Genomic DNA, 144,179 nt, shown 5'->3' with positions numbered 1-144,179 from the left:
TACGTGATTCCCTTTCGTTTTTTTATTGGAGTAATAATTTTTCTGAAGTAAAAATGTAATTAAATATATATATATATATATACAAAATAAATAATTTTTTAATAAATAACACAATATATATATATATATATATATATATATATATTTAAATTTATATATTTCAATAACAAAATATATTATATACAAATAATAAAAATTAAATATATTCTCAAATAAATTAGAATACATGCAAACACAAATTTAAATAAATAACAGAATATATTTATTTCAATAACAAAATATATTATACAAATAATAAAATTTAAATATATTCTACAAATAATTTAAAATACATACAAAGACAATTTTAAATAAATAACATAATATATTCTACCATTAACAAAAATTAAATTAAATAAAATATATTATAACGAATAAATTAAAATACAACAAAAAATTAATACGCAAAGAAAAATTTAAACAATATATATACAAAACTAATAACGTACCATATATTTAATTAATAACTTAAAATACCTAACATAAATAATATTAACCTAGAAACTAAAACGAACACTAACGTACGTACCATATATATATAATACAAATAATAACATACAAACTAAAAATAACTAAACCAAATAATATAAACGTGCCGACTAACGTACCATATATATATATATATATATATATATTTCACAAACTTATAAAACCTAAACCAAATAATATTATCATACTAACTGACGTACACAAATAATAGCTTAGAATACCTATTAACATAAATAATCTTTTTATAATATTAAATTCAAATATTAACAATAGAATACATAAAACTATTTATAAAATATCAATTAAAAAAGCACGTACCAGTTGAGCTGAGGAAAAATGATAATATATGAGTATATCACCACCAGTAGAAGTGAAACGCACCAGCCACACGAGGGAAGAAGATGATATATTATAGAGGCAACTGGGGGAGGATACGCGTTCTAATGGAATAGTTTTTTTTTATAGAGGGAAGCTTCAAACGGTTAAAAGCTATCTCACTCTATCTTGCCATTAGGAATGGTGATATGCTCAGAAAAGCTAAACCCTAGCCTGTTGTTTCTGCTGCGTAGCCTGTGCTTGTCTCACCAATGACAATGGCGGTAACCACCTGTCATGCTTGTCTCGCCAGTGACAATGGCAGGACCATCCACGGCAGCCTGTCTCGCCAATGGCAATGGCAGGACCATCCACGTTAGCGCCTCTCTCGCCAATGGCAATGGTGGGTCAACCTGTATCGCCAATGGCAGCTGCGGCTTGCACAAAACGGACCCCCTTCATAAATAGTTTAGAAATAGACCCTCTTTTGTAAAAAGTTTCTAAAAGGGTCCCTCTGCCTAAAAGCTTATATAAGAAACATTTCCTCAATTATATCTCACATGTGAGATGCATCTTATATGGTACAAAGAGTCATGACCCCAAAAAATAAGGATGTTCAAAAAGTTAATGACATAATTATTCATTTTCCTAGGAGAAGAGCATAATTTGTTATCATTTAATGAGGTTGAAGAGAATACACACAACTTCTATCAACAATAGTATTTGCACTCCATTACTTTAGGTGATTTGCCCCCTCATATTTTAAAGATTAAAAAAGGCACAACCTTAATGTTGTTACGAAACATAGACCCTAAATTTCACCTGTGTAATGGGACAAGACTACTATGCCATTGATTTTTTTATGAATATGTTAGACGTTAAAATCCTAACATGCTACCGTGCTAGAAGGAGAACTTTCTCACCTAGAATTAAACTCAGGACAACAAAGAATGTAGAGACTTTCCTTTGTTCTTCTTAGGAAGCAATTTCATATTAAACTTAGTTTTGCAATTACCATCAATAAGTCTCAAGGACAGGCCATACCCAATGTTGGAATTTATCTTCCACATGCTTTTAGTCGTGATCAATTATATGTTGCTTTGTCAATAGGTGTTTCTCAAGCTTCCACAAATATCCTTATTAAAGAAGGACAACTTGAAGGGAAAGATGGAAACTTAACAAAAAATGTTATTTTTAAAGAAATTTTATTAACTCAAACTTAGGTATTATTCCTTTTTCATAATGGTATCGATAAATTTATTTATTTATTTTATTATGAAAATAAATTAGGAAGCACTTTAATAGACAAAAACAAAATTGCATTGATTATATATATATATATATATATATATATATATATATATATATATATATATATATATATATTTGTTGGGTTTAAAGGCAAATTGAGATTCAAAGAGATATTTTAATTATATGAAGAGTTGAAAACAAAGTATTTGAATCTGTACTTTGACAAATAGGTAAGTGGTGAAATTTCTACTTATTTTTTTTTATAGTTTTTGTACAAATTTTCAATAAAATTACTTATTATTTTAGGAAGGTGCATTTGAAAAGCTATGGAATATTTGGAAGGGTGAGTATTCACTCGAAACAATTTTCCAAATTGAAAACAAGGTTATATCAAAATTTGTTACCATCAATATTCATATTATGTCATTTGGATTGGGTTACTATCAATTATAAGATTTGTTACTATCAATTTATAATTTTCTTTAACACATATTCATTGTCTAAAATTTTATTTTATTGGGTGAGGTTCTATAGTAATAATGGATAAAACTCAACTTTGTAAAATGGTAAAAAGAGAACTATTGTCTCAAAAGATAAAAAGGTAATATAACCATACTACTTTAGAATAATTATTTGTGCTAATTTAATAATGCATACATGTAGTTGTAAAATTTTTGATAATTTAAATCATCTCTAACTGATAGTTTTTTTTCTCAATATTAGGAGATTTTAAAATACAACACCAAATAATACATCTCATATTAGCAACTTTCATTTGCAAAACAAAGTATCTTGATTCTTGAGGTTGTATTTAGTTCTTTAATTAACTACTTTTAATTTAGATGGAAACTACCACCCAACATATACATGACATTGTGTGACTTATTTTGTAGTTTTTCAAAAGTCAAGAAACTATGGATAATGTATTCTATAAAGAATTAAGAAAAATTCTTGAAATGCCAAAAACTATTCAAATTTATTATTTATTACTTCATTGGTATACTTTTTTTACATGTTAACTAAAAATAATAACAAAATTGACATTTGATTCTTGTGATTGTAGGTAAGCTAAAGATCATCTTGAAATGCATGTATTATTTGGTTTGTCAATTAAGAAAGATTTATGATTACTAATTATCAAAGTATTGTACATAAATAATATTTTTCCTTTGACTTTTATCCTGTTCTAACATTTTTTTTTCTATGTATATAATTAAAGTTTCTTATATTACTGCCATACAGTTCAATTTTACAAAAAAAAATATGATAGCAAAATAGAATGCAGACTGAGACGCAAAAACTTCTGTGTTTCCGCTAGTAATATATAAGTTTTTTGGCAGAAAAAAATAAATTCAAGAATGGAAATAATTAAAAATAAAAATAGAAAAAAGATTCAGATCACCGGGCTGCTTAGGCATCTAGTTTTCATTTTTAACTAACTGGGTGATTTCAATATTAGCTTGTAAATATTTTTCATATATATATATAGGAGGGGAAATTAAATTATATCAGTATAATTATGATAATTATTATATTATGTGATTTTCATTTTCTCAAAATTGAACTACAATAAAATAATCAAATTATTTATATTTTAGTATATTTTAAAACGTTTATATTATTTCAATTTTAATTTATATGAACGAGATAATAAATGATTTAGGACTAAAAGTTATAAAATGATATAATAATTATCAAAATTATATTACTATTTCGTCCTTCTTTATTTATTTATATATATATATATATATATATATATATATATATATATATATATATATATATTTCTGGTCGTTTTATTTAAATAATTAAATCAAAGTGCAATGGTATTAGGTAAGGAAAAGGAATTGCTCCAGCATAACTATTTTGTTTGCCAGCGTGTGCATGCGTGTTATGCACGAATATTATATAGGTGAATGATCACATTTGATTTTCATTCGTGAGATAAGACTCGGGCAATTTTATATAATTATTAACATATGGGTCAATTTATGAATAACCAACACCATATAAATAAAGAAATTTTAAATTCATGTTGCATATTTTCTCTTCTAAAGATTCATCAAAGGGAACTGTGTGGATCGATCATATCACATGCATGTTTTGACCTTGACATGCAAATGACTATTTTTTTGTTTTTGTTTTGTTTTAGTTATCGTTTATCAGACTTATATATGCTACATAACTGTTATAGCCAATGAAAATCATATAAACTCCATGATAAAATATCGATCGCACCTCTAACTAACTCAGTATTATATGATATAAAAGTCAAATGCTCCCACACATGCAAGGAAAGTTGCTGCATTATATATATATATATAGATATATGTGTGTGTATGTGACGTATGATATTCGTTGAAACCAATATAAGATTTTTTAGGCTATGTCAGATAAGGTATGCCAGTTTTGTTTCTAGTTTTTTTTTTTATTATTTGAAAAGTTTATTTGATAAATAAATTTTTTTAATAACTTTTAGTGTGTTTTGAAATATTATTTAAAAGTTATGTTCAACAAGATATTTTGACTCATTTTTAATTTTTATTATTAATTAGAAAGCTTGTTTAATTATTTGGTAAATAAGTTTTTTTTTTATAACTTTTTAATAGTTTCCAACGTTTTTTTGAAATACTACTAGAATTAGAATTTTTTAAAACGTTAACTTCTAATTTTTTATATATTTTTTTACTTTTATCTTGAATAAATTTATTCAATTTTCTTATTATTATTTTTAAATAAATTATGATTTTAATATTTTTTATCATTTTACATTTTTCAAATACTTCAATAGTTAGTTTCACCGAACACTTATAATTTAATAAGTTAGTTTTTCAACTCCAACTATCAATTTCTAGTTTTCAGCTTTCAGCTAGCTTTTTGGTCAATTTTATCAAATATAGACGAAGTAGCATCTTTAAAAACGCTAGCTTCTAACTTCTAGTTTTTTATATTTTCTTTCATTTTTATTATTAATATATTTATCCAATTTCCTAGTTATCATTTTAAATAAATAATGATTTTATTATTTTTCTGTCATTTTATACTTTTCAACTACTTCAACCGCTAATTTTATCGAATACTTATAATTTAATAAACTAATTTTTCAGCTTCAAGGTACCAGTTAGCTCTTGAGCTAATTTTGTTGAACATAAAATGTTACTAAAAAATTTGTTTACCAAACAATCAAATTAACTTTTCAACTAATAAAAAATATTAGAAATTATCTGAAATATCTTACCCAATATAACCCATATTTCTTTCCTACTTTTCTGAAATTAAACATCCTTATTTCCATTATATTTCTCACTCATTTATTTTTAAAAAAATGATAAACAATAATAAATCATTATTTTTTTCTTATATAAAATTAATTAAGGAATTAGAAATGTATTTTTAAAATTTTTATGTTTTACTTATTAATTTTTTTACATCAACGCCTCTTAATTTTTTTTTCATTTATATATAGAGAGGGAGAGAGAGAGACGCCGAATTTGATAAAATACTAACACCGTAAGTGTAAATGGTACCTGGTCAGTTCTTATATTTTGAACACCTATTTGTGTCTGCCTCTTTATTATTATTATTATTATTATTATTATTATTATATTTTTTTGGATTTTATTGGATTTTGGCTAATTTAAGCCTGGACTTATTTCTCTTTTTCAAAGTCTAATTGGTACAAATAATATGGTACAACAATATGTGCAGCCAAGGGTGTTGCTTGAGCCTTAACGTGAAAATTCAGTCATAATCCACCCTTAAGGGTCACTGTGTCTATAAATTAGAATCACACATAACAAAGAGGGGGTGACAATCTGAAAATCCATACATATAGAAAGTTGCAAAAGGAACAACATCACAGAGTGAGGGGTTACCAATTTTTAGTCAAGCTTCTGAAAATAAAATAAGCCACTCACATTCAATCAGAGATTTCAAGCACTATAAGTATTCAACCCAGGCACTACCTCTAATCTTTCAAAGCCTAGATGTCCAATTGCCTCCTTGTTTGTATTTTTGTATTCATAATTCATCACTTTGATATCACCAACAAGTTCATAATGTAATTATTCCGGTCACAAATGGATCAAGCACTTACCCTTACGCCGAAGGGTCTTCTATTGTGCCGAAGGGTCTTCTCTAGTGATTTCTTGCTGAATCCTCTGGTGTGTGAGTCCGAAAGAGCGGCGACGGGGGGAAGGGTTACTTGCAAAAGGCATTCCATCACTCAAGTCGGGGTTTGACTCAAATCTATTAGTGATATTAGTGAATATTTGAGAATAAATCAGCAGTCCTTTTACCTGGGGGGTTCATCCTTTTTTATACTGAGCTTACTGGGTCTGAGGTTTGTGAGCCTGCACATCTTGATTGCCAGTTGAGAAATACACCTCTTAATCATGCTTACGCACTTCTAATCAAGTAATTACCCTTAAGCGGGTTTATTAGTGATAATCACGGACGAATGGTGCTCGCCATTTGTATATGTTGATGACCAAGACAACCTGTACGAAATATGTGGATATGTGGCTGAGGGGGTACTTAGTTTGGATGGGCCAGGTGTCCCTTCCTTCTGACCGAGTACTTTATCCGGTATACTAGTCTCTCAAGCCCTTTTTCAGCCTCGGCCAAAAAAAAAGGGTTTTATGTTATGTTAGAATGGTTACCATTAACTCCTCTGATGGTTGCACGTCATAATTGGCACATTGCAATGGTTACATCGTGGGTGTAACATTTAATTCCCATGATTGTTCATCTTCCCACGTTGGGTATCAAAATGTCATGTGATCTTAATCGTTGATCTATTCCAATTGAAAGGTGGGGATAGGCTGTTGACTGGGCCTCGTCGCAGGCCTAACTCCTATAAATAGGGGGATGACCCCTTTTCATATTTTGCCTCTTATATCTTATTCTTTTCTCTCAACCGAATAGCATACTTTGCTTTCAGCCGAGTAGTGTAGCAAGTCAATTCTTTTTTAGGTACGTAATAATGGTGTCAGTTGAAGGTTTTTCATCAAGGGAGTCGGTTGGAGACGATTTTGAGGTTCGTGGGTACAACAACGAAGTTTTTGAAGTGTTGTCGACTCTCGCTCCCGGGGGTCAGATTTTTCTAGTTCCATTGACCTATCGACAACCAAGGGGTCTAGTGACCTTTGTTAACTCGTTGGCAAGTGTACCAAATTTGTCACAAGTCGTAAAGTACTCGGAAGTCCGAGTGTCGAATCCACAGGGACTTTGTTTGTACTTAGATTAATGCAAACCCAATTTAAAAGTAATAGATAAATAATTTAAAATAAAGATAAGAAAATATAGTAGATAAGATAAAGATTTAAAGATGAAAATAAAAGATTTAAATTAAAAGATGATAAAGATAGAATATAAAGATAAAAGAAAATAAAAGTAAAAGATAAGAAAAATAAAAGATTAAGATAAAGATAAGAAAAGATAAGATAAGAAAAATAAAAGATAAAAATAGAAGATAAAAGAAATAAAATCAGAATATGATAAGGTTAGGACCTGACCTGCCTAGTTTGCCTAGGATGTATTAGTTTATGATTTTTCTTTATCAATTTAGGTGATTATGTTCTACCCACATCTATTCAATTACTTGCCCCTGATTTCTCATGATGACAAGCCTATTTTATTTATCTATCTTCCAAATTCCTTTGCAAAGACTCAACAAATAAAATGCATGAAGTATGAATTCTGGATGTTTGCAAGAATGCATGGGCATAAAATTATCATTATATTCCTAGCAATGATTTTCTTATGAAATCCTTTCTTTTTGTTCTGTTAGAAGTTACCCTCTTCCGAGTGTCTAACCTCTAAAATCAATGCATGCATACCTTCTTTAAATCTTATTTAGAAGTTACCCTCTCCCGAGCGTCTAACCCCTAACAGAATATAAAGATGAATAATGCAAGATAAAAGCAGAAAAGATAATAGAATACAAAACACCTTTGCATTGATAAATAGTGAGTACATCATACATCGCTTGGCTTTTAGGCCTCCCAGGCCCTAACTACAGTTTTAGCCACTCATGGCCATTGAGGGCTTTACAATGGATGGGGTATAAGAACTTATGGGATAAGAGGGGTGAAAGAAAGTAAGGGAGTAAATGAAACCCGTAAGAGAGGGGGTTCTGTTGTTGTCTTCTGCTTGGCTTGACTCCTTTTTATAGTTGTTGTAATGGACTTGGGCCTGATGCTAAAAATCTTCCTTTTTGATATTTTTTTATATCTTTTGGATTTATTTTGCTTGTAATCATATCTTCTTGATATTTTGGATATTTTCTCGATCTTTTTCTCTTTTAATCTCTCCTTTTCATATCTGCAAGCCATAAATAAGAAAAATATCAAATCTTAATATTTAAGCCAAAAATAACTGCTAAATAAATATTTTTAAAGATATTTTCAATATATTTTTACTATCAAAATAACTCATATTTAGCAGTTATCAACCTTTTGGCATTTTGAGCCAGTTACCATAAAAAAATAGGTGAGAACATGGCGGTCGTTGCTGAGACTGGGACTTCCCTGGGAGCTACATCTCGGCCTAAGAGGCTCCCAATGCTAAAGGAGAAGCACTCGCCTCCTCTGATCATACTTTTAGGGTACACGTGGGTGGACACAGAGGTAGGTACCTACTTCTCCCAATACAACCATGAGTCAGATCTAATCAACCTCTTAAGTTGGCTGCCTATTAGGACAAAAATGGATTTGGATCACCCTCCGCACTGTTGGGTCAGATGCCACTCTGCCCGCGGAGTTTGTGTTCATAAATCGAGAGGGGATGAACACGGATTTCTTTTACATGTATGATTGCTTGCTTCGTGATCTGCATGTAAGAGTCCCGTTTGATGACTTCATGATGGGCGTGCTCTGCATACTCAACATGGCCCCGACACAGCTTCATTCGAACGAGTGGTCGACCATGCAAGCGTTCCATGCACTCTGCTTGTATAGCTTGGTGTCGGCAACGCCGAGACTCTTCTTGCACTATTTTTGCAGCCACTTGTAAGATAAGGCTCAGTAGATATCCTTGATTCAACTGTCAAAGTAACCTCTTTTTTGTCCTTTTACTTATTCTTACAAAAATTTTAAGATTGGTTACTTCAAAGTAACAATAAGGCCTATCGTCGAGAAGAACTTTTTCTATGACTCAGCAAGGAACCCTCTATTCCTTTTCTACCCGCAACAATGCCCTCGGCGGTACAATAAGTGCCCGAAGGAGCTTCTGAGTGTTGATGAACACTAAGACCTCAAATTCCTCAAAACACTCCCTCGACAACTACTTTTCGATTGTGTACAATTTCTTGCTCTAACTTGTGGATTTATCACTTGTGTTATTTTGCAGTAATCATGACTCTAACTGGCACTGACATCAATGCCTTTTGCCAAGCCCGAAGGAAATAGATCACTGCCGATGGTGATTGTTCTGCGAACCCCACTACCAACCAAAAACTAGGGCCATGTAAGGTTTTTGATGACGTGGTGCCTCTCGCTGGCAAAGAGTGACGCTGCCGCCAACTGGGCCAACTTTTGGGCCTTCTTTGATAGTGCGTCGGGCATCACCTAACATCTTAAGGGGTCTTCAAAAGCCAATCCCTTGAAGGATCGGTTGCGTGTGCTGACGAACGATGCCAAAGGGTTGGAGATGTGTGCCATAAATGTTGAGGCCTTGGTTAGGTCTCTTAATGCTGAGGTTTCCAGGCTTTGATTGGTCGTGACTGATGTTAATAAGGAAATAGAGGAGGCTATTGCTGATACAGAAAGGATTCAGCATAAGGCCTTTGATGATGTACACAATGCACATGAGGCCACCTTCAACCACTGCATTTGGAAGGTGTTGCATCTATGTAAAGTTTCTGACCCGAGTGTCTTCGATATCAACAAGGATGTATATGAAGGGGAGTTGGTATTGATTGATGACATCCTGGAAGAGGATGTTGCCCCTTCACCCGAGAGGCCATCGACTCTAGTGGAGGACCCATAGGCCGAGGACGAAGAACAATTAAAGCCTAGGGACTAACTTCTTTAGGTTTAGATGCATAACTTTTTTGTGTAGCTTTTTTTTGCCTTTTGTAATGGCCAATCTTCGACATTTTTTGTAATCACCGATCTTCAACCTATCATCAATGAAATTTCTTTTCTAAGTACTGGTTGTTTCGTTATAACTTTAATGTTATTGATAATAACTTATTTATCTTTGTGTTCGACCAAATAATGTATTTAGTGATAAAACACTAAAAGGAAATTGCACAAGTTTATTTTTAAACCGAAGTGTAAGGAATGTTAATGTAAGTCATATAATTTTAATAAACATCTAAATTCAACCTTATCTGAGGAGAGTACTCGAGAGGTAACAATTGATGATTTGCTTAAGTTCAATCTTAGCCGATGAAGGTACTCGAGAGGGAACTGTGAGTCTTCGAGTTGAACCTTAATTGAGGAGGGTACCTAGGAGGGAACTATGAGTCTTCGAGTTCAACCTTAGCTAAAGAGGATACTCGGGAGGGAACTATTTATGAGTTCAGATATGCTAACTTACAATCAAAGATAGAGGTTAGGAAATATTTTTATTAATATTTGATTGCTAGAGTGTGCCTCGTTAAAACCTTATTGGTGAAAACCCTTTCACATTTTTATAGGGATAAAAAATAGAGGTAGGAAAAAGAGTACGACACTCATTACAGAGATGCACCTAATTATAATAAAATTTTAAATTCCTGGAGTTCCCAAGTACTCGGGATGACCTTCTCGAATAGTTATTCTAACTTTTATGCTCCATTCTTCAAATTGTGCTGGATTCTAAAGGTTCCTTCCCAGTTGGTTGCCAATTTTCCATCTAACAGGGCCTTCCGGGCTTTGTTGCATGCTCTCCATACTAGGTCCTCTTCTTCAAACTGCCGAGGGGATAGCTTAGAGTTGAAGCGTTAGGTCATGCATTGCTTGCAGGCTTCGGTCATGATGACCACATCTTCTCGTACTTATTTGATTAGGTCCAGGTCTATCTACAATGCTTACTTGTTTTCAGCCTCAACGAAGTAATGTCTTCAGAGAGAGATCTCTCTTACCTCAATCGAAAACTTGGCATCTATCCCATATGTCAGCCGGAAAGGGATCTCCTGGGTTGTAGATTGAGGGGTGCACCTATATGCCCATAGAATCTCCACAAGCTCTTCGACCCATCTTCTCTTGGCTCCATCCAGCCGTTTCTTAAACTTGCCTATAATCATCTTGTTAGTTGCCTCGCCTTGTCTATTGGTCTGGGGGTGCTCCACTGAAGTCACCTTATGCTAGATACCGTGACCCCTCAAGAACTCATTGAGTTTTCGGTCTGTGAACTGTATGCCATTGTCTATGATTAGCGTGTTTGGAATTCCGAAGCGTGTGATGATATTTCTCCAGAAGAACTTTTGGACAACTTGGACTGTGATATTTGTTAGTGGTTCAGCCTCAACCCATTTCATGAAGTAATTAATTGCCACTAGCAATAATCTCCTCAGCCTTGGGGTTGTAGGAAAGGTCCTGAGAATGTACATCCCCTAAATAGCGAACGACCAAGGGGAGACCATTGGATGCAGCTATTCAGCAAGCCGATGTATCAGATTTCCATGTCTTTGGCACTGGAGGCATTTCTTCACAAAATTCAAACAGTTCGTCTTCAGAGTTGGCCAATAGTATTTGACCCTTAGAACTCTAGTGGCCATGGTCCTCTCACCGGAATGCAAATCGCAAACACCCTTATGTAGTTCGTAGAAGACATAGTTAGCCTTCTTGGTCAAGACATTTGAGAAGAGGTGAGGAGAACCATCTCCTATATAGTTTGCTGGCCAGTGAGGTGTACCTGGAAGCTTGCATTCTTATCTTTCTGGCTTTTCCCTTGTCTGCTGGGAGTGTCTCATGTTTCAAGTACTTAAGTATCTCCCTTTTCCATCCTAAAGGGGTTTCTTCCATTTACAAGCATTCTTTTCCTGAGATACTGAGTTTGGGAACTGAATGGAGAATGAACATTTTAAGCTACCCAGGTTTAAGGGAGGTTGCCAACCGACCAACTTGTCGAGTTTATCGTTGACTTCTCGACTTATATGAGCCACCTATACTTCCTCTAACTCTTCTATGAGCTTCTTAAATGCATGGTAGTGATGATTTTGGAACTGCTTTGGCACCAGACTCTTTGAGTGCCGACCTCTTTGGTGAGTCTCAGTCCTGTGAGGAAAGCCTAATTACACGTGGCTTTGAAGCCGAAGTGTAACAATTGTGCCATGGCCATGTCGTTGGGTCCTTCCAAGATAAGCCCAGCTCTACTCCAATACTGGCTGGAGGAACCATCCAAATGCATCATCCACCATTCTAGTTTGAATTGTAGTGCTGAGGGAAATAGCTCGTTGATGAAGTCAACCAACACATGTGCCCGAATAGTACCTCTTGATTTATAGGAAATTTCATACTCAAAAATCTCGATTCACCATGTTATCATTCGTCCTGACAACTCGGGCTTTCATAGTATTTTGGCTTTGGGATAATTAGTCCAAACAGTGGTTTTATGGTTCTGAAAGTATTGGTGGAGACAAAAGGAAACATTAACAAGTGTGAGGGCTACCTTTTTCATTACCTGGTACCTCGTCTCTAGATCCTATAGTGCCCAACTCACAAAATACGCGGGCCTTAACTCACCCCCCTCCTCCTGCACCAGTATCGTGCTTGTGGCCTTTGTCGAGATCGAAAGATAGACAATCAACTTCTTGTTGGTATTCGATTTTGACAAGATGGGCGATGTTGCCAATGTCACTTTTTACATTCTTCATCCCAAACAATTTTTTTGGTCTTCTTGAGGATGTTCAAAATGGGTATGTCCTTCTCGACAATTCTTGGCATAAATCTTGACAAGGCTATTTTGTCGATTAGGCTTTAAGCCTTTTTTCACATTCCAGGGACTCCTTATCTCCATGACGTTGAGATTTATCTGGGTTAGCATGTATCCCCCGATGGGTGAGCATGAAACCTAAAAACTTCCCCCCTTCTACCCTAAAGACACACTTTTTTGGGGTTCAACCTCATGTTGTACTTTTTGAGCTGGCCAAAAAACTTCTTTTAGGTCCACCAAATGGGTTGTGATGTCGTCAAATTTGACTACCATATCATCTACGTAAACTTCTGGGTTTCGTCTAAGCTGACCTTGGAACACTCACCAAACTTTGATATGTTGCTTTGGCATTTTCAGTCTAAATGACAAGACTTTGTAACAAAAGTTTATAGATTCAATGATGAATTTCTTCTTCTCCTCATCCCTGGGATCCATCCTTATGTGATTGTAGCCGAAATATGCATCCAGAAAACTCAACATTCTATGTCTGGCTACTCCATTGACCAGACGGTCGATGTTCGGGAGTGGGTATGCATCCTTTGGGCATGCTCGATTCTGATCTGTGTAGTCCATACACATTCTCCACTTCCCGTTTGATTTCTTGACCATGACCACATTGGAAAGCCAAGTGGAATAGTCAATTTCCCTAATGAATTGGGTAGTCGTCCACTTGGCCACTTATTGTTGTACAGCCCAACATGTCTTTTCCCTAATCTTTCTTTTCCTCTGGGCGACTAGTTTGGCATCGACTAACTTATGACAATGAAAGCTCAAATCGATCCCAGGCATGTTTGTCGCAGACCATGCAAACAAGTCAGCCTGCTCCTGGATAACCCGTTGTATTCAGCTGTTGTCATTATTGGGTAACTGGTTTTCCAATTGAATGATCCATCCTTCCTTAGGTCCAAGCTGGAAGGCGGATGTCTTTTCTACTAGTTTCACTTGGTTGTCATCATTAGTTTTGGGGTCGAGCTCTAGTTCCTCTACCTCCTCAACTTTCATCCTAGCCTCCATGCAATGGCCGACTTTTGAAGCTCCTTCCATTGTATGAAGGCATAACCTAAGGCTCGCCATATAGCATTCTCTAGCCGTCCTCTGGTCAGCATGCACAGTTATGATGATCCCAGTGTCCGACTGGAACTTCATCGTGAGGTGAAGGGTTGAAACAACTGTGCCTAGGGCTTTGAGTGAAGGACAACCAAGAAGTATGTTGTACGACATGTGAGCATGCACTAGCACGTATCATATCTTTAGTCTTTTCTGTAGTGGTCCCTCATGTCCGAACTTGGTGTAAAACCAAATATAGCCCTTCGTCCCTGCCTATTCCTCAGCAAAACTGAACAATGGGTCATCATTTGGGAGGATTTCGGATTCGGGTATATCCATATGCTTGAAGGTGTTCCAAAATAACATGTTGGTCGAGCTTCCTTGGTCTACAAGGATCTTCTTGACTATGCTAGTTATCTCAACACTGATAACCATGGGGTCATCCTGCATAGGTCGATTGCCTTAAAGTCATCTTTTGTGAAGGTTATGGGTGACATGTTGGGTACTCGATGCCGGGAGACCATGTTGATGGATCGAACTTGTTGAATGTGTCTTTTTCATGCGGAGGCAGTGGCCCCAACCCCAATGAAACCTCTAGCGATGGTGTTTATGACCTGTCTCGGTTGGTCAATGGGTCTTTCTTTTTTCTCCCTCGAGCTGCTTCGATTCCTCTACCTTTTTGATTGACCTACATGTTCTCAGTCCCTCCCTTGGATAGACTCTAGTCTTGTCCTTCTCTCGGGCCTATACGACTGTGGCGTGTGGACAAACTCCTTTAGGTGGCCAAGCTTGATGAGTTCTTCTATCTTGTCTTTCAAGGCGCTACATTCCTATGAAGTTGTCGTGATTGCGGTGATATTGACAACATTTTGAGTAGTTGGCCTTCGGTGGGGTGTTATCTCTCTTTGGCATGGTTAAAATGTTAACGGCCAAGGCCTGATCCATGATGTGGGATATAGTGGCAGTAAGGGGAGTGTAATGAGCATAACACGGATCTTGTAACTCGATCTTATCAGCACTAGAGGTGTACTAATCAATGAACCCACCCCCAAAACCTATCCCTCCTTCTGTCGTCACGAACTTTGTTAGCTGGGCTTGTCATTATCTTTCTTGGCCATCACGACATCGTCCCACACTTGGTCCGAAATGATTCCTTCTTCTCCTGCTGGATGTTGGCGATGGCCACAAACGTTAGGTGGTGAGGCTGACTAGTAGAAAACTATTTCCAAAACATGTGTCCAGGGTGTTGAATGAATCCACGAAGTTGGGGGGGGGGTACCCATGTGAACCAATGAAGGGATTACCCCTTCAGCAATGTCGAGAACACCTGGTAAAGGATTGCATCATCCGTGGTGTATAGGCTCACCTGGGTGATGTACACATCCATGTGTTCGTTTGGGTCTGTGGTATCATCATTCTTCTCGATAGTCAAGTTCTTATAGTTGGAAGGAAGAGTTGCTTCCATGATGCTAGGGACAAAAGGGTTCTTAAAATGCAATAGTTGTCTCCCTAAAATGTTAATGGATGGGGGAATAGCGTCCTGACACACACTCAAATTGGTGGCTCTAGGTAAGCCGACTGCGGTTGACTCGACTTCTCCTCCTTCTGGCAGGTTAGCCTAAGGTTGTGGCGACATTTTCGCAAGTGAACATTCTTCCGCCAAAGGACGGCGACTTCTTCAGCATGGTGCCTTCACATTTTAGAGACCTGAGCCTATAGTCTGTGAACTATTGAGGACATGTCTATCTGGTCCTCTACATGAATGTCTTCATTGTGGTCATTGGTCGGTTGCTCCATTGTTGTGATATTCGTTCCAATCCTTCTTATTGCCATGAACTCTTGTGGTCATGATATATCTTACACAGCCCCACGGTGATGTCAAAATGTTCCTGTCACAAATGGACCAGATACTTACCCTTACGCTGAAAGGTCTTCTCTGGTGGTTCCTTGTCAAATCCTCTGGTGTGTGTGAGTCAGAAAGAGCGGGGAGGGGGTACTTGCAAAAAGTACCCCAACGCTCAAGTCAGGGTTCGACTCATAGTTGTTTGTGATATATAGTGAATATTTGAGAATGAATCAGTCCTCTTACCTGGGGGATTATCCCTTTTTATATTGAGCTTACTGGGCCTAGGGTCTATGACCTGATTACCAGTTGAGTAATACACCTCTTAATCATGCTTAGGCATTTCTAATTAAGTAATTACCCTGAGTGGGTTTATTAGTGATAATCACGGTCGAATGGTACTCACCATTTGTGCATGTTGATGGCCGAGATGGCTTGTACAAAATATATGGATATATGGCCAAGGGGGTACTCGGTTTGGATGTGCCAAGTGTCCCTTCGACTTGACCGAGTACTTTATCTAGTATAGTAAAATTTTTTGCTTGAAATAATGTAATACTTAAATGTAAGTACTGTTCAAATAAGAATGAATAAAGGGTTATCCTTGGAGTTATTTATTTGTTTATTTTAAATCATAGTTTAGGTGAGGCCTTACGGGTAAACTTCCAAATCAAGGCCATTTCAATCTATTTAATATTTGTTATTTCCATCTACCTCAGTGTGTGCTTTTATTGTGCCTTATTAAAGAAAGAAAGAAAGATTTATTTGAATGGTAATAAATTTCCAACATAACAAAGGAGACTTTATTGCACAATTGTGCATTGCAACTTTCTCAACTACTTCTTATTACCACCGTAACATGATTTCCCTTCAAGCTTGAAAATCACTCCCAATCTTTCCCACACCACTTGGAAAAACAATAAACCATAACCATAAGGTATCTCATATATCAAGAAACCATTGGCATAACATAAATAACGAAACCAAAACAAAATTTAGTGTTGAAAAGTAAACATATAAATTGCACTTAGGTGAGTCAATACCAATATATTCTTAGCTATTTATTTGTGTACAATGTTTCCGTATCTCTCCTTTTGTTTCGATCTTGACATTAATTCGTCCCATTTTCTCCATGGACTTGGCAAATTCTGCAAAGAATCCTTGAGTTGATTGAAGTTGTCTGATGATAATAGCCCTTGTGTTAGAGCTTTCAAGCAATGAAACATCTGATTGGAACAAGCCCATTCTCTTAACCACTTGTTTATAATAGCCAAGATCAAATGTGTCACAACTTCCGGGGTCCATCTCAATAAGTGTGGTGTTGTCATTGATATTCTTGCACTTAAAGGTCTTAAGATTTTTTGCATATTCATTGTCTAGAGTCGGGTCAGTGTCACCCTTGCCAGTGAAATTATATAAACGGGTTACAATTGATGGGCAATGGGAAACACCAATCGTCTGAGCACCTAAGGGTGTGTTTGGATGAAGGAATTTAAAATTATGAGAAATTTAAAATTCTAAGAATTTTAAATATTTTAATTGAAATTCTTTTATTTTCAAAATTTTATGTTTTGATAAAAAAAAAATTAAAATTGTCAGGGTGAAAAAAAATGAATGCAAAGAGAAAAGAATATATGGTTGGTGTGCTTCCAAAGAGAAGAATATTGATGCGGCATGGGGAGTCGCAGGGAAACCAGGACATGGCGGCGTACACCACCACACCCGACCACAACATTCAATCAACGACGCAAGGCATGGCCAAGGCCCTCCACGCCGGCGAGCACCTCCGCCATATGATGGGCAGCGACAGCTGCTCCCCTAACTAGCGGGTGCAGTTCTACGTATCCACTACGCTCGCACCCAATTGATGCTCTACGAGTTCAGACGGTGTTTCTTGAAGAAGAGGCTCCTCGGCGTGAGAGAAGAGTCACGAGTTCGAGAACGAAATTTTGGAAACTTTCAGGTGGAAGAGAGGATGAAGGTTATAAAGGAAATACGCGAACGTTTTGAAAGGTTCTTCTATTAAGAAGAGAATTTTAATTTCTCACCTTTTAGAAGGAAATTAAAATTCCACATTTTTAGTTGTTTAAAATTCTGTTTTAAAATTCCAAAAATTTAAATTCTTCATAAAAAAAACATTCAAACAATGAATTTTATATTAAAGAAATTTAAATTCTCTGATAAATTACTTTCCTCAGTTAAAATTTTATATCCAAACGCACTTTAAGGGAATTGAATCTTTGGTGATTAGAATCGAAGAATTTAAAATGTGTAACAAAGGAAATGATAAAACTTACATATAGTTTTTTTTTGCATGATTTTGATATTGTTATCCGATCAAAATTAGAGTTTCACCTTGGTAACTTATGTTCCTTTAATGTAAATTTTTAAGCTTAAATATATTTTTAGTTTTTTAAATATGATAATTTATTTTTTGTCTTCCAAATTTAAAATTGATCATTTTATTCTTATAATTTGAAAAGGATCCATTTTAATCCATTCATCCAAATGTCGTTAAAGATTTCACTTGTAGCTATTGAATTATAAGTCACTTACTTGACAATCCACTTTGATTTTGCATTCTAATTGTCAAACAACTGGCTACATGTGTGTTTTCCTTAAAATGTATTCATTTGCGTTTGGGCATAGGATGTTTTGAGGGAGGTACTAAAACAATTTTTCTCAAACATTAAAAAGATTAATTTTAAATTTTAAAAACATGTTTAAACCTAATTTTTATTACAAAACTTAGTATTTGACATACCAGAAAGCAAGACAAGGTCGTTTACATCAAGTCCAACATTCCTTTTACTTTTACTACTGACTCACTGATTGCCAGAAATTACTCCAGTCAGTACGTTTTCCTAGTTTTGCTGGAAATTATTTTACATTTTGAGTTCACAAGCACTGATCCATCACAACCCTGAAATTAATATATGTACTAGATATTAATGTTACATTCTTACCTCCTCAGTTTAACAAATTAAATAGCCATTGACTAGAAAATGAAACATAAATTATCTACATACATTGACAAAACAATCACGGAAGTGCATTCTTATGAGAGCAACTGCTAGTGATGGAGCATTGCGGCTATGCTCAACAACATACTTCAAAATTATTTTCTCAGCCTTTGGACAACTTTTGGCATAGAAACCAAGCTGCAACTGAGCTTGAGTTGATCCAATTAGTGCTATAAGAAATAATCAAAGCCTTGAAGTAACTCTGGCTCCCCATTTGTGCGTATTTGGCTGAGAGCTTAATTGCCTGCAGAAAACTATATAATATATATATATAGAGAGGATATAAAACTTAGATACTTTTTGTTAGAAGCAACTTCAATTCATTTCTTTGGTTGGATTCAGCACAACGCCTAGTTATTTATAGTCCTCAGCTTTGTGTAACAATTAACGAGGCAAATCATAATGGTTCATGCTGTAAAAATTCTTAAGGGGTTTCCTAGACTATCAATGATAGGAAACAACAGGATCTTGAAACCTATGGTTCTCACAAACAATCAATAAACAACAATAGATAATGATGTGTACCTTTCTCCATAGGAAGACTTGTACCTTTCTCCATAGGAACTTCTCTGCGGTGCACTTTGATTTCCTTGAAAGAAGAGAGAAATAAGATTTCACTTCCTTTATCCTTTCTTTTCTGCCTCTCTCCGTTCATGATGGCTATGAGTGAGAGAGAACACTTTTCTGGTCAGGAAGGGGACCTTATCTCACATTAGTGGGTATTAACCCCCTTTTATAACCACTACTCCCATCAAGTAGCAGTTAGCTCTAGAAACTTCTCCTATTAAGCCCAATTACAATTTAGCCCTTAATCATTAATTATTTACTTATTAGTCCCTACATAAGTCACATGCCTCTCACATGAGACATTAATTCTTACATTCTCCCACTTGGCTCATGTGACATTAATAAACATTATGGACTAAATAAATAAATAGATTAACTAACATAATGCGCATTAAAATTGACTAAATTGTTCTATACATTGGGTACATCATAATTTCATGATTAAGAATAGGAACCAATTCGAGTCATGGCGGTTGTACATCATCTGATCGACATAGTCCCTTCCATGTACTACAAATTAGTCTTCTCCTTAATATGACCATTAGTTAGGAGTACATAATTGGTCCAACATAATGTCTTCATTCAAGACAAAACCTGTTAACATTACTCTAACACAAACATGCATGCAAACAGAGAGAACAGGTAATCAGAAACATATCATAATTGAGCTCAGAGTGTCAGCAAAATTACATAAGGTAAATTACACTTAATGATCATCAATAACAATAATGTCCATACTTTCAACATGTTCTATAATGTCTTGGGCAATAATCTCTTATTCAAAGGGTCAACTATCATAAGGTTTGTGCTAATATGTTCTATTGACACTATTTGTTTCTGAACTTCTTCCTTCACGACAAAGTACCTCAATTTCATATGCTTAGCACCCTTAGAGTACTTGTCGTTCTTACAAAAATATTGTTGTGGAGTTATCACAATACATTTTCAGTGGCCTAGCAATACTGTCGACAATTCCAAGCCCTGAAATAAAGTTCCGCAGCCAATTAGCCTGAATTGTAGCCTCAAAACATACTACAAATTCAGCTCTTAGATGCAACAACAACTGATGCATACAAAATTACTTTCATTTGTGCGAGACTAACTCTGTCTCATTTTTAAATTAGAATAGGCGATGTTAAACACCTTTCCATCTTGAATCTCTCTAGCACTTTATCGATATATATACTTTCTGAGATAAGCCTAACAATCCTTGTGATCTATTATGGAATATTTCTATCCCTATCACATAGCTTACCTCACCCATATCTTTCACTTCAAAGTTTCTAGAGAGAAATTTCTTAGTCTCATGAAGAAGACCAAGATCGTTAGCTGCAAGCAAGATATCATCAATATACAGAATTAGAAAATAACCTTACTCCCACTGACCTTCAGATACATACACCGATAAACAATATTTTCCTTAAATCTAAAGGAAATAATGGTATCATTAAACCTCAAATACCATTGGCGGGAAGCTTGCTTTAAGACTGTATATTGATTTCTTTAGTATGCACACCAAGTGTTCATTTCCTTCAACTGAGAACCCCATTGGTTGGTCCATACAAACATTCTTCTCTAAATCTCCATTAAGAAAGACAGTTTTCACATCCATCTGATGTAGCTCCAAGTCATAATGGGCTACTAATACCATAATAATCCTGAAAGAATCCTTTCGTGAGACGGGTGAAAACGTCTCTTTATAATCAATGCCATATTTCTAAGTAAATCCCTTAGCAACAAGTCTAGCCTTGTAAAGTTCAAGGTTGCCATGAGAGTCACGTTTAGTCTTGAAGACCCACTTACAACCAACTCTCTTACAACCCTTTGGTAATTCTACAAGGTCCCAAACACCATTATGTTCCATGGAATCTATCTCTTGTTTCATGGCATTTAACCACTTCTCAGAACTATCACAACTTACAACTTGTGAAAACAAAACTGGATCATTATCATTAATGCTTAAGTTTGTTTCTGTTTCATGTAGGTATACCACATAATCATTCGAAATAGCTGGTCTCCTTTTCTCTTTGAGACCTTCTTAATGCTACTTCTTGTGGTTCCTCCATAATAGGTTCATTATGCATCATGGGTTCATTATTGTGTTGCTCCTCTTCATTAATTTTGTAGCAATAACTGAAGGAGCAATCACCTTATTGTTAGAGGCATAAGCTAAAAGGACTTACACTCTAACTTCTTTAATTTCCATTTCTCGTGGAACTGTACTCCCACTGATTTCATCATTTCCAATGAACCTTGCATTTCCAGTTTTGACAATTCTCATACTATGATTAGAACAATAAAACATATACCCTTTTAACTTTTCTGGATAACCAATGAAATATCCGCTGATTGTTCTTGCATCCAATTTTATTTCTTGCGGATTATAAATCCTTATTTCTGCCTGGCAACCCCAAACATGCAGGTGCCTTATACTAGGTATCCTATTTGTCCACAGTTCAAAAAGTGTCTTTGGAACTGTCTTACTAGGAACCCTGTTCAATACATGACAGTTTTCAAGGCATACATCCACAAAGATACGGGTAAAGTCTAATTGATTAACATACTCCTAACCATATCCATTAAAGTTCAATTACGCCTTTCTGATACACCATTTTGTTGTGGTGTACCGGGAATTGTGTATTGCACACAAATGCACGTTTCTGAACAAGCTTAGTAAATGGACCTGGGTGTTGCCCAGTTTCATCATATCTTCCGTAATACTTATCACCTCTATCATATCTAATAATTTTCACATTTATGTCTAATTGTCATTTTACTTCATTGTAGTAAATTTCTAAGGCATCCATTGCCTAAGAAATCTCGGGCAGTAAGTAGACATAACCGTAACGTGAATAATCATCAATAATGGTGATAAAGCATTATTCCTTTCCGAAAGAACTAACATCAAAAGGTCCACAAATATCAGTATGCACAATTTCAAGAAGCTGAGTGCTTCTTGTAGCTCTTTTCTTTGTATGTTTTGCTTGTTTTCCATTAATACAACCCACACAAATATTTAGATCCATAAAATCTAGATAAGAAAGAATTTCATTCTTTATTAATTTTTCCATCCTTTCTCTAGAAATGCGACCTAAACGTTTATGCCACAAGAAAGCAGATCGTTCATTCACTAAACTATGTTTAGTGCCAACATTATGATGCAGAGTCAAAACAGTTTCAGCATACAAACTGTCTAATTTCAATTTATATAAACCATCATAAAGGATACCAGTACCAATGAGATGATTATGCTTAAATAAATTGAAACATTCATTACCAAAATTAAAAAAGTATGCAGTAACATCAAGTTTAGATAATGAAACTAAATTCCTAGATAAACTAGGTACATAAGGAGTTTCCAGTAAATCTAAACGATGTCCAGTGTTGCGTTTTAAACAATAAGTCTCAACTATTTGCATTGGAGCTTTCATTTCATTCCCCATGAAAATAAACTTCTCATTTGGGCTTATGGTTTGGATTGTAAGGAATCTCTACATAATGTTAGAAACATGAGTCATACATCCAGAATTAATCCATCATGTATCATGGGAAACTACAGTTAAGTTTGATTCAAAACATACACGAGCATTAAGCTCACCATTCTTTTCGAACCAAGACTTACACTTTAGGCAATCCTTTTTTTTTTTGGAAATATCTTAATTTCACAAAATTGACAATTATTGCCCTTTAATACCTTTCTTCTGGATTTGCAAAGAGTCGTCATTGTTCTTTAATGACCATTTACCTTTATCATTCTTCTTCATAAATTTCTTTTCAAGCTCCTTGATTCCCTTGGTGGCTAACATAATGGACTAAGTGACTTCCTTGATTCTTAAGCCTCGTTTCTTCCTGAACTAACATACTGTGCAATTCATGCACATTCCATTTATCTTTCATGGTATTATAGTTCATTTAGAACAGACCAAACTCAGACGATAATGAATTTAGAATAAACTGAACAAGAAAGTTCTCATTCACAACCATTATATTCCCAAGGTCTTAAGTCTTGTTGCAATGTTTGTCATCTCAAGGACATGTTCATACATAGTACGTGAACCATCAAACTTCATGGTGGTCAATGTACTCATTAATGTCCCAGCAACAGACTTATCAGCTGTTTGAGAGCGCTCTCCCACTAATCACATAAACTTTTTAGCACTTTCGATTTTAGGGAGAGTTGTCTTAATACTGTCTGCAATAGTCATTCTCATCAACATTAGCCTGAGTCTGTTGGATCTTTCCCAAGTTTTATAATGAATTTTCTCTTCATTTCTACTAACATCAATAATAGTAACAAACTTCTCTTCCAACATAGCAAGATCATGATCCAAAACACCGAGGTGAAATTGGACTTGCTCATTTCAGTCAGAGAAGTTAAGCCCATTAAAATTGGCTCAGATGATACATAAGAATCCAATGAATTCAAAACATGTATTACATAATAAAATTCACATAAGTGTTTTGAGACATAAAATACATGTCATACATATGATTCATTCAGATAACAGTCAATGTATATTGATGTTCTCCTTTGGGTGATACATCAACACACAACATACAAACATAATGATGCTAATAAAATTTTAACATTATTTGGCAATTAAATATGCACCAATTAGTAGTATCTATTTCCTTTGGGCATATAAATAAAACTAATGATACACACAAATCGTCTACAATTATATTCATTAATTATAAGAACAACTAATCAACCTTTGGGCGATCCATAAATGCCTTATAACAATGAATTTCAATTACTCATAAACCAATAACCATATAATTTAGCATCCATTATTCTATGAGTAATCAAAATAATAATTAATTTTGGAATTAAATAACCTTACAAATTTGGCCACTTTGGTGACTAACAAATTCAACATACATTTAATTCCAACCAAGTATAATTGAAATAATCATTAATTTGGAATTAAATAACCTTACAAATTTGGCCACTTTGGTGACTAACAAATTCAACATACATTTAATTCCAACCAAATATGTATGGTCTGCACATACTTATTGCTATTAACAATTCATAGCCATTCTATTAATTTCATTCCAGGCCATAAAATAATATTTGCATTTATTTGTGTTTTTGCATTCAAACACGTTCAAGCAAATATGTAGCATATAGATATATTTACTGCTACCAATAATTGCAAAACATTCACATTAATTTAATTATAGAACATAAACTTTCAATCCTTTAATCACGCTCAACAATAATTTTTCGGTAAAAAAAAGATCAAGTGGGATTGGAAATAGCAAACATAAGGTTGCAAATAGCAATTTCCAAAATTTCACAGCTTTTCAAACTTGAAATTGAATCTTTACATTTAGGCACGCTTCCTTTCTTTCACCATTAGAAGTAAAAACTTTTTCCAAATTCAATATATACATGTCGTGCAGCTTTCTCTCCCATAATCATAAGTTTTTAAATAATCTTTCTCCAAAAATTGGTATTCAACAATAATAAAATATATTGCCAATAAAACAATACATGCAGCGGAAAATAAAATTCCTAAATTTCATAATTAGGATTTATGCATAATTGAGAGAAATTGAATTATCCCTAAATTTCATAATTAGGGTTCATACATAATTGAAAGAAATTAAATTATCCCTAAATTTCATAATTAGGGTTCATGTATAATTAAGAGAAATTAAATCATTCTTGGGGAATCATAAATTTCATAACACATGCTCTGATACCACATGTAAAAATTCTTAAGGGGTTTCCTAGACTATCAATGATAGGAAACAACAGGATCTTGAAACCTATGGTTCTCACAAACAATCAATAAACAACAATAGATAATGATGTGTACCTTTCTCCATAGGAAGACTTGTACCTTTCTCCATAGGAACTTCTCTGCGGTGCACTTTGATTTCCTTGAAAGAAGAGAGAAATAAGATTTCACTTCCTTTGTCTTTTCTGTTCTGCCTCTCTCCATTCGTGATGACTATGAGTGAGAGAAAACACTTTTCTGGTCAGGAAGGGGACCTTATCTCACGTTAGTGGGTATTAACCCCCTTTTATAACCACTACTCCCATCAAGTAGCAGTTAGCTCTAGAAACTTCTCCTATTAAGCCCAATTACAATTTAGCCATTAATCATTAATTATTTACTTATTATTCCCTACATAAGTCACATGCCCCTCACATGAGACATTAATTCTTACACATGCAGCATGTGACGTACATGTTACTTTACCATATCTTTCAATTTAATAATGGAATAACATAGTACCTTTTTGTCCCTTGATTTTAATAGTGTGTTATGATGATTATGGATAAAATTATTTTTAAAAAAATGATTTTATAAAATTGATCATAGTAATATAATTTATGTTTGAAATTTTTTTAATATAAAATTGAGTTAAAGGTGAAATTCATTATAAATTTTTTATATAAAGTAAAAGTTATTTAAAATTATTTTAAATTCATAATCAATTTTGAACCATAGTTAATTTTAATTTTTTTCAACATGAAATCAAACATGTTAAAAATGATCTAAAACCAATTTTAAATTCAAAATAAATTTTTTAACGTAAAACAAGCACATACATTACTACAAAAAAGGTTTTTTTTAATCTTTTAAATTTATAACACAGTCAATTTGGTTTTTATGTTATTTTTAAACTAACATTGTCAATATTTTACATTTTAAAATAATTAGTTTTAATATAGAAGTGTTAAAAATCGTCAGATTTTTTCTTGAAGTTTAAAAAATTATAAATCTCATGTTGTAAATTTTCATCTTTTTCAGCACCTTTGATTATACTAGACAACTCTTTAAGGAGAAAGAATTGCAAAGCATAAAAGAAAAAAAGGTACTGTGGCAGGTGAAAAAGGCATTGCGCAAATTGTATTTACAATTCTTATGTTTTCCGATTCTAGATGCCTAGGAGTGATTTGGTGGCGGCGTCTTCAAACTTTTACGAGGCTTGAAGTGTGTACAAGGAATCTTTCTGGAATTAAATTAACGACAGCTTCTTGCGCAGCCACCTATGGACAAAATTGTTTGGATAGAAGACGCAGAGGTCCAGCTAGTACTTTTGTTAAGGATAATGACATATGAAACTAACTATTTGATATTCTTTTTTCTATCATGCAATCACATTAAATCACCTATCACATTTACATTTATTTCAGGTCAATCATGATATTTTATAGGTTCACGGTGAAATAATTTATAAGGGTCATTTATAAACAAATATTATAAAATTTAAAAATATTTTTAGTCTCTTAAATTAGTCTATTATTGTTTTGGTTTCCTGAATTTAAATTTATTTTTTAAATCTCTTAATCTTTTTTAAAAAAAAATACTTTTTTAAACCTCCTAATGTAAAAGATAGATTTAAATATAATTTTAGAGACAAAATACAATAATGAATTAAATTTAAATGATAAAAATATATTTAAGTCTATTATAAAATATAAGCTTAAATATAATCCGATCCTCCTATTTTATTAAATTTGTAATTTTGATCCCCTATTTTGAAATAGAGATATTTAGTCTCCTACTTTAAAAAATTCATAATTTTGGCCATGTTCTCAATTTTACTTATATATATATATATATATATATATATATATATATATATATATATATATATATATATATATATATATATATATATATATATATATATATATATATATATAAATAAAAATATTTCTTGAGTGTAGCTTAAATGTATACGTTATGTCTATATATATATATATATATATATATATATATATATATATATATATATATATATATATATATATATATATATATATATATATATATATATATATATATATATATATATATATATATATATATATATATATATATATATATATATATATGAGAAAAATATATATATGTCTATTATAAAATATAAGCGTAAATATAATCCGCGCCCCCTCTTTTTTTAAATTTGTATTTTTGATCCCCTATTTTGAAATAGAGATATATAGTCTCATACATTAAAAAAAATATATATATATACATATATACATATATATATATATATATATATATATATATATATATATATATATATATATATATATATATATATATATATATATATATATATATTTCTTTTATTTCTTAAATTTTAATTAATTAAATCATTTCTTGATTGTAGCTTAAATGAATACGTTATGTCTAGGACTTAATTGGACCAAAATAAAAAATAAATAAAACATAGGCCTAAAATAGGAAAACAAAATGCCTCTTTTTTAAAATGGAATAACCAAAATTACATATTAAGCAAAATAGGTAGGTCAAAACTATAGGTAAACCTAAAATATAAACATATATTTCATTAAAAAAATTGACATATAATTTCCAAAACAATTAAAAAAATATCTTCTCATATTAATTTTTTTGGCCCCCCTTTATTCATGGGTCTGGTGCGATTGCCCCTCCGAACAACCCTCAGGGTCGAACCTGATTTATATATGTTTTCTCTTTCTGTGTTGATGTTTTAAATAAGAAGGGATCAATATTTATCCATCATTATCTTTTTTGTAAACAAAACACTTAAACGGGCATGACGTCAAAGATAGACATACAAGCATTTGAGAAATATTTTTGTGATAACAGTTACAATGACATTAATGACAACATCAATTATGATGATTAGGGGCGGTCACAAATTTGAATCAATATGGTAATCATGTGAATCCGAATCAATCTTTTTCGTGTAGGTTTCCTTTAGGGTTTGAGGTTGGCTACCCAGAGCATGTGTGTTGTAACGACCCGCCTCGTTGCTACGATATCAACACTCTAATATGCGATAATTTCAATTTTTATAAAAAAGAATTTCCTTCATTTGCTTATGAAAATAAAAATAATTTTGTCACAACATACATTTACCCAACAACACGCCATTACTTAAGTGAATATACATAATTATATAGAAACAGTAGCTCAGTACACGTCATACACATAACGAAAATTAAATCTGTTCATAAATATAATTAAAATCCAAGTTTTACATCTTTAACTCAACAAAATAAAACTTAAAACTAACTACGGAGGAGTTGATTACAAAACACAACTCTCTTCCAAAATAATGCCAACGTCATCACGTCGCCTCGGAGACTCCTCACCAGAATCTTACTCCCCGTACCCTGCTGCTGTCATTCTGCTCCCACGAACAATGTTCGTGATCATCACAGGTATCAACCACACGATACAAAATTGCAAAGATGAGTTCATTATAAAAAGAACCAATACCAATTCCAAATAACCCTAATTAGCAAGAAACATAGGCAAACATTATGAGCTTACACAATGTTCATTATTCAACACTCACATCCAACAATTATTCATCATCCACATTCAACATTTACTCATCATCCATATTCAACAATTTCTCATCATCCATTCATGGATCCAATCATGACTGCACAAAATGATGCATGCACCTGACTCAACTCTCAGATGCAATGTGGTACGTACCAACAACCAAATCTCAGGAAATAGCCTAAGCGTGTCCACAGGACACTCTCACTTAAGAAACCATACAGAGTTCGTCGAGACCACCCGGTTGTACACGTAACTGCCCCCCATAGGTGATCAACCTGGGGGCCCAGAGGAGTTCCCTACTAGGTGACACGCCCCCTCAGTACAAAGTACACTCTGCCACAGTTACTCTATTTCATGTGTCATATGAGCTATGAACATGGCCAAAAGCAGTGCCAAAGACCATGGATCAATTAAAGCGCCTAAGCATCCCCTCAGAAATACTTAGATTCTTTAACCACGCTTGTCACCCACATTTGGCCCATCCGACAAGGTCAGTGCACTTACCCCCATGAACATACACAACATACGACGTATGAACGTGGCCCAAAGCAAGTGTCAAAGACCATGGAAGGTCAGTGCACTTCGGCCCCCACGAACATACACAACATACAACGTATGAACGTGGCCCAAAGCAAGTGCCAAAGACCATGGAAGGTCAGTGCACTTCGCCCCCCACGAACATACACAACATGCACATGCCAATGCATTTCCAACATCAATCAACATTTCATTTCTATATCATTCTTAACATAGACATCATCTCGTCTCAATGACGTTATCAACAACAACAACAAACTCATTTCATATTCACATAATCATCAACAATAACATTAATTCATGTTGACATGATCTTTATTAACAACGTCATCTCAAATCAATATCACCACATATCAATTAAAATCCTCAATAGCGACATCAACAATCAATTGCATTTCTCACACATATATTTCTTTCATGCCTGAGATTCACACTTCCCAGGTCTTCAAACAACACAAATCAAATAAAGACAATAATATCGCTTATCACAATAAATATATATATCGCATCCCATTCGTCAAAACATAGTCTTTCCTGAAAAACCAGCATGCATATCAATAACAATTATATCGCATCCCATTTGTTAAAAACATCGTTTTCTATAAAAGAAAAACATTGTTTTCTATAAAAGAAAAATCAGCATGCAATAGGGATAGACATTTATCCTCATAGCTAGGTTCCCTAACCCTAACTATGGTGTTAAAACGATAAATTTTATAATAAACTCCCCTCACCTATTATGAGCTCCCCGCGGGTTCCTCGTCACGTCACTTGGAGATTTCTTTTTCGTCCCCACTCTTCGATTTCACCTAAGCCTCTATCATGTCAAAATGAAGGAGACTTAATATGGATTTCTGAAAACAAAGCTAATAACAATGCTCTGGGTCAAACACCCACATCACTACATGAAAAGGGCTGAGAGCATTTCGGGTTTTACAAAGGGACATCATTTTGAAATTCCGATCATGCCAGATCGGGGTTCAGTGTAGGTCACAAAATAACACCCATTTCATGAAAAGATAATGTTTACAAAGTCTCTTTGCTCTAGGGTTTTTTAGAGGAAGCGTAAAACATGCAATGACGGTTTCCAAACTCAGAAATGATGCAAAGGTAAGATGAAACTAACAGGAAACAAGCATAGAACCATGGTTACCTTGAAGGAAAACAAAAAAGGTCAGATTAGGGTTTCATTCTCTGCTGAAACCGCGAGACAAGTTGGAAGATTCCGCTTCGGTTGAAGGGTTCCTCTCGGTGTGGGATTTCAACGAAGAACAACGGTGGTTTATGGTGGCTAATGGTGGCTGTGGGTGATGGAGAAAGTGCTTGGGACGTTGGAAATGGTTTTGGAAGAAAGAAGAAGAAAAAAAATGGTGTTTTTCCAAAGCTACTTGGACTACAAGGCACAAAACGCACAAATGAGCAATGCTCTCGGAAACGGAAACTTCGTGCACACTCAAAACATCTTCTCAAAGATCCCAACGGTCAGATCTTGGACAAGTGTTCTGTGAAGATCCAGACCAAATTTCGAGAAGATCCAACGGTTAATGAAGGCTGAGAAGCGTTTTTACCGAGGCAGCTTCATGTAACTTCCTTGAGGAGCTTCCTTGTGGCTTCTTTGAGAAGCTTTCTCAAGAGGCTTCTTTGAGAAGCTAACGCTTTAACTACTAACACCCTTTTAATAATAACTAAACTGACCTCCTCAAAAATAATTACGGATAAAATAACATAACAAATATAATCAAACATCAAGCATAATTACTAATAATATATAGATATATATCAGGGTGTTACATGTGTAATATATTTTTCTCTCTAGAGTTAATGTTTATTATATAGTGGTGATTCAATACTACCTTTGTTCCTATATATAAGATCCAAGTTTAAAACAATGTTTATTTATTTTTATAAGACCCAATTTATAACATTTCTTGTATTAATTATTTTAAGACTAGAAATATTCTTAATTTTTTTTATTGGCAAATATTAATTTGTTAGTTTTTATTAGAAATGTCACTTGGGGGATTTGAACACATGATCTCTCTCCCCCTTTCCTTCTCCCTTCACTCTTCTCTAACCATTGGGCCAATCTTATATAAATGCCCTTAATTAAAAGAAGAGAGAGAACAATATTAATGATAAGGATAATTTTGAAAAAAATTTATAAATTTAAGATAAATTTATTGCTATAAACTAAATTAACCATTTTTCTTATTTGTGATGAATTAGATAATTGAATCTTATAAATAAGAACAGAAGAAGTATGATATATGATAAGATCTAATCATATATTTATCCGCATGATTCTTATATGTAAGATATGATTAGATAAGATATAATAACACATAAATGGAAAAATATTAATCGAAGTGGAGCATTCATCAGTCACACACGCTAGGTTCATTATTGGGATCTGACCCACTTAGTTGGGCATTGGGACGATCTTGATGACGACTGGAATGTACACCAATCAATTTCTTAATTAAGTAGGAACTTAGAAATAAAATTGAAACAAAATAAAAATACAATAAATTAATAGGTTCATAATGGTTCTACAAACCATTAACTAATGGTGGAGTAATATAAGTTCAAATTTCAGTACGATTATTGCTATAAAAAAATAACTAATGGATTGATTAGGGAAGAAAGTTTTTTTTTTTTTGGAAAGAAGGGGGATTACTCAATAGTCATTTGAAGGTATATAAATTGACATGCACAAAATCAATACAACTAAATTTAACTTTAACTAGTATAAACACTTTGACTAATTACCAATGACAAATCATAGTGAATTTTCCAACCTTACATTACCACAAACTATAAACAACAATTACTATCACACATAATTCCTTATGAGAATACAAAACAGGGTCTACTATACTTTCACCTGATGCCAAGATATTTTATAGATTTGTTTTCTTTGTACATGTTAGTATTTTTGTTTACAAAATTTGTCTACTTATTCAATTTATATTGTTGTTGAATCTTATTGACGACTCCATTCTAAAAATTTAACTAAAAGGCACAAAGAAATTAAACCAAATCATTGAAGTAGTGTTCCATAACTAATAGAAATGTATAAAAAGTATCTTGAAATATTGAAAAAACTTGCATAATTATGAGCTTAATTTGTAAAATAATAATGTTCGCAAACAAAAAATACATTTATTCACTTAATCAAATAGCCATTTTCATCTGCTGTGCTTTTAAATTTGCGAGTGCATAATACAATATCTTATTGAAGTAAAAGTTGAAGACTGGCGTCATGATTAACACAAACAACCTTGAACTAATAGTGGTGTTAAACTTCAAAGTTCTAAAAGAATATACACTGTTAAGTCAAATGACAAATTTAAGGGAACTTCAAGCTTTTGAATCCAATTAAGTATAAAGAACAATAAAATAGATTTTGATCATCTGCAAATGATAGAAATGAAAAAAAAATATTTATGAAAAAATACATAAATCAATTTCAAGAAAATGGAGTTGTAGAATTATAACTGTACAATGCAGATTTAACTTTTGTTGAGCAAATAATCCACGTATTAACCATGCAAGCATCTTTAATACTAAAATTAAAAGGCCAACTTTCAACACAACTATTTTTACCATATTTCTAAATGTGTATAAAATTTAGAAATAAAATATTCTTACTAATGCGGATTGGTGAGTCTAATCAAGATGGAAATCTGGCCAGGTTAACATGAAATGGTCTTTAAAATCATCATCAATTGGATTGAAGAAAAGGTAAAGATGGGATCCATCTTGAACTCCACAATCAATCAGAGACGCTTTTTCTTCCTCTATTTTCTTTAGAGGGCGATAATCAACATGAAGAGCAAGGATCAAACGATCACAAGGGAGCTTTTGTTGAGCCTCAATTTCCTTCTTTAGATCTTCGACCGTGGCATCATTGTCAACTTGAATGTAGAAAAGTGTTCCTGTCAAATTCTGCACCACCACCTTCATGGCATTACACATCAACAATTATTACTATTGTTCATCTCTACAATGTTATTTTGAACTTAAAAACAAATAGGTTTTGAATGAGAAAAGGAAGTTTTTTTTTTTTGAGAAAAGAGGAAAGGAAGTTATAGAGATAGAGTTGGAGTTGTACACACAATATTGAAGGATGTTCACGTGTGCTGCATTCTCGGGAGTTAGTTTGAGCGCATTGAATGCATACTAAAGTTGGTATGCGAAAATTCTTCCTTTTTTATTTTTCTTTTTCTTAATATTACACATCATTAGTTTTTAAGCATTAACATGTATTCAAATATTAAAAATTTCAGTAAATGCGACTTGAAGTATTAAGTTCATTAGATTTTCAACTAATATTTATTCACTAATATCCTTATAAATAAATTAAATCACTCTCAATCTAAATATTATTTCTTTTAATCATAAAAAAGATAACTATAAAGCTTAAATGGGAAAAAAAATTCTATTTATTATAATACTTTATAAAAGCATCAACTTTTATATTCGACAATTTAAGTAAGTTAAAATTAGTAAAAAAAAAGTTAAAATTAGAGTGTTGTGTTCCTTTGAAATTTTCTCTTACGGTTTCTTTTTGCCATGTCAATGCTAAGAAAAGGGATCTACAACTTCCTTGGATCCAAATTATTTGGTCATTGTAACACAATATTAGAAAGTTGTTCTTATCAAAATCCGAAAGTAGGACATGTTAGGGTGGATGTGTCCAAAGTGAACTCTTGGACTTCATACGTCGGCTTGAAGAAACACCTTTGTTTAGAGGATAGGAAGGGAGACTTGCAAAACAAAAGACTCTGACACTTAAGTAAGAATATGAGTGAAGAGAAATAAGAAAGTATATGCGTATGAAAGTAAGTATGCATAAGCTCGAGGTGTGAGCGAATGTGTGTAAAGAGTTCGATGAAACCTAGTATTCATAGGAATAGAGCGTAGCTGCGGATCCATATTTGTAGGGACTATTATAGCCTTTACAGATAATTCTCAGCTTATAGATAATAGTTGGGAGCTTGTAAATAATGTTAGAGATAAATTGTAGCTTATAGATAAAAGCTAGAAGATAATCATACCTTGTAGATAATGTGTGGCTTTCTAAATAATTAACTACCTGCCAGTAAATAAAGATATTCCAATATATTTGAATATTAATAGGTTAGAGATAACATGTTAGTTGGGGAGCCTGACTATGGTCGAGTGTTCGCGCTCTTGTTGTAGGGATGACGTGGAGGGTTGACACGTGTCTCAGAGTGTCACATAGGATGTCACATGTATTTTGTGGGTCCTGGATAGTACATAAACCCCCCAAGCTCTGAGTCAGCTTGCGGGTGAAAAAGATTATCCAATGCTAGAGGGAGTTGTCTCGTGTTGATGGAGTTTGTTTGATGTCTAGGGTAGTAGTCTTGAAAAGCAAAGAATGACCAATTTGTCAAGCCCCTAAGTGTGGATGAGTGTTGTCCAATGTCGAGTATGGTAACCTCAGCAAGTGTGACAGAATTACAGGTCAATGTGGCTTGTCAAGCCCCCGAGCCTGGGCAAGTGTTGTCTGGGCTGCTTCTGTCAAGTTGTCCGAGATGGACGTGTTTTTGGTGTGTCAGGTAAGGGAAGTCGTCGGATTTGACAACTTTGTCCTTTTCTGACCGTTGGAGAGTGCATTGAAGACACACGTACTAGAGTCATAATTTGTGCCTGAGTGGAGGTGTGTCATGGTGCAAAATTTTAGGGAGCCACTTCAGCTCCCATCAGTTATCGAAGAGTCTGTCTTCCTTTTAAATGGAGTGGACATTTGATTTTGGGTCCTTGTTCCTTCTCGAAATTTCTTTGATCCCTTGCTTTCTTGCTTTCTTGTTTACGGTTTCCTTTTCTTCTTTGTTCACTTTCTTCGATTTTTCAAGGTACTTTCGTCTTCCACAATGTCTTTATTTTTGTCTGATTCCGCCATTGGCATTGGTGGCAGTGATTTTAGGGGGCTTGATTGAGCAACCCACAATGGATCGAGTCGTCATCTCTATTGGTATTTCCTCATTTGAGGATATTCATCGTGGTGCCTCTGATAGCGAGTCCTCCTCTTCGGAGAAAGTAAGGTCTCGTATCGGACTGGTGGGGGCACTTCCTATCCTTGCGGGAGGGTACGGCCTTCCGCTGCTGTCGGGGAGCTTGTCCCGGTTATTATGATCCTCCCCCCTTCTACTTCTGGGGTGTGAAGAGAGGTAGCGACAATGGAGATGCCAGGGCGTCTCCCCACGTGTGATGTAGCCATAGTGCTGGGTCACTGTCATCCACCCCTCTTGTCGCTAGCTATGAATGGGTGAGTGACGACGTTCTAAAATAAAAGTCCTCTTTGACCTCAACGGCAAGTGTCATTGCTCCTCAGTGTCAAGTGAAACTAACGAGTCTTGAGGACTTCTACAAGTTGGTCGTTTAGGCTTGTGACAGTGATGACTTCCCATTCTTGAGGGCAGCGTTGGGCAGCCTGCCTTTCTTTTTCATGTATAAATGTCTATTTGAGGTCTTGGGTCTCATTCTCCCCTTGACCACTTTCCAATGTGCTCTGCTTGAGCACTTGAATGAGGCCCCTTCTCAATGCCACCTAAATAGTTGGACAATGGTGAGGGCCTTTGAAATTTTTTCATTTCTTCAACATTTGGCCTAATGTGTCGGTCTTCTTGTTTTTCTTCCAAATGAAGTTGACTGACAAGATTAGATGGGTCTCCTTGAACCGTGTGTCCAAGAAGTTGTTTGAGTTTGACTCAAACATCTTTCATCATTTTAAGGATTGTTTCTTTAAGGTCTTAGTTACTGATGTCGTGGCTGATGGTATGCCACTGATTTTCAATAGGGATGCGAAGCCCCACTTCCCATTCTACTGGTAGTCTGTCTCTACCAGGTTCAAGTCATATGACGAGGATCTGCTGACCTTTATGTAAAGAGTTGACAAAGCTATTTTGGAGTTATTGCTAACCTCATTGGACGCATGGGCCATTCTGTCTCTTCCTTCGATAAGTGATCCCCTCCTTGCCTTGAATGGTAAAGTGCCTAACCTTGCCCTCTTTTGTGTTTGAGGTTGGTGTCGGCCAAAACTAACACTTGCTTGTGTTGTTGTTGTTGTTTTTTTGCAAGTATTATGGGTGACTTTTCCTGGAGGCCACTCGTGAAGCAGGTCAGACTTGTAGGTGGGAATATGCCATCGTTTACTGCTGCACTTGTTGGAGAAGAAGGTCAACCTACTGGTGAGGTTGGCCCTATTGCTATTGTTACTGAGGTTAACCCCAACGCTCTTTCCTCTATTTTGGCAAAGAGGAAGTGGGATGATGGTGCTGGGTCGTCTGGTCGTAAGAAGTCGAAGGCCCCTATGAGCCTTTGTGCCCTGAGGCAGGTTGCAGGGTTGACGCCCAGTGCGGGTCACCCTTCTATCGTGCTGGATGTGCCTCCAACTCCATCAACCATTGAGGCTCCTGTTGCTACTCCTGCTCTTTCTCCTCCTCCTTTTGTGGTTGCTTAGGTGGCCGCTCCTGTTATCATTGAAGTTAGGGTGCTAGCTGTTTTGGCTGGTTTTGTTGTGGCGTCGTCCTCCACCGTTGCTGCACCTTAGCTAAGTACTAGTATGGCAACCACTAGTGCTCTTGTAGTGCTGCCTCCTTCCTCTTCAGCTCCAATAGTTCTCCCCTTTACTATTTTGGTGGCGGTGTCGCCTTCTTTGCTTTCTCACCCTTGCGTCTCCTTGGATCATTTGTACATCTCTAGTGATGCTGATTCATTGTGGAGTGCAACTTACAAGCCAGAGCAGAAGACCCCGATTGACTTTGTGTCAGCCTTTGATAAGAACCTTATTAAGTCAGCTGGGGTGCAAAATGCTATGGATTCTGCCAAAGTCTTTCTCTAGAGGAGTTTGGAAATTCTGGAGGAGAATGGATAGCGACACCAAGAGTCTCCACACAAGGTGGCATCCTTGGAGGCAGAGGTCGCCAAATGGAGGGCTACTGCTTGCACTGTTTGGAAAGTGGAGCACCCTAAGGTGGCCAATGCCACCATTACTTTTGTTGAGGCCGTAAGGTCGAATCGCCAACTGTCTTCCAAAGTTAGTGGTTTATTGGCCAAGTTGCTACACACCAGGATGGATGGTGATGAATTGTTCAAATGATGCAAGGATTTGAAAGTGAAGAAGAAGGACCTGGGTAGAAAGGTGGAAAGCATTGCGACTGAGAGGGTCGAGCTTGCGAAGGTGGTTGCTGAGTTAGAGGCCCGACTTAAGGAGTCGGAGTCTAGGCTGAAGGAGTCTGAGCTGCGGGTTACCAAGGAGGGGAAAACCAACAAGAAGCTTGAGGAGGAGCTGGTTGTTTACAAGAAGGAGGTCATGGAGCAGCATGAAAAATGATTCAACAAGGCCGTCAGGTAGGTCGGGTTTTTCACCAAGGACCTTGACTTAGATCTTCAATCCTTTCAAGGGTGTGAAGGATGGTGTCTTGCTTAACGAGGAGGAGATTGCTGCGGAGGAAGAGGCTATTGATGAGGAGCAGGGTGCTGCGGAGCAAGGCAATGATGCTTGTGTCTAGACTACCTTCTGTTTATCTTTTTTTTTCTTCATTGTTGGAATTTTGGCCACATAGGCCTTGTAATGTTGACAATTATTTTATTTTTCTTCAATGCACATGTTTTCCTTTGATTACAAATTTTGCACAGTTTATGTATGTGTTATGTGTATTTCATGTATGTTGCCTTTGTCTATGCAACGCTCCATACTTGTGGTAGTATGAATAGCCCGTCGTGATGATAAGTGTGGAATCTTTGACAGTGCAGGAAACAAGACCTTGTCGATGTATAGGTAGGACCGTGGTGGTCATATAAAAAGTAGATGACACAAAATCATCTCAGGTTTTATTTCAACCTAGTTAAAGGTCTTGTCACCCATCTGGTGGGACTTTCGTCTACTTTGTGAAGCTTCTCCCCTGATGATTATGAGGAATATGTTTGATTTTCCCCTGGTTGAAGGTCTTGCCAACCAGTTTGGGGGTAGGTCGCTTAACCTGTTGAGTTTATCCTTTAATGGTTATAAGGAGTAAGTTTGACTTGCCTCTAGTTGAAGGTCTTTCCAACCAGTGTGGGGTAAGTCACTTGACCTACGAAGCTTCTCCTCTGATGGTTATGAGGAGTAAGTATGAGCCGCACCTGATTAAAGGTCTTGTCATGCAATCTGGTGATGAGTCATCTTGACCAGTGAAGTTTTTCCTCTAATGGTTATGAGGACTAAGTATGACTTCCACTTGATTGAAGGTCTTGCCACATAATCTGGTGATAGTTTGTTTTGTTGAACTTGGACCTTTGATGGTGATCGTCGTAGTTGTTGTGAGTAAGCATACCAAGGGGGTACCTTGGGTTTTGTAGAAGTGTGTACCAAGGGCGAACCTTGGGTTTTTGATAGGCTTGTATTCCTGCACAGATAAAAAATAGGAATAGAAAAGATTGTCAAGGGTAGACCTTGTGTACCCCGATTTCCTGTGGAGATGGAACCTAGTAACAGAAATGGCTCACCAAGAGTGAGCCTTGAGTTTGTTGAGCCTTGGACCAGGACGTATTTGCCTTGGGTTTTGTCAAGCCTATGGAGTTGTGTAGGGGCTTACCAAGGACGAGCCTTGGATTTTATGAACCTATGAGGATTACCAAGCGTGAAGCTTGAGTTTGACGAGTCTTGTATGCAACACAAGTATTGTGCTCTTGCATACATGGCACTCGCCCTGGGTGGCATGTACTAGAGATGTAATGGCATACTCTTTCATATGTTCCTTTTACAAAGTGGCATGTATTGGAGACATGGTGGTGTAAATCAATAGGACTCACCAAGGGTGGACCTTAGGTTTTGCGAGCCTTTTAGAGGATCAACCAGGGAATTGTCTGACTTGGGTTTTGAGCACCGTGTTCTTTCATACATGCTACTCGTCGTGGGTGGCACACACTAGAGACATAGTGGTATGCTTTTGCATATATGCCACTAACTGTGGCTGGCATATACGAAAAACATGGAAATGCGCTCGTGCATACATGTCACTCACCGTGGGTGACATGTACTAGAGTCATAGTAGAATGCTCTTGCATATATGTCACTTGTCATGGGTGGCATATACGACAGTCATGGTAGTGTGCTTGTGCATGCATGTCACTTGTTGTGGGTGGCATGCACTAGAGACTTAGTAGTATGCATATATGTCACTCATTGTGGGTGGCATATACTAAAGTCATGGTGGCATGCTCTTGCATACATGTCACTCGCTGTGGGTGGCATGTACTGGAGACATAGTGGTGTGTTCTTGCATATGTGTCACTCATTGTGGGTGACACGTACTAGAGACTTAATGGTGTGATCTTGCATTGGTTGTGTCATATATGAGTTGGTAAGGAGTTTCATTGGTTGTTGTCTGGGGTGAACAGTGGTATGCCCAGAGTATACTAGAGAGTTCCTCTTTCCATAGACCCTTAGACTTATCGAGTCTAGTACGCAGGGCATAGAGGATGACTTCTTTAGTTGTCTTTGCCTGGCCGTTGGTTTGAGGATTTTCGATAGAGGTGACTAGGTGCTTGATGCCTAGCCTTGTCAGGAAGTCTTCGTAAGTTTGAGCTTTGAATTGAGTGTCGTTGTCCATAACGATGGTGTATGGGAGGTTGTACCTACATATGATGTGTTTCCAGGTGAATTTCTCCACCTCGTTGGCCGTAATTTCCCATGGTGGTCTTGCTTCTATCCACTTGGTGAAGTAGTCGATGGTGACTAGTAAGTATTTGATTGCTCTTGAGGCCTTTGGCAGTGGTCCCAGTATGTCCATTCCCCACATGGCGAAGGGCCAAGGGAAGCTCATACTGTGAAGGCTGTCAGGAAGGGTGCATGACACGTCTGCAAACTCTTGGCATCGTCTGCACCTCCTGGTAAAGTCGAGGCATCTGCCTTGAGTGTTGGCCAATAGTAGCTAGCTCTTACCGCTTTGGTGGCTAGGGAGTGTCCTTCAGTATGGAGATCGTAGATCCCTTCATGAAGTTCTCTCATGACGTAGTCTTTCTGTTGACTGTTTAGGCATTTTAGTAAGGGTGTTGTCAATCCTATTTTGAAGTCTTTTTGTGACATTTGTAGGTTTTAACAACATGGATTATACACAACATTTGGTAAAATATTGCAAAAACATATTAGTAACATTTATTTATAATTTAGCGACATGTTTTTAATGTTAGAAAAAGTTTTTAATAACATTTTTATTAAGTGTAAAAAGAAAATATTGATGAAAGTTAGATATGTAGTAGTGACTAATGTCAGAATCTCCTAATCTATTACTTTATTTCATTAACCCTCGCATAAATGTAAATAATCCTCAAGTAAATTTTAATTTCTAAGTTTCATTTTATTTAATTTTTTTATTTTTCTTTTCACATTTTATTTAACCGTTCACACAAAACTACCCGCAATTTTGCTAAAACTCACATACATTATTTTTAACTGCACGTGGTTACTTTTCCAACTTTTCATGTTTTCTTCAACCATCTCTCTTTCTCTTTATACATGCTTATTGGATAAAATTACACGGTAAGGCCGAAGGGACATTTGGCACACCCAAACTGAATACACCATTCGATCATATATCCGCATATGTCAAATAATACATCTCAGCCTTTAACATGCACGAACAACAAGAACCATTCGGTCGTGATTATCACCACTAAATCTGCTTAAGGGTAACCACTTAATTAGGGATACCTGAGCATGATTAGGAGTATTGCTCAACTAGTAATTATGATGTGACAGACCCAAAGACCCTTGGCCCAACAAGGTTAGCATAAAAAGGGGCAAACCCCCTAGGTAAGAGTACTGATTGATTCTCACTTATTCACTATATATCATTAATAGCTCTGAGTTGAACCCTCACTTGAGCGTCAAAGTTCCTTTTACAGATACCCTTCCCTCCGCTCTACCAGATACTCAGGCACTTGAATCCTTAACTAGGAACAAAAAGCAAACGACCTCTTGGCACAGTAGAAGACCCTTCGGTAGAAGGACGAGTACCCAATCCATTTGTGACAGGAACATTTTTGGCACCCATTATAGGGCCAAGTAACATATATCCTGACCCCAAGAATTTATGGGTATAACCATAACTGGAATGAACACCGCCGCAATAAAGCAACCAGCTAACAATCAATATAACAAAGATGTTCACATAGAAGATTAAATTGACCTATCTTCCATAATCAGGAGACTACAGACACAAGTCTTTGAGATGAAAAAACACCACACTGAGGAAATCATCACCCTTCGACGCGAGAGCGCTCACCTTCGGGAGGCACATAGGTCACGACAACCTGAGGCTAATCTACCAGAGGAGGAGAGGTCGAATCAACTACAGTTAACCTACCCTAAGCCATTAATCTGAGCGTGCATCTGAACGCTATCCCCCCATCCTTTAATACCCTAGGAAGACAGTTGTTGCAATTAAAGAACTCCTTCATCCCTAGCATCATGGAGGCAACTCTTCCTTCCAACTGGAAGAACTTGACCATTGATAAGTACGACGACACCACAGACTCAGACGAGCACCTGATCGTGTACATTACCCAGGTGAGCCTGTACACCACGACCAATGCCATCCTTTGCCAAGTATTCCTAATGTCGTTGATGGGCAAGCCCTTCATTGGTTCACACAGCTACCCCCAAACTCCATGGACTTGTTCGACACCTTGGTCGCTCGCTTTGGCACGTAGTTTTCCACTAGTCAGCCTTACCACCTAACATTTGTGGCCCTTGTCAACATACGACAAGAGAAGAAAGAACCATTATGGACCTTCATGTAACGTTTCAGAAAGGTTGCAGTGAATATCCAAAACTTGAACTCAGTAGTGGCTATGCACCACTTGATAATGATGTTACAATCGATACCTTTTGTCAACAGTTTATGCAAAAAACCTGCATCTAACCTTGACGAATTACAAATGAGAGTGACCAAATACATGCCGATGAACGAATTGGATGAATACCAAAACCAGGTGCGGGCCGAGGCAGTGTCAGCCAAGAAAGATAATGACAAGCCTGGCTCTAACAGAGGCCATGACGAAGGGAGGAGGGATCGACCACCACAAGAGTCGCATTTTACCCAGTACATCCCTCTTACCGCCAACAAATCCCATATCATGGATCAGGCCTTAGTTGTCAATATTTTGACCATGCTCAAGAAAACCAACACCCCATCGAAGGCTGACTACTCAAAACATTATCGGTATCATTGCAATTGTGGACATTCAACAGAAAAATGTAGTGCTCTAAAGGATAAGATACAGGAGTTCATCCAGCTTGGCCACCTGAAGAAGTTTGTTCACAAACAATAGTCATACAGGCCTGAGGGGAGAAAATGACCCGAGTCCAGACAGGGAAGAGACTGGGAACATGCAAGATGGTCGAACATGCAGAGGAACTGAAGTCGCTCCAGGGAGAAAGAAGAAAGACCCTTTGACCAATCGAGGCGGGTCATAAACAACATAGTTGGAGGCTTCACTGGGGGTGGGGCCACTTCCTCCACACAAAAAAGACACCTTCAGCAATTCCAGTTTGTCAACATGATCTCCTGGCACCAAGTGCCTAACATGCCGCCTATAACCTTCACAATCAAGGACTTCAAGGCAATTGAACCAGTGCAATACAACCCAATGGTTGTGGGCGTGGAGATAGCTAACTGCATCATCAAGAAGACCTTGTAGATCAAGGGAGCTTGAATGACATCCTTTTTGGAAAACTTTCAAACAGATGGACATACCCGAGTTCGAGATCCTCTCCCACGATGACCCCTTATTCGGTTTTGCTGGAGAACATGTAGGGACAAGGGGCTGCATCTGGCTCTACACCAAGTTTTGGCATGAGGGACCACTGTAGAAAAGGCTAAAGATACGACACATAATAGTGGACACCCATACGTCATATAACATACTCCTCAGTTTCCCTTCACTCAATGCCCTCGGCGCGATTATGTTAATTCCTCACCTAGCGATGAAATTGTCGTCGAACGTAGGGACCATTATAACCGTATATGTTGAACCTTAGATTACGACCTTAAACGAGGGAAAGAACCCTTAAGGTTGTCCATTGTGTAGAGATTGGAACTGAGGCCAAAGAAGTAGAAGGACTTGAGCTTGACCCCAAAACCAATGATGATAATCGAGTGACCCATGTTGAAGAGACAACCACTTTCCAGTTTGGGCCTAAGGAAGGTTAGGTCACTCAGTTGGGGAATTAACTACCCGAGGACGACAACAGCCAGATATAGCGAGTCATCCGAGAACATGTTGACTTGTTTGCCTGGTCCATAACAAACATGCTTAGAATCGACCCAAGCTTCTGTTGTCATAGGTTGGCCATATGTGAGGACGCCAAGCCTATCACCCAAAGGAAGAGAAAATGGGTGAAGAGAGGTGCCGAGCAGTGTGGCAAGAAGTGGCCAAGTTGATGGCCATCTAGTTCATAAGAGAAATCGACAACTTCACTTGGCTTTCCAACATGGTCATGGTCAAGAAGCCGAATGGGAAGTGGAGGATGTACACCAACTACATTGATTTGAATAGAGTGTGCCCCAAGGACAAGTATCCACTCCCGAACATCGACCGACTGGTCGATGGAGTGTTTGGACACAAAGTGTTAAGTTTTCTGGATGCCTATTCCAACTATAATCAGATAAGGATGAACCCTAGGGATAAGGAGAAAACGACATTCATCACCGAATCCACAAACTTTTGTTACAAAGTTATGCCATTCCGACTAAAGAATGCTAGAGCCAGACATTAGCACTTAATGGACAAAATCTTTCAGGGTCAGCTTGGACGAAACCTGGAAGTCTATGTGGATGACATGGTTGTCAAGTCCGACGATGTGACAGCTCATTTGGTATATCTAGAAGAAGTCTTCAGCTAGCTCCAAAAAATATAACATAAGGCTAAACCTCAAGAAATGTGTCTTCAGGGTGGATGGATGAAAGTTTTTGAGTTACATGCTCACCCACCGAGGAATGCAGGCCAACCCGAACAGATGTCAAGCCATCTTCGAGATGAGAAGTCCTCAGAATGTGAAGGAGGCCCAACGACTAGCCGACATGATAACCTCCCTATCAAGGTTTGTATCGAGAATTCCTGAAAGGGCTAAGCCCATTATGAACCTCCTCAAAAAGGCCAAAAACTTTGTCTAGGATGAAGTTAGAATATGTATATTTATTAACTTTTATTTTTATCTTATATATTATATTATATTTTTATAATCTTATGTATTTTTATCATATTATTCAAAACTTATTTTATAAAGTAAATATATAATATAAATTTTATCTTTACTATATATTTCTTTTACATAAATTATAATTTCATAAAATGACAATAGTTTATTATCTTTTTAATATATATATATATATATATATATATATATATATATATATGATTTAATGACAATATTTTTTTACCTATATTAATATATTCTTGTTATTTATTATAATAGTGTTTTTTATTTATATTTAACTTTCTTTAATCAGGTATAAATTTTTTTAAAAGAATTAAATTATATAGTAAAGATACATAATTAAATAAAATAATAGTATTTTCTATCTTTTTAAAATATTTATGTATGTAATTTATTAACATTATTTTTTTTATCTATATTATAGTAAATAAATTTTGTCACTAAATCACAAGTATTATTTTAAAAGATAAATATAATATAAAATAAAAATAAAACTTATATAAATATACATATTTTATACTAAATGTTTAAATGAGTACTTGAGTGTAATGATAAAAGAGTATTTTCTTATTTGAAGGAACATGATTGTTAGTCCTTTTTTAAGCATTTTTTAAATTTTATTTTTTAAGAAAATAATAGTTATGTGTGTGATGGTAACCAATAGAGAGATAAAAGAAACTCGATATTAGAACTTGATAGGGAGATAAAAGGAGTAAGAGGGGAGAAAACAACTAGAAAAACACATTGAGCGACAAAGAAATTTGGAAATTTTTTGTTTGGTTTGGATGCTGAACACATTAATTGGAAGCTTGGTGCCATTCTTGTCGGGACTCAGGCGCATTGCACAAACAAAACCTTGTTCTTTGTTTTGAAAGAATTTCACAATTATTTTATGGCCCGATTCTATTGGACTAGTGAATTATTTTACCAGAGAATTGTGTACTATCAAAATTGGGAGCCCTAAATTTAATTAATTGCAATACCCTTGATACACTTAACAGAATATAAAATAAAGGGATTGCCATTCACGATGTGAACTATTTTGTTTAAACTTTAAAAAAATGATTTTTTAAAATAATTTAGATAAACACATAAAAAAACAAAAAACTGTTTATTTTATTAAAAAGGTGCTTTTTTAAGTTTAAATAGACAGGCCCATACAGCATAATTCTGAAACTGAACTAAGGAAATAATAATAATGAGAATTAAATTAAATTAGTTGGTTGTATGATTTGAGCCACGTTAAACTTTTGAAATCATGAGGCCTGATCTTAAGATTGGACCTAAGTTCATTGTTATTGTTGATTCAATTTAGTAATAGGATAAGATAAAGTTTTGAACATACAATTGTTGAATATAATTCTATTCTTAAAATAGAATAATAAATAAGATACAAAAATAATTGTTTTAATACTAAATATAGTAATATTACAAATAATATTTTATTAATCACTTGATAAAATAATTTACAGAAGATTGAGTGTAAAGTGAATTTTTCATAAGACTAACAACACACGTGTATTACTATCAACCCACACAAATAAACTTTCAAAAAAAAAAATGAACACAAATAACCGCACGTATGCAAGTGATGAGTACTTTTGTTTTAGTCAACATTGAGTGATAAGTGTTAAAACCCATATAAGATGAAGCAAATCTTGAGTTAGCAATCATTTGAATGTTAGTTGATATGTTTTGCTTATTACTCTAAAAAGGTTCAATTAAACTCTCTAATATGTACTTAAATTTTATATATATATATATATATATATATATATATATATATATATATATATATATATATATATATATATATATATATACTCTTCCCTCCCGAGATATTAATATATGAAACATTTTAGTCTGTTTTAATATCAACATGCAAAAAGTCAAAAACAACTCTCTTATAATTGTATAATAAAATAATCTTTTGTAATAGTAACTGATATAATAATATAATAAAATCAAGTACTAAAATTATTTTTTCTTTGACTGGTTGCAAATCTACTATGTCTATTTTATTTATAAAAATCTTGTTGCAAAAAATGTTATAATTTGTAGATAATTGAAGAGTGAAATTTCTGATTTCTGGATCATTGGTTATTATGTCTCCATACATGGTTCTAGTTTCGGTTATTATATTACTTCTAAAATAATTATGTTGAGGTACAACACTTTTGCATATGGAAGTAAAAGAACAACTGGTATCTACTAAGACTTGTAAGACTACTTCAGTTTGGTCAAACTTATTTATTTTAACCAAAATATGTAGGCTTTTATTATTCTTTTTATTGCAAATTATGGAAATGCAATCTTTGTTTTGTAGTGTCATAAGCCCACTTGTTTGTTCTTCAGTAAAATTTGGGGCTCTACTTTTCTCAAAATTTTCATAGAGAAAGTCTACCGTTTTTTCAATTTGGTTTAATCTGGTTTCCAAAGTAGAAATCCTATTATTTGTAGTTTTATTTCTAGAATCATTTTCCTTTCTAAAATCAGGAAAATCGATTTTCAAAATTGTTTGTATGCAAGTTTTGCAAAAATTCTTGAAGCATAAACTACAATGAGCTCTTAACGTTTTGTGAAGATATCTTTTGCAAAAATAACATTCTTTATGATCGAGTCCTATGTGAAATTGTATATAATGTTCGCAGTCTTTTAATTTGGTTTTGAACATGAGGTTGTATCCCAAATCATCAAGGATTTCTCCATAATGATTATATTTATCATCCACTGGATAGAGATCAGTGTACTCATTTCTAGTGAATTCGTTTAAGATTTTATAATCTTTGTTAACTTCTTCTTCCTCAAAAGTATAGTCAGGCCAATTGACTATTGAATATATTTCTGAGTCAATAGAGATTGTTTCATCTATGAGAATGAGATTCATCCTACAACTTTTTATCAGTTCTACTTCTTGTAAATAGATTGGTCTTGTTCGGACAGTCTCTGGAATAGTGTCCTGGTTGGTGGCAAGCATAACATTCTAGTTGCTTTGTATATGTTTTATTATCTTTGAGTTTTCTTACATGTCTTTCTTTGTTGAGAGTAGGTTTTATAGAATTAGAGGCTCTAATTGAATACCTACGAGTTGGATTCTTCTTTCTAGGGGGGTATCTACTAGGCGGTTTGTATTAAGGCATTTTCTTTCTAATTTCTTTGTGGTATTGTTGTGGAGTGTAAATCTGTTTAGAGATTTCTAAATCAACCATTTTTATCTGTTTGTTAATGGCTATGTTGGTACATATATCTTCCATTACTTTCATTATGTGTTGGATTCTAACAGTCATATTGTTCATGACTGGGTCAATTTGATCATCATTCCAACTGTCTCTGATTTTTTGTCCTAATTTACCAGGGAGTTTTAGGAATAATTTTTCTCCCAAAGATTTATCAGTAAATCCTCCTACTATAGAGGCATACATTAAGTAATCTTGGCTAAATTCCTTCATTTTACCAAAGTAACTCATAGGAAGTTTTTCTAGGTTACCTAGGTAAATCTTTTGTCTAATGGTATTTCCATCATTTACTGATTGGGCTGTAAAGATTCTTTGTATCAAACTACAGAAATTGAAGATGTTTGGACTAGGGTCCATTAGATTTGTTTTGATTTGTTCTGGGAAAGTTTGTTTAAATGATTCCCAACAAGCTCTAGCTATATCTCCCAAATATGTTTCAGCTCTTGCTATCATGTCTTGGTTAGTGGATACATGATTTTCATGGTTCACCCTATAATCTCTTATAATAACAGAAGTCCACTGTTCTATGTAATTTGGAAGTAGTTGAGGATCAACACTTCCTATGTTTAATAGGAGAGACAACATATTGAATGTTGGTTCAATGGGCAACCTTTTTCCTTTGGATTTTATATTATCTACTAGGGCTAAGTCTACAGGAGTGATAATTTTTTGACGGAGAGGTAACCCCATCTGGTAATCTTCCATACTATAATCAAATTGTGGGGTAAAATTTGACCTAGTACCGGGAGCATCAGTCATGAGACCTTTGTAAGATTCATGAAAAGAAACCAATGATTATGTTTCATCAATCTTGGAATTAATCTCTAATGCATTTTTGAAGTTGATTTTTTTCGTAAAATTCTTGTAAATCAATCTTCTTAAGTAAATCTTCATTACTATCTATATCTAAATTTTCTTTATCTATTGTTGAGAATAATTTTTGTCTAAAAATATATTCATCGTCTTCATCGGTGTCATTAGAATTTGTTTCATTATTTATGAAACTTTGTCCTTGACACTTCTTATCTTATTCCCACTTTTCAACTGCTTTAAGAAGTTTTTGGGAGAGAAAAGTTTTTTTTCTGAAAAAGAGTTTTCAATTTGTTTGGGTTCCTCGTAGGGGATATATGATTCAAAATATGAGCAATGCCATAAATTCATCATAGACATTCTAGAGGGTTCCATCTTCTCTTCTGGAGAATTTTGTATGTCTTCATAATCAGTAAACCTTACTGAAAGACTATTTCTTCTATTTGTTAATATAGCTGATCCAGGGGTGGTTATAGCACTCCTAGAGGATCCAACATCGATATGTGTTTGTCATTGGTTATTCTGATTCCTCCAGGAATCAAAGATTTCAGGTGGCAAAAATTGAATTCCATCATATGACAATGTTGTCACTAATGGATTGGTGTTCATCTTGTATCTAGGGGATATTTGATCACTTATTCTGCCTATGAAGATTATGTCTAAATAAGTTATGTCCTACAAAGTTTCTTCCAAAACCTATTGTCTGGACTTCTAAGTTTATGTTTTGTATGAAATCACTAAGATTCATTGTATAATTAGGAGCAATGTACATCAGGGAGACTAATTGATTTAGATTTATTTCTATCATCCCTATTATGGCCTAAGAATTATTATCTTTGAACCTTTGATCGAAGAGCACTACAAAAGTTTTAGCTCCCACAAAAGATCTTGTTAGAGACTTGACGCCTATGGCAATTAACCCTAGGTGTACATATCTTCTATTTGTACTAAGAAGTTGTTGTCCGATTTGTTCTGAAATTAATCTAATAATCTCGTGTCTCCCATCAGGAAGATGAAAGTCATCCATTCTTCTATATCTGTATAAACTAGTTCTATCAGAACTTATCCACTTTAGGTTGTATACTTACCTAGGATTGAGTGAGTCCATCCTAGAATTTGACCCAATTTCAATATTGGATTCTATGTCTACTATTTGTTTCAGTTGTCTGGTTCAGGAGTTTGTTCTCCTAAAGAATCTATTTATGATTCCAAGATGTTGGTTTATAGATTCAGTTACAGGGTTGTGTCCTGAAATTATTGATGAAGTTCCTGTAAAGGGTATAGTTCTCATTTTCTTGGTTTTGCCAACACAAATTTATTTGAGGATTGATTAGTACTTTTTCCTAAAGATAACTTAGATAGTTGTGTTGTTATTTTGTCGAGATTGTTCGTAGAAAAACGAATTTGTTGATCTTTGGTTCTAAGAAGTTTCAAAATATCAGTGACTTTGTTTTCTAAAATTTTCACTTTATTAAAAAACAAATTTTGTGTTTTTATTAGACTTTCTATATGTTCAGAAAGGTCTTCAAGAATTTTTGTTGAATATTTATTAAGAGAACTGTTAGTATTAGTTAGATCTCTATGTTTATCTAGAGCTAAATAAATGTTAGAGTTTGTGGTCTTAGTTCCTTTGTCCCACATCGCTTGGTTTGTAAAAACTTGTGTCTCATTAGTGTTATATATAGAGACACCTTGTAAGCTTTTATATGTGCAAGTAATAAAAAGTTCTCTTAGTGTAGCTGTGGACGTAGGCACATACATTGTGTGCTGAACCATGTTAAACTTTGTGTTTTCTCTCTTCTCCTTATTCCTTTCTCTTCTTATTGCTCTATATTAACAACTGGTATCAAGAGATTTTGGTTACTCCACGAGATTTCCTTAGTTTAAAGGAATTAGTGGGAGTCTCCTCAGTTTAGAGGAGGCAGTGGGAGCAATGTCATTAGAAGAGGGGAAGGTGAAGATCGAGAAGTTCGATGGCAGAGATTTTAGCTTTTGGAAGATGCAGATAAAGGATTATCTATATCAGAAGAAGTTGTATCAACCCTTATCAAGGGTTAAGCCAGGCGACATGAAGCAAGAAGAATGGAACTTGCTAGATCGACAGGCTCTTGGCGTGATCAGATTGACATTAGCCAAGAAAGTCGCGTTCAACATCGTAAACGAGAAGACTACTACAGGCTTAATGAAGGTGTTATCAGATATGTACGAGAAGCCGTCGGCAGCCAACAAAGTATACTTAATGCGCCGATTGTTCAACCTCAAGATGGGAGAAGGTATCTCTGTAACTGATAATATTAATAAATTTAATACTATTCTTGCCCAATTGGAATCAGTGCAGATTAAATTTGAGGATGAGGTGAAGACATTGATTCTATTGTCATCACTACCGAATAGTTGGGCTACAACTGTTATTGCAGTTAGCAGTTCTACAAGGGAGAACACATTAAAGCTTAGTGAAATACGTGAATTGATCTTAAGCGAAGATGTTCGCAAGAGAGATTCAAGAGAATCTTCTAGCCATGTTTCCAATTCAGCATTGAATACTGAAGGCAGAGGAAGGACTACCCAGAAGGGTCAGAATGGTCGAGGCAGATCAAAGTCAAGAGGGAAAGGTCATACAAAGTTTCAAAGTAACATTACTTGCTGGAATTGTGACAAGAGAGGTCACTTTAGCAATCGGTGCAAGGCACCAAAGAAGAACAAGTCTCATAAAAACAAGAAGCGCGATGATGATGAATCCGTAAATGCAGCAATTGATGAATTTGATGATGCATTAATTTGCAGTTTGGATAGTCCTGTTGATTCATGGATCATGGACTCAGGTGCATCGTTCCACACCACTCCCTGTAAAGATTTATTGTCTAACTATATTTCTGGAAGATTTGGGAAAGTTTACCTTGCAGATGGAAAATCTTTGGACATTGTCGGAAGAGGTTATATTGACATCAAGACCTCCAGTGGATCCCTATGGACATTGCATAATGTCAGACACATTCCTACCTTACAGAGAAATTTAATATCTATAGGGCAGTTGGATGATGAGGGGCATCACACCACTTTTGAGATGGAGCTTGGAAGGTAACAAAAGGCAATCTCGTTGTGGCTCGTGGAAAAAAACGAGGATCTCTTTACATGATTGTAGATGAGGATATGGTAACAGTTACTGAGACTGACAATAATTCAACCATGTGGCATCAAAGACTTGGACACATGAGTGAAAAGGGAATGAAGCTTATGGTGGCAAAGGGTAAGCTACCAAGCCTGAAGCATGTTGATGTTGGTGTTTGTGAACACTGTATCCTTGGAAAGTAGAAAAAGGTTAGCTTCTCAAGGGCAGGGAAGACTTCTAAACTTGAAAGGCTAGAATTGGTGCACACAGATGTTTGGGGGCCAGCCCCAATGAAATCTATTGGAAACTCACGCTATTATGTCACCTTTATCGACGAATCTACCAGAAAGGTATGAGTTTATTTTCTTAAAAATAAATCTGATGTGTTTTCTGTGTTTAAAAGGTGGAAAATAGAAGTTGAAAATCAGATAGGTCTAAAGGTTAAAAGTCTGAAATCTGACAATGGTGGGGAGTATGATAGTTAGGAGTTTAAAGACTTTTGTTCAGAACATGGGATCAGAATGATCAAGACAATACCAGGAACACCTGAGCAAAATGGTGTTGCAGATAGGATGAATAGAACCTTGAACGAGAAAGTGAGGTGTGGTGTTGCCTAAAGCATTCTGGGCAGAAGCAATAAACACAACAATATATCTCATCAATAGAGGACCATCAGTTCCTTTGAATTATCAGTTGCCCAAATAAGTATGGTCTGGAAAGGAGGTAAAACTTTCACATTTGAGAATTTTTTGTTGTGTTTCATATATACTGACAGACTCTAATAGTAGAGATAAATTGGATCCGAAGGCGAGGAAGTGTTATTTTATTGGTTATGGATCTGACATGTATGACTACAGGTTTTGGGATGACCAAACCAAGAAAGTTATTAGAAGCATGAATGTTACTTTTAATGAGAACTTATTTTATAAGGGCAAATTTTTTGCAGAATCTACATGTGCAGATAAACTGTCAGAAATTTCTGGGAAAGCAACACTTGAAGAAATTTCAGAAAGTGATGTAGCCAACAGAAACCAAAGTACAGGCGTAGAGGTTGAGTCAGAACCAGAACCATCAACTCCTCCAAGAAAATCTAGCAAAATTTCAGTACCACCTGATAGGTATTTCCTTTCATTGCATTATTTGTTGTTAACTGATGCTGGTGAGCCAAAATGTTTCAGTGAGGCTATGTAGGGGAATGACTCTATTGAGTGGGAGCTAGCAATGAAAGATAACATGACATCCCTTCAGAAGAATAAGACGTGGTCTCTAACTAAATTGTCAGAAGGAAAGAAAGCATTACAAAATAGGTGGGTCTATAGGCTAAAGGAAGAATCTGACGGTAAAAGAAGATACAAGGCGAGACTTATGGTGAAAGGGTTTCAGCAGAAACAAGGAATTAATTTCATAGAGATCTTCTCTCCAGTTGTAAAGATGACTACCATCAGTGTTATTCTAAGTATTGTAGCTGCAAAGAATCTTCACTTCAAGCAGTTAGATGTTAAAACTGCATTCTTGCATGGGGATTTAGAGGAAGACATCTATATGACCCAACCAGAAGGTTTTGAAGTGCCAGGCATGGAGAATCTTGTGTGCAAGCTTCATAAAAGTTTATATGGCTTGAAACAAGCACCGAGGTAGTGGTACAAGAAGTTTAATGAGTTTATGAGCAACTCAGGATTCAACAGATGTGACATGGACCATTGCTACTATGTTAAGAAATATACTAATAGTTATGTTATCCTTGTCGTGCATGTTGATGACATGTTGATTGCAGGATCTAGTATGGCAGACATTAACAGGTTGAAGCAGCAGTTGACAGAAAACTTTGAAATGAAGGATCTTGGTTCAGCTAAACAAATCCTTGGTATGAGAATTCTAAGAAATAGATCAGAAGGAATTTTGAAGCTATCTCAGGAGAAATATATACACAAGTTGCTTGACAGGTTTTACCTTAAAGATTCTAAGACCAGGAATACCCCTTTGGGATCTCATTTGAAGTTTTCAAAGAAGCAATCTTTGCAGACAGATGAAGAAAAATGTTACATGTCAAGAGTACCATATGCATCAGCAGTCGGGAGTTTGATGTATGCTATGGTGTGTACCAGACCTGACATAGCACATGCAGTGGGAGTTGTCAGTAGGTTCCTATCAAATCTAGCAAAGAAGCATTGGGAAGGCGTAAAGTGGATACTTAGATATCTGAAGAGTACTTCAAAGATGTGTTTGTGCTTCAGAAAAAGCAATCTCTCTTTACAGGGATTTTCAGATGCAGACTTGGGAGGAGATTTTGATACCAAGAAAAGCACCACAGGCTACATTTTTACTTTGGGAGGTACTGCTGTGAGTTGGAAATCTAAACTTCAAAATAGAGTTGCTCTCTCAACCACGGAAGCCGAATACATAGCTATCTCAGAAGCAGCTAAGGAGATGATTTTGCTAAAGAATTTTCTCAATGAATTAGGGAAAGAACAAGATAATGCTTCAATGTTTAGTGACAGTCAAAGTGCTATAAGTCTTGCTAAGAATCCAGTCTTCCATTCTAGATGCAAGCATATTCAATTAAGATACCATTTTATCAGGGAGTTGATAAATGATAGAGACTTATCTTTGTTGAAGATCTTAGGATCAGAGAATCCAACAGATATATTGACTAAAGCTGTTACAACTGACAAGCTGACGCTTTGCATTGCCTCAGTTGGCCTTCAAGGATAATTGAATATGAAGGCGCTACACTAGGTAAAGAGTCGATGAACTCATTGCTTACAAGGAGCTGCTAGAATTTGGAACTTAGACCCCAAGTGGGAAAATTGTTAGAGTTTGTGGTCTTAGTTCCTTTGTCCCACATCGCCTGGTTTGTAAAAACTTGTGTCTTATTAGTGTTATATATAGAGACACCTTGTAAGCTTTTATATGTGCAAGTAATAAAAAGTTTTCTTAGTGTAGTCGTGGACGTAGGCACATACATTGTGTGTTGAACCACGTTAAACTTTGTGTTTTCTCTCTTCTCCTTATTCCTTTCTCTTCTTATTACTCTATACTAACAATAAAGGCTCTGATACCAAAGAGGTACCGAGTCGATTATAATAACAAGTTAAAAATAAAACAGGTTAAAAGTTAAAAATAAAGACAAACAATTAAAATAGAGTTAACAATTAAAATAAAGCTATAATAAATATAATATAAATCAAGAAAGGTGGCAGAACCTCTGTCCGCTTTCTCTGTGATGCTATTCGTCAAGTGCACCGAGTCGCGCAAGTAATATAAAATGATAAGAACCGAGTATCGTATCCATAGGAAACTTGTTTCACTCAAAAAATGTATGTTCAATGAGCAAACATTTATACACAACCAAAAGTGTTTGAGAAGTAAAAACAATCAAATGAAAAAGCGTTTGGTTGTTCTATTGAATCTACCTTGATGTTGCTATATATTTTCTCTATTTAATGTTATCTTAGTGTTCTTATGCTGAGAAATTATCCAAACCAAGATCCCTCGAGTGAATGGGCCTAACTCTCTTTAAACCTCGTCCTTAATCCCTCAACAAACTCAGTCTAAAAGAGTTGCATTAAGTCTACAACATAATATGGACTAGATTGCTGCACTCCATTCCTAGACATACAATTTTCTAGCTTGCTCTATCAAGTTCTGAGGCTTTAAAGCACTTTCCAATGCTAAAAATCCTAACTATACATACAAATGGGTGATCAAGCCACAAGCATGTAAAAATAAGCATGCATAGAAGCAATGAACACATAAAAACAACATTAAATAGATAGTGAAAGAATATTACATCTAAGGTTCAGAAGAAATTCCCAACCAAGAGGTTTAGTCTTCCATTACAAGTAATGAGCTTTCGATACAAAGGAGAACAGATTTTGAGGGAAGAAAATGGCTAAGAATGGTTGAGGATGTCTCCTTCAACCTCTACAACCCTAATCTCACTCCTCTAACCTAGACTCTCTTGGTGGATTCGTTTCTGTCGCTCTAGCTTCTCCATTGGCTCTGTTTTTTAGACTCCTCTTCTTAGTTTCTGCCAACTTCAGTGTTTTAAAGGCTCCTTGATGTTTTAGATTCTAAAGGCTCGTTTAGCGAGTTATCTCGCTAAGCGAGAGTAAGTGAATTTTGACTTAGGGAGCTGAGCGCACTGAGCACGAGAAGGGACAAATGACTCGTTGGGCAAGCTTGCGGCGCGCTGGGTGAGCATATCTCTGACTGATCCTCTTCTAGGGTTTCCCGGCACGCTAAGTAAGTTGTGTGTCTCACTTAGCGGATGTCACTCGCTAAGCGTATATGCCTCGCTTAGCGAGACACCAGCTGCTTGAACCTTCTCTTCTTTTAGCCTGAAATTCAAGTGGTTTCAACATTAATTTACAAAATGAGAGTATTCACTATATAAAATCAAACTAAACATAAAAATATGTACAATTCCTACAAAAAAAACCATAAATTAAAGGAAAGATGTTGATTTTGTGTAACTATTCAATGCAAAAGTTAGTCGTAAATAATGACTAACGACCTCCTAGTTAGATTATATTATATTTTTATTAGAAATAAAACACAATTAAAGAAAATACAATTATAAGAACAGGCGAAAGAAAAAATCGATTTAGATGGATAGAGAACACTCCTCAAGTGAACACTATAAGATGAAGCATATCTTGAGTTAGCAATCATTTGAATATTAGTTTATATGTTTTGCTTATTACTCTAAAAAAGTTGAATTAAACTTTCTCCCTGATATGTGCCTAAATTGAATATATATATATATATATATATATATATATATATATATATACTCTTTCCTATATTTTAAAAAAAGTTTCTCTTCCTACCTGAGATATTAATATATGAAACATTTTATCAACATGCAAAAAGTCAAAAACAACTCTCTCAACTAGAGATTTTTCCTCCACTTTTGTAACATCATTTGCATTGAGTTGAATGTAAATATATCAAAACCTAATAATATATAGAATAAAACTAATTAAGTTGATCTAATTAATATCATACCCATTTAACAATACTTTTTTTTATTTAACTATAAATCTGTCCTTCTAAAAAAGAATACGAATATATATTTAATTCAATTTTTGTATTTTTCATTGAATTTATCTTGATTCTTATTAGAATTTAATACAAAATTATCTTTAATATTTTTCTTTAATTTAATGCATTGTTACATTTCATAAATTCTAAAAATTATATAAACCCATTTACTTGTATTAATTTTTTTTAATTATAAAATCATCACTTTATTTTATGTTTTTTTTAAAATATTATATAGAAAATACTGTGCATCATTTTAAATATTTATATAAAAAAATCTTTATACTGTCAGTGCATTGCATGTTATTTAATTTTTTTTCTTTGTTTACAAATTCTTTAAAACAAGAAACATTATAAGTAAAGTGACAATTTTATAATTAAAAAAATAAAATTAGAAAATGGAAATAAAAAATCGTAAACAAAATTACACATACCATAATTTGTTTTTGTGCTGCACATACCACAAACTTTTGCACGTGCATATATATATATATATATATTACAAATTCTTTTGCACGTGCATTTATATATATGAAAAATAAAAATTATAATTTTAAAAATTAAAAAAGAAATATGTAAATAGGAATTGCTACCAATTGCGTGGCTAGGAGTACTTATCTCGTATCTGAACCGTCCTATATATAAACTTGACCCAGTTTTGGTTCCTATTTCATTTCTTTGCTCTCACGTTTTTCGTTTATTCCTTCTTTCATCCATTCTACTTTCTTTTCCTCTCGCTAGTGTTTAGGTATTTTCATTATTCTTTTTCAATTTATTGTTTTGATCTCTCTAATTCACACGCTCTTTTTATTTGATCTCTGCTTCGTGGGTTTCTTGCATTCATTACGCGTTATGCGTAAGCAAGTTCGTAACTTTAACCCTTGCTTTTTGTGAACGAGAATTTTCTTTCATACCCAGATGTTAATTTTTATGTGGGGTGTGTTATTAGTTCTTTGTTAATCTTACGGTGCATTTGCGGATTTTAGGATTGTTCTTTTGTATTTGCACCTTGTTTGCATGATCATAACGTCTTTCATTCTTTTGATGGTTTTTTTTTTAATCTTTTTTCCATTTTTATGAAATTGGGGTTTAATTTATTTGGGATTGTTTTCATGGTTATGCAATTTATATTTGGGGCTTTATTCTCTTCGTTTCTTTAGAGTTTAGGTGAAGAAGATGGCTGGTGAATCATGCCTTCTTTTTGGTCCAATTGCTTGGTTTCTAAAACTTAAGTCATTATTTCTTGCAGACTTCAAATACATATATGATCCCATTTGAGTTTATAGTAATAGTATAAAGTAATGAACCATTTCGAGATTGAATGCACTTGAACAAAATTGATGTAGTAACTTGTGAGGGAATCGGATAATGCATATTCTTTGATATTTTGGGTCTATACTGATTATATACAAGGAGAGTGGATTATTGTAATTATTGGACTTAACATGTGAGAATGTATTTGATACATTCTAGTTATAAAGATCTATGGTTCTTTTCTTTGTTTGTATGGTCTGTACATGCGTGTCCCCTGTTTCTTTTATTTGTATGTATGTTATGTATGCATGGGTGTATACATTCTAAGAACATTCATTCATTAGACTAATCTTAATTTGGTCACTGGAACATTATTGCTAGCTGTGTTTTGGTTAATGATTATGCACGCAGAATGACCCAGATCTCATAATTTCCCCACCTCCTTCCTGGCCCATTCCTTTATTGACCATATAACTATTGATGATGGTGAAATAAGAAATTTTTGTTTTTTGGGATGTCAAATGTGCTGTGGAAAGGTGATTGTTGGAAAGATATGACTGGGGCATTTTGTAAGTTTAATAGCTATTATTAGAGAATGGAGATATAAATCAATTATGAGCCTTCAGCCTAAAGCATAAGCTTTTAGAAGAGTTTAACCTTGACAACATGGGTTTTCTCAATTGATTCTGTCATTTTATTACTGATGAGAAAGACATTTATTCAATTAATAGGAGGAAATCTTGACAAAATATTTTATTGCCTAGCAAGGTATTGATGGTAAATATGGTATAATAAGTTATATAAATTTGAATGGATGGTGTGAAGAGCTTAATTTTGTGTAGTTTATTTTGAAACCACAGGATCTTTTGGTCCCATAATGGGATAAGTAGGTTTCTAAATGTGTATGCCTTTGTTTCATAAAAGACTTACGTTGCAAAGTTGCTGTTTATTCTGTTCTGGTTCATATTTTCTTGGACTGAGAACTGGTAGTGAGCATAATATAGACAACAATAGCATCATGAGAAATGTCAATTGTTCCATCTCATCTCTGACTTGAAATATATTTAATTTCTCTTGCAGTGCTAGGTGATTGATTAACTTAGAAGGACTTTGTGTGTTACAAGAAAACAAGGGCAAGTTTCATGTCTGAATTTGACACGAACATCCCAACTGCTTTTGGTGGGTGTTAAATATCTCAGTTCATACTGTTTTTTAAGGCATAAAGAAATTCAATTAGGCCGAAACCAGAAATTCAACAATTTATCATTGGCTTGATTTCTGATGTGGTTTGACAATTGAATAGATCCCTTTGCTGAGGCAAATGCTGAGGACTCAGGTGCCGGGACAAAAGAGTATGTTCATGTTCGTGTACAACAGCGCAACGGAAGGAAAAGCCTAACAACTGTTCAAGGATTAAAGAAAGAGTATAGCTATAGCAAGATACTCAAGGACCTGAAGAAAGAATTCTGCTGTAATGGTACTGTTGTCCAAGACCCTGAGTTGGGCCAGGTTTGTCTGTTCTCTTCTTCACAAATAATGCATAATGTAATTATTTTATTTTGTAATTGTAGGAGCCTGAAATAACTATAACATGCTATTGTTATTTGTCATCCGGTGGACATTTTATTTTATGTGATTTTCAACAAATATTGTCAATGAAAGCCTAAACATCAAATTTTGTATGCATGCAGGTCATACAACTTCAGGGAGATCAAAGAAAGAATGTTTCTACTTTCCTTGTGCAGGTGAACATTCTGACAACTTTATTATAATGTGGCTCTTGTTCTTTACTATAAAACAGTGTTGTAATTTCTAAATTCCTCTGGTGATGTTACAAACAGGCTGGCATAGTAAAGAAGGAACACATCAAGCTTCATGGTTTTTAAGGCCTAGCCAACAGTGGCAATTTAGCTTCATGCTACATACATATAACCAACAGCAGTAGCAGTAGCAGTAGCAGCAGCAGCTTATAAATCTGAATTCAAGCAATTATCAGTCACAGCAACGTCTGTTATATTGTAGTTAAAGAGTCATATATAATCTGCTGTGGTACTGTTTACCTATTCTGGATAGTTACTACTTGATTATATGGTAAGGATAATATGTCTGCTTCTAAGATAACTGTGTTGAATAAATTTGTTATTATTCTTTCATGTGCAAGTGACTTACCCTATTTTGGTTGCTTTTTAATTTGGGCCTTTCACTTGCCAAATGTTACAACTGCTGTCGGAACTTGAGATTTATTTATAGGAGAATTTGAGATAGACACCAACCTAACCCCTGCTTGCTACAGTAGACAGAAAATGAGAGCAGAGTGAAACAAAAAGTTAATTTTTAGTTATAGAAGGTTATTTCTATCTTTTGTTCTTTCAACTAAATAAAAAATATCATTAGTTGTATATTTTACTTTATTTTAGTCTATACATGTCATTAGTTATTTAATTTGATGGACAAAGTTTAGATACATTTTATTCTGACAATTTAAAGTAAATAATCTAAATGAGAAGTATATAAAATATTTCAACTCAAGGATATTTTGTTTTTTTTTTTAACTCAAACTAACTCATTTTCTTTTCAAATTGGAAAAAAAATCATTTTTAACACGAGACTCACGAAATTTCCCTTTCCTTCTATATTTATACGTCAATCAAGCAAAAAGAAATCACTTTTTTTTCCCTTTTATATTCCAGACATATCATATACTAGTACTCCCTGCATTAAATATGATGATTGCCTATATTTTTTTCGTTAAATATCTTGTCGGAACTGTGTGGTCGATTCAGATAAGATGATATCAGAAATATGCACCCCTTGCATTAATTTTATTCACTGAACGGACATGGTTTTTTTCCAAATGATTTTTTCTTTTTTCTTTTGACTATCCAAATGATTATTTTTTTCTTCTGAAAGTTGAGACTGTGTATATCTTTCAACAATTATGTAATATTTTAATTAAGAGATGTGATACATGTAAAATAATTTATACAATATAATCTGTATAACATATAATAGATAATGTGTAGGAGAACGATAAACACAAAAATATATTATTATATAATTATCATATAAATTGTTGTACAAATAATTTTTTTCTTAAATTTAAAATAAGTGCGAATATTTTTTAAAAAATCAAAATATATTTTTATTACTTGTTAAAGAGTCATTTATAATTTTATTTGTCAAAGTTTTTATTATTATTACTATTATTGACAATGAAATAATGATATATTTAGAGAAAGTCTTTTGTTTTTGTTATTCTTTTCTACTTTTTTATTCAATTAGAAAAGCATAAGAAAAATTTATATAATTTAGAAATCCATATATTTCTCACTATTTTATTTCCATCTTCATATTTTATACTTTCTCTCTTTCTATTTATTTTCAAATCAAACAAAAGTGTAATACCGGCGAATCATTTAAATGTCCTTTGCCATAAGTCATTGCTTATTATAATATTATTATTATAATTTTTTTATTGAATCAGAGATCATGAATGTTCTTTAACCCATTGAGTGAAAGATTAATTTTACTCGCAATGTGTAATTATTGTTGACTCAAGAAAATTTTACATTCAGGAAGAATTAAACACTTATTATCTTGCTAAATAAATGATTCTCTCTCATGTAAACACAAGAATTCTTACACCACTCTACTATGTCAATCCTATGGGTTTACCATAATATTATTTGTTACAATTTTTTAATTCTAGCATTATTTCCACTTTTATGCTCTGTGTCACCATGGTAAACTTATAAGCTAACTTGAAGTTTTATAATTAACTAGAAGCTACTACCTCCCTATTTATAAGACATGGTCAATTATTTTTTTGTCCTTTATTATAAGACTTCATTTCATCCCTCTTGTGTATTAATTATTTTTTGACTAAAATACTCTTGAATTATTTCTCTCTCTCTTATGAAGAATGAAGAAAATGAATAGGTTCCCAATAAAGTTAAGGATAAATTTGAAAAATATTATAAATTTAATGCTAATAACTAAGTTAATTAACTTTCTTAATAAATGTAAATTAATCAACTATGTCTAATAATTAGGGACACAAAGAGTATGAGCTAGGAGCTCAAAACTAGAAGCTAGTTGATTAAATTAAAAGTGTTTGATAAAACTAACGGATAAATGTCAAATGATGCAAAAGGGCACATTTAATATTTTTAAATTTGAATTTATTTCTAATACTTATATTATTAAAAGTAGGATAATAATTTTTAAATTTTGTATTATAAGAAAATGGTAAAGATTTGATGATTTTAGTCATATTGTTTAAACTCAATTTTCTTAATTTTTTTTCCAAAAAAAGTAAAATTAAATGAAACAAAATTTATCAGAAATTATATTGTTGAAAATCATTTTTTTAAAATTTAAATACTATATTAATAATATCATTTTAAAACAAAAAATAAAAATTTTTTTCTTTATAATTTTCTTAAATGACTATTTTTCTATTTATACAAGAATAACTTGGATGCATATGTCTCTCACTTGCATAATTATAAAACATGATACAAATAAAATATTTTGTTTAAAATTAATCATATATATTTGAAATTCCATTTAAATTAGGTCATATAATTAAAAAAATTCAGCAAATAATCGTAAAGTTGATATGATTCAAACATATAAAGTTGACTATTGACGAGTTGATGGTCGTGCACATGTACGAATGATAAATTAGATAAGAAAAGTTTTTCAAACAATAAAAAAAAAGATATAAGATGATTTTTAAATTAAATAAAATGGTAAAATAAAATTTCAAATAAAATTGTAATGATAAAATTGAGAACAAAAAAAGCTAGTAACTTTTAAGATAGTTTATTTTTCATAAGCTACTTCGACTATATTTGGTAAAACTAGTTGAAAGCTTATAAGCCATAAGTTAAGTGCTGAAAAGTTGAAAGCTAATTGTTTTAATTGAAAGTATCAGATAAGATCAATTGATAAATATCAAATGACATAAATGATATTTTTTAATATTTTAATTTAATTTCTAATAACTTATGATCTTAAAAAGTAGGTTAATAATCTTTGCTTATAGTTTATTTTCCTTTATATCCATTCAATTTCTTTATATTAATTAATTTTAAACAAGTTATTTTATTTTTTATTTTAATTTGAGACAACATTAATGATTATTTTTTTAATTTTTTTAACTCTACCTAATTCTTAAATATTTTATATGCCTATTATAAATGAAGTAATTGTTAAAAAAAGAGAAAGACTATTGTAAAAATAACTTTAGTAAACATGGGTTTAACTTAGTTAAATAAATAATATGTGAGTTGTTATAAACTCTATAATACTTTGAGTAGGAGTCTTGGATAAAAAAAAAATAAGAAACAGAATCTTAATTCAGTAAATAAAATATTTTCAAACCGGCCTTAAATAATGTTCGTAAAAAAAAATAGCACTGAAATCTTTTGCAATAGTTAATAAATAAATAAAATTTGAAACACATGTTAAAAATATATTAATAAAAGAGAAAATTATACTCGCATATGCATTCCTAGGATTTTTTTAAAATGATGTATAATATCACTTTTTTTCTATTTCTACACTAACTCTCTTAGTGTTTGAAAATATTATATTGTAATCATTTTAATGTTTGAAAACATTACACACATTTCCTTATATATTACATTAACACTCATAGAAATTTTTTTGTAAACATTAGACGAGGATGTATACTGTGTTTAATTCGAGAAGTCTCAAAATGTCGTCTTAGTATAATTTGTTCTTAATAATATTAAATGTTATTTTTTTATAAAATACTTTTTTTCTTAATCATTCTACTACTTTTTTAATCTTAAAGTATTTTTAACGAAGAGTCAAGGAGTAATATTTTGAGATAAAATTCATTTAAGATGTTGGACTTTTTTCAACAAATGACAAATACATAGATCCATTGATCATATCTCTAATCATATATACTTAACATTGTGTATGGAAGGAATGAATGTGATAAGATGAAAATGGAAGAACACTCAAATGAGATAAAAGTTGATAGCTTAAAAATATATATCACAAGAAAATGGTTGAATTGTTATTTTAGAAATTTTTTAAAGCCATTTCCTACCAAACAAAGTTTTCGTCTAAAAGAAAAACTTTGTAAAACATATAATCGAATTTCAAAATCACAATCAGACAATGAAAAATAATTTTGTTAAGCAAAAGATATTTTCAAATGCTTAAAAATAAATTCACACCCTAGGCCAGTTAAAGCAAAAATAAAGCAAATAAAGATCAAACATAAGGAGTTATACTGGTTTGCCTATATCACTGAAACTACGTTCAATTCTTGGCAAACCACTAATATGTCACGACCACTTCTAATTCTACAAAACAAGCTATACCCCAAGCTTGATCAACAACCAATATTATTTGTTTATACCAAGCCACCGTTGCCTATTGGCTCCAAACAAATCAAATGAGATTTGTTAGTTGTGTTTGCACAATGACTAAATCTATGATCATCTTAAAGACAGATTTACAATCAACAATTAGTCTTTGTTCTCTCAATATATTCAACGTGTTTTGAGATTTTTTTTTCTAACTTTACAAAAATACACATAATGCTTTTTTATAGAAAGAATAATGAATGTTTTCACACAAAAGTTGTTGTCCATATCTTCAAAGCTTCTAGTATTATAAGCATCATCTTCAAGTGTCCATTGTCTCACAACGAGTGAAACTCTTTGTTTGATGAATGTGATCATTGGAACATTTATTACTTGCATTAAATGCATGTCCTTTCTTCATGTAGAGAGTCCACTTTTTGCCATTGGCATTCCAAATACTAGAGTAAGAAATCACTTCCTTTTTCATCAAAGTAGGCCTGTGCAGACAAGGCAGACCTGTGCAAAACAAAACTCTTCTTTTGATGATAATTGAAGAATTTCATATCTTGACTTCATTTATTCTTTATAAGATTTGATAGATCCTAGGAGAATATTTTTACAAAACAAATCTTAGACATAGAATATTAAATAAAGTCTTAAATGTCATCTTTAATGTCGTATCAGATTATACTTCTATTTGGCTATCGTTTGAAATATCAGGCACAGATTTCATGAGACATGTTTTGATAGCGCATAAGACTCAACTTTTAACTATTTGTTTACATATAATCAAAATAATTAAGAAACATGATTCGTCTTAAGATATAAATATCTTTTGACTTAATAAATAACTTTTATTATTTGGATTGAGTGAAACAAATATCAATGAAAGTGGTAAAAAACTTGCGTGGGACTCACTTAAGAAACTTTCACCTAAAAAATGATGTGAAAGCCGATGTAATGAACAATAAAACATGAGTATACAAATTGTTCTAATATACCCTTATCACGATTAAGCGACGGTTGAAGTTAGTTACTAGGAGTTATTAGAAGTTAGGTGAATAGTTACTTAGTTATGTTACTAGAAGTTATCGAAGTTAGTTACTAGGAGTTACTAGAAGTTGGTTATTCTCTATATTTGTATAAATAAACCACTTTTGTAATACTTTGATGAATGAATTCAAAAACTATCGTTCATTTCTTTCATTCTTGATATGGTATCAGAAGTTTTTGCTTCCGTCCCTCTTTCTTCCTATTTAAGTTATTTTTTTTTCTCTCATGACCATGGCTGCCATTGATGATTCTAACCCCTTCATTCTTCATTCTTCCGACCATCCTGGCATTGCCTTAGTTTCTCATCCTCTTACCGGTGACAACTACAATTCTTGGAAGAAAGCAATGTGCATGGCTCTTCATGGGAAGAACAAATATGGGTTTGTCGATGGTTCAATTCCTGAACCTGCTTTGGGTCACTCCACTCATGCTTTGTGGCATCGCAACGATAGTATCGTTTATTCCTGGCTCATTAATTCTTTATCCAAAGAAATGCAAGTCAGTATCTTACATTGTTCTTCTGCCAAAGCAATCTGGGATGATCTTCAAGAACGTTTCGAGCAACAAAATGGTCCTTTAATTTTTCAACTTAAACATGAATTGATCACTCTGCAACAAGGTTCCATGTTTGTTTCCTCTTTCTACTCCAAGCTTCATTCTCTGTTGGAGTCATTATCAGAACTGAAGCCCTCACATAGTTGCACATGTGGAGGAATTAAACCTTGGTGCGATTTTGAACAAATGGAGTATGCTATGCAGTTCTAGATGGGTTTGAACGAATCCTTCTCTACTATCAGAGGTCAAATTTTATCCATGGATCCCTTTCCCTCAGTAACTAAGGTTTTTTCCTTAGTTGTTCAAGAAGAAAAGCAAAAGGAAGTTGGTGCTTCCACCTTTGCTAGTGAAGTTTCACATGCTTTTTCCTTGAAGCCTTCTTCTGTTGCACGCAATCATCCTACCAATCACTTCAAATGATCTTTCAAGAATTGCCCCTTGTGTGCTCATTGTGGTATGTTGGGTCATACGCAGGATCGTTGCTTCAAGTTGCATGGTTATCCTCCAAATTATAAAAGGACTAGTTTTTCCTCAAAAGTCAAGAAACATTCTTTATCTTCTGAACCACCACACAAGGTTGCTCAACAAGTATCCGTTGATATGTCTGACTCACCATCTTCCTCTGGTGACTCGGGTTCCCAGTTTCAACTTATTGCCCAACAATATAGCCAATTGATGAATCTTTTAGAAAGTCATGCTACCAATGTTGTCATCCCTCAAGGTGTTTCTTCTGCCAGTGGTATGATCCTTTCTACATCCACTTCTAATTTTCTTCATGATTGTTGGCTTTTAGATTCTGGTGCCAGCATTCATATTTCTTGTTCCCTTCATCATTTTCGGTCTTACCAACTTGTTTCTGATAAAACTGTCACTCTGCCTAACAATGATGTTATACCTATCATTGCCATTAGTTCAGTTTGCTTAACCAATACCTTACTCTTGCATAATGTTGCCTACATTCCTAAATTCAAATTCAATTTAATTTCAGTTAGTGCTCTTCTAACCAATCCTAATTTGTCTATTTCTTTTTCCCAAAATGCATTTGATATTCAGGAGAAGCAAGCTTGCAAGAGGATTGGTAGAGGGGCTCTCATCCAAGGCCTTTATGTCTTAGATCTCAAGGACACTCTTGATTGCAAATTTACTTTTCCTGTTATCAATTCCCATACAAATTCCATTCCTTGTAAAAATGCTCATATTTGGCATTCTAGATTTGGTCATATCTCAGACAAAGTTTTCAAACATTTGAATAATAAAATTGGTCTGCACCTTTCTCCTAATTTCTCTTCTTCTAATTGTTTTGTTTGTCCTCTTGCTAAATTTAGAAGATTATCTTTTCCTAACTCTAACCATTTATCTAAATTACTGTTTGACTTAATTCACTGTGATATATGGGGTCCCTATGCTCACCTTACCTATGAGGGAAAGAGATTTTTCCTTACAGTGGTTGATGATTGCTCAAGATTCACTTGACTATTTATGCTTAAGAACAAGTCTGAAGCTTCAATCTATGTGCAACAATTTTTCACCATGGTTCAGACTCAGTTTGGTGTATCTATCAAATGCCTCAAGTCTGATAATGCTAAAGAACTTGCCCTTACTCAGTTTTTGGCTTCCATGGGCACTCTTCATCAATTTTCCTGTGTTGAAAGGCCAGAACAAAATTCAGTAGTGGAAAGGAAGCATCAACATCTGCTCAATGTAGCACGAGCTTTGTTTTTTCAGTCTAATGTTACTATCTCATTCTAGGGTGATTGTGTTACCACTGCATGTTTTCTTATCAACAGAACCCCTTCACCATTACTGCAACACTGCTCACCCTACAATATTTTGTTCAAAAAGGAACCTGACTATCATGCCTTAAGAAGTTTTGGTTGTTTGGCATTTGCTTCCACTCTTCCATCATCAAGGAACAAGTTTTCTCCTCGAGCAGTGCCTGCCATTTTTGTTGGCTATCCCCAAGGTTATAAAGGATACAAATTGTATAGCCTAGACACTAAGAAATTTTTTGTGTCTAGAGATGTTGTCTTTCATGAATCCATTTTTCCTTTTCAAACCATTTCAAAGCCTCAAGTCATTCTGGATCCTTTACTTGATTTGGTTATTCCCATTCCCATAACTAATACCTTACCTAACCCTGACCAGACTAGTAGCCAATCACCACAACCAACTAATCGCTTTAACCATTACCCAACTGATTCATCTTCAATCCCTGGCTCAGATCATCCTCACACTTTGCCCTCTGTCACCTTAAGAAGGAGTACACGCCACTCTAAGCATCCCTTATACTTGTCTGATTATGTAATATCACAATCTCGGGCTGTATATCCCATCCAACATCATTGTTCCCTATAGCCTCTAAGCCCTCCTTACAGAACTTTCATTAATCACATCTCCTCTGTCTATGAACCTCAGTTCTATCATCAAGTTGTTCCTTATCCTGAATGGCGTCGAGCAATGCATGAGGAAATCCAAGCTCTTGAAGCAAATTCCACTTGGACACTTGTTCCATTACCACCTGGTAAGCATTGTATAGGATGTCGATGAATGTATAAAGTGTTGGATCGAGTGGCCTCAGAATAATTAAGAAGGGGGGGGGGTTGAATTAATTATTCCTAAAACTTTACCAATTAAAAATTACTCTTTTAAGGCTTTTACTTTTGTTGTTAAGAGAATATGGAGTAGAAGAGAAACTTAACAGAAAGTAAAAGCGAAAATTAAATGCACAGCGGAAAGTAAAAGAGTAGGGAAGAAGGAAACAAACACACAAGAGTTTTTATACTGGTTCGGCAACAACCCGTGCCTACCTCCAGTCCCCAAGCGACCTGCGGTCTTTGAGATTTCTTTCAACCTTGTAAAAATCCTTTTACAAGCAAAGATCCACAAGGGATGTACCCTCCCTTGTTCTCTTTGAAACCCTAGTGGATGTACCCTCCACTAGAACTGATCCAGAAGAGATGTACCCTCTCTTGTTCTCAGTCAAACCCAAGTAGATGTACCCTCTACTTGTACCACAAAGGATGTACCCTCCAATGTGTTAAGACAAAGATCTCAAGCTGTTACACCTTTGATACTTTGTGAATGGGGATACAAAAGAATTCTCAGGCGGTTAAACCTTTGAATGCTTTGTATTAGGGAATGGGAAGAATCAAAAGAATTCTCAGACTGTGTCGTTTTGAATTCTTTGACAAGGGAGAAGGGAGACACAAAAGAATTCAGGCAGTTAGTCCCTTGTTCTTTTGGAAAAGAGAGAAGAGAGACACAAAAAGAATTCAGGCGGTTAGTCCTTGGCGAATTCTTTTTGGCAAAGGGAGAAGAGAATGAAAAGATGAATAGCACAAGTTTTCAAGGTTTAGAAAACCAGAAAACTTCAGAAAGCTTTTGGAACAAAAGAAGAAGAAGAAGTTTAAAGAGATTCAAGGCTTGTAAAGGATTGTAAGAGATTGATTAAAGATGCAAAACAAAGCCTTGCTTTTATAGACTCTTCATGTCTGGTCAAGAAGGCCATTCAGAAGAGTTATAACTTTTAGAAAAACTTAAAACCCATTTGAAAGAGTCAAAACCTTTTTGAAGAGTTACATCTTTAGATTTTTCAGAAACAAACAATGGTAATCGATTACCAAATAAGTGTAATCGATTACACAGAGCTTTTGAGTGAAACAATGTGACTCTTCACATTTAAATATGAATTTCAACGTTCAAGGACACTGGTAATCGATTACCAAAACATTGTAATCGATTACAGCCTTTTGAAAATATTTGGAACGTTGTAAATTCAGTTTGAAAACTTTTTCAAACTCATTTTGCTAGTGGTAATCGATTACAACAATATGGTAATCGATTACCAGAGAGTAAAAACTTTTTGGTAAAAGTTTTGTCAAAAACTCATGTGCTATTCAAAGTTTTGAAATTTTTTTTAATACTTATCTTGATTGAGTCCTTTCTTTATTCTTGAATCTTGAGTCTTGAATCTTGATCTTGATTCTTGAGATCTTGAATCTTGATTCTTGATTGTAGGCTTTCTTCTTGAGTCTTGAATTCTTCTTGATTCTTGAACTCTTGACTTGTTCTTGATTCACTTGAGATGTTCTTTGATTTACTTGAGTTGTTCTTTGATCTTTTGAGCTTTTTATTCATCACCTTTGTCATAATCTTTTGTTGTAATCATTGTTATCATCAAAACATCTTTGAATCATTGTTGATTCATCATGAAGCTTTGCTTCCACAATCTCCCCTTTTTTTATGATGACAACTTCTGAAATCAAGAAACACACACACACTTTTTCCTAGTCGATCACTCTTATAAATGCTCCCCCTTTGTTTTTGAATTTATGCTTCTCTTAAAATTAAATTGTTTACTCATGTGAGTTCTTGATTTATCCTTATTTCTCTCCCCTTTGGCATCAACAAAAAGCCAAAGTGTGTATCAAACTAAAAGTATGCAAATATATCTTAAACATTCATACAACATTCATAAAAATATTAACCACAACATGAAGTAACAATCATAAACAGATTAACTTATAAAATCCACATAGTCAGATAACATACTTGTTCAACCAAACCATGCAAATAAGGAAATAATAAATTGTTCAAATACCATAGTAATATAGAGATTTATTTTGATAAGTCACTAACATTTATTAGTCCTAATTCTCTTCTTATGTTATAGAAGGTATCTTTACTTAGTGGTTTTGTAAAGATGTCTGCAAGTTGATTTTTAGTATCTACAAATTCTAAAACAACATCACCTTTTAAAACATGATCTCTAATAAAATGATGCCTAATTTCTATATGCTTGGTTCTAGAATGAAGAACTGGATTCTTAGATATGTTTATGGCACTTGTGTTGTCACATTTTATGGGAATGTGATCTAATACTATTCCATAGTCAGATAGTTGTTGTTTCATCCACAAAATTTGTGCACAACAACTACCAGCAGAAATATATTATGCTTCTGCTGTGGATAAAGCTACACTATTTTGTTTCTTGCTATTCCAAGAAACAAGTGCAGACCCTATGAATTGACATGTACCACTAGTACTCTTCCTATCTGTTTTTGATCCAGCAAAGTCTGAATCTGAGTATCCTACTAGGTTACATAAAGAATTCTTAGGATACCATAATCCTAAACTAACTGTTCTTAATAGATATCTTATGATTCTTTTTACTGCCAATAAATGTGAAAACTTTGGATTTGATTGAAATCTGGCACACATGCATACACTAAACATAATATCTGGCCTACTTGCAGATAAGTAAAGTAGAGATCCAATCATACCTCTGTATTGCTTCGGATCAACAGGTTGTCCAGATTCATCTTTATCAAGATAACAACTTGTATTCATAGGAGTAGCCAAGTGTTTTGAGTTTTCCATTCCAAATCTCTTAATGAGTTCTTTGCAATACTTTGCTTGATTAACGAAGATCCCATCATTTGTTTGTTTGATTTGTAATCCAAGAAAGTAATTTAACTCACCCATCATGGACATCTCAAACTCACTTTGCATATCAATAGAAAACTCCTTGCACAAAGATTCATTAGTAGATCCAAAAATTATATCATCAACATAAATTTGCACTAACAAGATATCATTATCCTTCTTTTTTATGAATAAGGTAGTATCTACTTTTCCTCTAGTAAAATTCTTTTCTAATAGGAATTTACTTAATCTTTCATACCAAGCCCTAGGTGCTTGTTTTAGGCCATAAAGTGCCTTCTTTAATCTATAGACATGGTCTAGTTTTTGTGAATCTTCAAACCCAGGAGGTTGTTCCGCATATACCTTCTCCTGAATCAGACCATTTAAGAAAGCACTTTTGACATCCATTTGATATAGTTTAAAATTCATAATAGATGCATATGCTAATAACATCCTAATTGCTTCTAATCTAGCTATAGGTGCAAAAGTTTCTTCATAGTCTATACCTTCTTCTTGGTTATATCCTTTTGCTACAAGTCTAGCTTTATTCCTAATTACTATACCATTTTCATCCAATTTATTTCTAAATACCCATTTAGTTCCTATAATTGGATAATCTGAAGGTTTTTCTACTAATTCCCATACATCATTTCTTTCAAATTGATTTAATTCTTCTTGCATAGCTACTATCCAATGGTCATCTATAATAGCTTCTTTAAAGTTTTTAGGTTCTATTAATGAAACAAATGCCATATTATTGCATAAATCTTTAAGAGAATGTCTAGTTGTTACCCCTTTTGAGATATCACCGATGATGTTATCAAGAGGATGATTTCTCGAAGTTTTCCATTCTTTAGGAAGATTATCATTTTCTTGTGCTGTGTCATCTTGATCATCCTTGTCTTCATCATCTCTCTTTCTTTTCAGATTTCTTTCTTCATTTTGAGTATCTTCCAAAGTATCTGTAATATCATCAACAAACTCCTTTCTCGGGGAAGTAATGTTAGTTTCATCAAAAGTAACATGTATTAATTCCACAATTGTCATAGTTCTTTTGTTGTATATTCTAAATGCTTTACTATGTAAGGAATACCCAAGGAAGATACCCTCATCTGCCTTGGCATCAAACTTTCCTAGACTTTCTTTACCATTGTTTAGAACAAAACATTTACATCCAAAAACATGCAAATGTGCAATATTTGGTTTTCTATTGTTAAAAAGTTCATATGGGGTTTTCTTAAGAATAGGTCTAATTAAGGCTCTGTTCATAATATAACATGCGGTGTTAACCGCTTCTGCCCAAAAGTATTTTGGAAGAGGTGTGTCATTTAAAAGAGTTCTAGCAATTTCTTCTAGGGCTCTATTTTTCCTTTCTACTACTCCATTTTGTTGAGGTGTCCTGGGTGCAGAAAAATTGTGTTCTATACCATACTCATCACAAAACATTTCAAAATCATTGTTTTCAAATTCACCTCCATGATTACTTCTGATGGAGATGATTTTGAGATTCTTTTTGTTTTGAATAACTTTGGAAAGTCTTCTAAATGCATGAAATGCATCATTCTTATGAGTAAGAAATAAAGTCCAAGTATATCTAGAATAATCATCAACAATTACTAATGCATAGTAACTTCCACCAAAACTCATGACCCTAGATGGTCCAAACAAATCCATGTGTAATAATTGCAATGGTTGAGTGGTAGAAACAATATTTTTAGATTTAAAGGATACTTTTGTTTGTTTACCTTTTTGGCATGCATCACATAACTTATCTTTTTCAAATTTTAATCTAGGCAATCCAATAACTAGATCTTTTGAAATTAACTTATTTAGATGATCCATGTTAATATGAGCAATTCTCTTATGCCATAACCATGGATCACAGTCTTTACTTAAAAAGCATCTATCATTTATAGATTTTTGTTTTAGATCAATCATGTAGACATTATTTTCTCTAAAACCTATATGTTCAATATCTTTGTCATGCTCATGCTTAATAACACATTTTTCAGAATCAAAAGATACTTTATATCCTTTATCACATAATTGACTAACACTTAATAAACTATGTTTCAAACCTTCTACAAGCAACACATTTTTAATAGGAGTAGAAGAACTCATACCTATTTTACCTACTCCAATAATTTTGCCCTTGTTATTGTCGCCGTATGTAACATGTCCACTTTTCTTGGGGGAAATAGTTGTGAATTAGGATACATCACCCGTCATGTGCTTAGAACATCCACTGTCTATGTACCATTTCTTCCTTATAGAATCTTCTTTTTTATTCTCATCAGATTTTGTCATGAGACACAAATTGACTTGGTCTTCATTATGATCTTGGAATAACCTGTTCCTGAAAATACTTTTGAAAGACAAAGAATCTAAAGAGGCCATTAATCTTGAAGTTGTTAGAATTTCTACAAGAAACCTGCTCTGATACCACTTGTTGGATCGAGTGGCCTCAGAATAATTAAGAAGGGGGGGTTGAATTAATTATTCCTAAAACTTTACCAATTAAAAATTACTCTTTTAAGGCTTCTACTTTTGTTGTTAAGAGAATATGGAGTAGAAGAGAAACTTAACAGAAAGTAAAAGCGAAAATTAAATGCACAGCGGAAAGTAAAAGAGTAGGGAAGAAGGAAACAAACACACAAGAGTTTTTATACTGGTTCGGCAATAACCCATGCCTACCTCCAGTCCCCAAGCGACTTGCGGTCCTTGAGATTTCTTTCAACCTTGTAAAAATCCTTTTACAAGCAAAGATCCACAAGGGATGTACCCTCCCTTGTTCTCTTTGAAACCCTAGTGGATGTACCCTCCACTAGAACTGATCCAGAAGAGATGTACCCTCTCTTGTTCTCAGTCAAACTCAAGTAGATGTACCCTCTACTTGTACCACAAAGGATGTACCCTCCAATGTGTTAAGACAAAGATCTCAGGCTGTTACACCTTTGATACTTTGTGAATGGGGATACAAAAGAATTCTCAGGCGGTTAAACCTTTGAACGCTTTTGTATTAGGGAATGGGAAGAATCAAAAGAATTCTCAGACTGTGTCGTTTTGAATTCTTTGACAAGGGAGAAGGGAGACACAAAAGAATTCAGGCGGTTAGTCCCTTGTTCTTTTTGAAAAGAGAGAAGAGAGAAACAAAAAGAATTCAGGCGGTTAGTCCTTGGCGAATTCTTTTTGGCAAAGGGAGAAGAGAATGAAAAGATGAATAGCACAAGTTTTCAAGGTTTAGAAAACCAGAAAACTTCAGAAAGCTTTTGGTACAAAAGAAGAAGAAGAAGTTTAAAGAGATTCAAGGCTTGTAAAGGATTGTAAGAGATTGATTAAAAATGCAAAACAAAGCCTTGCTTTTATAGACTCTTCATGTCTGGTCAAGAAGGCCATTCAGAAGAGTTATAACTTTTAGAAAAACTTAAAACCCATTTGAAAGAGTCAAAACCCTTTTGAAGAGTTACATCTTTAGATTTTTCAGAAACAAACACTGGTAATCGATTACTAAATAAGTGTAATCGATTACACAAAGCTTTTGAGTGAAACAATGTGACTCTTCACATTTAAATTTGAATTTCAATGTTCAAGGACACTGGTAATCGATTACCAAAACATTGTAATTGATTACAGCCTTTTGAAAATATTTGGAACGTTGTAAATTCAGTTTGAAAACTTTTTCAAACTCATTTTGCTAGTGGTAATCGATTACAACAATATGGTAATCGATTACCAGAGAGTAAAAACTCTTTGGTAAAGGTTTTGTCAAAAACTCATGTGCTATTCAAAGTTTTGAAAAATTTTTTAATACTTATCTTGATTGAGTCCTTTCTTTCTTCTTGAATCTTGAGTCTTGAATCTTGATCTTGATTCTTGAGATCTTGAATCTTGAATCTTGATTCTTGATTGTAGGCTTTCTTCTTGAGTCTTGAATTCTTCTTGATTCTTGAACTCTTGACTTGTTCTTGATTCACTTGAGATGTTCTTTGATTCACTTGAGTTGTTCTTTGATCTTTTGAGCTTTTTGTTCATCACCTTTGTCATCATCTTTTGTTGTCATCATTGTTATCATCAAAACACCTTTGAATCATTGTTGATTCATCATGAAGCTTTGCTTCCACATAAAGTTAAATACAAAATGGATGGCTCTGTAGATAGATACAAAGCACGTTTGGTTGCCAAAGGTTATACACAACAAGCTGGGATCGATTTCTCTGATACATTCTCTCCAGTAGCCAAACTTACCACTGTGAGAGTTCTGCTTTGTGTTGCTGCTGCTAGAAACTGGTGCCTTCTACAATTGGATGTTAACAATGCTTTTTTGAATGGCGATTTGTTTGAAGAAGTTTATATGGAACTTCCCAAGGGATACAAGTCATCCAATCCTTCATTGGTATGCAAATTGAACAAATCATTATATGGCCTAAAACAAGCCTCTAGACAATGGTTCTGTAAGTTCTCCACTACTCTTCTTAGTCATGGATTCCATCAATCCAAACATGATTACTCCCTTTTTACCATTGGCTCAGGCAATTCCTTAGTCATTTTACTAGTATATGTAGATGACATCATCCTGCCAGGGCCCAATATTGCCTCCGTACAAGCTGTTCAGACCAAATTACAGTCTTTGTTTCAATTGAAGATCCTTGGCCCTTTGAAATATTTTCTTGGCTTAGAAATAGCCAAATCCAGTAAAGGTATCTCACTATCCCAACGAAAGTATGCTCTATCTCTTTTGGAAGATACAGTTTTCTTGGCCTGCAAACCTTCCAATTTACCAATGGATCCGAATCTGAAAGTCAATCTTCATGATGGAGACTTACTCCCTGATCCATCAATGTACAAAAGATTAATTGGTAGATTGTTTTATTTGACAATCTCACGGCCTGATATCACCTTTGATGTGAATCGCTTAAGTCAGTTTATGAAAGCACCTAGAGTTCCTCACCTACATGCTGTTCATCATCTTCTGCAGTATATCAAATCTGCTCCTGGACAAGGTTTGTTTTTCCCTGCTCAGAACTCTCTCAACCTCACTGCCTTTGCGGATGCTGATTGGGCCAGTTGTGTTGATACTAGAAGATCCACTTCTGGCTTTTGTGTCTTTTTGGGAAACAACCTTCTTTCTTGGCGTTCTAAGAAACAACCCACTGTTTCAAAATCATCCACTGAAGTTGAATATCGTGTCTTGTCTTCTGTTACTAGTGAAATTGTTTGGTTACGCAGGTTACTTCTTCACTTTGAAGTTGATGTGCCCTCTGTGATGTTATTTTGTGATAATAAATCTACTATAAGTCTTGCTTCAAATCTTGCTCATCATGAACGATCTAAGCACATTGACATTGATCATCATTTCATTAGAGAATATGTTCAGTCCAAAGTTGTCAAGCTTGTCCATGTCAAAAGCCAACACCAGGTTGTAGATGTTTTTACAAAAGCACTTTCAAGCCCGATTTTTGGTAAATTCATTGCCAAGTTGAGAATGATTAACATCTATTCGCCAACTTGAGGGGGGGGGGGGGGGGTATCTCGATTAAGCGACGATTGAAGTTAGTTACTAGGAGTTATTAGAAGTTAGGTGAATAGTTACTTAGTTATGTTACTATAAGTTATTGAAGTTAGTTACTAGGAGTTACTAGAAGTTGGTTATTCTCTATATTTGTATAAATAAATCACTTTTGTAATACGTTGATGAATGAATTCAAAAACTATCATTCATTTCTTTCATTCTTGATAACCCTTCGTTGTTATTGTATTGCAAGGCCCTTATGACTCCTGTGATACTAATCGTTTTGTAAGAAAGTAAATAATGGATTATGCCTGTGGCTTCAATTTTTTTTTAAGAAGTCATACATGAGACATATAATCAATCATATGCCTATTAATTTTTTTAAAAAAGTTTTCCAACAAAAAAATGATATTTTTTAAGAATTGGGGATACAATAAAAATTTCAAAAATACTTGATTTTAGTTTGTTTTTCTTTTATTACATTACCAATCACTTTAGTTCAAACATTTCATTTCTTTTTTACTTTTTTTTATTAAACCAAAGAATCTAAATTTTCACTCTTGGTTAACTCTCTTTCCTTTTTTTCACACTTTTTTTTTTTTTCATTTAAGTCTGCCAAACAATGTAAGATTTAAGTGACACTTTTCTGGCAACCATATTACAATAGGTTAGTTTTTATATACTATTTAATTAAATCTTAATTAGTTTCTTCTAGATGATCGAGACTCGATAGTATATATAGTTTATAGGATCCAAGAAATGATTTTTTTGTTCTAACAAAATAAAATATGATTTTAGTGGGGCAATTGATTGTAACTTGTGGCAACTTTAGCAGTCTAACACTGTCATGGCGTTCTTATCCCTTTTGAAAGATGACTCGGCCCTCTTTGGCGTTATGCATTGCCATCTATTTTTGCATTAAAAAACAAAGCATGTTTTTGTTTGATTGTAATTGTGCATCATTGAAGGTAGTAAACTATGCCGATTAGAAAATGGGTGAAGGATTCTTTTGAGGTAAACGCAAAGTCCTTTCAAATCATACCAAAGCTTCTACCCTTTTTCAACATTCAACAAAATCAGTTCCGTGCTGAACTTGGACCATAAAATTGATCTTAGCGTCATCAAAATTTGAATCGCACTTTCAGGGATTTAACATTAAGAGTGCTGTCTAGGTTGATTCAAATAAGACTAATTTTTTAATTGTAATGGGAACAATTTCTCCAAAATTCCGATGAAATTAACACGATTTGTCCTTCTTTTTTTCCCCCGAAGAATAATTATTCAATCGAATTCTTTAACAATAAATAAACACAGAAAAATATATCCTCTAATGAAATTACTAATAAACCCTCAAATTAATAAGATCTTAGATAATAATAATAATAATAATAGTGTATTAGTCAATTTTTGTTCGGCCAAACGGGAGAGAATTATCACAGTCCAGGTCTTATTTGAGATTCTAGATGATTGATTAGTCCAGGTCTAGAAGATTGATTAGTATATTACTTTCCCTTTAGGGGTGAATTATGAATTATACTTTTACATTAGTGTGTTTTACGAGGTCTTTTGTTTACTTTATTTTGGCATTTCTCAGTTCTCACTTATTCGAGAAGCAGATAGGATGGATAAGTGGAAAACCTACCAGCTACCACCATCCCAACAACTACTTCGCATGACAATTTTGCTCGAAATTTCAAAGGAATAAAGTACACTTAATCCTTTAACCCAAAGCAAAAATAAGACTTTATCGAATTTATTAGAATTTAACTCCGGCACAGTTTAAAGAAAAAAAATGAAAAATTATAGTAATAATTAATTTTGTTATATTTGTGCTGATTTTATTACAATATTTACAATTATAGTTTTTCAATCAATAATCATAATTTCATATTTTATTTTTAAAGTATGTGTTTGCTGAAAAGTTATATCTATTAGAATTGTAATTTGATACATTTTTAAAATATAAATGTAATTAAACCTTTTCTAAATGTAGCTTTTGTTCTCACATGGTTATTATCAATTACTTTTTCATTGTAAAAACTTGAATAAACTTTGTAATTCTTTTTTATTATCCAAACATGTAAAATGATATATATATATATAAAAGATTTACTAACATACACTTTTTAATATGAATGTATTAACAAGTTACATTATAATTCATGTATTTTAAACCAATCCATATTTATAGTTTGTTAATATACTCAAAATAATGAATGTAACTTAACATATCCCAAAATATTTATTAAGATACACAATTTTTTTTTTAATATGAGTGGATTAGTAATAGAATGGCAAAATGGGATGGTCTCATCTATTTTAGCCCACCCTGCCACTGACCCAAATTTGACAGGTTGAATATGCTGCTCCATCCCACCTAAAGGTGGATTGACAAGCCGGTAGGCTAGTCTGTCATTAAAAAAAAAATAAAAACTCTTAAAAAATAATTGATAAAACAAAGTATTTAAAATAATAATCTTAAATTCTAAATCACAACACAAAATCATAAACTCTAAAATTAGTTTTAAAATTTTAAACAATATAAAGTAATTAAACATAAACCAAACTAAAAGACACTTCTTATCTTTTTTTCTTATTGTTTTAGTAGTTTCATATATTAGTATAATTATTATTTATAAAAAAAAATAATTAATATCACAGGTGGGCAGGCCAACCTGTCTGGTCCCGTCATGACTCAATGGACTGACGGGTTAAGTAGGGTAGGCCACACGACATGTTAGTGGACAAAATTTTCATCCTATCTTTTTAAATTGATAGCAAACTAGCGGACTGACTGGTCCACCTGACTCAGTCTATTTTGTCATTCCTAATTAACAAGTTACATCATTGATGTATTTTAAGGCAATTTTTAATTATAGCTTGCTAACACATTCATGCTATAAAAAGTATGTATAGTTAACAAATTTATATAAGAAATAATAACAATTCATTTTAATAATGCAAAAAATTATTGAAAAAATGAGTGGTGAATATACTAAATTAAAATAAAAAATATTGCTGTGGTAACTGAGAAGAATGAAGTGCCGAGTCCAAATATATTAATGAAACTTTGTTTCAAAGGTAAGGGTGAATTGAAATCGAAATATTGGAGTCCCTTTTTTTAAATGAAAAATATTGGAGTCCTAGGAGATCAGTTTAATTTATTCCAGTTTTTATTACCTTGATGTTTTAAACTAGAAAAAAATGTTGGGACGTTCTCGGAGATGATGGAATAGAAAATCTATGGAGAGGAGAAGTGATGGTATATGTGGGAAGTCTTGTATCATAATCTTAAATAGATTATGACAATGATTTAAGATTATGAAACAAGATAAATAAATCTTGTACAATGCTCAACAGCATATATAAATAAATTAGAATGGACAAACAACGTTTCTTACCCTTTTTTCTCAAGGAAAAAAATTCCAGCTGGTTACTTTGCGAAATGTGTTTGATTCTGCCACAATTAAAAGATGCGAGATTAACTGTTCCAAATCAACCAATAATTATCTTCGATAGAGATGTGTAAAATATGTTATTTTCTCATCATAACATATTCTTAAAGTGAAACAGAAAGTAACATAAAATTTCAATACAAAGCTCTAAATTTAATTTCAACAATGTATGTCCCCTATATTGCATTATTACCACCCCCACCAGTCAGTTACTCTTGATGTTGTTCTTCCCATCATTTAATGAGATTACTTATTGTTCTTTTTTCTTTTTTATTTATATAGTTTTGGTTTTATTAACCGGTCCTTAAGGTAGTAATAATAATCAGGAAATGGTGTATATATATATATATATATATATATATATATATATATATATATATATATATATATATTATAAATCATTATAGAATTAATTAGTAAATTGCATTAATATTATTAAATGATACTTTTTGACAAAAAAAATCACACTTTAAAATCCATAACCATTGTTACATTAACATTTCGGTACTTGATTTTGTTTTCTTAGCTATTCGTGTGCATCTAACACCGACAAGTTTGTCATGTACAAAAATCCACGCCAACTAACACGTACGAGCCAACCACCAAGCAAGCACGCTATGTGTTCAACTACCTCTCTTCCCACTCTCTCTTTCGTTTTCACTCCCCATTCTTCTTCAATTGTAATAATACCCTTCCACTCTCCTAGCCCTAGGAATTAACTTGCTCCTATTAATACCTCTCACTCATTTCCTTACTCTACACACACACACACACTCTTTTATTTGCATCTTCAATATACAAGACTGAAACTTTCAAAGCTCTTTTGAGAACTTGTTATTGCAATGACTGACATAGATCGCTCCTCTGATAATGTTTCTTCTGATTCTATTGGTACCCTTTTAAAATCCATTTGTCTTCAATAATCAATTATGATATCAAGATAAGTATATCTTGAGATTAGCTCTTGATGGGTCTATAATATAACATGCACCTACAAACTTGAGAGTACACAATGATGATCGATCTCTATGCAGTTTTATTTCAATGATTGGCTCACTCGTTGTTTTCCACATAAACATACAGAATTGATTTGTGTTTTGTAGAGAAATCAAGCCAAGTTTCTGATGTTGAATTTTCTGAAGCTGAGGAAATCCTTATTGCCATGGTGTATAATCTGGTTGGAGAAAGGTGAGTATGCTTTCTTTTGTTTTACCACTTTTCACTTTCTTCCCAAACTCTCTCTCTCCTTTTCTTTTTAACCATTTGAAGATAAATTTTATGAAATAATAAATATTATGTTCTCCCTAGGTGGTCTTTGATTGCTGGAAGAATTCCTGGAAGAACTGCAGAAGAAATAGAGAAATATTGGACTTCAAGATTTTCGACTAGCCAATGAAGTGGCAGAAATTAAACGAAGCAAGACAATTTTGGGTGCCTGCAACTCATTATACAGTGACTTAATTTGCGGGATATGAAATGGAAGTTGATCCTATTATATATGGGTACTTATATTTGCATTTTAGGGTAACCAAAAAGGGGCATGCCATTCTAAAAGCCCTTATGTATAATGCTACTTAATTTATCTTTGTAATGTTCCCAAGTGTTTTAAGGCAATCTATGATTCAGATCTGTTGATGTACGTCAAGGGCAGTATGTACTTAATGCAGACCACCTGCATGTGCATGTGTATTTCTGGTTCATTTAGCTTCTTGCTAATGGTTCTACAATTGTCATGTGGCTACAACTTGCTTGGCCTTGGCCTATAGCATTGAATTTGCAAGCGGAACTTTTCTTGCATGCATACCATTAAGTGTATTCAGGTTCACTTGACGGTTGAAAAGTGAATAAGAAATGAAAAGATTGTGAATAATCTTTTCCATTAATTAAAAAGTTAATAAACTAACCATTAACATTTTTAATATATATGTGTGATGGTGGAATAAAAGGCTACACTTGTCCATTACACGAAATATCATAACAAGATCAGAAGCTTACTATTGGGATAGACTACTACTCATAAAATGACATAGAGGTATTTTTCATCCTTGCTTTAAAATTAAGTTATAATGAGCTTTTCACCTTTATCATTTCTACCACCACCTCATTTGTGTTTACTTGAGAAGAATTAAAACCCACGGCCTGGTTTCTATGTATGTCTATATTGACCATATTAAGCTCATCTAAATAAGTTTTGAAAACTCGAACTCATTCCTCTTATTTGTCATCCTTAAATGTGATAAAAAAAATAGTTTTACCTAAAACATGGTAGCTGTCAGTGTATGCACCTAGCCACAATTAGCTAGGCAATTAGCATTTTTGTCAAATATACTGCATGAAACAATATTACTGGAGATCATATATAAGTCAACTATTGATGGATTCTATGTTACATTTGCAAAAAAGATACACAATAGTTTATCTCTTTAGTCTATATATAATACCTCTTCTAAGTAGATGGAATTTTATTAATTATTACCTTTGCAAATGCCTTGATTTTTTTTAGAGGAAATACTACAATAGATATTGTTGTAGTTGTATAGTTTTTATTTTCTTTTTTATCTAGATGATGGTAATGACTATGAATCACCTTGTAGGATAACTTCATTGAATACTTATATATGTGGGTTTCACCTTCCACGTGTCCACAGATATCTAACATTAGAATATTGAAAAGACTAAACGAGTTGTTAGCTTATTGGACTCTGAAAATGTAATAAGTAGTCTAGAATATTTGAATTTCACATAGTGCATGCATGTTAAGAACATATTTCTATATGTATATCATGTAGCATTAAAATGTTTATTAAATACTGAATTGATAAAATTAGAAAAGAAAACAATTCTTTTTAATAAAACAAAAATAATCACACATTTTTTAGAATAAAAACCCAAATGTTTATTAAATACTCAATGCTAATATTTTTTTTGGGTATGAAATCAAGTAAATGAAATGAATTTAACTAATTTAAATTTTTTTAATAAGTGTGAAATTAAGTATTTTTCTTATATTTGAGTCCAAAGAAAATTTAACAATGCTAAATTATATTGCCCTAACTAATCAATTGTCTTGCCAAACAAAATGCTTTGAGTTCATTGTATAAGCACATATATGAAGAAAAGCAAAAACGTTTGACTGAATTACTTTCTGAACTCAGATTTATAAATGTTTTGCTTATGTGGGAGTTGGAAGTACCTTAAGTTAAGACCATTATGAGGCCTGTGACAGATTCAAACACTATCTACTCTATACTACTTCTGCTGCAATATAACACAGCAAGTGCCGGCAGCCCATGAGCAACATGATGAGACAATATATATAGTTTTTGGGAACACATGCAGGTTCAGTGGCAAAAACTTATTCACTGGTTTTTGCATGAACTCCTAGTTATTGGAATGGTTCAAACGATTTAATTAAGGGATTATCTAAACCATATTATAATTGTAATTAATATACCTCTTTTTGGAAAGAAAGAAGGGACGGGCGTATATATATTTTTAAAATAAAAAAATTATTTAATATTTTAAAATAAAAAATTAACATATTAAATTTATCTTTAATTTTTATTATTCTATTTTTATTTCAAAAAATTATTAAATTAAATAATATTTAATAATAATTAAAAATTATTATCTCTGTCCTAAAGCTGACAATGGAGTAGGATGGACACAAAGTAGTAACCCGCAGCTACTCACCATGTTGGATGAAAATTTGTGCTATCCTTATCTCATACTTGCATGGATATCTATTAAACAAATATTCATAAATTTTATAAATATATTTGGTATTCACAAGTATTTATAGATATTTGTTAAAAATAAAAAAATTTAAAATGTAATTTTATACTAAAAAATATTTGATGCCTTTCCGTTTCTGAAACAAATTTTAAAATAATTTTTAGTTTATATGTTAATTATTGATTTTGAGTCTTTGACATTTAAATAATTTCATATTGCAAGTAGATATAGGCATCTTGTTATTGGCCTATGACTCGTTAATAAGTAGTTAAAAATATTCATTTACTTAACTTATGATTTCAAATATCTATTGAGCTACCTAAATCTGATTCGTACCGAACTTTTCTTACAAGAAATTTGTAGCAAGTTTTACCCAAAAATACATACCAATATGGTTGATGTTTTTTCCTCCAACACTAAACTCCCCACGCATACACCTAAATAAATGAACATGGGCCATTGAATAAGTTTTGGTTCGAAGGAGGGCCAAAGGCCCAAATGAGCAGCCATTGAATCTGTTCAATAGAATTGCACCCTATTATTTTCCCTATTATGCCTTTATGCATATATGTGTGGAATACTGGCTCAATATGATGGGACCATTTTAATATTAGAAAATAAGTTATTTAGTAATAGTGTAATCAGTTTTATATAATAATTTGTTAAAAATAATTAGTTATACTAATAATAATTGATTGATAATATAAAATTATCATCCAACAACAAATTATTATATGATAAACTTGTTAACTTTTAAAATAATCACTTTAAAAATTATATCAACAATAATTATTTAATAATGTAAAGAAATATTTACATAGTCAATAAGCTTTGCAAATAATTATGTAAAATAAGTTTTTACATCGTCAGTATATTACTATTAAGCTTTTTTAATATTGTAGAAAAAATATTTATAAAAAATAAAATACTAAATTGGAAAAGTTTTAAGTTAACCATATATATATGTCTGACCTATGACGTGTACACTTGCACTGTTGCACGGCACCAATCTATTTTATCTTATAAGGCGCCACATGCATAATCACCATCCCCTTAAAAAAGAGACATAAAAATTATTTGTTTTTTTAGGACATTAATAATTATTCGTTTTTTGTATATATAAAAAAACAGTATCATGAATCATTCATCCCAAACATATCAGTGAAGAATAAAATAGCAGGGATGGTATCCTAGGTAGATTTAGGAAGCGGTACAGTTAAAACAATAGGAATGTTAGGGGGAAAATAAGCAAGTAGTGAATAAAAATATGTTGTCACTTATGGCATTAGGATAATAGGAAAAGACATATATCTTTCACTTTCAGAGGAATAAGAGTCGTAGTTCAAACTCACAAGAAACCTTAGAAACAAATTACCATCTCGAAATGATAAAAACCTCATCCGGTTGTACATCATCTCCCTATCATCAATATTTAGGACCACCCAATTATAATCTCCATTCTCTTCTCACTTGATTTGTTTAGTGAGTAAGCATATTATCATCATATGTTGCTTGCCCCGAGAAGAAAAAGCATAACTGATCAAATTTATCATCCACTAGTTCCATTCAACAGTTTTAGTCCCATACTTTTTTGTCACTTTTACATTCAGCAAACTAAAGTCCAAAATCAAGACTCTTAGGAACGATTTCACTGACTTAAATAGATTCCGGCCAATCCAATTAAGAAGTTCAGTGGACATCATGCAACCCCTACCAGCTCCATCCTCTCTTTTGTTCTGTTATATTTGTCCACATTCAACTTCTTGCGGTAACTAAAGTTTTAGATGAGAAGAATCATATTTCATCTAACCAAATTACCAATAGCACGATTCTTAAGTATTGGACAAAACAAATATACAATACGTAGACGTATAAGTAACTAAATACTATAACAGCTGGTAAAAGAAATAAGTTAAAATTTGAGTATGACTTAACTTAACCTCAAGCTATCTAACAAGTCACAATGATAGAGTTGTCCTTCAGTTACATATATTATTTTGACTATATCATTATACTATTCTTACGTCTAGGATTAGATATCTGAAACATAAAATTTGTTAAACCAAACTCTAATACCATCTTAACATTTAGATTTGAATAAACTCAAAAAACTAATTCATGAAATGGATATTGTCCTCTTTACCTATTATACACATTATTTTGATCATATCATTAGTTAGTTTTTAGTTTTCAACATTCCACATCTCTGTTTTTTCCCCATTAAATAAAGTCTTGTTTTAATCTGTCAAAGATACATATGACGTTAATTTGGTCCAAGTTTGACATTGATTTAACCTTTTAATCATAAAAGTGAAATTTAGTTTTTCAATCAAAGGTTCGATCTGTTAACAATATTCTTGTTGTTAGTATTCTGAAGGTTGATTTTGATATCATTTTCTACAAATAATAATTAATTTAATATTTTTTATAATATATCGAATTGATGCATGCCGTTGATATTTTCAGAAAAGTAAAATGGATATTTATGCACACAAGTAACTAATGGGCTTGCACCCTCCCTCACTGTGATTTTTATACAAAATTATATCATTCATTTTATTATAGATTAAACATAAAGTCATTGACATTTGTTCTTCTCGGTTACATATCAATGTGATTTATTAAATTGCGTGAAACCAAAAGAAAAATGAATTTTATTTTTATTTACTGCTACAGGGTACAGCAAGGCTTGAATATAAACATTAAGAACAGAGCTACAACTAGTTGGTTACTAACCAGTCTTATCTTGTTCCACCTTGTAACGATAATCTCACAAAACTGCATCCAGTAGTTTAATTTCTTGTTGATTTTCATCACGGTACTGTGACTGAAGCAATTGCGTAGAAGCCAACACCAGGTTGAAGTTGCACGAAATCTATGTCCTTTATTGTCTATAGTTTTTTTTAAAGTCAACCCCAGGTGTTGACCAGACCAGAGCATTTTTTTTTTGTTGAGGATCAGAGCATACATGTTACAGAGGTCTCTTGTATCAAAACACTGAGGTGTTACCAGTATTAATGACGCTGATTAAAAAATATTCATTACATTTTATTATATGTGTTGAATTAATTCAAAAAATATATCAAATTTCCTTGCAGTCATTTTTTGACATATTTACTTTAGTCAATGGTTTGATATATATATATATATATTGGATGTATTAATATTGATCTATCCTATATGATGTGATCAACGGGGTCTAGCTACTCAATTGGTTTAGGTGTGAGTGTTGTAAACCTTCTGAAATTTAGTTACACTGTTTTAACATGAGGTTTCCACTTTCCAATGTACCAAAAGGAATGAGAAAAATATATTCACGTTTTGTTTAACTCAACAAATTCAAAACACACTAAATGATATATAGTTTTTTTTGTTGGGGTCACCCTAAATCATATACAGTTAACGTAATACTTTAAAGAAACATATTTTTTGAAAATCAAAGAAAGGCAATTGGCTTCTTTGACTTTGACATGTATTTTTGAAATGCACGTATAGGAAAAAGGTAAAAAAAATTGAGAGATTGAGATACTTATATAAGATATGACAATTTGTATGAATTTTTCGGTGTTCCAAGATAATGTGAATGCATTTCAAAACAGAATCAGTACCTTTTGCAGCATTTTGATTGACATCATGCTAAATGAAAGATGACAAAAAGGAAGGTTAGCAAAGTGCCACCACCATACGTGCCTGCAAATGCAGCTTTCAAGTGCCATGTTTCCCAATTTTCCCGAGGAAAACAACTACAGACATTAAATGGGATCAGATAAAACTTCTTGGTTTTTGTTTGTTTCTCTTATTCACAGTGACATCTAATTTACCATTTTTACAAGGGCATGATCTAGATGAGTGTGACCCCGTAGTTATATAAAGTGAGAAGCTTGAAGGAGCTTCTCAAACTTGTTCAAGTTATAACATTTATAGAAAGAAAAAAAAGAAGAAGAAAGAGTTCTGACCATGGCTGCATCATTATTTATGCCTTCATCCGTAAGCATAATAATACCCTTGATTTTTGCTTTGCTTTCTTCACAGTTTATTGGATTTCCTTATTTCTTGAATTTCCCTTGTGTGCAACAGCTGGTTTAATGCAAATTAATTGAATTATTCTTTGAGTGTTAATGTCAAATTCATCATAATTGTTGTTCATATAAAAGACTTGTTTTGACCTTGAATTTTGGAAAAAAAAATTATATGATTCATGTGTTGTTTGTTGAATGACTTATTGGGGTTTTTACTTTTATTTTCTCTTTTTGTTATATATGTATGAACCTTGTGCAAACCAGCATCCTAAATTGCCAGCAATCTTATTAGGCTGAAAAAGGATTTGTGTCATGTTATGCAATGGTTTTTCACTAATTTGTGGAATTAGCTAGCTCGAATCTACGAAGCACTCAGATTTCATCATTGTTTTCTTTTAGTTGCTCCCTAGCCAGAGATGGAAAAATGATTGAAGTTCAACCCCCTTTTTTTTCAAGGAGAATGTGGCAGTTCTGTCTAATTGATAATATTGGTAGTTATTGGATTACTATTATACGAATATCAGTGCTTGAAGAATACAAAATTATTGTACTACACAATGCAAACCTCTTTTGTTTGGGTTTTTTGTATCATACTTTTTGTTTTCCACTTTTGTCTAGCAATTGCAGAATATAAATTGTACATATAGCTTGTTTGATTTTTGAAGAAAAATATTGCTGAGTTCTGATTTTGCAATCATGGACAAGAAGAAGAAAAGTGTTAAGATTGATTGATTTCCCATTCTGTGACTTTGTGACTTCAAGAGACTAAACTGGTCCTAAAAACTATACCCATAAAAACATATCATGTATGCTATGTATATGGAATGGCTGAGATCATGGTTTAGTGAATGGTAATGCAAATTATGTATGAACAGATAGTGGACGAAGAAGCGAGGTTTGAAGCCGAAGTGGCGGAGGTGCAAGCATGGTGGAACTCTGAGAGGTTCAGGCTAACAAAAAGACCATACACAGCAAGAGATGTGGTGTCCCTCCGAGGCAACCTCAGACAAACCTATGCCTCGAACGAGATGGCGAAAAAGCTCTGGTGCCTTCTGAAGAACCACCAAGCCAACGGCACAGCCTCAAGGACTTTTGGTGCACTTGATCCTGTTCAGGTCACTCAAATGGCCAAGCACTTGGACACAATCTATGTCTCAGGGTGGCAGTGCTCAGCCACACACACCACGAGCAACGAGCCGGGCCCTGACCTTGCTGATTACCCTTATGATACTGTCCCAAACAAGGTTGAGCACCTCTTCTTTGCTCAGCAGTACCATGACAGGAAGCAAAGAGAGGAGAGGATGAGAATGAGCAGGGAAGAGAGGGCAAGGACCCCTTATGTTGATTACTTGAGGCCAATCATAGCTGATGGCGACACTGGTTTTGGTGGTACCACAGCAACTGTCAAGCTTTGCAAGCTATTTGTGGAGAGAGGTGCTGCCGGAATCCACATTGAGGACCAGTCTTCAGTGACCAAAAAGTGTGGCCACATGGCTGGAAAAGTGCTTGTTGCCATCAGTGAACACATCAATAGGCTTGTGGCTGCAAGACTTCAGTTTGATGTCATGGGGGTGGAAACTGTTTTGGTGGCAAGAACAGATGCAGAAGCTGCTAATTTGATTCAATCAAACATTGACACAAGGGACCATCAATTTATCTTGGGAGTGACCAACCCCAACCTTAAAGGGAAGAGTTTAGCAACTCTTATGCAACAAGGCATGGCTGCTGGGAAGAGTGGAGCTGAGCTTCAGGCTTTGGAGGATGAGTGGCTCTCAAAGGCACAGTTGAAGACTCTCTCAGAAGCAGTTGTGGAGGCAATTGAGAGGCAGAACATTGGAGAGGAAGAGAAGAGAAGGAAGCTGAATGAGTGGATGCACCATTCAAGCTATGAAAGGTGTCTTTCCAATGAGGAGGGTAGGGAGATAGCTGAAAAGTTAGGAGTAAGGAACCTCTTTTGGGATTGGGACTTGCCTAGGACTAGAGAAGGGTTCTACAGGTTCAAAGGGTCAGTGATTGCATCAGTTGTTAGAGGTTGGGCTTTTGCTCCACATGCTGATGTGATATGGATGGAAACTGCAAGCCCAAATGTGATTGAGTGCACACAGTTTTCTGAGGGGGTTAGGTCAAAGCACCCTCAGATGATGCTGGGGTACAACCTCTCTCCATCTTTCAACTGGGATGCTTCTGGCATGAGTGATGAACAAATGAGGGACTTCATTCCAAAGATTGCAAAGTTGGGGTATGTGTGGCAGTTCATCACAGTGGGAGGGCTGCATTCTAATGCACTCATTACTTCAACATTTGCAAGGGATTTTGCCAATAGGGGAATGCTAGCTTATGTGGAGAGGATTCAGAGAGAGGAGAGGAACAATGGGGTTGACACACTTGCTCACCAGAAATGGGCTGGTGCTAACTACTATGATAGGTATCTCAAGACTGTCCAGGGAGGTGTGGCTTCAACTGCTGCAATGGGAAAAGGCAAGTCATATATTGTCACACACTTGGTCACTAACATTATACCATGCTTTAATTTCTTGAGATTGAAAGTTTTGATAATTGTTATTTGAATTTAATTAGAATGGATTGTTAGTTTAAGGATTTTTTTATTATGTCATTCAATCATGGATTGTTATGTTTGGTAAAATCGTTGACTTTTTGTAACAATTGTTTTGAAAATCATATCTAGAATGATTTTTAATTAATTGACAGAGTAAAAAACTTTGTACTAACAGAATGTCAAAATTAAACCTCTTTTTTTTTTCTTTCAATGTTGTTTTGTAGGAGTAACTGAAGAGCAGTTTAAAGAATCATGGACTAGGCCAGGAGCTGTAGAAATTGATAGAGGCAGTATTGTGGTTGCTAAGGCCAGAATGTGAAAGTGCTACTTTTGCAGAACTATACTGCCGAGAGTGGAACTTGGGGAAAATTCACCAATTTCTGTGTTGGATTGGAATTTGGAATAAATGTCCTCAATAATTGAAGTATTAAACGGGCCATTGAATCATTCTGCTATTTTTGCCTTCATAATTTCTTATATTTCTTACTTGTTCAGACTCTTGGCCATGTGGGCAAGGAGAACAAGGAAAACTTGTTTTTCTGTGTTTTGTAATTTGTTTTACTCCTACTGTTAAACATATTTTACTTATAGTGTATATTTGGACATGCAATTGTGGACAAGGAGCACAAAGAAATCTGGTTTTACTGTTTTGTAATTTGGTTTACTCCTTCCCTTAAATATATTTTACTTGGTGCTTATTCGACACACGTTTATAACACAGAAAACCACATCAGATTTGTAGAAAACCCGAAAGTTACAACTAATAACTTTTATGTATGTTTGGGTGTGGGCCGTGTCTGTTCAAAATCAATTCCTTTACAGATTTTAACCCAGAAGAGTGTTTGGATGATCGATAATTTTGGTTAAAATTACTTTTAAAGTCATATAATTTATGTTTGAATATTTTTATTATAAAAGCTTAGATATGTTTTAGGTTTATGATAAATAATCAATTTCTTTTCAGATTTTAACCCACAAGTTTAAGTGTGTGTTTGGATGATGGATAATTTTAGTTAAAATTACTTTTAAAATCATATTATTTATATTTGAATATTTTTATTATAAAAGCTTAGATATGTTTTACGTTTATGATAAATAATTGATTTTTGTTTCAGATTCCTAATAAAAAAATTTGTCGAATTAAATCATGATATATCAAAATTTTTGTTTTGAATTTTAATCATCAATTAAACAATGATGTGATACAATTTGAATCACTTATAAAATAATCACGGTTAGGAACAAAACATATTTTAGTCTATTATAAAATTAAGTTAGGAGTAAAACTTAATATAAAATTATAGATTTTACACAAAAATTATTTATAATTATCTCATCTCAAGATCAATTTTAAACTCAGAATTAATTTTAAACTTTTTTCTAATGTAAAATTAAACATGTCAAAATTAATTCTTCAATGTAAAACCAAAAAAAAAAACAAATAATTATTTCTCTCTTTCGCATCTAATATGCATCAATACATCACTACCAACGCAAGTCAACTCCCCCGAGACCTCTAAATAAGTTTTCATACTCGTCAAAGATCAAAATTCATCAGTAAATAACCTTATTATACTATTCTCGTTTTATGTGGAAAAAATTGAATAACAAATATTGATTGATACATGTGACGCTACTTAATGAAAGGAAATTTATGTTTTGACGCACCATTTTTAATGTAAAGGTAGTTTCCGCAGTTTTTGTTTCCTTTATTTTAAAAAAGAATATAATTGTTTATGTAGATTTCCTTAACAAATAACATTTTATTTTCTTGATAGATACTTTTTTTTGGGTACCCATGACTCTTGATAGATACTTAAATTACATAACTCTAGATGAAAAATTAGGCATATTCTCCGACTCATGTAAATTTGAAGATTTTAATTTTGATACAGTCATTTATGTAAATTTTTTTATATTTTTTTTCTAGATGAAAGATTAAGGGTGTCCTCTAACCCCACTGAATCAGAGATTATTTCTGCTTTCAGTGTGTGCAAGTGGTCCAAGAGGGGGTTTTGCATACGATAGAAATCAAATTATTCTTACGAGTTCTTTCGTTAAACAAATTATTCTTACTTATGTGAATACAATGGAGTCTTACACCAGCTAGTTAAGATACTCGTGCAATACACGATATAAAATTTTTTTAATATTAAATCTAATTATTTAATAAAATTATATGTTATGGAAAAATGATTAAATACTATCGAATAAAAGTGATTAAAAATCAATTATGTATATAAGGTATAAAAGAACTATTGTCAACATTAAACTATGGAACAAATATAATATTAAAAAAGATGATAATAAGTCATAAATTATTGAAATGGTAATATGAATTTATATAGTACACCTTGATATCCATGAAACTAGTAAACTCAAACTCTCTCTCCATTGAGATTAACTGAAATGCATAAAAAAGATGATAATTTACTTTTTGTGTCCTAAACCTGCAAAGGCATCAATTTGAAAATGTTTTATTTATATTTTTTTTTACACCAATCATGTAATCATTATGATATTTGTAAAAATAATCACAAAAACTAAAATTTTAAGATACCTAGGAACAACAAAGAAACTTCACTTGCACATGTCACAAAAATGTTTATTCTCAACTTGTGAAATCCTTTTTAGTGCATTTCAAGTACGATTCATAAAACCAATTATTTTGTCTCGACTAATATGATATTTGCTAGCACCGAAGCATAATAGATATGTTCACAAAATTTTGATTAATAATTTTTTAAAAAAAGATGAATATTGTTCAAATATATATGAATTTAACTTGCAAACCTAAGTTGATTGATATAAATTCGATATGAACATGTGATCAGTCTGTAGCATGTCATCTAACAAAGAAATAGTTGAAAGCTTAGTCATTTGAGTAACAACTTGAGTTAGTTGTGTTGGATTTGCATTCATCTAGAGGAATTAAAAAATTATTTATGAGTAGCTTTGTTCCAAAATAAGCATTCGAAATCCCCATAGTTCCTTTACATACAATTAATTAAAAATTGTTATTGCAATTCGTTATTGTATAAAAAACTGGAAATATAAAATTTTAAATTTGTGTTACCCATGAATTGGTTCAATTTGCTTAGTTGTAGTATGACAATGAAAGGATTGGTTGAATCCTCCTTATGTAAATGTTGTTGCATGGTGACCGCATAATCTTCCCATAAAGTGCAGCAAATAGTATTGAACCTACAAAGAAAATTGACATTTTTATAGGAAATGTGTTGGTATAAATAAGCATAGATAATTGTAAAAATCATTTTGAATTGAATTAATAAGTGTATTAAAAATATATTGTCCTACAACATAATCTCAATGAATATTTTTATTTTCATTTTTTTCAATTTCCTTTATATTATTTTTCTCAATCATGTGACCAATTGCATCTACAAATAAAATAGAAGATAAACTGTCAAAAATACTTGATGAAGCTCTAAAAACACAGAATTCAGCAATCATGAGATCTTCGTCATTTGGAGCAAGAATGTTAGTAAAAGACATAAAAACAAAATAATAATGGAGGATTTTCTCAACTTGAATTGTTAGGTATGGAAACCAGCTTCTATTTATCATTTATAGACTTGAGCTTTGGATCATTTTTAGACATCAACATATTTTGAATCAAACAAGTTTTTCCTTCTTCAAGTACTTTTCGAAAATTGTTGACATATGTTTTATTGATAGATGCATGAGTTGTATCACTCTACATATAAACATATGTTAGTCGAATTTAAATTAAAAATATCACATAAAAATAGAATATTTGAATTTAAGGTAACATTTTCATCCAAAAGAAGCAATTCAATGCTATTGATATCATTTGGATTCTTGAACTCTGGTAATATTCAAAGACATATTACACAAACTTTCAAAGTCCAATCAATTCTTTTAAGAAATAGATTTGAAATGAGTGTAATTTTTGTTGTCATAACTCTAACAAAATCTTTTTACAATAAATAAGAAAAGAAATGTACCAAAAGATATAAAAATATAAAACAAAGAATTTGTAAAAATATAAAAACCTCAAATCTAGAAAAGTTTAACAAAGCACACAATCTCTCGGTTTCTCCCTCTCTATCTATATATAGAAAAAAGAAGTTATTAAATTAATAATTATTTATCGTTAGTAAATTTAATATTCCATAATATGTCGATTATATGTAGAGTTTCTATAGTGAAATAATTTAGGAGATTTTGATACTATTAACTTTTTAATTAATCAAATTACATGTCATTTTTTCATTAATTTTTTATTTTATTTTTTCAATATATTCCTTGATTATTATTTTTTTAAAATTTAACATTGTAACTTTTTTAAATTAGAAAATATGATTAAAGATAACTTAAAGAAGTCTGAATCCTAAAATCTTTACAACACTTTTTGTAAAAATATCTTGAGGTTTAGGGTTTAAAAGTTTCTTATTATATATTGTTTCTTAAGCATAGGTTTTATAAAAAGTGTTGAAAGTAACAAAAAGATTTTAGGCTTCAAACTTTAAAGTTATTTTTAATCATATTTTCTAATTTAAATTTTTTATAATATTAAAATTTTAAAAAATAATAATCAAGGACTAATTTGAAAAATTAAAAACAATAATTAATTGGAAGATGAAATATAATTTGATTGGTTAAAAAATTAACAATATCAAAACTCCCCAAATTATCGTAAACACCATAGAAACTCTCATCATATATATTAATAATTAAATAATTACATATAACTCCTAAAGTCTTTTCTTATTCGTCCTTAATGACAAATTTGAAGGAGGTGAAGCTTTTAAAGACAATTGAGTGAAGATGTAAAGGGTTATTTCATCTTTTAATAATAATTTATTAACCTTTAATATGTTATTAATTTAAATATGTAAATATAATTTTAATTACAATGAAGGTGAAGATATAAGGAAATGAGGATTGAGATTGGCCAAACATGCAAAAGAAAGAAAATTTATATATAATATAGATTTTTAATTAATTATTATAATAATTCTTACTATATATGATAATCTTATTGGAAAAATATTATACGATTCAAATAGTAGTATCATGATAATTTATATTGATTTGATTACATATTATTATAGTTAATTGCTTGTTAATAAGAAACTACCGTAGAATAATAAAGTCGGTTGTTACAAATGACAACCACCATAATATGTTTATGGTTTCTAATGGAGGAAGTAATTGAAGGCTGTTATGATATAGTAAAAAGGAGAAAGGATCTTTGATCTTTGATCCTATGGGCTTTTTATAACCTACTCAAAAGAAATTGTGTGCATTTAAACTTTGTACTTGACTTGTTTGGATTTATACTTGACACTTAGCATTTAAGTATTTTCTATATGATAAAATGGGTGCTGAATGGTGATACAATATTTTGATATAGTATAGAATTACAAATTAGGTAAACATGAGACAGAAAAATACTTTTTAGGTGACTTAAGATATAAATTAATTCAAAATTTTCTTGCCAAATTTAAAAAATAAGTTGATGTATGGAATAAGTTGTTGTAAATGTTTTTATAGGCGTGAAGACACTGTGCAAAGTACTGTACAAACACTGCACGTCACTATGAAGCGTTGGAAATCCTCCGATTACATTGTGCATGACACTATGCACGTCATTGTGCTCGTTAGAAATCCTGCAGAGACATTGCAAATCATTATGTTGGCCACGATTCCTGCAGAGACACTATGCACGCCACTGTCCGCGTCATTGTGCTCGTCAGGAATCCTACCAAGACATTGTGCTCGTCACTGTGCCCATCAGGATTCCTACAGAGACACTATGCACGTCATTGTGTGCGTCACTATGCTCGTCAGGAATCTTGCAGAGACACTGTACTTGTCACTATGTCCATCAGGAATCATGCAGACACTGCGCGTGTCACTATACTCGTCAGGAATCCTGCAAGGACACTGCCCATCAGGAATCCTGCAAAAACACTACACGTCACTGTCTGTGTCACTGTGCTCGATAGGAATCCTGCAGAGGCATTGTGCTTGTCACTGTCCCTGTCAGGAATCGTACAAAGACACTATGCGCGTCATTGTGCTTGTCATGAATCCTGCACAGACACGATGCTTGTCATTATGTCCGTCATTATTACTGTAGAGACATTACAGTGCTCGTTAGGAATCCTGCAAAGATATTGTGTTCATCACTATGCCCGTCAAGAATCCTGTAGAGACATTGTGCGCGTCACTATGCTCATTTGGAATCTTGTAAAGACACTATGCTTGTTATGATTTTGGCAAAGACACTGTGCTCGTCAAGAATTTTGCAGAGTCATTATGCTTGTCATTGTGTTTGTCACTGTGTTCGTCAGGAATCTTATAGAGACATTGTGTCCATCAAAAATCTTACAGAGACATTGTGCTCGCCACTATGACCATCAGAAATCCTTCAGAGACACTGTGCTCATCACTTGCAGAATGTGGCACATTCATCGCATTCAAAATGTGCATGTCATTGTGCACATCAAAATGTGGCACATTAAAAACCATATCACTTTCAAACACAAGAGATGTGCGAAGGGTACATGCGTTTTGTGTTTTCGAGCTGAGAGGTGCCAATGAAAACTTAGAGCGTCTGAACGAAAAAATTTGAAAGTTTGAGAAATTAGAATGATTGAAGGGTCTCACACATGTGTCATGCCTACCATTTTACAAGATCACAATAAGATAGATTCCAAACTCATAGGTAAAAATATCCTTGCGATGATTGAAGAAAATGAGCAACTAATTGTTCCTACATTCATCGCATTCATTAGACAAGAGTTCAGATACACTATCTGTTAGAGTTTGTGGTCTTAGTTCCTTTGTCCCACATCACTTGGTCTGTAAAACTTGTGTGGTCTTAGTCCCACATCGCTTGGTTTGTAAAAACTTGTATCTCATTAGTGTTATATATAGAGACACCTTGTAAGCTTTTATGTGCAAGTAATAAAAAGTTCTCCTAGTGTAGTCGTGGACATAGGCACATACATTGTGTGTTGAACCACGTTAGACTTTGTGTCTTTTTCTTTCTTCCCTTTATTTCTTTCTCTTCTTTTATTGCTCTATACTAACAACTGGTATCAGAGCTTTTGGTTACTCCACGGGATTCCTTAGTTTAAAGGAATTAGTGGGAGTCTTCTCAGTTTAGAGGAGGCAGTGGGAGCAATGACATTAGAAGAGGGGAAGGTGAAGATCGAGAAGTTCGATGACAGAGATTTCAGCTTTTGGAAGATGCAGATAGAGGATTATCTATATCAGAAGAAGTTGTATCAGCCCTTATCAGGGGTTAAGCCAGAAGACATGAAGCAAGAAGAATGGAACTTGCTAGATCGACAGGCTCTTGGCGTGATCAGATTGACATTAGCCAAGAACGTCGCGTTCAACATCGTGAACGAGAAGACTACTGTAGGCTTAATGAAGGCATTATCAGATATGTACGAGAAGCCGTCGGCAGCCAACAAAGTATACTTGATGTGCCGGTTGTTCAACCTCAAGATGGGAGAAGGTAGCTTTGTAACTGATCATATTAATGAATTTAATACTATTCTTGCCCAGTTGGAATCAGTGCAGATTAAATTTGAGGATGGGGTGAAGGCTTTGATTCTATTGTCATCACTACCGGATAGTTGGGCTGCAACTGTTACTGCAGTTAGTAGTTCTATAAGGGAGAACACATTAAAGCTTAGTGACATCTGTGACTTGATCTTAAGCGAAGATGTTCGCAAGAGAGATTCAGGAGAATCTTCCAGTCATGTTTCCAATTCAGCATTGAATACTGAAGGCAGGGGAAGGACTACCCAGAAGGGTCAGAATGGTCGAGGCAGATCAAAGTCAAGAGGGAAAGGTCAGAGAAAATTTCAAAGTGACGTTACTTGCTGGAATTGTGACAAGAGAGGTCACTTTAGCAATCAGTGCAAGGCACCAAAGAAGAACAAGTCGCACAAAAACAAGAAGCACGATGATGATGAATCCGCAAATGCAGCAACTGATGAACTTGATGATGCATTAATTTGCAGTTTGGATAGTCCTGTTGATTCATGGATCATGGACTCAGGTGTGTCGTTTCACACTACTCCCTCTAAAGATTTATTGTCTAACTATGTTTCTGGAAGATTTGGAAAAGTTTACCTTGCAGATGGAAAATCTCTTGACATTGTCGGAAGAGGTGATATCAACATCAAGACCTCCAGTGGATCCTTATGGACATTGCACAATGTCAGACATATTCCTGCCTTAAAGAGAAATTTAATATCTATAGGGCAGTTGGATGATGAGGGACATCACACCACTTTTGGAGATGGAGCTTGGAAGGTAACAAAAGGCAATCTCGCTGTGGCTCGTGGAAAGAAGCGAGGATCTCTTTACATGATTGCAGATGAGGATATGGTAGCAGTTACTGAGGCTATCAATAATTCAACCATGTGGCATCAAAGACTTGGACACATGAGTGAAAAAGGAATGAAGCTTATGGCGGCAAAGGGTAAGCTATCAAGCCTCAAGCATGTTGATGTTGGTGCTTGTGAACATTGTATCCTTGGAAAGCAGAAAAAGGTCAGTTTCTCAAGGGCAGGGAAGACTCTTAAAGTTGAAAAGCTAGAATTGGTGCACACAGATGTTTGGGGGTCAGCCCTAGTGAAATCTGTTGGAAACTCACGCTATTATGTCACCTTTATCGACGACTCTACCAGAAAGGTATGGGTTTATTTTCTTAAAAATAAATCTGATGTGTTTTGTGTTTAAAAGGTGGAAAACAGAAGTTGAAAATCAGACAGGTCTAAAGGTTAAAAGTCTGAAATCTGACAATGGCGGGGAGTATGATAGTCAGGAGTTTAAAGACTTCTGTTCAGAACATGGGATCAGAATGATCAAGACAATACCAGGAACACCTGAGCAAAATGGTGTTGCAGAAAGGATGAATAGAACCTTGAACGAGAGAGCAAGGTGTATGCGGATCCAATCTGGCTTGCCTAAAGCATTCTGGGCAGAAGCAATAAACACAACAGCATATCTCATCAATAGAGGACCATCAGTTCCTTTGAATTATCAGTTGCCCGAAGAAGTATGATCTGGAAAGGAGGTAAAACTTTCACATTTGAGAATTTTTGGTTGTGTTTCATATATACTGACAGACTCTAATAGTAGAGATAAATTGGATCCGAAGGCGAGGAAGTGTTATTTTATTGGTTATGGATCTGACATGTATGGCTACAGGTTTTAGGATGACCAAACCAAGAAAGTTATCAGAAGCAGAAATGTTACTTTTAATGAGAACTTATTTTATAAGGACAAATTTTCTGCAGAATCTACATGTGCAGGTAAACTGTCAGAAATTTCTGAGAAAGCAATACTTGAAGAAATTTCAGAAAGTGATGTAGCCAACAGAAACCAGAGTACAGGCATAAAGGTTGAGTCAGAACCAGAACCATCAACTCCTCCAAGAAAATCTAGCAGAATTTCAGTACCACCAGATAGGTATTCCCCTTCATTGCATTATTTGTTGTTAACTGATGCTGGTGAGCCAGAATGTTTCAGTGAGGCTACACAGGGGAATGACACTATTGAGTGGGAGCTAGCGATGAAAGATGAGATGACATCCCTTCAGAAGAATAAGACGTGGTCTTTAACTAAATTGCCAGAAGGAAAGAAAGCGTTACAAAATAGGTGGGTCTATAGGCTAAAGGAAGAATCTGACGGTAGAAGAAGATACAAGGCGAGAGTTGTGGTGAAAGGGTTTCAGCAAAAATAAGGAATTGATTTCACAGAGATCTTCTCTCCAGTTGTAAAGATGACTACCATCAGAGTTATTCTGAGCATAGTAGCTGCAGAGAATCTTCACTTGGAGCAGTTAGATGTTAAAATTGCATTCTTGCATGGGGATTTAGAGGAAGACATCTATATGACCCAACCAGAAGGTTTTGAAGTGCCAGGCAAGGAGAATCTTGTATGCAAGCTTCACAAAAGTTTATATGGCTTGAAACAAGCACCGAGGCAGTGGTACAAGAAGTTTAATGAGTTATGAGCAACTCAGGATTCAAAAGATGTGACATGGAGCATTGTTGCTATGTTAAGAAATATACTAATAGTTATGTTATCCTTGTCGTGTATGTTGATGACATGTTGATTGCAGGATCTAGTATGGCAGAAATTAACAAGTTGAAGCAACAGTTGGCAGAAAACTTTGAAATGAAGAATCTTGGTCCAGCTAAACAAATCCTTGGTATGAGAATTCTTAGAAACAGATCAGAAGGAATCTTGAAGCTGTCTTAGGAGAAATATATACACAAATTGCTTGACAGGTTTTACCTTGGAGATTCTAAGACCAGGAATACCCCTTTGGGATCTCATTTGAAGTTTTCAAAGAAGCAATCTTTGTAGACAGATGAAGAAAAATGTTACATGTCAAGAGTACCATATGCATCAGCAGTTGGGAGTTTGATGTATGTTATGGTGTGTACCAGACCTGACATAGCACATGCAGTGAGAGTTGTCAGTAGGTTCCTATCAAATCCAGCAAAGGAGCATTAGGAAGGCGTAAAGTGGATACTCAGATATCTGAAGGGTACTTCAGAGAGGTGTTTGTGCTTCAGAAAAGGCAATCTCACTTTACAGGGATTTCCAGATGCAGACTTGGGAGGAGATTTTGATACCAAGAAAAGCACCATAGGCTACATTTTTACCTTGGGAGGTATTGTTATGAGTTGGAAGTCTAAACTTCAAGATAGAGTTGCTTTCTCAACCACGGAAGCCGAGTACATAGCTATCTCAGAAGCAGCTAAGGAGATGATTTGGCTAAAGAATTTTCTCAATGAATTAGGGAAAGAACAAGATGATGCTCCAATGTTTAGTGACAGTCAAAGTGCTATAAGTCTTGCTAAGAATCCAGTCTTCCATTCTAGATGCAAGCATATTCAATTAAGATACCATTTTATCAGGGAGTTGATAAATGATGGAGACTTATCTTTATTGAAGATCTTAGGATTAGAGAATCCAGCAGATATGTTGACTAAAGCTGTTACAACTGACAAATTGAGGCTTTGCATTGCCTCAGTTGGCCTTCAAGGATAATTGAAGATGAAGGTGCTACACTAGGTAAAGAGTCGATGAGTTCATTGCTTACACTAGATAATCGAACCAACCAATTCCAAACAATGTCACATGCCATCGACTTTTTTGGTCATTCAAGGCATGCATTAATGTGATTGCATTTTGTAAACTCATTGTACAAATTGATGGAACATGGCTTTATGAACGATACAAAGGAACGCTATTAATTGCAATTGCACAAGATGGAACTAACAATATATTTTCATTAACATTTATTTGCCATTATCAAGGGCGAACAACAGATGGTTAGCACTTTTTTTGCAAAAATTGAGAACACATGTCATACCACAACATGATATATTTTTAATCTCTGATAGACAAGAGTCAATCAAAAGTGCATATAGACGATCAGTGCGTGAACAACAGACAACTCATCATATGTGTTTTGTATTCGTCACATTAGCCAAAATTACAAAAAACAATTCAAAAGTGAGGACGAAAGAAAACACGTCTTGAGTATGAGAAAAGAAATTTTTTAAAATTTTAATTCACAGTATTTTATTATTTAAAATTAAACTGACAATCAAATTTGTATTTTTTTCAAACTATAGGATATGTCATGACCCAGCCAGAACTTTTTTGTCACCATCGACAGTTACACAAGACAACCCACACGACACTGCCTGACTTGATCAAATATCAAGGGAACAATGTATCTTGGCATGGGATGATGGAAAGCGATGGGGACACATGACCACTAATTTGGCAGAATCACTCAATTCGGTGCTTAAAAAATAAGAAATTTTTCAATCCTTGTTTTGGTCAAAGCTACATATGAGAAGTTAAATAAATATTTCGTTGACCATGGAACTCAAGTTGATGCAGTGATTGTCTTCAAACAAGTTTACACACTCATTGCGACCAAGTTCATCATTGAAGAAGAAACTAAATTTAACACTCACTTCGTTCAACTATTTGACCGCTAAAGATTTCGGTTTCAAGTTGAAATAAGAGTGAATTTGAAAGAGAGACGTCGAATGGAAAAATTCAATGTAAAAATGAATCAAAGAACATGTGATTGTGGGAAATCTCATAAGCTACGCATGTCATTGTTGTATGTAAGCACATTAATATAAATTACTTGCAATAATTTAATTCAGTACATATATTAGATTACGTGTCTACAAAGTCTGTTAGCAAGCATGCATCATCATAATTGTTGACCACTATATCAAAGACCACAATTATGTGTTAATCTAACTATGAAGAAAAATAAAAAAAGATTGACAAAAATCAATAAGAATACGAACTAATATGAATGAGAGAAAAAAAGATTAATCAAAACATTATTCGATCTGCATGCTAATAGGTCATTCAAAAAATAGGTATTCCCACTGTTTTAAAAATTCTAGTCAAACGAATTAAATTTTATTTTTTTACTATTAATGTATTTAATTTTACATTATATATAAATTAGAAAAACTTATTCGGACTATTTTTAATTTATTTTCTTTAATTTTATTATCTTTTTTAATTTATTAATTTTCTTTATTTATATTTTTTAAATCTTTTAAGAAATTAATTTTTCTAAAAAATAAAAATCATGTTGAGAATTGAGTTTGGAAAACACGAATTTTCAACGTATTTTTGAAAAAATAATTTAAAAACATAGTATAAATTCAGATCTTTCCAAAATTTACAATAGTAAAAATATATGTTTTGATAAATAATTGGGGGAATCGTATATTTTGATGATTTTTTTTTATGTCTACGAAAAAAAAATGGTAGGGAGATTCTGATAAAAGTTGTGGTTCAGGCCATACCTTCATATGTTCTGGGGTGTTTTCAACTCCCAAACTCCATCTGTGAGCATATTGAAGCCATGATAGCTCGCTTCTTCTAGGGAGGTGATGTGGAGAATAGGATGATCCACGGGTGAAACGGAGCAAAATGGCCAAACCAAAAGGGCAAGGTGGGATGGGTTTTAGAATGATAACAACTCTTAACAAGGCTCTGTAGGCCAAGCAGTGATGGCACATTCTTACTCAGCCAAATTCCCTTATGAGCAGGACCCCTAAAGCCAGATACTTTCCATCAACATGTGCGTTGGCAGCTAAAAAAAGGCACCCTCGCAGCTTCACCTGGACTAGAATCTACTCTGCAGAAGATATTATACAAGAGGGAATTATGAGGGAGGATCTAGAGTGCTTGAGCTTATTGACCACGAAGCAAGAACTTGGAAGTATGATATACTCAGATCCATCTTCACGGACCAAACAATGGTTGCTATCCAAAATATACCCCTGCGTATCTTTTCTGACCATGACCATGTCTCTTGGTGCTTCACACCTCTTCTGATGATCTCTAGAAACAAATCTGGAAAATGAATGTGGCTCCCAAATGCAAAGATATGGTCTGGCGAGCATGTTGTAAAATTTTCCCTGTTAAAGCGAACTTGAGAAGGAAAATCAACACAATGGATCCTATTTTCCCTTGTTGTGGAGAGAAGGAAGAAAACATGGAGCATCTCTTTCTGAGGTGTAATGATGTTAGAAGGGTGTGGTTTGGGAGCCAGTTGGGTGTAAGAATCAACCAGCCTAACATGTCTTCTAACCTTTGGCTCTCGAAGTGGTTAAGGAAAATAGATGATGTCGCGGCCCAACAAGTTTTTGGCCTTCTCTGGTCAATTAGGAGAAACAGGAATGACTGAGATTTTGAGAAAAAGAAAACCCCAATCCATCTGGTTATTCAACGGTCTTTTTGGGTGATTTGCAAAACTAAGGAAGAGAACACTATGCTTTTTCAGAGCTAGTAGCATCACAAGATATCTTGTGGACCCCACCAAACAGGAAAAGGCTGGTAAAATCAATTTTGATGCTACTATGAGACAAGACACTGGCGTTGGGATGGGTATCGTTTGTATGAATTACTGTGGGCAGGTCTTAACATCACCACAAAGATGTTACCTCACTATCAAAGTCCTTAAGTAGTTAGGCCCTTTGCTTCAGATGGCTCTGTCAGTTAGTGATAACTGCTAAATAATAGTGAATTAATAATGGAAAATCGGTTTAAAATTAACTTAGAATTAATTATTTAGCAGTTATTTATGCTTTAATTTGGAAAGATTTAATTAAATTGAATTTTTGGTTGCAGATCTAAAATTGGAGGTGTAACAAGCAAAAATGGCAGAAAAATTGAAGAAAAAAAGAAAATTTGAAGAAGGCCCAGCCCAATACGCGCGCTCAGCGCACGTCAAGGGCTAAGCGGACCAGGAAGTACACGCGCTAAGCGCAGGGTGTCACGCTAAGCGCGCATACGAAGGCCCAAAGCCCTCTTCAGCAGCTATAAATAGAGAGCCAGTTCAAGGGAAAGGAGACCACAACAAACCCCCTCTCCTAAGGGTTTCATTTACTTTCTTTCTTTCACCCCCTTCTCATTGTAAAGCCCTCATGACCATAAGTGGCTAATCCCCTAGCTAGGGCCTGGCAGGCCTAAAAAGCCAATGATGTATAGAGCATTTCAAGAGTTATCAATAAAAAGATGAATTCCTTCCAGGTTCTTTTATTTTACCGTTCTTTCTTTTTCATCCTATATCTCGAACCTTATTTTCTGTTAGGGTTTAGTCCACTCGGGAGAGGGTAAAGCCTAATTAGGGGTAAGGAATGAATACTTGAATCTGTTTTAAGGGTTAGGCCACTCGGGAGAGGGTAATGCTTAATAGAATACTAAAAGGAAGAAATTATCGGGTTATCTTTTAGAGGGTTTTCCTTCCAGGTTCTTTTATCTGCTTTTTTTTCTTGTTTATTCTGCATCTCAGAATTTATTTTCTATTAGTCTTTAGGCCACTCGGGAGAGGGTAAAGCCTAATTAGGGATAAGGAATGAATGCGTGAATCGGTTTTAAGGGTTAGGCCACTCGGGAGAGGGTAACACTTAATAGAATAATAAAAGGAAGAAATCATAGGGTTCGCATGACCTAATGCCCCAATGCCCATGCTTTAGCAAACATCTAGAATGTAATCTTAATGCATCTTAGTTATTGAGTCTTCGCAAATGGCATTTGGAAGATAGGTAATTAAGGTAGGCTTGTCATCGTGAGGCATCATGGGCAACGGGCAAGTAGATGGATAGATGTGGGACAGAATTAGTTCACTGGTATTGATAACAGACAAATCCTGAATCCATATATCTAGACTGATTAGACTTGTTAGGTTTTAGTGATTTTAATATATAGATTTTATTCCTTATTTTACTGTTGGCTTTTCTTAGAAGTAGTTATTCCTTATTTTAGTGTTGGGTTTTCTTAGAAATAGTTATTCTTATCTCTATCATATCTCAATTTAAATATTTTATCTTCTATTTTGATCTTTCAATATTTTATCTTTTTCTTTTATCTTCTAATTTCATCTTTAAATATCTTATCTTTTCTTTTATCTTCTAATTTTATCTTTAAATATCTTATTTTTTTTACCTTATCTTCTATCTTTCTTTATCTTTTATTTTAAATTCTTATCTCTTGCTTTTAAATTGGGTTTGCATTAATCTAAATACAAACCACTTGTGGATTCGAGAACTTTACTACTTGTGACAATTTGGTACACTTGTCAACGAGTTAACAGTTAGGTCATGAGCCATCGATGAACAAATTTTTACACAAACATACAACAAACCATCTAATATATACACAAACATAATATCTTTCTATTATTTATATAAATATATACTTTTATTATTTATAGTATAAATTCATATTGAGAGATTCAAATTTAGTAGGCAATTTTTAAAAAAAATTTGCAAAATCAAGTTGAGAATTCCGTCTCTTCAACTTGAATTCTCAACTTTATTTTAAAAAAAAAAATTTTTTTAAAGACAATAAAATAATATAAATAAAGGTAATTAATTCAAAATAGTAAGATTAGATAATATAAATAAGGACAAATTAATTATTTTGAATTAATTACCTTTATTTATATTATTTTATTATTTTTTAAAAAAATATTTTTTTAAAAAAACATAATTGAAAATTCGGGTTGGAGACCGAAATTCTCAGCCTGATTTTGCAATTTTTTTTTAAAATTATAGTGTAGATTCAGGTTTCTCCAATTCAAATTTATATCATGAATAGTAAAAATATATGTTTGTATAAATAATAGAGGAATATGTATGTTTTTGTAAAACTTTCATTAATAAAATACAATAGAGTGTAGGTTAGCGCATTTTCTTTCACAACCATGAAATATATAATAGCAAACAATCAAATTTTGATTCAATAAAAAAAATTAAGTATTTTTTTTAAATTAAATAACACAAGAACAAGACTGGGATGGCGTCTCCAATGAGAATTGTTGAAGGAAAAGCACACGGTGGCGCCTCCATTGAGAATTGTTGAAGGAAAAACAGTGTGACAATGTAAAATAATATATAATATTGGAGAAGTAGCACACGGTGGCGCCTCCTGTTCTAATTGGTGACAAGCCTTAGGGTAGAGTCTCCTATGCATTTGTCATTCACACGCTGCCCATGAGGGTCACTTATATATGTATATAAATGGCCATGTATTGTGTCTAAGTCCCTTAGCTTCTGAAATTTTTGTAGTTCGATCATATCAGTAGCATAAAGTATATCACTAAAATCAACGTTTTCATGACTCTACAACCATTTTTCATAGCATATTGTGAAATTTAGGCGGAGTTATTTTGTTGTAGCATGCGTGAACTCATGTAACAATGTCATTGGGGGGCAATATTGCCTGCAGAAAGAAAGGTATACCAATATTATTTATTTTAAAGTTTGTATTATTATTGCATTATGAATCTACATGTAAATTTGTTTTGCGCATGTTTCCTATAAATACTACTCTATATGTGAAAGAAATAATATCAGTGCAAAGAAAGCAAATATTAGTTTTGTTATGTTATACTTATAAATTGATTTTCTAGACGAAACTTCTACCGAAAATATCACAAATTTATCACTTGTGTTTGTTTACCATGACAGTGAGATAGGAAGCAATGAGAACGACACTTACTTCACCTATGACCAACCCAATCCTTTGAGAGTTATAAAAAATTCTACATATGTTCAATTGAAGAGAAAAATTAAAGATGTATTAATGGTGGAAGATGACAAACAAGTGACTGAGATATACTATCGACATCTTGTTCAAGTTTAGCAGGATCGTGTTCGTTATGATTCATTTGAGTTAAAAAAATGATGAGCATGTGTGAATCTTGTTATTTGTGTTCAACCAATATTAAAGCAAGGGACCAATAGAGTTATATGCAAACCTATCAAATATACATCCTCGCAAGATGGTTTAAGAATTAATATAAGATTTGCATAATTTTGAACCACCGCCAAGGTGTTATATATGGCAAGACAATCAATAGCTGATTATTGGTTGAAGTCTTAAGAAATATTTTTATGATGTTTATGAATTATCCATATTGCTATATCTTTACATTTGTACTATTCTTAATTTTGTGATTGTGTTTGTTATGGGTGTGCTCGTTTGAAGAAAAACATGTCTACAAAGAATATAATTTAATTGTGTTGACACAACCACTGAAATATTAAGTTATACTATTTTCGTCCTTAATTATAATATCCATTTGAGAAATTCGGTTGTCCCTCACTATAAGGTCTTTTTCTAATTTTTAGATGTGTTAATTATTTTTTTCCCTACTTAATTTTACTTAATTATTCTCTCTCGAAACATTAATGACAAACAATTAAGTGGATAGAGAGATAAGAAAAGGATAATGTTGGAATAATATTCCAAGTAATTAAAAAATGTAATATGATTAACTAAATTAACTATTTTTGTTAAGGGTTAAAATTTTAGTTGAAAGGATCTTATAATTAGGGATAGGGGTGGGAATAGATCTGGCCAGGCCAGGCTTTGAAAGGCCTGAGCCTAACCTACGATAATCTTTGAGGCTTAAGCCTAGCCTATAGCCTATCAAAGGCTTTTATTTTGACTCGGTCTGGCCTGATAGCCTTTTTAAAAGTCTTCTTCACAATAAATATTTAATATTTTATGGAGTATGAAAGTAATAGGAGAGTTAAAGAAAAAGGAAAGTCAATCAAAATAATGAGAAATATAAAAAGGCACATGACTCATACCTAAATTGTAATTAAAGTCCTTGATTCTAGGAATAGAAGTTATGAAACAGTAATATGTAATCAAAGTCTGATAGTTTCAAAAAAAAATTAATTGTATCCAAAAAAATAATATTATATATTGGTACCCAAAATATATATATATATATATATATATATATATATATAGGCCGGCTTATCAGACTTATAAGACTTTTTAATAAGCCTAAGTCTGGTCTATTTAATTTAATAGGTTTTTAAAAAAGTCTGAACTTAACCTTTTAATTAAATAGACCAGTTCAGGTCAGACTTTATGTAGGTCAGGTCGTAGGCTCTTATAGGCCAATCTGGCCTATTCCCACCCCTAATTAGGGATGGAGAATATTTTTTTTTTCAAAAGTTTTCTTGATTGACCATGCATCGCAAGAGGTATTAAAATAACTTTTTTAAGGGAAAGCAAATCCTTGGGTGGCACCTCTAGTTAAGGGATTAAATTGATTATTTTTTATTTGTGTAGCAATGTACAAAGTGGAACTTCCTATTGAGTGTGCAACAAACCATACACTGGCATCACCTTTTGTACTTATGTCTCACGAGCCCTACGAGGAAGGTGAAAATTGTTTTAAAAAGGAAGAAAAAATCAAAGTGGTGCCTCTTATGTAGCGATTTTTTTAAAATTGTTGTAGCAATGTACTGAGTGACGCCTCCTCTTAGCTTGTAGCAAACCACACTTTGGCAATACCTTTTGTACTGTTGTGCCAGGAGGCCCACGAGGAAGGTGGAAATTATTTTTAAAAGGAAGCAAAAATCAGAGTGGCGCCTCCTTTGTAGTGTTTTGGCTTACCTATGCTTTATAAATAGGTAAGCAACATAAGAACACAATAACTTGAAAATGTTGATTTGTTTTCATTACTACGAGCAGATGTTATGAATTAATGAGGTTTGTATACAGTGCCCTTTGTTATGATTTTTCAATGTAAACATAATGTGTTTAATTGTACTATTTCAGGTTAAGCATCACTTTAATTGTGCTATGTTAGGTTACAAAGTACAATTAAAATACATAAAATATTAATTTCTGCTTCTGTCGATAGAGACCGTGGCTCTTCCTTTCCCTTCAGGATTAATGGCTCATCCTTCGTACACATTGTTCACTTCAGTAGTTCATCTTCTGTGAATGAGACTCGCACAAGTGTTCAACTTGATTGTTGTATGTCGAAAGCAATCACAGCGAGGGGTTCTTAAATGGGGATGCGTAAGTTTGATAGTTGTAGTTATGAGTATGCGTATGTTTAATTTCAGTATTTAAGGTAAACTTCCATGGTGACAAGTTTTTGATGTTTTGAGCATTGTAGAAGGAAAAAAAAAAATCTTATTTGGTTTAAAACAAAAAACCGTATGGCAAGGTTGTCTTCCTGCTTCAATTTGTTCCAGTTAATGCGTGATTTTCGCATGAAATAATGATGATTCCATTAGTATTCATGTCGGTGAATAAAATGGTAGCATTCACGCAGCGCAAATCGCTCTACAAATTCGTCTAAAACCAACCTCAAAAACCTTAAAAAATTGAAATTTGCTGTCACAAAAAACCATATGACGAGGGTGTCTTCTTGCTTCAATTTGTTCTAGTAAATGCATGATTTTTGCATAAAATAATGAAGATTCCATTAGTATTCATGTCGGTGAATCCAATGGTAGTATTCACGCAGCGCAAATCGCTCTACAAATTTGCCAAAACCACCCTCAAAAACCTTAAAAAATTGAAATTTGTTGTCACAAAAAACCATATGACGAGGGTGTCTTCTTGCTTCAATTTGTTCCAGTAAATGCATGATTTTTGCATGAAATAATGAAGATTCTATTAGTATTCATGTCGGTGAATCGAATGGTAGCATTCGTGCGGCGCAAATCACTCTACAAATTCGTCTAAAACCATCCTCAAAAATCTTAAGAAAATGAAATTTGTTGTCACAAAAAAAAAAACTATAATGGTTGTTTACTATTAAGAAGACATTCAAGTTTTAGATGAATTGTTACTTTATACTGATACGCCTATGCAAATAAAGTTAGTGTGCTAATTAAACAACAACAAATGACTAATCATCCTCATCAGGATACACTTGGTTCAGTCTACTCCCAAATCTTGAGCCCTCTCTTGATATATTTGGGACAAACCACCAATCGAAAACATTGGCATTGGGAAAAACATGTAAGTTGATCGATCCCCATTTGCATGGAAGGGTGGAGGGGCATCAGGAGTTACTAGGTTAGGATCATACCGATGAGGAGTGAAATCAAAGAATGGATATGTGGTAGGGGAGGGCAGCGAAACATAAGGTTGTGGAACATAAAATTGTTCATCGGGAAAAGATCCTGATGCATGCCCCTCTGACCCCAATGGCTGTTGGGAGTTATACGTGAACTGAATAAAATTGCCGAAAGGTTGAGGAGTCACAAAAATGTTCCATCACTGGGTGCAACCAGAGGTGCTGGGAACTGCACGGGGTCGTGTTGAACAAATCTTGTTCATCAATGAAGTCCACGTCCTTCCTTATGACCCGCGCCGGTATCAACATTATCCGATGATTGTGGAAAATGATGTGTTTCTGGAGGGGCTTGTTGTGTTGGCACGACTATACGATCCATTTCATTCAGAGCTTGCAATACATTTCCGACACCACTTCTAACTTCGTTAACAACGTTACCTTGTCGGTGTTGTGGAGTCGCAATATGATGCATTCGCTTTGCTGTATCAGCCTGTAAGAAACACAACAATGTAAAAGGTAATTTAATTTTAGGCATAAAATTGCGTACTAAACCTAAAAACTCCCAATTATGGAGTAAATATTTACTTACCGCATAACCTACCCTTACTCTTTCCTTGTTGATCCATCGTCTTGTTCGAACTCGATATCGTACCATATAGTTTGAATGAAATGACAAGTGTAGTGTAGCATCATCAGCAACATCGGCAGAATACAACATGTTATGTCTTGAATTCCAAATATCTTTCCAAACTCGATGCATGTGAGCCCAATCTTTTATCTGCTTTCCTTTCTGACTATCATCATGGAGATTGTCTTATTGAAGTTGCAGTACCGAAATATGTTGTTGCATGGTAAACTGGCAAAGGATACAGTCTAGTTGATTGCACTCAACAATATGGTAGCAAATTAACGGCACGATGACTCTCCAAATTCCATGACCACACACACAAACAAACTAAAGCCTCAAAAAATGCTCTGTGTACGTCCCTTTCAACAACTTCATAATTAGTCGCCTTACATGACTCACGATAAATTAACATAACTAAGCATGGTGGATCCCTAACTACACGCCCTACATAATTGAAGATCTGCAAGCAATGGAAGATACCTCAATGGTGCATATATCCTAGAATGGTCAGTAAACAACAAGCCTTCAAACAAGAGCAAAATCTAAGCACATGTATATTGCTCCAACTGCAACTCACTATGTACATGGTGTTTAATGTTGTTAAGATTTTGTCTATAAGCCATTTTCATTTTCACCCTACCCCCTTTTTGTCGGGATATACTGGAGTAACTCCCAACTGGCATACTTCACCCTAGTCATGCACATCACCACTAGTCATAGCTTCACCGTTTATTCGTAAACTTAACAAAATGCTCGCATCCTACAATGTGATTGTGCACTCACCAACTGACATGTGAAACGTGTGGGTCTCTGGCCTCCAACGCTCAACAAGTACCAGAATGAAATGAATATCATAAAGGAAAAAACGAGATTTGTGCAACGACAAGAAAACTAGCTTAGTTGAATAAATCCCTAATTTGAATTGGAACGACTGCAAATTCATATTGTTCCTCATTATGTTGTTGTCCTTCATGACCTTGGTTTTGTTGTCGTTGGGCTCGCCTTGCTCGTAAAAAACGAACCGATTTATCACTCCAAACAGATTGCGACACATGGATCGCCTGCAAACGTAGCAAAGACTCATGACATGGACCAGAATGAACTTCTGTAACCTCCGCTATAATGAAAATTTAATTCAATCTTGAAATTTCATCCAAAGAAAATCGTAATTTATATTTTATGACATAAATTGGTTACTATACAAAACATTTTTACAAATATATTTATTTTTCAACAACTATATTTTTATGCGAACATGCAACTCAATATTTCCTACATCATATTCTACATTCTACAGACTAAAAAATAAAAAATATTTTGAATTATATTCTCCTAATCAAGTATCAACTAAAAAATCAATTACACAAAATAGTCTCCTAATGAAATATGAACTAAAAAAAATTAATTACACAAAATATTCTCCTAATGAAATATGAACTCAAAAATTAGTAACACAAATTAACACTAATTCAACAAAAAAAATTCCTACATTGTTTTTTCTAAAAAAATACAAATATTTCTTACTATATTATCCTAATGAAACATTTACTAAAAAATTAATAACACAAAATAACCCTAAAAATAATGAAGAATACTTGCAGAGAAAATAATAAAATAAATTAAACAAATTATTTATACAAACATGCATTCAACAAAAATATTTCCTACCTCATTTTCTAGAAACTCAAACATATCAAAATATTTCCTACTATATTCTCTTGATGAAATATTAAATAAAAAAATAATAAAACAAAATAACACTAAAAAAATGAAGAACACCTACAAAAAAAATCATAAAATAAATGAAACAAATTATTTTTTTGCAAACATTCAACAAATATATTTCCTACATTGTTTTTTTTACAAAAAAAATATTTTCTACTATATTCTCCAAATGAAACATTAACTAACAAACTAATAACACAAAATAACACTAAAAAAATGAGAAGACTTACAAACAAAATAATTAAATAAATGAAATAAATTTTTTTATACAAACATTCAATAAAAATATTTCCTAGCTACCTCATTTTCTACAAACTCAAAAATAACAAAATATTTCCTACTATATTCTCCTAATGAAATAATAACTAACAAATTAACAACACAAAATAACACTAAAAAAATAAGAACACTAACAAAATAAATAATAAAATAAATGAAACAAATTATTTTTTACAAACATTCAACAAAAATATTTCCTACCTCATTTAGAAAAAACATTAATGCGTTTACTACCATATTCTCCTAATGAAATATTAACAAATTAACAACACAAAATAACACTAAAAAATGAAGAACACTTACAAAATAAATAATAAAATAAATGAAACAAATTGTTTTTATTCAAACATTCAACAAAAATATTTCTTACCTCATTTTCTAAAAAAATTAAAATATATTTACTACTATATTCTCCTAATAAAATATTAACTAAAAAATAATAACACAAAGTATTACTAAAACAAATCAATAAAACTTACAATGACAACACTAACATAAATAAAACAAATTATTTTTAAGATAAAAAAGTAACAACCCTTATCTCACCAACAGAACAAGAAAAACACCACCAAACCACTAACACAACGACACAGTAATAGCAACAACACAACAATAGCACTCTGAAAAATCACAACGAAACTAAAAACACATGATTGAACCAAGTTTGGCTTATATTTATAAACGCACCTCCAACAAACCATGTTGAAAATATACTTTTGTAACTGCATAATATTTTATTTTTCAGTTTTTAAAATAAGATTTAGTAAATAAGTTGATTTCCTATATTTTAGGAGTAAGTCAGTTTTGATGGATTAGCCTAGTGGTTCTTATCTTTAAGGAGCAAGTTAGTCTTAATATTCTATTTTGCTAATATCTTGTTATCTAATTAGTTTATCTTTTGCTATTTATTGTATTGCTGCTGAGAACAATTTGAATTAGAATAAAATAATTTTATTTTCTCTGCATACGTATTGTCTCTCTTCTCTCTTCTGTTTTTTTATAATTTCCTCCACAAAACCAACAATTGGTATCGAGAGCCTTATTCTTACGAGACCTGTACCATGGAAGGTGAAGCAAGTTTTTTCCACATAACTCTTCCAATCTTTGATGGACAGAATTATGATCTTTGGGAAGTGAAAATGCAATCTTACATGGAATCTTTGGATTTGTGGGATGCTGTGGAAGAGGATTATGAAATATATCCGCTGCCTGAAAATCCCACCATGACCCAAATTAAAAATCACAAGGAAAGAAAGATGAAGAAGGCAAAGGCGAGGTCATGTTTGTTCACTGGTGTTTCACAAATGATATTCATCAGAATCATGACTCTTAAATCACCCAAAGTAATTTGGGATTATCTGAAAGAGGAATACGCTAGAGATGATAGGATACGAAGCATGCAAGTGCTGAATTTAAGGAGGGAATTTGAGCTTCAAATGATGAAAGAGTCAGAGACAATCAAAGAATACTCAAACAAATTGTTGGGTATTGCCAACAAGATAAAGTTGTTGGGAAGTGATTTTGCTGATTCAAGAATTGTAGAGAAAATTTTGGTAACGGTGCCGGAGAGGTATGAAGCATCTATAGCTTCATTGGAGAAAACAAAGGATCTGTCGAAAATCACATTGGCAGAAGTGCTACATGCCCTGCAAGCTCAAGAGCAGCGAAGGTTGATGAGGCAAGATCGTGTTGTCGAAGGTGCTTTGCCCGCCAAACATCATGAAGTTGATGAAAGCAAAAAGGATTTTTTTCAAAAAGAATCAACCAACAAGCAGCGAAAATAGTGCAAACAACCAAAACAAAGGTAAGGATAAAAAGAAAAATTATCCACCTTGTCATCATTCTGGCAAAAAAGGTCATGCACCTTTCAGATGTTGGAGGAGACCAGATGCAAAATGTAACAAGTGCAACCAGATAGGACATGAAGCGGTGATCTGCCCCAACAAAAATCACCATGATGAGGGAGCTCAGATTGCTAATCAAGAAGAGGAGGACCAATTGTTTGTGGCCACATGCTTCTTGAGTAGTGAATCAAGTGAAAGTTGGTTGATTGATAGTGGTTGTATGAACCACATGACATATGACAAGACTCTATTTAAGGATTTGAAGCCAACTAATGTCTCAAAGGTCAAAATTGGGAATGGTGGCTATATTACAGTAAAAGGAAAAGGAATTGTTGCAATTTCAACGTGTTCAGGTACCAAATTAATATCAGATGTTCTTTATGTACCTAACATTGACCAAAACTTGCTAAGTGTAGGTCAGTTGATTAAAAAGGGATTTAAAGTGTCCTTTGAACATCAACATTGTTTTATCTATGACATTGTTGGCCGAGAAGTTCTAAGGGTTAAAATGAAAGGTAAAAGCTTCTCATTTGATCCAGCAGAGGAGGAGCATAACACCTATTTCACTCAAGTCACACCCACGGAACTCTGGCACAAGAGACTTGGTCATTGTCATCTTGAAAGAATGCTAAACATGAAAAAAAAATATGCAAAAGAAAATTTGAAGAAGTTTCAAATGGAGGAATGCAAATTTGTTAGCACACCAATGAATCAAAAGGAGAAGTTCAACAAGAAAGAAGGTGTTGATAACATTGATGAAGGATATTATGGGAGCTTGATTGGATGTCTAATGTATCTCACTACAACAAGGCCAAACATTCTATTTTCTCAAAAGAATAAAACTGAATTTTTTGTTGACAATCAAGTAGCCATTGCTATTGCAAACAATCCTATGTATCATGGGAAGACTAAACATTTCAATATCAAGGTCTATTATTTGATAAAGATGCAACAAAGTGGAGAAGTGAACTTAATTTACTGCAAGTCTAAAGATCAACTGGCTGACATGTTTATAAAGTCACTACCTATCAACAAACTTGAACTCTTAAGGCAAAGAATTGGAGTTTGCAGTTCCAAAAGCAAGGAGGAGTGTTGAAGATATACTTTTGTAACTGCATAATATTTTATTTTTCAGTTTTTAAAATAATATTTAGTAAATAAGTTGATTTCCTATATTTTAGGAGTAAGTCAGTTTTGATGGATTAGTCTAGTGGTTTCTATCTTTAAGGAGCAAGTTAGTCTTAATATTCTGTTTTGCTAATATCTTGTTATCTAATTAGTTTATCTTTTGCTATTTATTGTGTTGCTGCTGAGAATAATTTGAATTAGAATAGAATAATTTTATTTCCTCTACATACGTATTGTCTCTCTTCTCTCTTCTGTTTTTTATAATTTCCTCCACAAAATCAACAAACCACACCACCAAACTTTGGGAAAAATAGGAAGTGTATTTCCACTTGGCGCCTCCTCCACTGCGCCACCTTGGGAAAACACGCTCAGATCGCACTGTCAAACCTTGTGAAAAGCAAAACAGGGAAGCATAGTTCCTCTTGTCCTACAGCATCGGAAACTAATTGGTAGCATGAGCCAAGTTGGCACCTCATGTGCGGAGTTGTGTAGGGTGGCACCACCTGTTCCGAGAAACCACCTAATAAGGTGGCACATAACACCTCTAGTCAAAGCATGTTTGACTAACGTCTTATGCATCCTATGTGACAAGAATCATCCTTTTTGATAAATTATTTGTTGACTCACCCATTTAAGTAAATAGTTTTTAAAAAAACTAAAACGATAAAATAGCCTCAACGTGTCTATTGTGTGCCATTTAGTAATAATGAGTTGGCTTTCTAAGTGTCAATGATTATGTTAATGGAATAAAAAAATATCTCATTAAGTTACACGAATTGGTAATAGTAGCAATTAGAATTGGTAATAGTAGCAATTAAAGATAGGAAAGATATCAACACTCGGTTAAAGTGCATACCACTTTTATATCACTAACATCATTTCTATCATTTAATGAATTCTCAATCTGGAATCCATTTCTATCCTCCTTAACATTGAGAGCAAGGCCAATTCATCATGGCTAAGTGACACACAATGGGCATGTAGAAATGATAGGCAAAAAAATTGATTTTGAAATCTTTTAGAACTATTTTTTTATAAGGTTATTTTCATTTATTCTTAAATATCTTTTGAGTCTTCTTAAGTTTGATCCACTTGCTTGAATGAATTTATCATGAACAAGATGAAAATAAGAAACTCATAAACAATATGCAACAGAAGAAATTTATTGATGAGAAGTTTAATAATTTCTTCTCAATAAATTTCTAATGTTGTATGTCAGTTTAGTATCTTACTTTCATCTCTTTTATGATAAGTTCATTCTCTTTCTTAGTAACAACCTCATAGGTAAGATCCAAAAAGAAATCTCAATCCCACATGTTTCAATATATCAAACAAGATTAAAAAAATAAGCAACACATTCAAGCATCATACAAATCCCACAAATAGGATTCAAAAGAAACCCTGACTCCATGGAGATTTTTTACAAAGTCTCTTTTGTTTTATACATTATCCTACATACCACAAGGGTGTAACTAATTAAAAAAAATACAACATGTGCCATTTTGCTTTTAGTGGCAACATGTTAAGTTATTCAAGTAAAAAAATTTATTTCTTAATAAGAAAAAAAAATATGAATAGTGATTGGATTGATGATAAAATAAAACTTTGAGTCTTGAACAGTAATTTGATTATTCAAGTAAAACAATTTATTTCTTGATAAGAAAAAAAAAACATGAATAGGGATTGGATTGATGATAAAATAAAACTTTGAGTCTTGAACAGTAATTTGATTGATGATAAAGAAAGAGATTTTTTTATTCATGAATGTGTTATTGCATGAATGTATGGAATCCATCTCCATTCTTTATGCTCGAGTTTTTCACGTTTGAGTAGCATTTTCTAGAGTTTAATCAAGAAACTGTATTGACATAATATTTTTGTGTAATTTTTTAATAACAAAGAAAGATAAAGGAATACAAGGCAAAATAATTAATGCTATAAAAAATAAAAAAGAATATTATATATATTATTTGGAGCAACTAACTTTTTTGTATTCACGGGGCCAATTAAAAGGAGTACGATTGAATTGTAATTGTGGACACGGGGACAAAATGAACAAGATGTTTTTCTACAGAAGTCAATACCAAACACAATACAAAATTGAGAATAGGACTGTCGTGAAGTGAATAGAGTGGGTTCCAAGTGTCAAGGGGTCGCACATGGTGCTGGTGGTTGTTAACTAAAGTTGGCTTTGGTGGGGGAGGTGTATTTTGAAAACGAAGGCCTTTCGTGTGCCTTTTGCTTCAATTGCTTCTTCTTTGCTTCGCTTTCTAAGTGGTTCCGCGGCCAACGACCGAAAATCACGCAGACATGTCATTGGAGAGTTATCTCATAAAGTCATTACTTCGACTTAACTTAAGTTATACGGTTATGATTTATATATTAATATTATGTGATTTATATTGCCACATAAAATAATTTATTTAATCAAATTTAATAAAAAAATATCTAATTAATTAATTGTAATTAAATATTATATAATAAATTTTAAATTTATCAAATAAAAATATATTAGTTTTGTCTAATAAATTGATCTCGTAATTATTTTTTATCCAACATTAGAATAAATATATTTTTTTATTAAAATTAGAACAAATATATCTAGCATGATAATGAAACCCGTACATGTGGGTATCGATTCAACCCATTCCGATTTTGATAAGAAATACTCGAGTTGATCGAATACGAGTTTGGGTTTGAGTTTGGTGATTATCTGACTTTTTTAATCGGGATTAGGGACAGGGATGTCACTACCCGTCCCATACTCATTCTCATATCCGTCCAAATGATAAAATTATTAAAATTTTATTAATTGCTTGTTAATTTCATTTTATAATTTTTACATAATTTAAGATTTTTTTCTTAATGATTTTTATAGACAAATGCGCTACAATAAATTTATTGACATATAAGTAGTTAAAAATAAATATGTAACAATCAATTTATTTTTTTAAAATCAGATTTTCAATATAATTTTTAAAAAAAAACTTTTTTAAAAAATCTGAACAGGGGACGGGAATACCCGATACCCGGTAATAAATTTTAACCCATCGGATATCGGGGACGAATAATATATGTTGGGGAGTCGGGGTTTGAAATTGAGGAAACAATACTCATCCCGCCCAGCTGGCATGTCTAAATATATCTAATAAAATTTTGAAATATATATTTATTATATCTTTATCTTGATTTTCTTTATAATAAACACATTAGAGAGAAAAAATATTATGTATTTGATAGAAAAAATTGAAAATATTTTTTCTATTTTTTATTTCATAAAAATCATTTAAATATAATTAAGGTAATTGGAACAAGTATATCTTCATATTTAAAATTTTAATAAATTAATTACTATCACACATGTATATGCTTTAATCAAGATAATTATAAATATTTAATTTTTTTATTATAATAAAAGGAAACAATTATGAAAAACAAATCTTATGTAATTTATTCAAATGTATTTATGTAAAAAATTTCAACACTATAACAACTAATTTAATTTATGAATAAAATTTTGTAATAAAATATTTATTTAATAAATTAATATTAAAATATTCGTTATATAATTGTAAAAATGATATTTAACCTTATATTATAAATATTAATTAAAAAAATTGTATATAAAGTTATTAAACATAGAAATAAAATATTATTTTTATAAAAATATATTAACGAATTAGATTTAAATTAATTTTTAGTATAAACATTTCAACTATATAATATAAATATTATTTAAAAATAATATTTATTCCAAAAATTATTTAAAATTATTTTATATGATTTCTAAGTAAAAATTATTTTATAGGATTTCAATTAAAAATAAATACTAGATTTTATATCCTTTGCAATGCATGGGTAGGGTTTGATGAAATTATAAAATTTTAAATTTATACTTAGTATTATTGTATTTAATAATATCTAATATATATAAATTTATCATTTTTAAAAATATTTAGTATCATATTAAATATAATTACATTAAAATTATGTAAAAAGATTAATTGCATTTTTAGTTACATAATAATTATATTAAATATAATTAAATTAATTTTTTTTATTAGATATATTTGTTCTAATCTTGATAAAAGATAATTATGAGATCTATCTATTAAATATAATTAGATAATATTATTTTCTTAGATGAATATAAATCTAATTAGATAATATTTTATTAAATTTGATTAAATGAATTGTCTAATGAGATATATTAGCCACGTATCATTACATGATTATGATTGGATAATATATAGGTTATACTAGTGTGACTTATTTTCATGTTATATTGAAATAACTATAATCTCATACAACAAACTCTTGCTTTGAGTATCTATTAAGATGACTTATGTTATCAAAAATCTAATTAAACACTTTTAATGAGTTCTTTTTTTTTAATTATATATTTTTTATTCATAAGACTTGAATCCAAACTTTAACTAACTTAAGGAAATTGAGTAGACTTCTACTCAAACCAATGCCAGGTGTACTATAAAATTTAATTAAAAATACCAGAAATACCAAACACATGAATTAACTTATGCAAAAGTTATTCTAACTTGTTAGTGTGTATTTGGTTAAGTGGTGTGGCTACCACACCTCGTTTTTTTTTTTCAACAGTGCCAACAAAACAATTATTTGTTTCTTTTGATTTTTCACGGTCACACACCACAATTTTTTGGGTTACATAATCTATTTCAATAAGACATCCAAATACACACTTAATCTCAATTTCAAATTCTAAGTTTGCAGTTAAGTTTATTACGCATATGGATAACTTTATCTTCTATATAGTGATGTTATTTTACTCGAGCAAAACTACTTTATATAAATTAATAGATATTTGTAATCTTTATAAAAAAATTAAAATAAATACTATATATTATGTTAAATTACATATTTTTAAATAATTTTAATTAGAATGTATTAACAATGAATCTTTTTATATTTTCATTCAATTATAAATTATTATATATGATAATATTATTGATTTTTATAATAATTATTTTTAAAAAAATTAGAAAGTAATTTTTCATTGGTTGAGAGTATTAAAAAAAATATAGACAATGTATCAAAAGTTCAAAACTAAACTCTTTTTTTAATTTAATATATAAGATAAATTAAATCATATCTGCAATGAGAAATCAATTTACTCACAAATAGATAGAAATTGTTAAGATAAAGTGTAACAATATTAATACTTATACCACAATTAATAAAACACTTGTATATAAGTTATTTCTACAATTGAAGAAGAGGAAATATGATTAAAATTTTCTCATATAAGTTGTAAATAAATAAGGTATTATGGAGATTGGATAACATATATCAAATAAGCTGAAAAGGCTTATAATTGTGTTGTAAGTTATTTTCATAAACTCTCTCAAACAATTACTCAAATATTATTCTACCCGAGAAATTTAAATAAGTTCTTTCAAAAGAAAATTAAATAAATAATAAAGTGATTGAATATAAATGATGAATGTGTTGAAATTAAAATTAGATCATTTGGATAAACTAAATATGATATATATAGGTCTTGAAAATTTAAGAACAATAATGATGCAATTAAAAAAATTATTTAAATCGTTTCTAAATGATAGTAATCAAAATCTGCATGACAAGAAATTGAATTTCACATAACAATTTTATCACATGATTATCTTTACATAAAGTACAAATATCCGGGGAATTTCAAGTGAAAATTACTCTTATGAGAATATATAATCATATACAAGTAGTTAAGATTCATTTTATTTAATTTTAATTTTAATCATTTCTATATAATTAAATTATATGATCGAAATTTAATAGCACCGCAAATATATACTGCAGGCGGTTTCTTCATAATCTGCCTCCACAAAAATTAGTGTCACAAGTGACTCCATTTCTGCACACGCATGTAGCATGTTACATATTTGGAAACGTCCAATTACGAAAATAATTATTTTTTGATTTTTTCTTAAAGAATTATAGAAAAAGTAATCCTAAAATAATTAACTCAAAAAACATACTCAATCATACTTGAAAATAATCAGTCATTTTGTGATTCTACGGATTGAAATTCTGAAATCACCACGTTAGAAAGGGTTTACTTGTGACAAATTCATAATAAACATTAAAAAAAAAAAATCCATACATAATCTGATAATCATTTGCTTTTTCATAGAGATAATTTTAAATTTTCTTTTTTCCATGCTAGATGTTTAAATAAACACAATATATCTATATTGCATAATATAGGTTAATAAAAATATTATTTTTTTAATGAGTTAAATGTCTATGTAATAAAATAATTTTATATTATCATTCAATTAAAGATTATCGTTTAAATTACTTTAAGATGGATTATAATTATATGAATATATAAAACATTTTACATATTGTATTTACATAACTTTTCTTCTCTTTTTTAATTATAGGAAAATACTTCAAAACTTGTTAAACTTCAACCCGTTTTTAATTCAATGAGCCACTTAGAGTCTTAGACTATAAAATCTTTCTATTTAATCATAAAGCTATAATAATTGTTACAAGAATTCCTTTCATTATTTCAATTTTTTGTAACTCAGATCAATCATATTAAACTTATTCTAATTTCACAAAAAAAAATACATCATATATATATATATATATATATATATATATATATATATATATATATAATCGTTTATCATTGCCGAGTGGTACCACATCAACTATGATCTCATCGCAGCTAGTCGATCTGAGCTCCGCTGAGATTTTTCTTTTTGCTACTGCTATATATTTTTATTTATAAAAAATCAGTAAATGAAAATTAAATATTAGCAAACAGCAATCAATATTAAATTAGCAAGCATGTGCATATCCTGCCACATCATCAAGCAGTATTTCTTTTTTTTTTTTACTGTCATCATCAAGAAGTTGCTATCTGCAGATTACGTGAATTCTACAACCGTTACTCCGTTAGCGAATTCACAGAAACTGAATTGAAGTATTTGTGGAAATAATTGTTTTAGGTTAAAGATTAGATAATAAGATTTTATAATTTATAATAATAATAATAATTTAGGGACATGGATGTATACATATTTTCCTAAATTTATATAGAAAGAGCACAACGACGAACGAACTCTTTTAGGCTTAATAAAAGTGCGTTTTTCTGCTCCAAGAGCGTGCCTTCGCGGGGTAGAAAAAAGATAAAAAGTAAAACTACTTCAATTGTGTAATTAAAGAAGAATAAAACTACTTCTATTGCTATATATATACAAAATAACATGATACAAGCTTTCAATATACAGCGCAATGTGCATGTGTACATGTTTTCATACAAGCATGCAACAAATAAGGTCTATTATGTCTGTAATTAAGTTATATATATATATATATATATATATATATATATATATATATATATATATTAATGCTGCGGATGAAGGGATTAATTGACGATTGATAGTCATGAAAGCTGAAGCTGATGCTCTATTATCAGTTTTTAGCATGGGTTAGACCTTTGATCTACCACCCCATAACGCAAGATCACATCATTAGTGGTTGTTAACTATTTGATAGGGCACCTAATTAACGTGTGATGTTTAACAAATTTTATAGCCAAGTGGTTCATACTAATTCAGTCTTTTCAAACTACTTGTAAGAAATTTTCTCCAATATTAATGAGGAGTCTTATCGTTAATGTATAACAGACTTTATTAAAGAAGATATATGTTTCTATTATTTCTCTTACTTTAGAGGTCAAACAGTCAATTCAGTTCAAGTTAAGTAAAATCATTAGGGATAACAAAAATTTTCTTTCAAATAATTAAGGCAATGCATTTTTAGGTTTGAATTTAAAATTACTAATTAAACTTAAATAATTTCGTGTTAGTTGATTTATGTTTGAACTTATGATCACTAATTAAACTATAATATTTTCGTGTTAGTTGATTTATGCATCAGCTGTCATATAAAAATTTAAAGTAATGCATTTGAAATTTCCCTTTCCTAGCTAGATCAATTATTAGGCTAATCTCCAACCATCTCATGTGAAAGACTTTGATAATCTTGCCGTGGCATGCGAATATATATAAGGCGATCATTGTCAACAGTTTCACCAATTTTGTAGTATTAATTTATACTATCTGATGGAGACTGATAAATTAACAGACAGATCATATACAAGTGGTTGGCAATTGAAAATCTTGAGCTCCGGCATTGGATTGCATACACACGTATGGATTTATTTTAGAAGCTTTAATTTGAACCATAACTCGATGTTGACCAAATGGCCAGTGCTAGCTATGCATATATAGCATTCACACATAATTATGGAATAATGTGATCATCATCATCAGCATTCTCATGTACAAGGTACTAAAAATGAAAAGTAAAAATAATCTTATAAATATAGCTTGCAAGAAGAATAATGGAGCCAGTGCAAGAAAACATTTTATGGTGGAATTTATTTGTAATATGCTTCTATTATTCGTGCAATCTTTCGTTCTAACCTGTTTTAAACGCTTGAGCACATGGAGGGTTCTTTTGTTGCAGCCATTTCTTATTAATATATATTTTATTGAAAGAACGGCAAGTAGGACGTAGGAGACGAATTCATAATATTTAAACTTATCAATCTACTCTTTCCTTTTAATTAAACAATATTTGATTTTATATCAGTATATCTTGTAATAAATTAAACACTTTTGAGAGTTTAAACTAATCATTACCACATACAAGCTATTGATCGGAATAGAACTAAGTGTCCAGTTCTTTAAGTAATGTCTCACATTCTAATGTTTTGAATTAGTAGAATAAAAAATTGGTTAACGGTCTGGTCAAAACTGGTAAAAATCCGGTGAGGCTTGGAGCCAATGAATTGGCCTAAACTGTTTTTTTTTTCTTTTCCCCACCCTTTTTTAATTTTCATTCTAAGACACGTTTTAAAATATATAAATGATCACATGTGACATATTCATATGAATTTCTATTATTTAACTATTTTGTTATGAGTTTTTTATTTTTTTAAATATATATCATGACTCTTCTATGTTAATTTAAATATTTTTTTTTATAATTTGTATTAATTTTTCATCTAATATATTGCATAACATTAAAATGTATTCAATTATCTAAATGTAGAGACTTGCGATGTTTGGAGGTCTACCTACTTGAATATCATTCCAAACTCCAGAGAATTAATACAGAAGAAACTTTCTTGTTTGAATAAACTATCAGTAATACTATATAAGGAATCAGCATTATATTAATCATTAACATATTTGTAGAACAGTGAATATTTATTCTTTCTTATCAGCGTGTCGCTGAAGATATTATAGCATATAATTAAACCAATGCTCAAGCGAATCAAACACTAATCAAATAGACCGAAGTAATAGGATTATTTTTTTTTATCAGTCTGAAAAATAAAGAACAATAAACAAATATCTTGAAGCAATAAGATATATATACATACGTGAAGCAAAATTTGTTGGTCTATTTTAACTTTGATATTGACTATTAACAAATTAATGATATATATATATATATATATATATATATATATATATATATATATATATATATATATATATATATACACACACACACGAAGCAATAAATATATTTTAGGAACTATTTTATCAATGAAAGTATTTTAAGGAGTTTTTCTTTCACGAAAACCTTTTTAGAAATTTTTCTTAACCTCTTTCATTAATATATTACCTTCTATTTTTAAAATTAATTTCTATATTTTTTAAAAATATTAATAGTTAAAAATACAATGACAAAATGTATTATTTATCATAAATTTAAAATATAATTTATATGTTTGAAAGTATTTATTTATTATAAATTTTAACTATAATATAATGTATGAAATTTAATATCATAAAAAGTTATTAAATAATACATGGGTAACTAAACTTATTTTTTTTCTTTCTTTTATTAAGAGAATAAACTTATTTCTAAAATAAATAAAATTGTTTAAAAAAAGAACTTTATAGAGCATCAGGCATGACACGTTACAGGAATCCAAGTGTCCAACGACTTGCACGTTTTATTATTTTGCCAGTCGAATCTTATGTCTAAACAACTTTAAAAACAAGGAAGACTAAACTGAATTTTTCATTATCTTAACTTAATCTCTCTTCATATATATATATATATATATATATATGGGTGGAAGTTGCTAATGTATTAAATTAATTAATTCTTCATTTTAAAAAAGTTTACAGCATATTTATTGGAAGCTATTATTTCCTATAAATCATTACAAACTATTTGTAGTGTAATTGGATTTTATTTATATATAAAGGGTGTAATTGGGTTCTTGAAACCTATAACATCATAATTTGTGTAAAAGTCATAGCATACAAATTTTTATTTAAACGATAATTTGAAACTTCTTAAAGAAAACTTCAAATACGTACTTGAAAATTTGCACTAACATCGTGCTTTTTTTCGTATCAATAGTATCATCTGATGAAAGTTAAAATTATTAAAATAAATTGACCTTTTTGAACAAAATATTTCTCACTTACTTTGTCTTATGTTTTAACTTTTAACTCAACATCGACAGTGGGAACTAGCACCAAATTTCATTATTAATTGTCATCACTAATCAATCTATTCTCATACAAAAAACTATTAAGTAACATCTTACTATTTTTTGGTTATTACACTTCATATAGTTTTAGGGTAAATAAAGATTGACCAGCACTTACAGCTTATGACCCACCTGAACCTGATTTACTTCAACTGCTATGCCTATTCATTCTTTGGCCTTTTCAATAGCAAGCATGAACAGTGTTTTCTCTCCCTATTGTTTTAATTTATCAGAGTATCCACATTTGGTTTATTGATTTCAAATTTATAGCAGTGTCGTCCACATGATTGTGGAACATTATTTTAATTGTGTTATATCCTTTTTTTTTATATAACATATTAATAATTAATATGTCAAGAAAATTTAATTCAGTTATTTAAGTAAGATGCGTGAATTATTATAAGTTTTTATGTGTTTGATTCCCACGAATTAAAAAAAAATATTAATCTTGAAGAATTAGAAATATGACACACTATACTTAATTAAGTTTTCCTTCAAAAACAAATTACCAAACACAAATTTATCAAACTACTAACTAGGATTAAGTAATATAAACATAGTCACATACAGATTATACATCACATTCACTGATCATACTCTTTAATATTATACAATTCCATAACTTGAGCCACATATAGAAGAACACTGAAAAGGAGACTAGGAGGGACATATATAGAGAGAGAGAGAAGGTGTATATATATAGACAAAAGTATCAGTCACCCCAAATAATTAACCAACAAAGACAAAGGAACCAGGCATAGCCCCCTTTTCTTTAAGTCTGTGCAATCAATGTTCTTTCCATTGAATTTTAATTCATGCTCATTATCATCCATCTTCAAATCCGAATAATGTTCTGATGATGTGATGAATTCCTTACCCTACACAATCATGATCATGAAAACCATACATACATAGAAAATTGGTTAGATAGGAATATTGAGAACCAAATTTATTTCTTCTCTTGAAATGAGAAGCATTATAATCCAGATTTACCAGAGAAGCTTCTAGTTGATCATCAACCTTCCTAGAACTCATTTCAGCTGGATTCAAGTCTCTCACCTACACATAATAATTAATAATGATATTACAAACAAAACAAAACAAAACAAAAATGAGAAAACAAAAAATAAAAAGTCTCATGGCATATACTGAAAGAGGGAAAGAAAAAAAAATTTGGAGAGAAAAAAATTTATAAGAAACAATAATTGGTGTTTTGTATATATACCTTGGGGCTATTGACTGGAGAGCTAGCAGTGTCTTCCAAAGGGTCATCCTCTGATATCTGTTTGGCTCTTGCTTTCTTGAAGCTTAGTTTTTTGGGTAGATTTGGGGCAGTGCTGACCTTAAAATTCTGATGAGAAAATTTCCATGCAGCACAAGAAGCAGCATCTGAGAGCAAAGAGGAGCCATCCAAACTGGAACAATAGCTTGGCTCTATGCCTTTTGAGAAATCTTCTAAGTAAGATGTCCATCCACTTTCCTCATCAGAACCACTTTGGTTTTTGCAGCCAGGTACTGCCCTGCCTCTAGATGAACAATTCAGAGAATGATCCATTAGTCAAACTCTAACAAGAACAGCATATATACTATATAGAGCACCACTATAATAATAAGAATAATTTATAATCTATATCAATAATAAAAAGAATATTCTTACTTAGTCTCAACATTTTTTTAGCCTTTCTTTATCTTTTGATTGTTATTATAAATATTTTATTATTCTATTTAGATAAAAATAAAAAATAAAAAACACCAACTACACGCACAACAAATTCAAGTTCAAAGAATATAAAAAAATATGTAAACAAATAAGTATGGTAGGACCACCAAATGTTTATCTAGTTAGTAAGATAGTTAGTAAAAAATAAATTCATATTCCAAAATAGATATGATTTGATTTTAGCTGCCGATGTGAGAACATCTTTAATGAATAATATATAAATACTTTTATAAACATTCTCTTAGTATTGGAACTTACTCTGACCTTGGTGAGCATCAACTTGCCTAAACTTTTAATAATAATAAAAATAAAGTATGGTAGAAATTGTCTTTTCAATAATAATAATAATAATTAAAAAAAAGTTTGGGCAGTGGTTGAGAATACCATTTGAAGAGAGATTTGTAACCGAAAGTTAGAGTGAAGAATGGAGAAAAAGGAAGTCCATACCATAGATTCTTGGGGTGGGCCATAGGGTGTTGAGGAAGTTAAAGTAACAGTTGAAATTCCAACTGAAAAAACTAAACATAGAAAGAGAGAAAGAGGAGAAAACGTGTAGAGAGAGAGAAAAAAAAACCCACTTTCCGTGTGGATTATATGTCGTGATGTTATAATTTAATTAAAGATCTCAAATAGTTTGAATCCTGAATATCAACGATCAATATATAGAATAAAAGTTTTATCACATATTATAATTTTATCTGATTCGACTAAACTTACGTTTAAATTCCTGTGCTCTAAACCAAAAAGAAGAGGAAATAAAAAATAAAAACAAACTACAGAGAGAGAAACCGTTGTTGACCGTTGTGGTTCAGAAGGACGGCATTTTCCATTTTTCCTTTTCAAGACTCGGCTTTCTGGGGATGGCAATGGTCGTATATTCATTGTATACCCGTAAAATAGGAAAAAAAAATTAATCATACACGTCAAGTGTATGGGTAAAAATTGAGAGAAAAAAAAAGAGAGAGAGAGAGGCAGAGAAATAAAAAAAAGAGAGAAAAATTAATAAAAGTGACAAATGATGTAATGGAAAATAAAAAGAGATTGAAAAAATATATATAATGAAAGTGAGATAAAAGAAAAATTAAATATACTAATATAATAACCCTACATTATAAAATCCGTTTTACATTAAGAACAAAGCTTATATTCAGTTTCACCAACAATGATTGACACAACTGATAGTTATTTATGTCTCTTGATAAATCGTCTTGAAAGAAAAATATTCATCTTAAGTGCGCTTAAGATTTTCAACAAAAATAACATGAGTTACTTACTATGATCAGCCAACAAATGTTGTTATAAATTATAATAGCTTATGATAATTGCTTGGAGGGTTTCTTAGTCGCAACAATGTTATTGGCACGACATCAATTGCCGTTAAGATTCCAATAATAAACATTTTCAAAAAAAAATTAATTAATATTATTTTGTCTTTTTTATCGGCTATGTTTGTACACCGCAATAAATGACGTCATTAAGGGCAAACATTTTACCTATTGCTGATATTAGGTGCACATTTTCTTTATCATCTTCTCTACTCAATTACTTATGGTTTGATGCTTATCAAGCTATAATTTTAATCAGTGTTGCCCACTCCTCTTGAATGTAATTAATCCTAGGATCCGTGCAAAGTATGGGTACCAACTCTCACTAGTTTTCAATTAGTTCATTGCCAAAGGGCATAGTTTGATTAGTATTTTTCAACTCACGCACATAGAACATAGAACATAGAACATCGGTACCGTTATTGTTGGGAGACAACTTTAAAAAGCTTATATTTGACTTAGATGTTCGCACACATTATGTATATATAAAGAACAAACGTATAATAGGAGAATAGTCATTTTATATGAAAATTAAAATGATTAATTTTAACTGTTAGATTAAAATAGAAGACTTATATTAAAAAAATTAGATTCAAATTTAAATCTTATTATATCATAAAATCTTTAAAAAAACTCAATAGACATAAAATCAAATATCTAAATGTTATAGTTTATTATGTCCTAACCATCACTTCTTCTATTTCAACCTCTCATATATGTTAATTAAAAACTCATGATGATTACCACTCTTATAACATCTCATATTATGTATTTTGAATATTTTGTATTCAGGGATAAAAAGTTGTTCTTCAATGATTTTTTTAGTAACAAAAACTTAAGTTTTTGTCATGTCATCATTAGTTTAATTTGTTTACAATTCCTTTTTAAATTAAAGATTGAAGAAAAATATTTATCCTATTCAATATCATAATTTTTAGTAAATCAAACGGACCCTTAAGATATTTAAGTTATTTTACACAAATTTTTTTCCTTTCTTTTCACTTTCTATACAATGAAATAGAAGAAAAGAAAATTATTTCTTTCATTTTTAACAAACAAACTAAATCACCCCTTTAATTTTACTCATTTTCTTTCCTTCTATTTTTATTACTTTCACTTTCTTTCCTTCCACTTTCTCTTCTAAACCAAGTATACCTTAAGCTTTAATATTCCTTCCATATTTAGTTAATATTATTTTATTGTTACGTATTGTCTATAAAAGGCAATTTTGAGTGATATACATTATGTCTTTCTCTCCTGTCTTCTTTGTTGAACCCAAATTACTACAAGGAACAAATGGTACTGCTCAAAGGAGAGACTAGTTGGCACTCTCACAAATACACCAAGGTCTAGACTATTTTTTTTATATCAAAATAGGAAATGCCAAAATAATCAAAGAAATGTGGGACATCTTGAAGCTATCATATGAAAAAATAGAGAAAGCCCATAAATTCAAATTACAATCCTCACACACAAAGAATATGAAAAGTATGAAATGTCTAGATCTAAAACCGTAAACCAATGTTTCTCATGTGTAACATATCTTGTCAATAAGATGAGTACATGGAGAAAACATTCCAAACAACAACATGGGCCAGAAAATTCTACTTCTATGTTGATGAAGTTTAACCATGTAGTGACTACAATAATTGAGTCCTACAAAACAGACACCGTGGCAATATCAAAGTTGTAAGAAAGCATTGAAAGCCACAAAACTATAATCTTGGAAAAGGCAAAAAAAGTAACATAACAAGTAAACGGAGAAGCTTTTAAAGAGTCAAGTGAATCTAAACAATAGTTTTGATTAGATATAAATAATTACAAAGTTGAAAAGTTTTGTCTTATATGTCATCAAACTGATATATTGCATCTATGTCTAATATATCATTCAAGGTTGACAAAGGTCAAGAAAGTAAAATAATTAAAGACTTAAATATCAATATCTCTCTTCTTCTTAAAAGACGTGAATGGCTACACCTGTTGTGGACAGGACCTGTTCTGAGCAAAAGTGTTTTGCCTCTGCTAAAGTGTGGTTCAAGAAAGAAAAAAAAAAGTGGTGTTTCAACATGGATTGGATGTGTATATAATGTTCACATTTAATGCACAACGGACACCTCTTCAAATACTAGCTCAAATGAAGAAAATCAGACCGTTTAAACACAACAGACATTTTCTAATGATGGCTTTAATTACGAGAAGCTTTGAAGAGCTGAAGTTACAAACCTATAAGTGAATACTTGAAATCTAGTTTTCCTCTTCTTTGAGTTATCTCTATGAAATTTCTTAAGTTGTAACAGCTCTCAAAACACTTTGTGTATCTTGAGAGAAAAGACTAAGCGCTCAACTTGTATACTCATTTATAAGACGTTAAGACTAGTTAGTGAACAAATCAACTTCAACAAATCTTTTGATTTATTTAGAGTCAAAAGTGTTTATCTTTTTATTTTAACTAACAAAGGGTTTGAATTTAATTTTTAAAAGTGTTTTTACAAAATCTATTGGATATTGTGTGACTGAGTGTATTTGTGAAAAATCTCTTTATTTATCTTTTACCTTTATCAAATGATAGTCTGGTTTACAAAAAAGATTACAAAAATTTTACTTTCTTATAATATTTGTCTTTACAATAATATTTTTGAATCCAAAACAAAATGTAGAAGGTAGAAGTCATTAATTTCAATAAGAGGAAATTACTTAGTAGAAGAGGACATGTCAATTTCAACTAAAGGAGAGACAACAATTTCAAATCATCTAATCAAGGAAAATATGGGACTAATTTGGTTTTGCAAATCAAGGAAAAGGAATAGATGACAACTACTAAGAAAGAACAAATTTATTTTTTTAAAAAAAACTATCATGGAAAGTTTGGACAAAAAGCTACATATTACAAATTAAAACAAAAAAAATGTAGCAAAAAGTTGATACCAAAATATCAGTGAGAATTCTCGTAATCCACAGAAGAGTAAATCGTAATGAATCTTACTCAACTGGCAAGGCATAGTTTGAAGTGGGAGTGTAATGTTGCAAGGTATGAAAAGTGACCGCCAAAGAGGAAGCAGGTCAACGTAGCTAAGCTAATATGTGTTAGATAAAACTAGGTGTCTAAGCTTGACTCGTTTATACCCTATTTAAAAGGATACATATTTGTTTTAAGGGAGAGAATGCCAATAATAAAAAAAGAGTTGGAAATTTTGACCGGTTATTGGACTAACATTTACTTAAATGATAAGTATACTACAAAGATATGAGATGATGTTGGTGGTTATAACATTCCTTATATATTAAGTTAATATTATTTTATTGTTATGTGTTGCCTATAAAAGGCAGCATGATGTACCATACTCCAAGATCAATTCGAATTAAAAAAAACTTTAGTGATATATCTTGAGTCTTTTTCTTCTCTTTTTTGCTGTGAGAAAAATATTAAGAGATCATATTAACCCATATCATGTATTGATAATTCTCTTTAAGAGAACTTCATGTAAGTATTTAAAAATTCAAATGGAAATGAATATAAAAGAATACAGGCCCACCAAGTGTACAATTTAAAGAGAATACCAGTGTCTTAATATTCTGCCTCAAAATCAGTAGTAAATGAAAACCACTGTTTCCTTATACTTTCGAAGCGTAATCGTTTTGTCCAAGTTCTCTAAGACATTTTCTTTTCCTATGTGGGTAAAGGAAAGATATTAAAGTTGCTTATTGAACACAGAATTAGCTAAAATTTGGACAAGCAACCAATCTAGGTATAGCTATAAAATAACAAATACGAACATAGGTAGAAATGAAAATGGTGTTTAGTGAATGGAAGGTGCATGACACCCATAAATGTGCTGTAAGTAAATATCATAAATATTTCAAAAATTCCTCATTACCACCATGATAATAAATACCTTAATAAAATACATATACACACCAAAAATGGCTATTGCTTCCTGCACTTCAATGTTGCTTCCTATACTCTTTCCAAAATGTTTTTTAACCTTCCAGAATGGTTCCAGAAACCAAAAAAGGAGTGCATTCCGGAATGTAATTTTACATTCCAAAAGGAAAAAGGATGTGCAGGAAGCAACATGGGAAGTGCAGGAAGCAATAGCCAGGAAAAATAAACACTAGACCATAAGCTTCTTCCAACAAATAAGTGAGAAAGAATGGTAGCCTTGAGTACTGACATCATAAGCATGGTCACACATTTATAAACCACTAGAACATTTAGCATGGCAATCTTCAACAATGAAGATAACACATCCCAATCCACCAAACAAGGAAATGTTTATGTAATAAAGCATGTAATGACACAGAAAATATGCTCGTATGCGATTTAAAATTGAAAAAAATATGAACCATTATCAATTATCATCAACTACAAAGCAATACACGGGAAGGGAGAAAAATTAACCAACTCACACAGCTTGTAAGCACCACAAACACAAACAGCTGAAAGGAAGCATATGAAATACATAAAACATTAAAGTAAAACTTTACATGTTACCACGGCGTATATCAAATTCCATCAGACAAGCTGATTTCTTGAACATAATAAATTCAGTACACAAGCAAACGAAAATAACAGATAGAACAGTAAATATTCAAAATCTAGGATAGATGGTCCAAATGTCCGAGGAGCTCAACCACATCATAATTCTAGTGGCCATATTTCTGAAACTCCCACTCACTGTTATCTGTACAAGCACAGAAACACAAGTAAGCCATGCACTTTTAACCCATAAGGTCCCAAAAGAAATAGAGGATGAAAGGAACTAGGTCTTCATACCTAGAGGACAAACTTGACGAGTCTTGAGCCATCGACTGATGCAATGGAAGTGAAAAGCATGGTTACAAACTCCTGTATAAAATGAAATCCAGAGAAGTTAACAGTTTGAGTAATCCAGTGCAAGCTAAGAAGAATAGTAACAACCACAGAAGCCTTCATAATTAAAGAATGACCTACAAACTATTCTTTTAAGTGCCAACTAAACTGAAATGGCACAATCTTTTACCTCATGAGGCAATGACCTACACACTAATGCACTATATCTTATTCCAAAGTCACAAAAGTAAGGAGATGACACCATTGAGTGGATCTAGCAATACCAAAATCTTCCCGGATCAAAAAAGTATATTTACAGTAAGTAAACTGCAGAATTGTACATATGCAAAAATATTTTAAAAGCAACAAATAAAATGATCAAATGAATTTGCACAACACCAATGACCAGTGAAATAACTTGCAGTAATGAATGGACAACCATAGAATTAATTATTTGTTTCGTATGTCATTCTAGAAGGGGAAGGAAAGGAAAATGCATTTTGATCAGACATCACCTTTATTTCAGTATCAAGGATGGAAATGGAGAGATTGTAATGAAGAAAGAATTCAAGAGTCCCACAGTGAAGTGGGCCAACATGTTCTTTATCCATCCCAATGTTATTAACATGTATTTCCATTATTTTTCATGATGAAACCAAACAAATGGAAGCATCCCTTCTTTTCCATTAGACAATAACAAACAATGGAAATAATAACTCCTCCACTACTCTCCTTTTCATTTCTTTTCTTTAGTATGATCCCTTCCTTCACTTTTCCTCCCTTATACCAAAAAGCCTGAAGGTCGTCATAAATCACAATAGTTGATTCCTAATAGTTTAAACCACAACTCCAAGGGTCAAGAAAGTACAATCAAATTTAAAAGCTGCAAACAGTCGAATAAAAAAATGGCCACATTATGGTACCACTCATACTGATTATCTCACAGACTCATCGAGTAGAATGATCTAGAATCTATATACTACTAATAATCTTAAAGGTAAGCAAACATTAAATATAACCTAAATAAAATATATGATGTGTTTAGCAATAACTGTTAGTATCTCCATTAGTTCTAAAGTGCAGAGTAACATATCCTATGGGTTAGAGTTTGGCTTTCTTGCTTTATTTACTGTTGAACTTTGGGGTTATCACTTATCACTATCAATATGATTGTTCTACCAATAAAATGGTTATTCCCTTTTCAATCATAAAATGCTTGATCAAATATCGTGGAAATAATATTTTTAGTAAAGAGTCGTATTCCACTTAGTTTTGCTTGCAAATAAGTATACTTTCATGGCTGATTTTTTTGTCCATTTGAGAGAGAGAGGGAGAAGGGGGGAAATTTCAATTAGGATAAGAGCTATGAAGGATACCTAATCTAATAACCTGAAAAGTCACATCAATGTGAGTGAGGCAGAGGGCAGTGGCCACAAGGTTAAGGAGCCAAATAGAAAGAAAACACTAAACTAAAAGTGTAGTACTACAGTATGGGTAAGATACTGAATTTGCTTCAGTTGAAAAAAATAAAGAGATATAAAAAGGGGGAAATACGATGAAGGAGGAAAAGCAGTAACTACATCCAAGCCTAACCCTACAAGTGAATCACACAATAACCATTTTCCTCACTCAACAAGATCAATGAGATAATAGCAGCCACCACTGCCCAATAACAACCTTACACAACACAACATAGCATAAACAGCACCAGGAAGAACTTAAGGATCAAAAGCTGTTTTCCTTCAAGATTATAACTTATTGCGTTCAAACAATGGTTTTGAATCAAATACTATACCCATTGGCTATTGTATGAATGTATGCTATAAGTGAAGAATAGCTACTTTGCAAAATATTCATGATTTGCCCACTTTAAACATTGCAGCAATAAGTTAACCTCTAACAAACACCAAACACATTACCTTGCAGCTGAGATTGAAGCACTCTTAACTAACAATATTTTTACTATAAATTGTATATATATTTAAATTAAATTTGTAATATTCCAACACTTAAATCTATCTTCTTTAACCCTAAGATGACAGATAGACATAAAACATTCTAAAAGCTATTTCACATAAAATCGAAGTATAAAACAAGAGGGGTTCGGACCATACCCCAAGCCACAGTGCATTCCTCGCTAGTGGCGCTAGCCTGGTTGGCTTGGCACTCGATGCCTAAAATCAGTGACCACAGTTTTCAAAAAGCGGAACGAAACGCTTCAAATCGAAGAACTGTTTTCAATTGGAAATAAATTTCTTACAGAGATCCATGATGTGGTTCCGGCAGATAGCACAGTTATCGACAACGATGTCTAAAAAAAACAATAAAAAGTTAATTTCAGGAATTTCAAAAAAGAATCGGAAAATTAGGGTTTGAGGAGGGGAAAAAATAAATACCCCAAGCCCAGAGAGCGACGGCGTTCCACTTCTTGATCTCGAAGCGCTTGGGCTTCTTGGAAGAAGGACCGGCGCTGCTCGAGGGCTCGCCGGCGGGAACCATAGGCACGTCGGAATCAAGAGTCGCCATCTTCTTTTATCTTTCTCTTGCAACTCTGTGTGATTTGTGTAGTGCTTAGTGGGTGAGTTTATTTCTTCGAATGTGGAATAACCAGTAGTGAAAGGTACTGGCATGTTTAAATGCATTATTATAGAAGATGTTAAAGGAAAAGAATTTATTCAACAAGTTTTTATTCCAAAAGTTACTTTTATATAAATTAATTTGATATTTGAATGATAAATTTTTAAGTGTTTATTGAAAATAATATGATGTCCGGATGAAATTATAGAAAGTCTTTAACATAATTAAAATTATCAAAAAGGATATTATATGCTTTTACATTATTAAAACTAATAATTAAATATTTTAACATTATTATATAATTATTAAATACATTAAATAATTAAATATTATTAAAAATAATAAAAATTATTTTTTTTCTTCTATTTCATTTATAAAACTATTTTAACTTTATTATTATATTTAAAAAATTGTTATATATTTTCTAGAAGTTTTGATTAAAAAAATAATTATTTTTATAAAAATAAAATAAATGTATCTCATAAAAATATAATTATACATCTTTCTCCATAATTAATTTTCATATTTAAAATGTAACTAATACATTATTGTTTTAGTAATATTATCACTTACATTCTAGTTTATAATTTAATTATTATCTATGTAATTATAATTTATAACAAAATATAAAATGTCATTAACCTGATAATAATATGATCAATAATGTCTTTTAATATAGAATTGTTTAAATGTACTCATACCATAAACATGCAACCTTATATTATTAAAAAATAAAAAATTAAATACGTGTTGAAAACGTATTTTTTAGGAATTCTCTAAATCGTTCCATTTGTAAAGTATTCCGAGCATCCCATTCTTCCGATGTTGTAGTACTAGGACCAACTTCACTTTCATCCTCATCAATATCTATATATTTGTTATCTTCATCTAGTGAATCAAATTCTTCATCACTCTTGTCATTTCTTTGAATGAAGTTATGTATAGTCATGCAAGTAACAATGATTTGGTTTTATGTCTTCAAAGCAAAAGGTGGCATATTACCTAATATCTTTTATCTCGCTTTACATAAATCAAATGCACGTTCAATTGTATTTCGAAGACTGGAATGATAATAATTAAAAACTTCAACTCTTCCCCTGATTCTAGGCCCAATTCTAAATTGTAGGAGATGATACCTAGTTTTCTTGTGCGGTCCTAGAAAATTCATAAAAGTAAGATAACCAGAATCAACAAGATAATATTTACCTAAAGAATAAAACAATAATGCATGTTAGAACACAAAATTATAATGATGCATATATTTATAATATATACTTGTTAAGTACCTTGAGGAGGATGTGGAAAATGCAATGCAGGCTTACGTAAAGCCTCCATAACTATCTTAGTATCATGTGCAGAACCTTTTCAACCTACCCAAACGAAAGTGAAACACATGCTAAAGTCACAAACAACCATGACATTAGTGATAATGTAGCCTTTTCGACCAATATAGACTCCTTGTAGATGAGAGAGAACACAAACTTGTATATGAGTACCATCTATTGCACCAATACAATCCCTAAAATAAGGGCGATATTTGGCATTTTTTAGAATCTCATCAGGAGTATCTCTAAATGATGGATCAATAGGCTTAATTATGTCCTTTGCAAACATACACACAGCTTCTAAGACACTATGGAAATGTCTAGACATTGTTTCACCTGAATGTTGAAATATTTCCTCACAATTACAAATAGAACCTGGTTGACTCAACATGTATAAAAACAAGCCAACTTACTCATAAATACTGACATTTTGAGTTTTCTTTAAGTTGTACTTGGTTTCCAAGATATCACATAATTCAAGAAAAACAAGTTTCTTCATTATAAACATTTGATAACAACGTATTGGATGACCATTTAGAATTTCAAATACCCAATGATGGTCTGTCATGCTTGAATCTCTACATGGATTTTTCACAACATAATTCATGAAGTAATTGGTAACATTAGCTACAACAAACATCAACACTTTGTTCTTCGTAATGTGATCGTCATCGCCAGATGAAGAGTCATTTGTTGATAATGATGAAGACATCCTGTAGAAGGAAAAAAAATTCATAACATAACTGAAAATAAAAATCAAGAGCCAAACCATAACCAAGATCTATAACAACCAAAATTAAAAACAAAGATCCATGACATAACTAGAATTAAAAACTAAGATCCATAACACAACCAAGTAATTGTCAATGATATCAGATAAAGGAGAAACTAAGGAACTTGTGCTTAAGTGTCAGACTTGATCCATCCAAGTTATAGCTCAGGCTCTTCTAAAGCAACAAAGGTGATCTTGTTTGCCCTGTTTTTCATAAGTCTATTGGCTTTGTAAAATAGTTCACTCCCACGCTCAAGTCCTAGTAGATCTTTCAACTTTGCTACACATGCAGTAATGCTAGTTGGGTCTTGAGCAGATTCACTAGATTCAAATATTTGAATAATGCGATCTAATTGTGAGGAAAGCTTGGTAGCAACCCCAATTCTTTTCTCACCCTTTTTTCCTCTGTCCACTTTCCTTTGTCGAAGACGTTGTCTGAGTTGTCGTGTTTATCTCAGGCTCATTCACTTCCATCTCGGTGTTATCATCAATGTTATCATTTGTCTCTTTTGTTCTTGTGTTGAATCCTTCATTTTGTCTTGAATATTCAGATGGTGCATATGCTGCAAAACCAATAGCAATAGTACCCTTAAAAAGGAATTCCATCTCAAGTAAGAATTTAAGGTCTTGCTCTCTAAACTTTGCTACTTCAGGATCCTCCTATAAAATAAAAAATAAGAATTATAATATATATTTGGCATGGTAGTTAAGAGATAAAAATCAATCTCATTATAATATATAGATAGATTAGTAAAATACATTATGCTCTAAACCACTTAAGAATGTCTCTACTCAAGATATTGTTCACCTTTACAAGAAACCAAAGTGTAGAAATAACGAAGGATTAATTAGGCAATTAATAAATAGGAGTGTTTTCATTACATATGCAAACCTAAACCAAAGTGAATTGTGTATGGGGCTTGTTTGTATGTGTACCGTGTGCATTTTACTAAGATTATACTAAGTGTTTGTTGAGTCAAAATTAGAAGCTCGTGTTTGACCTTGAAATTACCCTTGTTAACATGTTTTTTTGGCTCACCTACTCGATTGGTTTTTCTTAATGATCGGTATAACAAAAACGATGCAAACCTAAACATGGAAGCTAAAAGTCAGCTAAATAGGCAGCCAATAATAAAATGCTGGTGACCAAGACTTTTTTGACAATAGGCAAATACACCATTATATGGAACCAATCAAAAACATGAATAGCAGAAATATTTTCTACTTGTATAGTGTATGCACAATAAAAGCATTAAAAATATTAAAATTTTGGGTTTATTATTTCCTTTCATTTTAGAACAAATCCAAGTGAACACGGATAAAAAGTTAAAAGGTAGGGAGCACTTGACAATTGACACATTTAGCATAAAGAGAAAAAAAATGGAATACTTACAACTCACTTCTTGATCCCAAAATTCAGAAAACTAGTTAAAGATCCACAGACAAAAAGCACATGTCCATCTTGTTTTAGAAGCAGTTAGAGGAAGGAAATCTAAACTGGGGTCTTTGCAATGATGGTGTATTGGTAGTGAGAAGATTTTTATTGTTAGACACCATTCTAAACTGAATTATAAGTAGTTAGCCACAAATTAGTTTGCACTATTATATTAAAAAAATAGAAAATAAAAAACAGGTAGTTACCCATAAATTAGTTTGCACAATTGATATCAATAATTGCTTAATCATATGAATGAAGTGTTTAGCAGTACTGAATCTTAACATTTAGTAAGTATATAGAGCATATAAAATAATATATCAAATTAAGTGTATAGCAGAAGAATATTATACTTCCTCACGTATAGTAAATCAAATAAAATTTATAGCAAAAGCAAATGTTTCTTCCTCACACATGAAAGTCAAGTATAATTAACTGAATTGGGGTCTTTTAAGTTAGAGTTTTCATGTTTTGAAATGATGAGTACAATATCATATATATTGTTACGTACTTTAAAGCATAAATAAATAAAATAACACTTCAAATTTCAAAATTCAATCAAACTCATAATAGAACCATAACCTTTGAATTCAAAAATTACTTTGTGGAAACAACTTAAAATCAAAAACAAATTTGTTGGATCAAGTGGCCTCGGAATAATTAAAAAGGGGGGGTTGAATTAATTATTAACGAACCTTTACTAATTAAAAATCTATCCTTCTTAATATTACCAAAAGTAAAAACAATAATTAAAGTGCACAACGGAAATTAAAAGAGTAGGAAAGAAGAAGACAAACACAGGAGATTTATACTGGTTCGGCAACAACTCGTGCCTACATGCAGTCCCCAAGCGACCTGCGGTCCTTGAGATTTCTTTTCAACCTTGTAAATTCCTTTACAAGCAAAGATCCACAAGAGATGTACCCTTCCTTGTTCTCTTTGAACAACCTAGTGGATGTACCCTCCACTAGAACTGATCCACAAGAGATGTACCATCTCTTGTTCTCAGTCACAACAACCCAAGTAGATGTACCCTCTACTTGTACCACAAAGGATGTACCCTCCAATGTGTTAAGACAAATTTCTCAGGCGGTTAGTCCTTCGAAACTTTGTGAATGGGGAAACAAAAGAATTCTCAGGCGGTTAGTCCTTTGAAATCTTTTGTTTATGGGAAAGGAAAGAATCAAAAGAATTCTCAGACTATGTCGTTTTGAATTCTTTGACAAGGGAAAATGGAGACACAAAAGAATTCAGGCGGTTAGTCCTTTGTTCTTTTGGAAAAGGGAGAAGAAAGACACAAAAAGAATTCAGGCGGTTAGTCCTTGGCGAATTCTTTTTGGCAAAGGGAGAAGGGAATGAAAAAGATGAATAACACAAGTTTTTGAACAAAGAACTTTTCTTGGAAGAAAAAGTTTTGAACAAAAACTTTTAGAAAGATGAAGAGAAGATGAAATAAGAAAGTTCTAAAAGAAATGAAAGAAGATATTGAAAGATAGAATGATTGAAATAGATGATGGATATGAATGTGATTGTTCAAATGTTTCATGTCAAGGTCACATATTTATAGTTTCTTGATGACTCAAGTCAAAACTTGTAACTCTTGGCAATTCCTTTAAAACTAATTACTTAAAAAGATATGACTTTTGAAAGAATCTTCAGAAACAAGTCACTTGAAGAAATGTGACTTTTGGAAATGAATTTTTCGAAAACAGTCACTAGTAATCGATTATCATAAAGGTGTAATCGATTACACATCAACAGATGTGACTCTTCATTTTGAATTTTGAAAATCTTAACATTTTAAAACCACTGGTAATCGATTACTATAATATGGTAATCCAAACTCTTTGGTAATGATTTTGCGAAAACTTCTTGTGCTACTCAATGTTTTGAAAAACTTTTTAATACTTATCTTGATTAAGTCTTCTCTTGATTCTTGAATCTTTGAGTCTTGAATATTGATCTTTGATTCTTGAAATCAAATTTCTTTTTGATCCTTGAAGTGTTTTTGACTCAATCTTGAACTCATTCTTGAATGTCATCATCTTTGTTATCATGAAGTGATCTTGACTTTTGAGCTTTTTATCATCATCTTTGTTATCATCAAAATACCTTGAATCAATCTTGATTCATCATCATGAAGTAATGAAGCTTGCTTCTACAAAATTCACTTTCGGTTTAACAAAAACAATAGCACTAGGTAGTTAACAACTGAATTTCAAAATTACATTGAGGAAACGACTTACAACCAAAAACAAATTCACTACTGAAATAACACAAACAATAACACTAGGTAATTAATAACAAACGAGAAATTATTAGACCAGAATTTATGATAAAGAACTAATGACACTCAACTCCATATATATCAGTTTGAAGATTAGTGGACAGCATAATACACTTGTATAAGGACAAACATCTTACATCACATAAAAAAAATACACATTACTGTTGACAACAAAACTCTCTTTTAATATTTTACACAAATTTTGCAAGATTCAAATTTAAAGGTACTAATTAAATTGGAATAATCTTGTTGGTGTTGTTTGGTCTTTTATTTTGTTCTTACCTTTCATTCATGAAGGAAAAGATAAAAATATTGAGATTCATCAAAATATTTTATCAATCTCTCAATTATTCTAAAAATATAGAGATATAATTGTTTTCCTTTCTATCCTTTCTAATAAATAAAAAACTTGGTACCAAGCATAGAGTTATGTTATTATATAGCTCTTTGACACTACCTGTTTCCTTTGACAATTCTAGTTATCCCCAACACTCAATTCTAATATTTTGTGGTTGAGTCCTGAAACGACCTTGGTCAACATATCGTTAAATTCAATGAATGCCCTTATGCCCACCCCTGCTCATAAGTCAAAAGCCCATCACATAACCTTGATTAAAATCTTCATGGTCGCAATTATGCTTATGCATCAAATTCTTATCATTTTCCATGAAAATAGGTTATTCTGGTAGGT

General features: G+C 32.7%; 8 protein-coding genes and 1 long non-coding RNA gene across 10 annotated transcripts; 5 read left to right on the top strand and 4 right to left on the bottom strand.

Moving 5' to 3' along the window:
• Nucleotides 1–16,900: 16,900 nt before the first annotated feature.
• LOC100808444 (peroxidase 3) lies at nt 16,901–19,084 on the bottom strand. The gene is made up of 3 exons (XM_006592985.1): nt 19,005–19,084; nt 18,612–18,667; nt 16,901–17,313 (listed from the first exon to the last, which is right to left on the bottom strand). The coding sequence occupies exons 1-3, from the start codon at nt 19,082–19,084 to the stop codon at nt 16,901–16,903; spliced, it is 549 nt and encodes a 182-aa protein (XP_006593048.1).
• A 13,873-nt stretch (nt 19,085–32,957) lies between these two features.
• On the bottom strand, nt 32,958–36,258 carry LOC106794177 (uncharacterized). Its single transcript, XM_014764656.1, has 2 exons — nt 36,193–36,258; nt 32,958–33,248 (listed from the first exon to the last, which is right to left on the bottom strand). The coding sequence occupies exons 1-2, from the start codon at nt 36,256–36,258 to the stop codon at nt 32,958–32,960; spliced, it is 357 nt and encodes a 118-aa protein (XP_014620142.1).
• A 21,136-nt stretch (nt 36,259–57,394) lies between these two features.
• Nucleotides 57,395–60,146, top strand: LOC100784390 (protein translation factor SUI1 homolog). 2 transcript variants are annotated; one of them, XM_006591800.4, is made up of 5 exons: nt 57,395–57,585; nt 59,056–59,154; nt 59,279–59,484; nt 59,667–59,720; nt 59,817–60,128. In XM_006591800.4, the coding sequence occupies exons 2-5, from the start codon at nt 59,118–59,120 to the stop codon at nt 59,859–59,861; spliced, it is 342 nt and encodes a 113-aa protein (XP_006591863.1). In that variant the 5' UTR covers nt 57,395–57,585; nt 59,056–59,117; the 3' UTR covers nt 59,862–60,128.
• A 20,933-nt stretch (nt 60,147–81,079) lies between these two features.
• LOC100500494 (uncharacterized) lies at nt 81,080–82,065 on the top strand. Its single transcript, NM_001364530.1, has 3 exons — nt 81,080–81,212; nt 81,425–81,509; nt 81,630–82,065. The coding sequence occupies exons 1-3, from the start codon at nt 81,164–81,166 to the stop codon at nt 81,715–81,717; spliced, it is 222 nt and encodes a 73-aa protein (NP_001351459.1). The 5' UTR covers nt 81,080–81,163; the 3' UTR covers nt 81,718–82,065.
• Nucleotides 82,066–87,694: 5,629 nt separating this feature from the next.
• ICL (isocitrate lyase 2) lies at nt 87,695–91,296 on the top strand. Its single transcript, NM_001375843.1, has 3 exons — nt 87,695–88,043; nt 88,951–90,553; nt 90,857–91,296. Exons 1-3 carry the CDS (start codon nt 88,014–88,016, stop codon nt 90,949–90,951), a joined length of 1,728 nt encoding a protein of 575 aa, NP_001362772.1. The 5' UTR covers nt 87,695–88,013; the 3' UTR covers nt 90,952–91,296.
• An 18,392-nt stretch (nt 91,297–109,688) lies between these two features.
• Nucleotides 109,689–110,272, top strand: LOC106795354 (uncharacterized). Its single transcript, XR_001383775.2, has 2 exons — nt 109,689–109,730; nt 109,885–110,272. It is a non-coding gene; the product is annotated as an uncharacterized lncRNA (long non-coding RNA).
• Nucleotides 110,273–115,011: 4,739 nt separating this feature from the next.
• Nucleotides 115,012–115,473, top strand: LOC106795260 (uncharacterized). The gene has a single exon (XM_014764647.1). It carries the CDS (start codon nt 115,012–115,014, stop codon nt 115,471–115,473), a length of 462 nt encoding a protein of 153 aa, XP_014620133.1.
• A 12,283-nt stretch (nt 115,474–127,756) lies between these two features.
• LOC100804712 (vascular-related unknown protein 1) lies at nt 127,757–128,818 on the bottom strand. Its single transcript, XM_003540795.4, has 3 exons — nt 128,463–128,818; nt 128,231–128,296; nt 127,757–128,115 (listed from the first exon to the last, which is right to left on the bottom strand). The coding sequence occupies exons 1-3, from the start codon at nt 128,790–128,792 to the stop codon at nt 127,954–127,956; spliced, it is 558 nt and encodes a 185-aa protein (XP_003540843.1). The 5' UTR covers nt 128,793–128,818; the 3' UTR covers nt 127,757–127,953.
• Nucleotides 128,819–134,721: 5,903 nt separating this feature from the next.
• LOC100500045 (uncharacterized) lies at nt 134,722–137,649 on the bottom strand. The gene is given in 5 exon segments (NM_001249143.2): nt 134,722–134,964; nt 135,057–135,128; nt 137,207–137,266; nt 137,353–137,403; nt 137,489–137,649. Coding segments are annotated over 5 exon segments (351 nt in total). The 5' UTR covers nt 137,619–137,649; the 3' UTR covers nt 134,722–134,926.
• Nucleotides 137,650–144,179: the final 6,530 nt, after the last annotated feature.

This window comes from Glycine max, chromosome 12 (genome assembly GCF_000004515.6).
Source record: "Glycine max cultivar Williams 82 chromosome 12, Glycine_max_v4.0, whole genome shotgun sequence".
NCBI classification, from domain to species: domain Eukaryota; kingdom Viridiplantae; phylum Streptophyta; class Magnoliopsida; order Fabales; family Fabaceae; genus Glycine; species Glycine max.
This window is presented reverse-complemented; position numbering and strand designations above follow the sequence as displayed.

Bases quoted from the DNA above. Each gene is read 5' to 3' on its own strand.
- LOC106795260 (XM_014764647.1), top strand. From the start codon at position 115,012: ATGACTCTTAAATCACCCAAAGTAATTTGGGATTATCTGAAAGAGGAA.
- LOC100500494 (NM_001364530.1), top strand. From the start codon at position 81,164: ATGACTGACATAGATCGCTCCTCTGATAATGTTTCTTCTGATTCTATT. The intron at 81,213-81,424 runs GTACCCTTTTAA...TGTGTTTTGTAG, and splicing joins TGTTTCTTCTGATTCTATTG to AGAAATCAAGCCAAGTTTCT. The intron at 81,510-81,629 runs GTGAGTATGCTT...TGTTCTCCCTAG, and splicing joins TATAATCTGGTTGGAGAAAG to GTGGTCTTTGATTGCTGGAA.
- LOC100784390 (XM_006591800.4), top strand. From the start codon at position 59,118: ATGTCTGAATTTGACACGAACATCCCAACTGCTTTTG. The intron at 59,155-59,278 runs GTGGGTGTTAAA...ACAATTGAATAG, and splicing joins GAACATCCCAACTGCTTTTG to ATCCCTTTGCTGAGGCAAAT. The intron at 59,721-59,816 runs GTGAACATTCTG...TGTTACAAACAG, and splicing joins TTTCTACTTTCCTTGTGCAG to GCTGGCATAGTAAAGAAGGA.
- LOC100804712 (XM_003540795.4), bottom strand. From the start codon at position 128,792: ATGGATCATTCTCTGAATTGTTCATCTAGAGGCAGGGCAGTACCTGGC. The intron at 128,297-128,462 runs GTATATATACAA...TATTATGTGTAG, and splicing joins CTCCAGTCAATAGCCCCAAG to GTGAGAGACTTGAATCCAGC. The intron at 128,116-128,230 runs GTAAATCTGGAT...ATGATTGTGTAG, and splicing joins ATCAACTAGAAGCTTCTCTG to GGTAAGGAATTCATCACATC.
- LOC100808444 (XM_006592985.1), bottom strand. From the start codon at position 19,084: ATGGGGAGCCAGAGTTACTTCAAGGCTTTGATTATTTCTTATAGCACT. The intron at 18,668-19,004 runs GTTTCTATGCCA...TCAGTGAGTCAG, and splicing joins TCAAGCTCAGTTGCAGCTTG to TAGTAAAAGTAAAAGGAATG. The intron at 17,314-18,611 runs GTATGTCAAATA...ACACACCCTTAG, and splicing joins CGACCTTGTCTTGCTTTCTG to GTGCTCAGACGATTGGTGTT.
- ICL (NM_001375843.1), top strand. From the start codon at position 88,014: ATGGCTGCATCATTATTTATGCCTTCATCC. The intron at 88,044-88,950 runs GTAAGCATAATA...ATGTATGAACAG, and splicing joins CATTATTTATGCCTTCATCC to ATAGTGGACGAAGAAGCGAG. The intron at 90,554-90,856 runs GCAAGTCATATA...GTTGTTTTGTAG, and splicing joins AACTGCTGCAATGGGAAAAG to GAGTAACTGAAGAGCAGTTT.
- LOC106794177 (XM_014764656.1), bottom strand. From the start codon at position 36,258: ATGGCCCATGCGTCCAATGAGGTTAGCAATAACTCCAAAATAGCTTTG. The intron at 33,249-36,192 runs GTCAGCAGATCC...AATGCCATGAAG, and splicing joins TGTCAACTCTTTACATAAAG to GTGGTGGTGCAGAATTTGAC.